At 38.2% G+C, this 144,179-nt stretch overlaps 2 protein-coding genes and 1 non-coding gene across 3 annotated transcripts; all 3 read left to right on the top strand.

Moving 5' to 3' along the window:
* The first annotated feature begins 18,622 nt into the window (after positions 1 to 18,622).
* On the top strand, positions 18,623 to 70,826 carry LOC137924682 (homeobox protein orthopedia-like). Its single transcript, XM_068768102.1, has 8 exons — positions 18,623 to 19,081; positions 27,866 to 27,985; positions 29,966 to 30,077; positions 30,433 to 30,550; positions 67,740 to 67,905; positions 68,190 to 68,336; positions 69,487 to 69,588; positions 70,655 to 70,826. The coding sequence occupies exons 1-8, from the start codon at positions 19,048 to 19,050 to the stop codon at positions 70,786 to 70,788; spliced, it is 933 nt and encodes a 310-aa protein (XP_068624203.1). The 5' UTR covers positions 18,623 to 19,047; the 3' UTR covers positions 70,789 to 70,826.
* Positions 70,827 to 79,159: 8,333 nt separating this feature from the next.
* Positions 79,160 to 79,232, top strand: TRNAR-UCG (transfer RNA arginine (anticodon UCG)). Its single transcript has one exon. It is a non-coding gene; the product is annotated as a tRNA-Arg (tRNA).
* Positions 79,233 to 98,119: 18,887 nt separating this feature from the next.
* LOC137924673 (kynurenine/alpha-aminoadipate aminotransferase, mitochondrial) lies at positions 98,120 to 115,846 on the top strand. Its single transcript, XM_068768094.1, has 7 exons — positions 98,120 to 98,380; positions 109,313 to 109,481; positions 111,158 to 111,341; positions 112,212 to 112,472; positions 112,985 to 113,164; positions 114,922 to 115,119; positions 115,500 to 115,846. Exons 1-7 carry the CDS (start codon positions 98,158 to 98,160, stop codon positions 115,704 to 115,706), a joined length of 1,422 nt encoding a protein of 473 aa, XP_068624195.1. The 5' UTR covers positions 98,120 to 98,157; the 3' UTR covers positions 115,707 to 115,846.
* The last annotated feature ends 28,333 nt before the right edge of the window (positions 115,847 to 144,179 follow it).

Raw genomic sequence — 144,179 nt, forward strand, 5'->3', positions numbered from 1 at the left:
AATTTTCGCAAAAAATTTCTAATTGTCATAACGGATTTTTAAAATTTAAACTATTTTGTAATTCACACCTTCTTTTCGACCCCCACTGCAAGGTATAGGCCTCCGCCGAAGATCGACACGACGACTCTGCGCTGCCCGCATGCCCGCATGCAGCGACTCCCGCGACTTCAACTATGTCATCAGTCTACCTCATGATGGGCCTGCCCACGCCGCGTCTACCAGCTCGTGGTCACCATTCGAGAATCTTTTGGCTCCAACGGTCATCGGGCGCGCGAGCGATTTCCCCGCCTGCTGCTACTTCAGATGAGCAATTCTTGGTTTTGCGTCGGTGATGTTGGTTCTTTTCATCTAGCTAACATTTCCTTGATTTCTATGTTATAATCACGATGTTTTGGTATTTTTAATTGTATTTTAATTGACGTAAACCATTTTTTTATGAAATCACCATATGTATATTTTAAATAACATTTATTTCTTTTTCACAAAATGAATATGAATATTTTATATAATGATACATATAATATTAATGTACACAATAATTATTGTAATTTAACTTATAAAACACTTGACATGAACACACTAAAAAAATATTAATAATAAATAGACACACACAAAAACATTTTTTAATTGTTCCGAACGGAATAGTATCATTATATGTGCATATGTCTCTTATTATTTGTGTATTTAATATCTTTGTTAACTTTATCTATGACATTTTTACGTCAGTTTTTTTTAATAAATTTAAATTGCTATTCCGAGTATTCCACTGCGGGGTTGAATCAGAGAACGAACGAAAGTACCTTTCGCAATCAAACGGAATGGTTGTTGGCAATGGCAGCATTGTACATCGACCTATAATGTGGACAGACGAACCTGCTTAGGTCTTTGGAAGAACCTGTAAATCTTGATGGTCGATCTATAGCTTAAAAGTAATGATCACGACTTTTGATAAAAATATCTTTACACGTCAATAGATTTCAGCAAGAATAAATCCCGGAAGGTAATGATGTCTTCATCCCTTTTTTTTAATAATAGAAAGAGCGAGATCGATCAGGCAGCAGCGCGACATGCGAGTGACGATCCTGACACACGTCGGATTTGATTCGGACAACTGTATAATTTGAAAATTAATATTGAAAGCTCCGAGCGCATACCTGCCAGGGTCCCTGTCCACCCCACTAATATTTACTCGCTTAATAATACGTTAACACGTGTATTTCTTTTAAATTGATAAAGCCAGGCGCGCGGCCGCCACGCGCCGACGCGGGGCACTAATCGCCTAATATCTATTTATTATTGTTGGCCCCTGTTTGCGAGCTCGTTAGCGCAGCGGGACCGGGGCCTGCTGCCTACCCACTTTTGGAAACGCAGCGATGTAGTACGCATCCAGTCGGAGCTAATCTAATTTGCAAGTGCTATTATTTTAGACACAAAAGACAACTTTCTCGAACAGACTGACAAAGTTTGAAGAGAGCACAATTTGAATTTAGAATTCATGTACTGTTTTACAATACACTTCTGTATAATTTCTCGGAATCATATTAGACTAAAATACTGTGATCAAGAAGTAAGATGAAATTGTACTAATATAACAACCTATGTTCAAAAAACAATCCAATATTTAGTTATTGAAAATTATAGATCGTCATTTGGCTCAGCGCAGACCATTTTGAAGGTCGTTTTGTGTCTCATGCGCGTCAAGTCTCGATTGGAAGATGCCATGCTGCATTCATTTATTGTTATAGAAGTTTACGTATCGTGCCTTTAAATTAATTGTTAAATCGTTATATTTTACCAATCCGATAAAAAAAATATTTGTAAAGGTCGGAGCCGCGGTTCCTGTGAGTCCTCGTGGCTTATCACCATCACGTTGACGAGCCGTGTAGCTGCGGGCGGCACTGGACTGTTCATCATCACCACCTCTGGGGGAGGAATACCTTGGAATAGTGATCTATGATGTTACACTACCTGTCCCCGTCTTTGGCAGTGTATAATACTTTGGCTAACATCGTACGTGGTTTGCACCTTATTGCTAAATTTAATTTAAAAAGAGTAATTGTTGAGTTTTTGCCTGCTCTTTTCAGCAGGTCAGCTTTCCGATCCTATGGTAGCGTACTCACTATGGACAAATTAAAAGTGCATGGAAATGTTTTCTAGTGTAAAGATATTTTATGTCATTTTTATTATAGTTTTAAATTTGAATCGTCGCAGCCCATAGGTGTCTACTGCAAGGAATATATCTCCCACAAAGATATTTATGGAGAGACACCGTAATCGCCAAGATTAGCAGGCGAGTTTGCAGTGTGATATTATGGTACGCAGTTATCTGCTGTATATCCTTTGGAAACTTGTTTGTGAGCAGTGGCAATATATAAATAATGCATAAAGTGTTGATTATTCATGATTGTATTCTGGGAATCGAATTCGCGACATTCGATCGCAATTCTCAGTCCTCTGCCACTGCGCTACCACTGTTCCAAATTTAAATAATACATAATAATAATTGTCTCCCTTTTATATGATCGTATTATATATGATGTCCGCTGTTGGATACAGGCCTCTTTCATAGATTTCCAATAATACTGCATCCGGCACCCAGAATAAGATGCAATTAATAGTTTCAAATCAATAATGATAGGTCTAACTAATAGTGCGGTGATGTGGGGAGGTTTTACTATATAACTCGTATATCCTGTAGCTTCCGCATGGATTTCTCGAACATTCGAACGGGTGCCGATATCAAAGGCGATGCAATATTGCTTTCCTCCGCCAGAGCGCGCTGTCGGGCGCTATCACGTCAAAGGCCAATATTACACATTCCCACGAGAACCCGCTGTCCTCCAACATCCACCTTCGCATTCATACGGACCAAGTTATTTCTGCCTCTATTTAACTACACAACACGCTAAATTATACTTTAATTCCATGGAAATAACGACTATTGAAGGCTTTATAACAAGCACGACAATGTTTACGATTGAACAATTACATAAATCCATTAATGTTTGCTGTAATCATGCAAATGTGGCATGTAACGCGCTGACCTAGAGGTCATATTTCAATGAATTCAGCACGGAAGAGAAGTGAACTATAATAACAAAATTGTACCAAAATATAACTTTCATAATTTTAGTAGATGTTCGTTATAATTTCAATCTTATGGTATAGGTGTTAAGGGTTAAACGTTGAGAGCTGTGTGCAGTTGTGGGTTGGCACGGAGGTCAAATAGGATGCTCCCTACGCAATAAACATCAATCAGGGCTCTATTAAATGCACCTTTGCCGTGCGCATGCAGCCCCATGCGGCCCCTCCGTGCATACGCTGTGCGAGCAATAAGGAACTGGTTACATTTTATCATCCTTTATTAGGGTTTTAGTGTTTTAATGGTTTATTCTTCCTTCTGTTCTCAAGATGAATATTGCGAGATATGTTTCGCTTGTGCAGCCGAAAGTTTCCACAAGTTGGATCGACGACGGCTGCGAGAAATCGCTTGATACGCGTAGCACAGGACTGGCCATATAGTGTCGTGTGCGTTATTAGGTCGTCAAAAACACTGAATGCAAGCCGCTTATACCTTTCTTTGGAAATTTATGGCAAAGACCTAAGTCCAGCTGTGGACATTCGGTTGATAATAATAATGATAGTTATGTGCAGGATATGTTTTAATGATCTCGTAATAAGAGCCACTCACGTCTTTATGGACAGGGATTATATCATTCACACATAATATTTTTTTTCAGATTTAGTTTTAATTTCGTATTTCATAATTCATATTTTCTTTCTTTTTCTTCATTCTTCCTTCACTAATTCATTCTTCACCAACCTCCACATACCTTTCGAATGTCGCCTCTTAACCTTCTGCTCGATTCCCGTAATATTACAGATACAGTACAATTTTCTTATTTTGGTTTTCCCTGTTTATCTTTTGTATCGCATTATGATTGTAACTTTTATGATTTTACTCCTGTGAAGATCAAAGAGGAATTCCACACGTTTTCTACTTCATTATCTCACGTATGAATAACAGCTGCACTGACAGTAGTAAATGATTTAGATCAGGTTATTCACTCCAAATTTTCCGTCACATTTGGAATACTGTAAGTTATATTGGCCATTTCATAGTCGATCCAACCATAACTCTTTGTCCAGTGCAATTGGTGTACTTGTAAAGCCCTGGGTTCACGCTCTCGTAGGTATGCTTCGATTTCACTTAAAAAAGGAAATTTTGGAATAAGTTTTTTGAAAATTAAATAGAAAGTGCCGATTACTCTTAAAGTGCAATGTGTCATACGAAATAAAGACAGCCTTGCATAGAGCATAAAGTTGAGAAGTTATTTCGCGATCTGCTTTCGTACCTGATAACTTATTTCTTATTGTAGTGGGTTCATTAAACATTGCAGCGCAGCGAGCTCACCTGCCGGCGGCGCACGCGGGCCGGCGTTGCAGACGCCCTGTCAGGGGTGCCCAAGTAATTAAATTTGACGTTTCATCAACGCATTCATGTATTCTATAGCATTACAGATGGTAACAATATGATATGCGAAGGCAAAAGGGCATAGTCACGTGTGATCGAACCATAAAAGCTGTGATGTAGTTTGTATGTTTTATAGGCTATCAGTATAGTATTGGGAAGAGAGAATGCTTCCCTTCATCAGTTGGTTTACAATTCAGTAGTTTTTAAGAATAGATAAAAGCTGAAATACCGATTACCTTGGTGATAAAAAAAAAATCAAAGTAACTTAATTCAAGTAGGAATTGACACGCAATTTTGTATCGTCATTCATTTTAACATTATGAGTGTTGAGCTAATACTGGCTCAGAATGCTGATCTGCTGAGAACAACCGGTAATAAACTCAACAGGTAGATTCAATTTTCTCATGCTGCAGAAATAATGAGTTACTTAGACGAACCTAACTAATGAACATACCTCAGCGTATTGGCTATTTAAAATGGTAATTGAAAGGCTACGCATACGGAACAGATGTACAGTAAAGCCTTAAGGTTCTGTAGTGGAGATCATGGACTGGCTAATACAGCGCATGACAATTATAACGTGAACCAAGGTCCTGGTAAAAGTCGGTAAATGTTCTATACAGGCCATTTTCAACCAGCGTTATTGGAGGTCTATGAGTGTTGTCTATGCCCAGCATTGGGCATCCTATTGCTGTGATGATATTGATAATGATGATAGCTCTTCCAGTATGTCTGATCATACAGTGTGGGAAAAACAGTTCTATAAGGTACGTAGAAGTACTCACAAGATTGGTTTACAATTAATAATAATTACATCAATTATATAACAAGTAAATACTAAAAGCAAAATTGTTAATTCTAAATTTGAATAGTTTCGCTATAATTTACTACGCGTAATATTTTGATAATAACAAAGGTCGTGGATTCGAATCCGCGACGTTATTAAAATATTAAAAGAAATTTTCTAAAATAAAAGTAGCCCAAGTTACTTCATATTACATCAGTTTACTAAGTTTCGTCAAAGCCATCCGTTCAACAATTTCAGAGATTTTCCAAATGATATATTGGTTACCGTACATATGTAAGTAATGAAAAACAGTTACTTTATTATTACAAACTCCCATTTTATTTATTTGTATTATATTATAGATATTTCAGCCCCAACGACCATCGGTTGCACAAGCGATGTGCCCAGATATGTTGGTCTTGAGAAACAAAGTCTTCTTCTGCAGATCTTGCTTCTGATTCAATCTCGCAGCGGAACGAGCATAACTCTCTCCATTGCTGTCCGAATGATCTCGAAACTTCTTATTATGCCCATCGTAAGCGACCACGTCTCGTAGACGACTTCCTTTTCATGTGGTATTTTAGAGATAATATTGTTAATATCGACGTTCAATCGAGTCAAAATTTCAAAGCGTTTTATTGTGAACTTATCGTAAGATATATTTGTAGGGTATACCTAAGCCCGGCATTAGCACTCAATGAAGGCGAGTAAAGCCGAACGGCGGAGCTAGTGCGACCCGCGCCGCATAGAAACGGCATCATCGGCCGCCCGCATAACTCACGCAGCATTACCGTCTGATTTATGCGGTGGCTTTGCGCTACATAAATGGCGGGAAAAATTTGCGACGCCATGTTTGTTATATTTTTTTTTTCACAGCTGGCAAATTGTCTGAACCGAGGCCTCTGTAGGGGATTACATAAATAAGTTTATAATAATTCTCTCGTTCGTTTATTTTCGAAGGTTATTTTTAGGGGAATCCCTTTTATGGCTCGTTCTGATCCATTTCAGTATCTCTACTATGAACACAGCTCTCTTCATTACTACCTGGGTGACCTTGTCCCTTATGAGTCCCGTCATGAGTGATCAAGTCACGGATCCATATGCCATCACCGGCAACACACAATGCTCGAAGACCTTCATCTTCAGACATCATCCGCGAAAGATCCAAATCCGATCATTGACTGAGTCTGAAATGGCAGTGGGCAAGTAAAATCAGCACGTCTTTGCAATTAAAAAAACGTAAGACAATTAATGCATGTTAATACAACTCGGCTTGTATATTTTAGTTATTTTCATGGCGAAATTTATTTTAAAGAAAAAAAGCTGCACGGGCTATTTGTAACTTAAAAGGTAGAGATTCCATGAGAGATGTTTATAAGAAATCGGCATCCTAGCGGTTGCTTTGGAATACGTTTTTAATAACATATATTTATGCGCATTTATTATAAATCTTGTATGAGAAATTATAATAGACATTTGACAAATACAAGAAATGATAATAACCCCGTAACACCTAAATTTCGATTTCAAAAAGCTAACAATCCTTCATGGGTCTGAGTGTACTCATATATACTTATAAGTTTGTTAGTTTTAAATCTGTCTATTAAAGTATTATATATATATGTAAATAAATCTTATTGATGCAATCAAGTTTTTACTCTATCGAAACTTGTGTAACTTGGTTTGTTGAACTCATTTACACGGTTTATATTATAATGTACACATTAAAAATTATTAAATTTCATTTATAAAGCCACTGTTGAGTTTCTGTCCGGCAGGTTCTCTGGAGATCTGCGTTCCGAGCCGGCGGCAGCTTGCTGCTTATAATGTTAAAATAATCGACGATTTAAAAACGCATGCGCATGCCAACTTGAATAAAGATATCATTAATTTAATTTTGTATTTAATAGCTGTAGTAACTCCAATGTAATGCCAGTAAATTAAAAATTGTCGAAATAAATACACGAACTGACAACAATTTTAGTTCTCATTTAGTACCCTGATGAAGCCAATCACTGGCTACGATGGTCTGGGGTCCGTAAATCTTGGCACGTAATTTTCGTGCGTATAAATCACCGGCGCGGGTCGTTAACGTAACCGGTGGTCTCCAGCGAGATGAGACCACGCGGCTCAGCCAGTTTTCGGTTCAACCGGGGCTCGAATGCACAAAGTAAACAAACGCTTACAAATTCGCGAGTCGGCCGTGCGCTGGCAAACAACAATGTATTGCGTCCCGCGGGAGTTGGTACAACGCTTAGCTCTTACGCCGCGAATAGAGTAGTGATGTTCAACTCTTTGTGACAGGTTATCGATAGAATATTTCAAATGGTTTCTTAATAGTACCGATATAGGGGGTGTAGAAAATTATACAGATGATGTAATTACTATTTTAGTTCGGACAATCTTTTGATCTTCTACTAACAGCATGACAATAATTGAAGAATCCACGAGACAATTCATGTATTGTGCCGTCGGTGGGTTTATATACCAGAAGCATGTTACGTACTTCACCTACATTCAGCATTTCATCATCACAATCATATTTGCCGATAGCTGCTCGCTGGAAGACATAGGCCTCTTCAAAACATCGCTACTATGACCAGTCTTGCGCTACCCGCATCACATCACAGCTTTCAAAGAAAGAAGGTTGCATAATAAATGACTAACTTAAACAAATTTTACAGTAATTTGTAAACGTTGATTGGCTTTATGGGATATTTATTTATATTCCTATTTCTTTTCTTTTTTTTCTCAGCTGATGGAAGCCTACTGCAAGGTATAGACCTCTCCCAAAGAATTCCGCGACGACCAGTCCTGCACTGTCCGCATGCAGCGACTTCCGGTGACTTTAACTATGTCATCAGTCTACCTCATGGTGGGCCTACCCACGCTGCGTCTACCGGCTCGTGGTCACCATTCGAGAACTTATCGGCCGCAACAGCTTTCGTACGCAATTTATCAATAATAATTTAAAAATTATAATCAATTCGTTATCAACGATTTGATATTAAAATGATTATTTTTGTGTAACTGTTTGGGAATTAAACGGAGAAAAGGCAGATGCTATTTACCATTCATAAAAATTTATTAACGCTTGTTGACGCGTCACTGAGGGCCTCACCGGAAATCAGTGTCGTAACATTATACCGAATATAAGCTTTCTCCCATATAGTTCATTGAATTCAATACGAGTGACTCGTAGAGTCTGTAGAAATGGTCCCATCACTAGCTTCAATAAACTCATCGCAACAGATATCGTTCCTCGCCGCTTTTCGCACCAACAGACTTTATTTACTTTAAGCCATCTAGTTCTTGTTGTTGATATATCTGATAATGCATGAGCATCCTGCTCGTACAACAAGTGTAAGTGGCGACCACAAGCAGGTGGACGCGGCATGGATAGGCTCTCCATTAGGTCACTCACTAGCCCAGATTCAGTAATATGGGTCTAAGGTATCCCCTGCCTGTCATAAGAGGCGATTAAAAAGGCATTAGGTTTGTGGATGTTGAGGTTGAGGGTAATGCAAAGTGGACTAGACCACTTCTGCAGTACAGCGAGGATGACGAGAAAGGCGCATCTTCCTCCAGGAATGTGTCTTGTCATAGTACTTAGGGGTTTGCGAGTTCCATAGTTAATTCTTCTGCTCGTGGTCGCCATTCGAGAACTTTTCCACCTCGACGGCCATCAGTTGCACGAGCGATAAACCTCACCCAATGCAAATTCAGACGAGCAGTTCAGTTCAGACGAGCTACGCCGGTGATCGTGGTTGAGGGAAACTCCGAGCATAGCCATCTTTAAGTGACCCCAAGGCCTGCTTATGAGGTCTGTTGTAAGTGATCACGTCAGTGACACCATACGCGTCATTAACTGAAGTAAACGCAAGAGTTGATCTGGACATGGCCATCAGAACTGACAAAGCGGCGGCGCGGGGCAGGGCGCGGGGCAGGGCGCGCCCGAGTTAAAAACCGTGTAAGTTTATTGCAATTGCGTGCTCAGCGCGGGGAGCGATACACTGCCTGGCAGCGAAAAAGTGCCCGCTTAATGTGTTTCATATTTTTACTTTATCACTCGTTCAATCGTTGTTTATCATTAAGAGTTTAAATTAATGTAATAAGTGTATCTTATTTAAATATTTTTCTTTTCGTAGTGCGGCAGGCCTGTTTGGTCTTTTGGAGTTTGTAACCTCTCTAAAGATAATTAAGAATAATTTAAGATAGTTAGATGCTTACGATAGAGTGTTTTTAATGTAAATGGATGAAATGGTACTATACATTTTATATGTGGATCCACGTCAGTCAAGTACGGCGTAGTCACGAGACCGGTAATTTGGCACATCCCACAGAAGCCTATGCTTTACAGTACACGCCTATATTGACATTGCTGCTGCTGAGATAGCTGACGTGAAGTAATTAAAACATGACATGAACAACCGAACTGATCAACAATAATTAAGATAAATAAAATGTCCAACTGTAGGGCAATTAAAATTTGACAAATATTTGAAATCGATCGAAAGAAAAAAAGTTACCTAAATATTGCAATAAAAACATAATCACATAATAAAATACCTGTCAGTGTACGAAACGAAAAAAAACTTTCTTGTAAGTAATCATTGGTAATTATTAATATATTAAATATATAAATAAGACAATCATACAGAAATACAATTTAAATATATTTATGAAGAACAACGGTTAGTTTGGTCCCGTTTCGTTGTCCGCGAGTGTAAGGCCGCGGCGCGAGGGGCTCGTATTAACTTATAATAAACTGCAAGCGGTTTCACGGCTCCGCTGCGTCACGCGCCCGCCCCGCTGTACAAAATACAACTTTACACTTAATTACTAAGGTCGTTTTTTAATTGACGATTTAACATTTTATTAAAAACTTTTGGTAATCGTTTGAATAACGGAATTTGATTTTTATATTAATAACAGTATAGTTTAATTTGGAGGTGATGCGTGTGGTGGTTAAGTCGATTTAGAACAGAGTTAGAGCTACCCCGGGACAGCGGCGGTGTGAATGCGGGTGTGTTTTTTATTAAAACTCATCGCCGCGGCCGGCGTGTTGGTTTATCGGCGCGACTCGTATCAAATCTCCATAACGAACTATAAATCCAATAATAATAATAATTATTAAAAGATATTCGAATCTTTTATTAAAACTCTCTTAGACAAAAAAATTGTGTAGAAAATATTAAAATAAAACACATTACAGTAAAGTGAATTTGTTTGTAAAATGTAAATTCATGATTTATCCTTCCAAATCAATTTCATCACCTTCAAAGTAAGCTGCCTGATTTGGCCACGTGCGACTTCTGGCTATTCTGCAAACTCGAAAGGCTAATGCGAGGCCGTCGTTTTGACACGGTTGATGAGATAAAAACCGAATTGACGAAGGCTTGTTGCAGGTTATGCCGGTTTTGAAGGCTATTCCGGAAAAAACCTGCCTTGTCTGTGTCGAGGACTGGAAAAAGCGTTGGCAAAAGTGAGTTTTATCGCACGAGGATTACTTGAAAGGTGATGAAATTGATTTGGATAAATAAATAAAGAATTTGTATGCTATAAACAAATTCATCTTACTTTTTGATCACAGTTATTTTGGATTAGCGTGTAGATTTAGACGATTAAAGAAAATTAAATAAGTCAATAATCTAAGCACTGACGAAAATATACATAATGATAAGGTTCAAGTAAGATAAAAAAATAAAGATAAGAAAAGAATTTTTTTTATTTCATGTTTTTAAGGCATTGTTTATGCTAAGATATTATTATTATTTCAACCAACGGATGCCCACTACTGGTCCGTAGCCTTGCCCATAGATTTCCAGCAGGACCTATTGGAAGCTGTCTTGTGAAGTCTTTAATCAGGTCATCTGTCCACCAAGGAATATATAGTTATGGATATAGTTTTGTCTTGAACAAAAAAAGTATCGACTTTATGTGATTATTTCATCTCTCAATTTGATTTTACTACACTACTTTTATATTATTTTTCATATTTTATGTTATTAAGTATTTTCACCTACCTGACCAGGCCGACTTTAACATTTATAAAAAATTTTATGTCCTTCCCCAGAACTTTTCACTAAAGTAGAATACTACGTGACTACTTCAGACTGAGTTTCCAAAGGATGAGCAAGATCCTCTGGGTAACGTAATATCACACTGCGATATTTAATGGAATCAGGCGTTACCTCGCGGAAGTCCATCCTAAGTAAGAAAAAGACCACTATTTAGCCACTTCCGCACATGCAGTGGTAGTCGTGTAATAAAGACCGATTAGTGCACTCTGTGTTTGGCACTAATCGGTGTAACATAACTCCTGAAGATGCCTCGTGGAGGGGTGAAACACGTGTTGAGTGATTTGGCGGTGGCGGTTGTGTGATTCGCATTGTTTGCCGCATACGAATTTATCAGCGGGCTGGCGGGCGGTGCATTTCATTGCACGACTACCACTGCATGTGCGGAAGTGGCTGAATATTGGTCCTTTTCTTACACTGCGATCACCAACTCGCTTGTCAAGCGTGGCGATTGTGGTGTCTCCCTTACAGATATCAGGAAGGCTTGTGCCTTGCAGTGGGCGTGTATGGGATTAAATATATGACGTTCTTTTTCTAGAATTCATAGAATTAGTAACGTTTTTATGAGCAACTGTGTACGGTTGAGGTGAGGTCAAAACAAAAGATAGGCTATATTAGTTCATACTAAAATAATTAGGATTGAATGAATGAATTGAACCTCAGGAATGATCTAAACATTGTAATTGGGATTCCAAGATTAATTTATTAAGGAACTAGACTGCGTATTAAGTATACCACAACATCGTCAGCAGCGCATAAATACATCTCCTGTTCCCTGACAGCTCGCTGAGCCGTATTCACGTTCTTTGCGTCCGTCCCGCTCTGCCCCGGTGCGGCCCCGGCGCGGCCCCGCTGCTGCCCCGGTGCGGCCCCGGCGCGTAATTCGCAGTAAGTAACGACGCATTAGCGCTAATCTGAAGGAGCTCCCTTAACTGCGGTAAGTGAAACCGGCTCCGCGTTAACTGACGTTTAATTTAACTGGCTGCACGGATGCTTCCACATCGAATGCCTTAACTGTTTACTGATGAAAGACTTTGGCAACGTGCCTTCAAGATTACACTAATTTGAAATGTCTTCATCACCATATAAACTGTTAGATGTCCACTTCAAAGCTTAGGCCTTCGTCAAAGATCGCCACGATGATCGGCCTTGCGTTGCCTGCATGCGACGAATTCCCAGGACCTTGACTATGTGGTCAGTTCAGCTAGAGGGGGCTACACTCGGAAACCTTTTAGACGTGAGTACACTGAACTTAATAATCCAAAACACCCTTTATATACCAAAGGTAATGCTTTATGTTTTGGGAATACCAAAATTTAAACTAAGGATTAAATTATAATTGTTTTTAAAAATAGTTACCTTAATGCATTATTTGAATCTTTAAAACCATTGTAAGAGTTTGTTAACTTTTTTTGAGATGTTTTTATTGGCGTTTCCGAAGACAGCGATCGCTTCTTCGATGCAGTTTGGTCGGTTAGGTTTAGAAAGACTGTGTTATGTTTTGTATGATGCCTAAACGTTGTTCCGTCGTTCGGAAACTCAAGCGTATGGCTTTCGCTTGGTTATGTGTTGAACGGCAGAGGTCAAAAAATTGATTGATGCCTATTGTAAAAACTGAGCGATTGTTGGCAGTTTCTTTATCAAAATGAAAATATTCTATATTCGAATAAGCTTTTTCCATTTTCGAATCGTCGATCAACATAAAATGTCGGCATTGTTGTTCTTACAGCAAGCTGGAGCCGGCGTAAAACTAGTTGCTCTTTACAAATATAGTTTTATAAAGAGCGCGCGACAATAATTAGCTTCCGAGTGAGCATCAACATTTAATCACACGCATTAACATCAGTATAGTATACTTGGATAGATGAATATACTTTTTTCAATAGTATTGTTTTGATATTAGTTTTAAATCTCTCCAGTGACAGACGTATGTGACACTTTGTGGGTGGTTCTTTGCAGGAATCTATTTTGTATGGCTTGAAGACTGAATGACTCGCTGATTTGTATAGGTGAGTCCATTTCAAGTATTATATGAATGTCCATGACATATTTTATAAAAAAATCGATTGATTTGTTACCGCTCCGGTTTTAAACATTTGTATACTAGGTAGCAGAAGGTTGTTGATAGCGAAGGTGAATATATTGTGGATAAGAAATAAATCTTGTTAAAAATGTAGTCGTGTGAATTTAACTTAAGAAAGCGATATTACTTTCTGGTCCCCCTAGTATATATTCAATAGATAACAGGTGATGTACAGTAATATCTTACTGCACCTCTCTGGGTTAGCTAGAAGGAATTTGTTTATTTACATAAAACTAAAAACATCAATTGCTAGCATTTTTTAATTTATGACTATAATAGCCTGGGACAGATAAACAGATAGTCATAATTATGTATGAGAATAAAATTGACAACCTCCTATAAGTAAGAAATAGGCACTGGAGGCATTTCAAATGATACCAAAACTAAAGAAGTTCACAAAATTTCTAACCCATTTTCTTTCCTTTCTCTGTTATATTTATGTATTTATTATAAGTATATATGCTATGTATACTTATGTATGTATGTTTGTATATGTATGTTTTGCCTATATGTACACGTTAACTACCCATTATTAATTCCTCTACTGTGTCCATATTATGTGTGTCTGTAAGAAATTACCTCGTGTGATAAGATCGTCCATTGTACTTTTGTCTTTACTGTTATGCAAATATGTATATATATTTTAGCTTGTACAATAAAGAATCAATTATCTAACGAAAGCAATAATTTAAGGGAAAAAAATGTACAAAGGCTGCTAAAGAATATGCACATTAGTTGTGTAGATGTGAAGAATGGCATGGACAGGATCCTGTTGGATCGACGGGCGATATTTGGGGGAGGCCTATGCCTTGCAGGGAACATGTGTGATGATGATGATTTGTGGGATATAATCACAGAAGCACACTACTTGTTGTTAATAAAATAAATGAATTATATTTTTTTTTGCATGAACAAAAAAAAGCTATACATTTCCACGAATATATTGCTTCGTAGCCCCAAAAGCCTCTCTAGTTCGCTCACAAAAAACACTAGGACAACTCAAGTACGGTGCTCTTCGCTGTGAGCTGAAGTACGCAGTCGAAATTAAATTCCTCACGGAGGGCGGGCGGGAGGCAGGAGGGCCTCTTAATTGTTGCAGCGGATGTTTTTGTCGTGTTGCCGTGACGAGATTGAATTCCCCGCCGTGCCTTATGTACATGTGCTGTGTGAAGCGGAGCGGGCTCTCACGCTGAAGAGGAGGGTAACGATAAGGCGGGAGCTCTTCCGTGAAGCTGGGCGCGCGTTTCCGAAGGGATGTTACAGTCCCGATGCAATTTGAACAATTTTATAATTTTCCATCTCTACGAAAAGGCTGTATATCTTGCCTCTGAAAATTTATGATTGCTATAACAATTAATTGTACCATGTAATTGCGTGTGTTGTTTTCTAAGTAAATAAATATCTAGTAGGCAGAAGTAAAAAAAAGTGTTGCTGAAATTATATATTATCTTTAACTTGAGATTAATTAAAAAGACCTTTAAAAGTGAATAACGATTAAAGGTCCACTAATTAAAATGCGAATTTGGGGAGGAAGAAAACATGAAATGTTTAATCTAACTGTACATCTGCAAACCTGTCATTTATTATATAGGTTAGAATGTGTTTCAATGTTAAATTTCTTACGCGGCCATCTTATTGACACTTTTGAAATTATTCGGTGAAATGGCTCGGTATGAATGAAGAGAGAGACGAAGGGAGAGGTAAGGGAAGGTATAAGAGGTAAGGATTCAGGAAGAGAGACTTCGAGCTTCGTTACTGTATCAAGTGCTTTCAGCACTCTACCATGTCGAACATACGACAAGTAGTTTTATTATTTAACCATATCATTATGGTCAAAGTGAGTTTGTGGTCATTTCATTATTTACCCAGGCCGATAACAGCTTAGTCGGGACTTACTCCGAGACATTCAGAGCACGGGGAAGAAGCTTGGGCGAGTTGGACTTTTTCACATCGAAAAGGGACGAATCTTAGCGTTTCATAGATTCAAGGTGCGGGTGCCATACATGGTGTTTGTCCACCCCCTTAGCAGGTTTAAGGTAATCCTCCTTGCAATGTATTAGTGTTCACCATAACATACCAGATTCCTCTACCTACCTAAATCTAAATAAGTCCATGTTACTTAAAACGCCTTACATATATATGAGCTTATGATGCTCCTTCATCACCATTTCAGTAGTAGGATTGCTGGGTAAATGCCCACGTCCCACAGTGGGGAACTTGATTGTTAGGGGGCAATTCCAAAGTGGACTCGACACGAGTTTAACCCTTTCGCTACAGTATCAAAATGATGTATGTCACATAGGGGAGCGTAAGAAATTTAGTAAGGCTAAAGTGGGACATGCCGCTAAAAAGGTTGGAAAATCTTTTTTTTTCCGAAAATATTTCTAAGGTCGTTTCTCTACCTTGCAGGTACCTTCCGTCGCTGTTCTTGCCGCTATTCTTAAATGGCATTTGCAGATTCCGCGGCTCTGAGGTGTCAGGGAGCAGAGCAAGCTTGTCGTGAGACCTTTTTTAAAGAGCGAAGGTCAAGGGCTCCCAGAGGTGCCGTGGCTCGGAATGCTACTTGCTACTATTTCACCCGATGAGACGTTTGAACTTGGTTTAATGACTTATTTACGCCGTAGATATTATAATATATACCAAACATTGTAAGGTTTCATATGAAAAGAGCAACTATTCAGTTTCTGTCCGGTTGTTAGCAGATTAGCGGAGCAGTATAATTATTGTATTGTTTCTGAAGATGTTAATGCTGTTAGCCTTAAGGCTTTTACAGCTTCATCGGTGCTGAGTTCACGGAGCGGAAGGGTCCGTGAACTAGATAGCAGAGCAGATATTCTACTGGCTTGAAGGAGCAAAGCGCAGGAGGCGCAAAGTCTAAATCTCCTTTTTAGGTAACAAGGCTTTTGGGCTGTATTTTTCAAACTTTTAATTGCTATGCCCCACCATAGCCTTTCTATAATGCTTGGCCCCCCTATGTAATGTATATTTTTTTAATAAAGCAAAAGAGATTTTGAATTGTTTCCCTCTGGGGCGTGAGTCCCACATCAGGATATACTGTTCTAGGACTCCCGGATACTCGGCACGGATCTCCGCGTATTATGTTCATTATCGGATTGGCCAACGAAGCACAAGTTTAAAGACACCTAGAAATGACGTTCAATACATTAGACGTACTCGTGAATGAGTATTTTGCAAATATTAGAAATTAAGTTTTATTTCATGTTTATTTCTATTGTTTCGTTCCATTGGTATAATTGCACTGCGTGGAATATCCTTTGTTGTGGTCGTTGAAAGAAGATGAACGCAGCATCCGAGCGGTCTTATTGCACACCTATGGGAGAGTTCAGTCAACGTGAAACTATGACTGAAAAAATGACAATGAGACCTAATAAGTCATAACGAAATGTTTTATTATAATTTACTGAACGAAGGTTTTTAATTGTCGTCGTTTCAGCTCATACACACCCACTACAAGGCCTAGGCTTTACTCAAATATATATATGGGGTATATACCACAATCGCCACGCTTGGCAGGCGGGTTGGTGATTGCAGTGTTGTATTATAGTACGCAGAAGACGCTGCTGTCCATCTTTGATAAGCGTTTTTTGTGAAATAAGATAAAGATAAAATAAATTTTCTTGATCTTGGAAACTTTTAATAGAGTTTACATTAATTTGCCAACACAATATTTATTTAGTTTTTATTTATTTTATTTTTGACTCTACTCTGCTTTGCAAGGTGTTATAGTTGTAGAGAAGAAGCAGGAAGCATCTCCACAACAACACATGTTTTAATAAAGTTTCACAATATAGTTTTATACATATACACTTTATCACATGCAGCCTTATTGAAATCAAAATAATCAGGCGACATCACTCTCAAGTATTCTTGTCATTTAAACATTCGTTTATTAAATAATAAGCAGTTTTCTACAATATACCTTTTGAATTTTACAAATAGTAGTTCAATAATGTTATGCGAAATTTCAGTATCAATCCTATGTAACTAATGCACTAAACATGAACTACACAAGATTGTATTCCGGGGATCGAACCCATGACCGACGGTCGCAAGTCCCGGTCCGCTACCACTGGGGCTACCACTGCTCTAGTTTTATAACAGGTAAAACTAATAATTGCGAGCAGTTCAATAGTAACGATTACATCTCGAAGAAATACTCAAAGGCAGTCAATAAATATATAGTGTCCCATAAATATACGTCAATTCATGCGCTGCCACTTATAAATCTATATGAAAAACTTTTATACATAAGGTAACAATTACTACAAAAAAATTACATGCGGTCAGGATAATCGCGGCTTAATTAAATACATTATTAGTAGAATTAATAATGTATTAATTTAAGCCGCTCTCATATAAATTAACTTCATTTTTTTATATATTATTACTAGTCATATATTGTTAGAATAAAAATTATATATATATGTTGCTATTGGTATTGAGAATATTATAATTTTTAGGACTTAAATAAGAACTGCCCCCGCCCTTGTCTGTGCGGCACAGAACTATTTGCGAATAAATTCCAAGTAAATTTAATAAAAGCGAAGAGAAACAAGCAGCCGGCAGCAGGGAGCAGGGAGACGGCCGATTCTTTCCTTATTCAGCAGCGGCCGAAAATTAAACGGCTCTTTACAAGGGATCGCACTCAGCGCGCCGCGGCTCCTCGCTCCTATTTACTTCGCGTATTTGTTCTTTTTTTTAATACAAAGACGCGGAACGCCCTGCGCTACATACAACCATAATAATTCAATATCACGCTCGGCCCTGGAACGCTTCAAGTGAATTCCGCGCGATCCCATTGGTCCGCCGCGAAGCGTTCGATATTCAAAACCGGCGCGAGAGAGACACAGTATCACCGTCCATATAGCAAAACCATCTGTGTTAGAATGAGACAGATATAGTTGTATAAGGCGTTGAATATTGTATGAGCGCAGAGATCGTATCAATAATACGCGAACGAATGAAATAATAGATTATTCGTTTGTTCCCGGCCGCGGTAAACAAAATGTAAACGTCCATTAGCGGCGCCGGTGCCTGGCGAGACGGAGATATGTTTACTGCGTGTGCGGACAGAGGACGGATGCATGCGAGTGAGCTCGGCGGCGGCGGCGTGCGTGCCGCGCCGCGCCGCGCCGCGTGTTTTCGTGCAGTCGCGCGCCGGGCGGTTGCCGCACTAACTGACGCGCCGGGTGAGCCAATCAAACTGCAAATTTATACAAATTGATACTAAACGGGTTATATTAATTTTATAACAAAAATTAAGTGTGTAAATAAGTTTGAACGGAGTCGTAATTAAAACTAATTGGGTGTAATATAGCGTTAATTATTTTATATTAAAGCCGGTTTTCGCACGGATTTTGTCCCTTTTTCAGACGTCAAATTTTTTTTCCCGATCGTGTTCGAAATTTGAAAATTTTCGATTCAGTGTTCAAAATTAAAACAATCAGCGCGTTTCGGAATCGGATTTAATTTGGACTCGGAATCGCTGTGGAGGTGTTTTCTCTCGGCGCGAGGACTTGAAGTGCTGAGTACAAATGAGTCCCGCCGCGGTGCTGATGGAGTTGGCGTTATAGGGGGCGGCCAGGGTTGGCCTTTTGAGGCCATGCTCAACAACCTCACCGCCACTGCCTTAGGAGGTGAGACCTTTTTTTTCAAATTTGAAATTTTTTTGTTCATTTTACGACGGATGAGAGATGTACTCTTGTTGGACCTCAAATTGAATCTACATGTATAGATGAAATGCTTCAGGCCTGAGAAGAACAGGAGAAAGAAATTCAGTGGGACTGTATTTATATATTTATTTTTATTAAATAATGTATATTATATTTAATAAACATTCGATTAATCTGAAGAAAAACACATCATTCTAAATATGCTATCTTAAATATTCTTAGGTTTTTGACTTCTACAATTGTATACTCAATTCTTTAGGACAATATTTTTCAATCTTTTTCGTGCCGTGCCTCACTTTAGCCTTTCCAAAATTCTTACGCCCCCCTATGTAAGAAACATAATTTTTATATGAAAGCGAAAGATTTAAACTTGTATCTAATGGATTCAGGCGTTATTTTGCGGAAGTCCATCCTAAGTAAGAAAAGTGACCAATTTATAACCACTTGCCAGCTGATAATAAATGCGCATTTATCAGCGGGCTGGCAAGCGGTGCACTTTATCGCACGACTACTGCTACATAGCGGAAGTATCTATATACTGGTCCTTTTTTTATTTAAACTTGTGTAGAGTCCACTTTCGAATTGCTCCCCCATCCCTAAACTTTCAAATTGCCCCCCTGTGGGGCGTGGGCCCTACGTTGGGAAACGCTGTTCCATGATGTTGTTAACATTACTTCGTATTTTTTCTTATTCTCTTTTATGCGCTCTACTAAAACTATATACTTGGTGTAAAAAGTGTATTGCTAGCTTTATACGTTGACATCACTTGTCTTTACACTTTTGTCTTTGGGAAAACTGTTTAAAGAAACCAATGTTTTTATTGTGGCTTCATATTATATTTATACTTTGTACGTTAACAATAAATTTAAAAAATAGGGGACGTACACAGTGTTTCGACTGAAAAAAATCTTTCATTCATTTTCAATGGGATCAGATTTTTCAATAAAATTCCGCAAAACATCATTGGACTTCCATTAACAAAATTTAAAACGCATGTTAAAAGTAAATTGACGGGAAAAAATTATTATTTAAATGACAAGAATCCTTGTCAGTGATATCGCATGATTACTTTGATTTCATTAAGGCTGTATCTGATAAAGTGTATATGTAAAAATCTATATTGTGAAACTTTATTAAAATATGTGTTGTTGTGGAGTTTCTTCCTGCTTCTTCGCCACAACTATAACACCTTGCGATGCAGAGTAGAGTCAAGTATAAATAGATTAAAAAAAGTTGATGATCAATAAGAACTCTGTTAAAGAATCCTATGTTGAATAAATGAATTTTATCTTTATTTTTTTTATCACATCTTAACATCTGTATGCTGAATCTAGAAATGGTTAATAGGATTCAACCTGTATAAAGCGCGACAATACTTGTTTCTAAGCGCAACCGTAGCCTCACCAATACCATTACAGTCATGCACAATGCAGTTCCGACAGCCTTAGCTCTCGGGAAGGCTTCGCTACCTCTGTTACTTAAAGCGAAGCTTAAGTTGACTGTCCTCTATGCCCTGCTCGCTGAACCCGTAAACGCCTACAACGCAACAGTGACTTGTGTAAAAATACACATGACACAGTTGTTGGTTGAACGTAACTGTAAAAGGCATCTGTACTGCAAATGATACCTGCATGTTAAAATAATTGACCACAATGCCTGCCATGAGATGATCCACAGTAAAGATCTTTCTAACACTTAGCCACGATTACCGATTTAAATTAATAACATGTATCCACGTGATCCTTTGCGACACACTTGATATAACACCGTTCAACTTACCGGACTTCCTCATGAAATAATCTACTGTACAATATTTTGACGAGCTGACCCGGTTTTGACATTATCCTAAACCTGAAGGCATTTAACGGTCTGTAGCACTTGGGCAAAGACTTCAAGTAAAATATAAAATAATGTGTAGTTTAGTAAGACACACGCATATATATATATATATATATATATTAGAGAAGAAAATAGCAGCAAACTCTTTCCAAACTGTCTGCGCTAATTAAACGCGAAAAAACACATTGCAAGCAAAATACCCAGCGATAGACAGAACTTCCTCACACACGATTGGGCTGTGAAAGAATTATCAAAACAGTGTTGTATTAGAAGTAGAGTGTTCACCAAAATAATATAGGTGATATAGGAGTTGCTGATATCACATTTTATAAAAACCCACCATTCCATCATCATCATTTCAGCAGATGAACATTCAGGGACACAGGCTTTCTCAGAGCTTTCTAATGGAAGTAATTGAAAGCTGTCCAGATCTACGACGGAAATAATTTTCTTGATACAACAAATATTTTTTGAACAATAATGCATCAATAAAAATATGTTTCACAAACTATCCCGCGTTTCATTAGTAGTTTGATTGGAAATAAGTGTAAAAGTTTTAAATGAGTTGAATGTATGGCACATTTAGTGTCAACTGCTGTATGGTACAGCCAACACAAAAATTAATGGTTTCAAAAAAAAATAATGTAAAGATTATGTAGCATGGAAAACGTTTCTAAAATTAATATCGCTACACATTAAAATGATTTATTGTTTAACATCTGTACCAGAAGACTGTGCTACCAGAAATTAAAAGTCAGTTACATTCCGATAGAGAAAAGAATAATGTAACATATTTCAAAGTGATCACTTTATTCAGGATGTGCTGCAACGTCCTCTGTTTACCATAATACCACATCGCAAACGTGGCGATTACGGTATATCCCCTCATAGATATTTTTGAAAGAGGCTTATTCCTTGCTGTGGGCGTCTATGGGCTGAAACGACGACTTCGGTATTATATTTGAATTAAAGTTAAATTTGTCTGATGATCTTTGAAGGTAGTTTTATTTTCAATATTTAATGAAATCAGGCGTTACCTAGCGGAAGTCCATCCTAAGTTAGAAAAGGACCAATATTTAGCCACTTCCGCACATGCAGTGGTAGTCGTGCAACAAAGTGCACCGCTCGCCAGCCCGCTGATAAATGCGTATGCGGCAAACAATGCGAATCACACAACCGCTACCGCCAAATTACTCAACACGTGTTTCACCCCTCCACGGGGCATCTTCAGGAGTTATGTTACACCGATTAGTGCCTCTCTACTCTGTACTCTGTGTTTGGCAGCGGGCTGGCGGGCGGTGCATTTCGTTGCACGACAACCACTGCATGTGCGGAAGTGGCTAAATATTCTTTTTAGTTTTATTTTCGTTATCCCGGACCAATAGACAGTCTCCGGTCGCTACGGCCCGTGGCCCGGGGACTTGATGGCGGCAATTCCGTTTTACGGGACTCGATTTAGTTAAAGTGTGTTTATAGCCGGGGATCCCCTTGCAGACCGCGGGCGGGACGCGTGGAGTGGGGAACCTTATTTTGTTTATCGGAGATTGCTAATAAAATTAACAAACCTCCATACTAATAACAAGCAATTAAAAAAAAACAGATCTAGATACAGTTTTATTAATCGCAATCACAACATGCATATAAAAAGGAATTAAAAAATCAATTTAACAGTAAATCTATTTACATTCTTCTTCTTTTATTTTGCTTTAGGTGATTGTTTGTAGATATAAAGGCTTTAAGGATTTTCGCTAACAAATGAACTAGACGTTAACCCCTTTAAAGCTCTAACACTTACAACCATTCATTTATATGATGCCAAGAATGTCGGAAAAGCCAGCCATATCAATTATATATAAACTACCATCAAATTAAGCACCTATATAATAACAACTTTTTAGCTTAACTTCAACTTAAACTTACGGAACTTAAACGGGTGTCGATCTGTGAAAAGTCTACAACAAACTCAATCGTTGATGGGTTCGTTTTATGAGATCACTTTTACAAGCATCCTGTATACAGTGGTTCCATTAATTTTTTCGCTGTATTATAGCTTTATAATCAAAAGATTCTCAAGTGGCGACCACGAGCCGGTATAGGCGGCGTGGGTAGTTGTCCCACAAATGGGACCAACGATATAGTCGTTCGAAGTTGCGAATTGCGGGCAACATAAGAACGGTTATATGTAGTGTCTGGTAATGGGCGTGTATTGGCAGAAATGGTAGTGACAATGAAATAAATACATTAAAATGGGAGAACGTAATATTGTTACGGACTCTCGGAATTGAAGTCAAACTTAGCTGAGACTACAGGCCGACTCGACACGCCACCGACGCAAACACCCTGTATATCTTCTGTGTGTCTCATTTATATTTAATTGTTCTCCAATAGACAACACATTAAATTGAATGTACAAAAGTAATTATAATAGAAACGATGATAAGAAAATAATTATAGTTAAGATAGACATTATCAAGTAAATTTTACATAAAAAATAATCAAATAAAAGTGCAATTAAAGGCTTAACCATGAAAAAGGTCGAGGCATTATTGGGTAAGATATTACAGTTTAAAAACAGCCTAGACAGTCGGAAAGACTGTGTTTTGTAGTAAGCGTCGAAATTACACCAAATAATTACTCCATCTCTTTCTCCCATTAGACGAGGCGTACGGACTCATGATATTCGCACAAATAATTTCCTTTTACTTGCACTAAATGTTTCGCTAATAGTTGCATCGTGCGAATAGCCAAGGAGTGAAACAACCTGCCGGCGTCATTGTTTCCAGACAATTATAACTTAGGAGTCTTCAACACAAGAGTGTATAGGTATCTTCTAGGCGAGCATGTGCTATCGTAGACCTCATCATCGTCATCGCTTAAGAACAAGCGAGAGAGACTTCAAATACTTATCTAATAAAGAATACAAAAGACAAAGGAGATGTGCTATACGAAAACTTGTCGATTAGAAAGATCTAGAAGTAGATGAGGATCGCAAACGTCGAAAAGCTTCTCAACTTCGTTAAAGAGAAATAGGGGAGCCTAGAAGAATTTGGAGAGGAGACCACGAGAAGACAAGGACGGACGATCTTGTTAGGATCGTGGGAAGAACTGAATGAAGGCCGCTGTCAACCGCTCCTGTTGCAAATATATTGCCGATAACCTACTTAAGGAAGTACATGATATTAATGACAGTAATGCGCACAAATAAATAAAATTTAGTATAGTTTTTATATTGGAAACAACAAGAAAACTACTAAAACAGAAATATAAAGAGGTAAAGAGAACAAATTAGGTAACCAGAGTTTAACTAAAATCTGCGAGCCAAAATGTTTCACCAGAAGGTTGCTGGGTGCGCACCGCGCGAAACTGATCATCAAGGAAATCGTAGGAGGAAGCCCATCGCTTACAGCGGGCATCACCGGCTGATATAATGGTGATGATTTTATTTGAACCTTTTGTGTATATCATGAAAATGTGAAAATTTTATCGAATTGTTATTTATGTGCTATAATTTAAAATGGTGTATGAAAAATAGTAACAGACACATGAAATATAGAAGAAATAAAAATAAACTCGTAACGCCTAAATTTTGACTTCAAAAAAGTTAACAAATGGTTCATGAATCTGAGTGTAAACATATACGAGTGTAATGAAGTTCTATAAGATATATTAGACCTACCATTTGGTTTTGAATCTAAAATTATAAATATATTATAAAATTAATCTTGTTATGGCATTCAAGAGTTTTTAGTTCATTAAAATTTGTGAGTGTATAAATTTCAAAGAGCAACTGTTGAGTTTCTAACCAGCTGTTAGCAGATCAGAGTCGGCGGCGGCTTGCTGCTTATAATGCTAAAATAATCGACGATTCAAAAGCGCGTGTGAATAAGAAATATCTACTTGAAAAAAAAAGGTACAGGTGTAGGTTAGGTACAGTTTCGAAATTAGAGTCTAAATGTTGAACCGTACTTAAAAAAGATACGGAACTGATCTCTAACAATATCCGCTGAAGATTTCTGAGCCATCAAACGCTAACTGCGAGGCTTATCCTCCTCCCAATAGTATATGTAAGTCATGAGATCACGTGTCTGCCGACTCGTGGTCGCCACTCGTGATCCTTCCACCCATATAGCCATCAGTTGGTTCAGCCATGCGCCCCGCCCACTGTACAAATGAAGTAGTAGTAACCGCTAAATGTGATCACCTATCTAAATACAATTGGTCGTACTCTTGAAAACTAAGCAACAGAAGAGCCGCCATAATACTTAATGTCGTTCCAAGTTACGTAACGCTCGCGGTAATGGAAATACGAGAGCCGAACTGCAGTCACGAGGATTGCCCCGGGGCGGCGGGATTTAACTTTTGCAATTTTGTCAAAGGCTCCGCGACCCGCCCCCCTGCCCGCTCCCCACCCCGCGCGGAGACGAAATTGAAAAACATTCGCAATGAAATTCGCGTCGAATCTAATTACGTTTAATTGCTTGCGAAAGGAATATCACTAACGGTTCAACTTTACGAACGTTTTTACTACCGAACCTTCATCTATTTTCTAACTAACAATTCTTTTTGTTTAACCCTAAAAGCATCAATGCCGAAAGTGTGTGACATATTATTTATCATACATACATCGTGGTGATCTAATATCGTGGTGGTCTAATATCAGAAAGGAACTGGAAACCCTTCAACTTGATGCAGAGACAACCCATGATAGAGTGACCAGGCGCAAATTGATAAGGAGACCCGACCCCAAATAAAGGGAAAAGGGAAGGAAGAAGAAGATACATACATCATGAAAATAACTACTTCCTATTATAATACATAAATAGCAATAGAGTTCAGAAGTACATCTATATGTTATTGTTGTGTCCAAAATAGTGTACTATTTAATATCTGTTGTGAAATTGCTGGTATATTTCATTAGGTTTTGTAAGTTAAAATGGAAAGCCTCTTAGCGTTTTAAATATCGTTGAAGATACAGGCAGATCACACTGATCTTGTCTATGGTGTCTGGGCCAGAGACACGCTTGAGATGTGGTGCTGCAGGCGAATGCTACGTGCTTAGAGTAATCGTAGAACCAAAGCATCGATATCAACAGAACTCGTAGTGTCTATTCACCATTCTTCTTTAGGCACAAAACGGATTTTTGTCGTAGAAAATCTTTTACTTCAAAAGATCACGCGTCCTCACGACCATGCTCGCGACCATGTTATGATATGGTAAGAACCATTTAATGCCACAGTACCCGAAGTAGTACACACCGTCAAAGATCAGCAAAGAATATGAAAAATAACGTGCGACAAACCATTAAAAGAGGTCAAGACCTTCAGTACTGAGGGTTACAACGCAAGGAAGAGGAAATAACCGGATGACGTAGTGTTTAAGTAGTTTAAAATGTCTTGACTATCAAGATACCCATGGAACAATTTATAAATTGTCACATATAAACTCATATTTAAGTTTTATTGCAAAGCAGTTATTATACGTCCTTTATTGTAATTTCATGAATAATCGCTCTTGGAAGTCACTGAGGGTTGATTTTTTCAGTGTAGAATGTCGTGGACTTTCACGTAAATAGCTTTAAACTAGTTCAACGTTCTCAGAAGTCTTTGAAAACCTACTGGACTCTGACCATGAGGTGATAATGGAAGCAGTTGCGCGAAGTCACTGCAACCAGGAACGAATTAAACATACATTCAATTCATCACTAATCCGTTGACAGCGGAAGTGTGAACGAAACTGCCAGCGACCAGTTACGTAAGAATCAATACTCTTAGAAACTGATGCAAAGGCAAATGTACAATGTTCACTCGAATTCTGCAACGTAACTAATAAATCTGCACAATCAATTATTCCAATGGTACCACCTTTTTGGACAGTGACAGTTATTTTTTTTTAAATAATTGTATTTAAAAACATAAATCTGCCACCAGACATCTTAAATTACACGTAAACCATTGGTGAAGGCATTTCAAATAAAAGCGCACGTTAGGTGAACAAAAAGCTTGTGTTGTCAGTTTATACTATAAAACTTGAAGTGATCACCTTAATACAACATTGCAATGTCAGACCGCGTGACGCGTTCACACGAGAGAGGCTTTATTGTCGGGCTGGTTGTGACGTCATCGTCATCGCGGTGCCGCGTGACGTCAGCGGGCGCGGTCGCGAACACCGGCACCAGTTGTGGCGCGGACAAAAGCTCTTTGAGTCATTGTACATGACGTCATATGCTAGTTTGTTATAACATGTCCTCGTGTCAGCCGATAGACGCTCACTGTGAAGCACAGCCGTCTTTCATGGGCATCTTTATGACAGTTGTTGCTCCTTCTAGAGATCTTGACTATGTCGACGCCTATACAGCGATCTTTTGCGGAGGCTTACGTCTTGTAGCGGGTGTCTCTCATTTTAATGACGTTGCTAATATATCGCAGTCTTCACCGAATAAAATGACAGACGCCCTTTTCGTTTTTATCGGGTTTTTAAATATTTGCAATCTAAGAGTTCCAAAAACACACTGTCAACTTTTATTTATAATTTGCTCGCTAAAAACGGCGGAGACAGGCAAAGTTATTTTTTTTTTCTCTCTAAATAAACAAGATAAAGTATAAACGAGAACAAAAAGATCATACGATCTAAGTAAAAACTTTGTGCTCTTTTAAAACTTTTCACTAATTTACGTACCCAAAATTTTCGAAATGTAACCAATATAAAGTTTTTCTATCTCTCCTGAAAGTTGCATTTTAGGACTTACCACTTTATTTGTTGGGAGCGACATAAATAAATTTAATTATATACCACGATGCAAATAGGGAATTAGTAAGGAAGCGAGTTAGTAATTTTGAGCGTAGAGAAAGGTATGGGAGTAGCTGGCGTAGAGAGAGAGAGAGGCAGTATTATAGAGGGCCGCTGTGCAGGTCACAAGGAGTGCGCGGAGGACAGCAAGCAGCTGGAGCTGAAGCCGAACGCCGAGCGGTCGCACCATGCGCTGGGCGCGCGCCTGCACCTGGCGCACATTCGCACCGACCACCTGCAAGGTACTGCTGCAATACCTAACTACCTTTACAGTCCAAACAAACACTTCTATCTCTTCCTCTTTTACCATCTCTGCTCATAGGATCAAATTGGGTCGGAAAAGGTTATTCTGCATTTCATGTACAAGTCGCGTGAGGTTGCTAGATGCGGACAGTGCACGATCGGTATTCGTGGTGATCTTTGAGAGTGGCCTTTACCCAGCAGTGGGTATCTATCAGCCTATATGACGATCATATATAAATTATAGTTTTATTTGCATTGGAGATAAAAAAGTGAAGAAATGACCTTGTTAAGGTCGTTGGAAGGAAATTCTAAGCTGTTCTTTTAAAAAAAATTGGGTTCAGCCTTTGTCCACAAAGTTTTTATGGCTAAGAAAGAATTTTTTTTTATTTTTCACGCTCATTAACTCATTCTGTGTTAACATCATAGATTTAACTCGTGAAAATTTCCATTGCATGATTTTTACAATTTTCATTATTTTTTCATTAGCGTTTAGCTACTAAACTGCCTTACAACTGGTTTAAGTTCAAACGTGATCGTATTATTAGTGATGAATGGCTCCCACTGCTTATCACAATGTTCTTCTTACAGATATTTAAATTTATGGTATCGTAAAAACTTTTGGAGTCATTCTCACCTGTCGTGCTATATTCGTACAATAATTTACTAATCAATCTCAGCATTTAAGTTGAGGGATGTCCACCGCTGGGCACAGGTTTCTTCTTTAGAATTCTAATGGACCTGGTAGCGAGCAGCCAGCATCCAGTGCCTTACGACAATTTTAGTCGCCTGACCACTATGTGGACAGACCTCCAACGCTGCGATTGTCGGTCTGTGGTCTCGACTTTAAGGCTTAAGCTATCTGTTTCTCGCCTGTTTCATGGCCCGACCACTACTATATCAACCTGCCAATCAGCTAGGCCAATAACGTAACATGCGCTCGGAAGGACTATCAACGTACTACGTGATCTGGTCTGCCCGCGTGAGGCTTTGACGCTCCGCCTCTGTTTACGTAGTTGACGTGCCAGTGACGTTAATGCAGTGTTTGATGTTTACCTTGTTTTTATTGTTAAGTAAATTATAATTGATACAACTACTGCGGAGTTTAATGAATCAGGCGTGATTTCAATCGATAAATATAAATAGCTTTGTATGCATGTTTTATTGATTTTATATTATCATCCACGTGCCTTAAGTGGTTGGTACCGCATTTTCAGGGTGTAATTTCATAAAATCATTTCAAGTTACGTACCTATAAAATTATAGTTAAAAAAAGCATTTTATTAATAAGCGTCCGCTTAACCGCCCTTTTCGAGTACAATTATATAAAATATGTTCTTAGCTGAACTTTACCTTTGCTAAAATAATTTTTTTGGAAATTTTGTGTTTATTATCTTTGTGGTTCCTGAGATATCATGATGAAAATTAATGTCATAATGGGAAAGTGCATTAATTTTAGAAAATGGCGCCAAATGCCACCGCGGTTTGTTATTTATTGATGTAGATATACAGAGAATTATTTGTCAATAAGCGATGGAGTATATCTGTATATCTATTCACATTATGACATTAATTTTGCGCAACCTGTTACATATGGATCACTATGTTTTGTGACTTAAACGCGCATGTTTTTACATGTAGTTGTATTTTATGACTTCGTGTCCGAAATCACGAGGTCTTCTCTGTTATAGCTAGTATGCAGCCAAGTAAGGCTTTCCTTTGTTAATATATTACATTTGATAATATCTTTTTTTAGACTTATAGGACTTGTTCATCGCTGATAAATAATAACTTTAAAAATTGCTACAATTTGCAATGGCGTGTAATTATAAAGATCCAATGCAATTGTGTTTTTGAACTAGGAGACAGTAACAAGTCAACACTATACCGTTATCATAGGTTACAAATAGAACATATGAGAAATCTTTATAGTTATATTACTGAATTTTCAAATGAGAATACGAAATGTTTCCGTGTGCCAGGCGGGCTCCACCAGCAGCAGCACGGCGGGCACATGGCGACGGTGCCGGTCAGCATGCCCTCCTCCGCCTCCGACAGCGACAAGCCGGCCAAGCAGAAGAGGCACCGCACCAGGTAAACTCATGTCTTATCACTTACCTTATAACACTGATGCGCCAGGGCGACTTGGAGTTAGAGATGCGGAAGAAGGTTGGCAATGGCAGTTGCTGGATCATCTCTGATCAAAGACTCAGACTGCACCCTCTCGCTTGGCCACTCCTGACTGATTTCCGATAGGAAAATTTAGAAGCCCCTATATAGGCAGCCGATACACGTTCACTACAAGGCATGGACCTCCTTCACAGATCGCTACGATGACCGGCATTATGTTGTCCTAGATTATATCGTCGGTTCATCTAGTAAAGACGAAAATGTATTGTTAAAGATTGTTTTGTTAAGCTGTACCACTAATGCAATCTCGTGCCGGTAGGTTCACGCCGGCGCAATTGAACGAGCTGGAGAGGTGCTTCTCCAAGACCCACTACCCCGACATCTTCATGCGGGAGGAAATCGCGATGCGGATCGGCCTCACCGAGAGCCGCGTGCAGGTAAGCTAGCCTTTCTGTTTTTCACTTAATCTGTCGGAACGCTGTTCACCGATAGATGGCGTTAGAAGTAGATTACCTCGCGCCACCGTTTAACGCCCGAGCCGAGGCTCCTCTATGAGCTTTCCAGCTTGGCTACCTCAAAAAAGGTTTTAAGCTAGGAATCTGCAAATACTAATTGGACAGCAGGTAAGTGTACGATCCAAAAAACTAAACGTGTCGGCGGGAGGTATATTAACCACTAAGAATGAATGTTGACGTGATATAATCATGTTAATTTTAACTGTCACTAAAGTTAAGCGCACAACAATGGTATGGAGAAATTTGATTTTTAAACCTGTTGAACTTTAAAAAAATATAAGTTTATACTTTATATTGGTATTCCGCAACAATTTTTGATCCTGAAAAGTAATAATATCAGACGCCAAATGATCTATTTACACGTATACTTTTTTAATATAACATTATGTCATATACTACATTAACTGTACAGGATGATTGAATATAAGCGTAAAAGATTTCAAAAAGTATAGCTCGTTTGCTATCAATTGATATGGTATACGCTGTACAAAAGTCAGTGGTCTCATAAATAATAAGTAACGTTGTTTTGTGATTAGATAATTAAACATCTCGTATCTCAGTTCTAACCGTGTCCATGAGAGATGCAAAGCACTAAACATTAGTACCGTAGATATTGAAATAAACCGAAAGGTTTCGTATGGGTCAGTGTTTCAAGTCGATCAGGAACAGTGTGTTCATGGGCAGCCGTGTGCCCGCTACAGCCGTCGGTGTTTATCGAAAAATAAAAGTAAATAAAAAATAAAACGCGCCCAGCAGGTTGCGCGCTTCGCACGTCGCGTACAAAAGTTGCACCAGCTCGTCACATTTCACGAGGCCTTCTACCTGCAGCAACCTTCGGCGCGACAGCCTTCGCCTTGCTTTGTGTGCGACGCGCGAATGCAGGCTCCGACGACTCAATTATTTTTCGTTATTTTGTCGAAATCGAAAAATATTCTATGACGTTGACGAAATTTATTTTTTAATCATATTTCCTAACAATGTCTTCATTTACATAGATATTATGTTATACTTTCGTATAATATATCTAGAGGAAATTTGGTTATAGATGCTAAATACTTTAAAGGGCTAAATATAAAGCTCAATTTCAGCAAAAGCTTCTCTTTTTACACCAATCTTCTATCACTCTATGTACAGTGATCACCCTCAAGCTCTATCGTAATGAGATACGCTAATAACTTCTAGCAGTACAAAATCTGCAGGGAAAGAGAGCTAATAATCTGAATTTTGACAACGCATATTCTTACTATATTATCTTTACGGTATTTATTATTTTTGAAACCACTGATTTTCCGATCGGGTGTACCGTACATTAATTTAAAGGAAATGAAATGTATATTTAAACCTTTTTTGCACCTAAAACTAACCAACCTTTTCAAGAAATAAATATAATAAATATACACGTATAATATATTATGTAAAAATATATGACTGGGTAAAAAATACAGAGATGCATGGAAAACACTCGAGGAGGCCTACATCCAAACAGAGGTCTAAAACAAAGAAAAAGGAATAACTAAATACAACAAGTATTATTAAGGAAGCTGAAACATTATTATTGTTACTGTAAATGGCCGGGGATATTCATTTAATACACATATTTCAGAAATAAAACGTTGCATACAAAATTGCGGTACGGATGGAAAGTAAATAAATGTGTAGTAGCGGTGTTTACCTAATTTATTTATTTATACACATACACCATCGACAGACAGAGCTGGCCAGTTAAAAAACAATATTAAAAAAAAAAATAAAAATTCAAATATAGAATTATTTACTAAACTTTTCACTTTTCATTTAGTCTTTTATTTTGACATTTTGGCGACAATTTATATTCTATGGGGGAATATACCCTAATCGCCACTCTTGGAATGTGACTTGGAGATCGCAGTGTGGTGTAATGGCGTGCAAAGGACACTGCTGTCCGTCTTTTGGAACTTGTTTGTGAGTTGTGACAATCCTATATAAATAATGAACACAGTGTGTATTGTAAGATTATATCTCGGGAATTGAATCCGCGACCTATGTTTGCAAATCTCATTCCTTACCTCTGGGCTGGCACTATCAGTTATCGAGTTTTACAACTGCGAATTTAGTCAGATTTAAAATCAAAATTGACTTCGGTTAGCTTTTGCTGATTAAGTTAAATCTCGTGCTACTATTTACAACTGGTTTAACGTGTTCAATTGTCGCGAGCGGCGTGTGCAAACGTGATAAGCAGGCCCTTCTTCTCACAGTGGGTTTATATATATAACATGTTAGATTGTCAGAGGGACTGTTTTGAAAAAAAAAAATACATTAATTAATGGTTATGCATGCATGCTATAAAATATATTTTATATTGCGTATATAAGCCCATTCGCCTAATTTACTGTATTTAGCTCTTTTTACGTTAACAGGCGAAAAACAATTGTGTCCTTTCGATAATATAACACTCCTATTATTTTCAATTCCACGTATTTTAACTTGAATCATTCCCGCTCCGTATTGCTAGCAAGTACGGCCACAATACTTATATGTGATATCATTTTTGGCATTTGAATTGAAATAATTTTGTGAATAATAAAAGATGAACGTATAAATAACATTGAGAAATAAAAAAGATGAGAAAATAAATAGTCCCTTTGTACCTAAGACGGGAAGTACGAGAGAAATCCAAAACGTGGGCAATAAAAAGTGGTGGCCTCTTTCGGCTGATATTGGCGAATGGTAAACTAAGAAATAACATTGGATTGTAGATATGCTTTTATATTAAAACATAATACGAGATACAACTCGACTTGTTACGTCACGGTAAACATTTTAAATACAAAGATTTAATAGTTAATTACTAAATACAGGTTAATTGGTTATATTAACTGCTCGATAGATCCTGATAATTGTGAGCGGTCACACCGCGCCCGGTGCGCGACATGTGTACACCATTAGCACCTGCCGCCGGCGCGCTCCCGAATTACCCGATCACTTAGTTTCGACTTGAACTGTACTTTACATTGGACATTAGTTTTAATTTGTGTCGCGAGCCGATCAATATTTGTGCGTCGTTAGCGCGGGGACACACGGCCGCGGCGGACCGACAGCTTGCCATCGAACAAACACCCAACACATCATCTTTGAGATACTCGTTTTAGTCATAACAAATTTATATATATGAAAATACAAGTTGATTTGACATTCATGTAAAGGCTGAAAAGGTGTATATATAGCTACTTTGTCAGCAAATAGTTTAAATGATATATATTTCCGATCACCTTGTATGTGATCACGTCACGTATGAAATGTTTTTTTTTCATTGACTTATTTGTCCTACTAGAATGCGATACGCCAATAAGTTATGTAAGTACAGAGTCTACAAATATAGATTATAATTCATTTTTATATGTAATTAAATAATATTAATTCTTAAGAATGATTTTTGAATAGGGTGTATCACTCATTACTTGATAGAAAACTATACACTTGATAAGTACATTCGTCGTTTTCTCGGTTGATATGGACGTCGTTAGCCCGGAGGCTTTTACAGCTTCATTGGAACTGAGTTCACGGAGCGGAAGGTTTCGTGAACTTAAACACGTTCATTGCTTTAAAACTTTTACACGTACAACCAATCTCTCCGTATAATTGACACACTTGGCTAGTTACTTTTTTAACTATATAAAAATCGGTGTATCTTTCTGTTTCGAATTGTACAAGTCCCGTAATACTACGACGAGTTATAAACTATATTTTTTTTCCTTCCACCCCTATTTTGTTGGGAACAGGGTTTTTTATTTCTTAACAATGTTTTCAGATTATTTTCTTTTTATTTTCAACCTCGTATTCCACAGTTCACAATATCTTTTTTTTCTTCCTTCTATCATTCCATAATTCCATCTTCCTTTCCCAATCATTCCATTCCTTACATCCATCCTCAAACTCTTCAGTTGTATTTTCTGTTGCAGTATCACAGCTTTATTTAGTTTATTTGTTTTTCTCATGTACATCAATTTTACATTTTTTATTTTAATTTCAATAAATCTATCTTAATAAGATTAAACATATAATAAGACTTACAATATTTTATGTTTAACTATGTTTTATTCCTATTAATTACATATTGTGCAACTTTTCTGAAGAATTTGAGGACGGACTCTCTTGCATCCTTTTCCATTATAATGGAGGAGATATAAAATATATTTAGATTAAATAGTAATATTCAAAGTCACATTTTTATGACTCCAAAGTCTAGAACAAAACAATGATTTTTATTATTTTTAAATATGTCAAACGTATGATAGTAAACATTATTACACGTGAATTAGATGATTAGTACGAATCATCTTTATTATAGAAAATGCTCATGATAATTAAACAAACTGAATGAAATAAAAAAGCAAAGGTTGATCACTAGCTCGCGTAATCTCGAATGTTCGTCAAAGGTATAGTCCGTGTGTCACGAAAATTTGTGTTGTTTCGTTAAGATTCCTATTGCCTTTACTGATTTGAATCTATTAAACATACTCTATGGCGCTATCAGGCATTGTGACCAACAAAATCAAAATATTCTTTATTCGAAAAAATGTCGACATTGTTGTCTCTCGTAGCTTCCTACCGCCGGCTCGGAAGGTAGCTCTGCTGCGAGCTGGCCAGTTCAACAGTTGCTCTTTACAAATATAGTTTCATAAAGAGTGAGCGACAATAATTAGCTTCCCGTGTGAGCACCAACAACATTCAATTCCACGCATTAACATCAGTATAATATTCTTGGATACAATAACATTGGTTTTTCAATAGTACATTTTTAATATTGGTTTTAAATCTCAGTGGCAGATCTTAAATAGGTTGTGGAATTTGTTTGTACATACGTATATATAGCATATTTCATTTCCTTGTACACCATGTCTATCATTGTTTTTTTAATTAAGAATGTCTTTGCGGAGAAACAGAGCATTCTTATACATCGGTAATAAGGGTTGTAGAGAAATGTATATAATTATTACATTTTTATTTTACTTTTATATGTAAACTTTTGTGTACTTTATGTTGTATTCTCTGTTGATGGCCTTATTGCTTTTTTCTTAAACTGACGTTTAAAATTTAATTGTTTAAAAATTTTCTGATCGTTATTTTAGCTATATGTAACCAATTACAACCTAGTTTTTTTTTTTTAAAAAATTTATATTTTATATAGTGCTTATTGGTACACTTTTTGATGCCTTCCAGTACCTTCCATTTTTCAGAAAATAATAGGAAAGTCGTCATCAAGATATGGCGTAATACAGGGATTGATTTTAATAAATACAGGATGATTGTTTATAGAGCTTTAATAGGGTGGATATATTGTTCATTTGCTTTCAATTGAATCAAAGGTTTCTGTTATAATATGTAACACAATGAAAGTATAATAAGAGAATGTATTTTTAAAATTCACATTACTACACAATAATTATATTTAACTATCCGCCCATGCAGACGGCGAACTGCCAGAAGTGATTGGCCTGTCGACTTCTAATGGAAGAAATAAATAAACTTTATATATTTCAGAGTGATCACTCATATACAGGTGACTGAATAAGGTGTAAAAGCTTTAAATCTTTGCTGAGAATTTTTTCGTACATCATGACTTTATTTATTGTTACTAAAAATGTTGATTTTTTATAAGGTGTTCCATATATTAACTGACAGAATATGAGCTATACATTCACCCATTTAAAGCCTTTACACTTATAACTAATCACCCTGTATATACCGGTAAATGACATAAGTATTAAATAGCAAAACAACTTTCATTTCAAAAGTCACAGGTGTCGTCCTTTTCAACAACTTTAAAAATATGTCAATATCCCTTACTAATTAGTGCGTGTAACTGAACACGTATTGTCTCTTTTAGTTTAAATAAAACAAGAAAGAGACAGAGAATTCATCACTAATTATTTCAAATGTTCGAATATCTGTGTAAACTTTGTGCGCAGTGCGACCCTTGACTAACTATTTTGAGTTATATATATATCTTAGAGAAGGAAAACATGCAAATTTGTTTGTAAAAACATAAATCATTTTAATTTTAATATCCTGATTTAATGTTTCCATTATTCTCATTTCAATTGTAGGAAGTAGCAGGTCTACGTCTGGAAATAGGCTTTTCCCGAAGATTTCAATTAAGACTGATTGGAAGCGGCCAGCATACAGCCTCTTCCGATGACATTCACAAGGTCATCTGTCGAACCTTTGAGTTAATATTTTGCGTTAAGCTGAAAGCTTCGATACAACTAAATAACGTTGCACTGTCTCTGGAGGTACTTCATGCAGTCACTCTTTGGAGTGACCATCTAACAGACCTGAGTGTTTTGTGACCTCCTACAATGTAATGAGTAAAATATCGGCCCAAGTAGAGTTCTCTGCGGAAGCCTTTAGACTCATTATTGAAAAGATGTTTCGTCGTAGCACCCTAAGTATTTACTTCAAAGTGAACGAAGTTATAAATGCCAACAAGTAAACAGTACTTGGAGTGGAGACCAGGGACCATCGTCCACGCGGTGGACAACTTTGTTGATGGCGTTGGAAGACACTGAATGAAGGTCGCTCGTAACTAATCCTGTTCGGAATCAAAGGGGCAGTCTATGTCCAGTGGTGGACTAAGTCTGAAATGACGATGATGATAATCAAAATGTATTTCACTTTGTATGAACTTAAGTGATACGTATAAAATTATTACAAACAGTTTTCAAAGAAGGTTTATTTACACGCTTTTGAGTTGCATTAGTTAGCATGTGTAAAGGTTGTTTCGTACATTTTCATTGACGACGATCCACTTTATAAAGTTATGCTTGTTTGTACCGGACACGGCAATAACGGCTCCACACGTTGCCCAGCGCTGGCATCGAGTGTAACAACTACGTGCACTCGCTCTCACTCTCTATGACTCATCCGGGAGTACTTGCGAGATTGGATGCTGGGTCGATATTTTCTCACCGGTCTTTTCTCAGTGACATATGCAACCAAAAGATATTTAACAGGCAGCTTGCTTTTACTTAAGAGCCCGATTCCGTATTAAATTATATTAAAATAATTTTATTTTAGTATTTAGTACTGGCGACTACAAGTGATTATATTTGTAGTTTCTGTCATCCATATTTAAAAAAAAAATAACAACTATAAATTTTTGAAAACGTTAATGCTTTTTTTCTCGTAATTTAAAAATCTTATTGCTATAAATTATCAAATAATTGAATACATTCAATTTCATTTTAATACTATATTTGTCGTAAATTAACTTCTCGATATGCGGTTATATAAATTGTAATATTTGTCAATAACAACCTATGGGCAAATGTTATTTGACGTTGAATTCACCGTAATGGATTATTTTAAATAAGGTTATAGTAACATGAACCCAACAGGTTTTATTGTAAATCTATTGGTGAGGTCTATTAAATCGAAGGCTAGGCTAGGCTTGTAGCAAGCCTCTATGGGCTCGAAATAAAAAGAAGAATTTAAATAAATTTATTGTTGAATCTCTCTAATAAACAAAGGCTAGAAGGTTGAGTATTGTATCAATATATACACATATATATAACATATAATGTATAATTTACTTGCTCTTCACACGTCTTTTTGATTGTTATTTCAGCCCATAGATATCAAATATACAGCATAAGCCTTATTCAAAGATCGCAGCGACGCCCGGTCTTGGTCACCCGTGTTGTTTGTAATATTTCAGACATTTTACAGATATTTTATTTGGAAAACAAATCTTTGTGTTGGAAAAAAAAACTGGGCGTCTCGATGTGTATCCGAAGGCGCGGAACCCAGGACGGCGAGCGCGCACGGTGTACAAACAGAGCTAACCTTGCGCCTCGACTTTTTAAAAAGTAGCCTCACAAAAAAACTACGCGCACAATAAATAAATACGAGCGGCGGCGGAAGAATCTCGCAGTGTGGCGCGAAGTGCTCGCCCGGCGGCACGCACACGCGCGCATGCGCTGCGTCTGCGCGTGCGCATGCGCATGTGTGCATGTGTGCATGTGCGCGCCGCTCTCAGCTCCCGGTCTTGGCTGTATGGAGTGCATTTCAATGAACAAAGCGTTATCGCTTCATTATCACACGCCCACCACTTCGCTCCAATGCGTCTCCATCAAATGCCTACCTTTACCAGCGAACTGTCAACCGCGTGACATTAGATTCTTCATGTGATTATCCATTTTCAAAATAATGTCAATAAAATCCTAATTTAATTTAACGAAACTATCAGAATGTGATCAGTCTTTTTTAGACTTATTGTCTAGTCTTTCATGATATGAAAGAAGTTAAATATAGAAATTTAACATTACCTTGCCATTAGGATCAGTTTAAAGATCTTTGATCGTTCGTACAACCGATGGCAGTTGAGGCCGAAAGAGTGGTGGATACGAGCCGGTGGACGCGGCGTGGGCAGGCCGCCCACTACGTGGACCGACGACATGGTTAAGGTGACGGGAAGTCTTTGAATGCGGGCGGCTAAAGAGCGGTTATCTTTGCAATTCTGGTGAAGACCTATGCCTTCCAGCGGGCGTCCATCGGCTGAAATGAAGAAGAAGGGGAGTAATAATATGAAGTATAGTGAAAGTACATGTCATTAATACAATTTAAAATATTTATTAGTTTCCCTATGATAACTTATTTCAATCTGAACCAGGACAGATAACGCTCTCACAGCAAATGTCATGGCGCAAATACAGGATTAAATTAAATTTCGCGGCCTTTTGCAAATGGAATTGCCATAGAAGCAAAATAAAACTGCGTAGAGTATAGCAAACACCTCTAAATATTATGGTACTGAAAGGTATCGTCTTGTGTTGGCGCAGCGGTGTAGAACTGTGACTTGCAATCGAAGGTCGCGGCTTCGATTTCCGATATACAGTCTTATGTGATTCATACTTTGTTAATTGTATAGGGGGGGGGGGGGACCGCGTCGTCTGCGTACTATGATACCGTGATTTATCTTCATCGTTACAAATACTACTGTTGTTCTGCCGATGAAATTTGTAACTGTTTTTGTTTAGATGTTGGAAACTGCATTAAAATCATGTTTTGAAATTTTCGTTTATATATTTCTTTATTTTCACTGTCGTATCAGTCCATCAACACCCACTGAAAGGCTTAGGCATCCTCCAAATATATATCTGAGGAGACATACCATAATAGCCACGCTTGGCAAAGTTAAGCATATTTCATTAATGCACAAAGTGTTAATTATATAAGATTGTACACAGAATTTTAAACTGCGATTTACGATCAAGAGTCTAACTCCTCTGTTGTACCACTGCTCACTGCTTACTTGTGTTTTATAAAATAAATATATACACAGCACCTTAAGAACAACTCTAAGCTCTTATAAACGACTGTTCGTCGCGTTGTATGACAATAAATAGACAGGAGTACTGGCAATGAATCACCCGGGCTGCGCATGCGCCGCTGCCGCACGCAGGTTATATTGCGCTCCATAAATCTGCTCACAGAAATTATATTTGTCCGCATCTTAACACACATCAATTGTGCAGGACAAAGAGATAATACCCGATGATCCCTCAACGGCTGTGTGTTGCTTGTGTCAATAAAAAAACGAAACAAATATATCTTGCGTCAATTCTACTTCCTCGACTTTATTTCATTTATATATAATAAAGTTACACATTAGACGTGACTTAAAATTAAAAGAATATTATTAAGTGAATATTATTGTAGCATTTAAGAGTTTTTAGTTGATCAAAATGTGAGGAATTTGGTCTGTAGACTCATTTACATGATTTCATTTAACCCTTAATAACCTAGGGTTTCAATTTTGATACCAATCTTTTAAACCGAATGCTCACATTACTATTAGTTTTTCTTATAGGTCGGCTGTACGTATTTTACTGTTGTATAATATTCTTTCCAACGAAAATAAAAAAAAATCTTTTTTTCCTTTATCTATACTCTCAAGCAAACACAGTAATATTAAAAAAAATCTCTTTTGTAAATCAGGCTACTAAGGGTTAAACAGAGCAACTGTTGAATTTCTGACTGGCTCTTCTTGGCGTGTCAGTGTACCGAGCTGGTGATAGTTTACTGCTTGTTATATTAAAATAAGTTGAGGATAATTTAAATTTTGATTTATTACAATAACACCGTGCGGGAAATCATTAATTTTCAATCCCATCGATGGGAACCCGTTCACTGTTCTGCCAAGAGTGTATGAATAAGTCAGCGCAACAAATCACTCGTTCAGTTTAAATGGAGCCAAATTAAAGTCAATATTTAACGGACCCATGCGAACTGACGTCTGACCGGAAAGAGAGCTGCGTGGGCGCAACTATGCAAGCTGACAGAGATGTGATTATAACTTAAAAGGTAGAAATTACCTGAGAGGTGTTTTTAAAGATATGATACTCCTATGGTTACTTTGCAAGAAATATTCATTAAATGTTATTTATGCGCCATAGGTAAAAATCTTATATAAAAAATACTGACAGACACTTGATAAATACAAAAAAAGTCAAAATAAACTCGTAACGCATACATTTCGTCTTCACATAGTTAACAAATTCTTCATCAGTCTGGGTGTACGCTTGTATAATAAAGTTCCACAAGATATCTTAGACCTTACGTTTCTAAATTTTAAATCTAAAATTAAAAATATATTATTATATTAATCCTGTTGTAGTATTTAAGAGTTTTTAACTGATCGCATTATTTTAGTGGGTGGTAGATATTTTTTTTATATTTTATTTAAAAAAAGCAATTGTTCATTTTTTGACCGGCTCTCCTTAGCAGATTGACGTTTCGAACCTTTGGTAGCTTACAATTAAAAATGTTTAAAATAATAGAATATTCAAAAGCACATGTAAATGACTACTTAAAGAAACATATTTTGAATTTGCATTGAAATTACTCTACTATTTTATTTAAAAAATTGTAAGAAACTACAAAAAGTGTTTGCTGTAGCTAAAATCTGCGTTAACCTTCCAACTGCTCTGCGGTAGTCCAATCAAATCCAAAGTACTTGTGCCTGTGCAACAGTAAAAAAGTGCAAATCAAGCGATCAAAGGAACCTTTCAGTCGCTGCGGCTGGTTTTAGCGCAGCAATAAACACCGCGAGCCGTCTAATCGGACCTGATTTTTATTGCCCGCGTACCGCTGCACCTGCGCGCACTGCCCATTGCAAGATGTTTACACTTTTAATAACCAGATCTAGACTAGTGCGCCACATATCTATATGTCTTTTACTATGGAATGATATTTGATATGGAAGACTGTATGTGCGCATTTTCTTTCTTTCTCATGTTTATTTATGATCGATTCAATTAATACACCTAAATCGATTTTTATTAATCGAATTTTGGACCGGGTGTACCATACATTAATTGATAGCAAATGAGCTGTACATCATTAAGCCTTTTGCACATTTAACGCATATGTAGAGATACTTTGCTAGTGTTTACGAGTATAGAGTAACTTTATATGACATTCATGTAAAACAGTATTCAGTAAACCATCTTCATCTGGAATGTCACAGGTTATTTCGCTCCTATTTTTACAAACATATCTATATCGCTTAGTATGCGGAACTCACTTTTAAAACAATTTGATATTTTAAAGGTTTTACACTTATAACATCATCCTGTACTTAATCATACTAGATAGAAGTGTCGCTGGAGTTTCTTTCATCACTTCTTCTGCTAGCGTTGACGTGTTCCAAAGTGCTAATAGTGGTATTAGTCAGGCAATAGCAACCGACCAAGTTATGTCGAGATCCCTTCATGTAACGTGTATTGAAGTGATCTATGAGCTCGGCGGCCTCCGGTAAAATAGTGGTATGGAGTGCCGAGGCTCTCCTGGGAGTCCTCGCGCTTCATTATTTTAATAAAGCTCTTAGGATAGATGCCTTTTGAGCCATGCCATCTTAAATTTTCATTTGGGCAGCAATGACACTGTGGTATTAATAAATTAAAAAAAAATTATGCACTAAATTTTAAAACTGTTGAGGTTTTTTTTATCTTTGACCAGAAACCAATGCTTTCGGTGTAAATTTGTATCTTTTACAGCTTTATAGTGTATATCGACTGTATACCGTCATAGTATATTCTTCACTAAGCTTTTCTCTAAATGAATTTAACGGACTGTAGCCTTTTACAGAAAGAATTGTTTGTGCAAGCTACTATATACACAGTACTCGGCCTCCTCCGGCGCGGTGTACTTTTATAAAATAAAACATTAACAGCGTGAAAGCAAATATTTATCGCGACAGGAGGCAGGACATCGCATTAGGAATTCACGACACCGATACAGGCTCGCTCGAATAAGAATAAATAAAAAATGTCGCCCGCCCGCCCGCGCCCCGCCGTGCGCCGCCGCCCGCCCCTCCCGCGACCGTGTCATTCGCACTTTGTTTACCAAATCCTTTCATTATTAAAAAGATGCATCGGCGTAGTGATGTCGCGCGACGTCGATGGAAATAAACGCGGACGCGCGTACAAGCGAAACGCTTTTCCGTACATCAATTATTCCGCGCCTATAAATTTCTTTTCGCGCGTTAAATGTTCAACGCCATCTCTCGGACTACTTCTGTATTAATTGTTTATTAATACTACCCGACTGACTGAATTGTTAAACGTTTCATTGGCTCGCAGCTTGATTTAAAAAGAAATAAAACGTTCTTCGTAGTTATCGCCTTAATTGTTGATTTAACGTCTCGTCGATTAAGTTTAAGTTTTTTTTATTACGTACACCTTGGCTGCCCTCTCCTCCATGTCTCTCGTCTCCAGGTTGTCTGGTAGATATCTGTGTGTCTGAGAGAGAGAGATGGTTTGTTTTTAGTTATTATCTATGTTACGTTTCCTTTTTGATTTTTTATAAAGAGGTTTTTTTTTACTAAGGTATCAATTGCATATACTGTACGATTGTAATAATCTGATATAGTTTATACAACAAGATGTCCTTATTGTAATCATCATAAAGTGATGGATACAGGGCGCTACCAACCGGTCTTATTTAATATATTGCAGGCTTTTGTTCAACAGTGGACCTCCTGTGGTTAAAATAATGATGAAGTCCCCAGGATCCCTTGGAAGCCTTAACTCAGTCATGTTATTTAGCTACTTTGATTAACAAGCCCCAAAAATGCTGATCAGGCTGGCAAATCATAAAGAGTTTCCAGAAATAAACGCTTTGGCCATTATTCATTATTATTCCTACACTACCTTCTTCACGTTTTATCGTATAGTGTCTTTCGATTAGCTGAAGGTTTAAGAATCCGTGAACAGTGTGTGTTAATGATGATGATACTGAACTACCTGTCATGAAGCTTAGGAACGGACATATCAATGGATAGGAGCTATAATGGCTTTTTACATGGTCTGTCTGTTTGGTATACATGGTAAAGGTGTTAGTTCACAGGCGTATGCGCAGAATGACCGAACGATATCATTAAACGTTTTGTAGTGTTGCACCCAAATTTATCGATCATTTATTTGGTAAACTGTTTGCTCAGATTTCGGACCGTTCACTGTCGATATTTATTATACTACATCTCTTAAAGTTGCAAAAGATATTTAAGATCTACGCTACTTAGTTTTATATTTGAACTTCAAGGTATATTATGAAAATCTATTATTGTAGTAAATAGAGTTTTTCGTTGATCGACCTGTATGTAACTTTATTGACATATTTACAAAGAAAATTTATTAATTATTTAATTTAAAAATAGTGAATGTTTAGTTTCCGACTGACACTTTTTGACAGATAAGCATTGCAAGTCGATGGTAGCTTGTTGCTATTTTTGTAAAAATAATCAATGACTCAAAAGCGCATGTAAATGCCTAGTTGAATTAATTTACATGAATTTAAATTCCGGAGCGGGGAGTGTCCGTCCGGACGCGACACATTTGTCCGGAGCGGTCGATAAGATCGATACCCCGCGCGGACATCACTAGCGCATTAGGGAGCATTAGCGCCGCGTCGAGGTGTATTAAGATTTATTAACCCAATAAGTTACGTGGCCACCCCCTCCACCCCCTCCACCCCTCCACCCCCCGCGCACCCGCGCTCACCCGCCACCGAACCTTGTTTGTCTCTTGCGATACAATACATAAGGCCATTATCACGACCGGTATGTAGTTTTCAAAGAAAAAAATAATAATTCAAGCAAGAATCGTGCACGACCATTATGAATTGTAACACTTGTTTTGTTTTCTACTCTAGGCTATGTGGAATTACAGTACATTCCCATGTAATGTCTAAATTACAATACATTCAAATTAAACATAAACTTGTTAAAAAATGTCGATATAGTGTGGAACTCGGGGAACGATTGTTTTAAATACTGTATTAACGATATTTTGCAAGTGACTACAAAAGAAACACAGCTGAGTTTATTGTGGGCTTTTAAATCAGGGCGTTTGGACTCCTTGAAGTTTATTTTGATATTTTCTCTTCTCGCTGCTATGCGGTGTTAACTTTAAATTATGTAAATAATAATATAAATAAATGAAAATAAATAAAATCGAAGCGCAATAGGACTTTGTTTTACGCAACTGATTTGTATACGAAGTTATAATGTTGCGCATAAATTTTAATTAAAGCTTATGAATTATTTATAGGGATGCGAAGGAAACAATTGAGAATATGAATTTTTATTGTAATACGCAAAGTATTAAATTTTTTGTTTTATCGTAAAATCGTCTTCCAACTTCAAATTTCGGACATTCGTTATTCAATATACGATGGATTACATGTCTTGTCGACTTCGAGTCTACCGCCCGAGAAGACGAAAGGAACCCAGCGCGACTCTGTATTTTTCTTCTTCTTTCTTTTTAAAACGTCTGGTCATGCGCTGGTTGCAATTGTTTCAGTGTTCTTCTAATCTTGTTTAAAAATAGTATAATTGTAATTCAAACAAGTCATCTTAAGAAAGTGAATTTAAGTGTGCCTTATGCCATCTATTTAGAGAATACGTGGAGTGAAAATAAATTTGGGAGTAAAATAAGATTGACAAAAAATTAGTTTTTTACTGTATAGGTTTCCATTAAGATATAAAGTGGTTAAAGTACTGTAAGTATTCAAGCAATGGAAATCAAGGACACAGTAATTCCTTACAATTTATTCTACTTCAGAACGCCCCCCTCCCTCGATATCAGGATGATCAGGTAACGTTGCGCATTCAAAGCGCAGGTTCGAAAGCTGCTGCTTAAGTAGCTGATGGAATCTTCAAGAAAATTGAATGTTATCATTTATAAGATGTATATGAATAGTATATGAAGATAATTAAGTCATAATATATATATATATATATATATATATATATATATATATATGTAGTAAATTATATATAATTATAATTATTATAAGCCAATAGTACACATTTAGATTCTTAGTCTCTTTCTCTTTTATGATATATACTTGTATCAGCTACATTCATTAATTTATGTCTGCATCGTCCAAAATGGGTAACAGATAGAAACTGCCTTCGGTATGAGAAGTGTTTAATAAATAAAGGAATAAATTAAATAAATATATTAGAAAATAGACGAGACAAAAAACAAGGATAAATAATAAGATCAAGAAAAAAGAGAAATAAGACAATATAAAAATAATGCTGAATAATCGAACTTAAAAGTCACTGGGAAAAAGCTCTCGGACCTGTGGATTTTCAAAACTCTACACTTAAAACTCTACATTAAAGGTACTTAGTATCAGTGAGGGTGTGGCGGATTTATTCCTATTTTCAATGACTTTCATACATGTAATACTAATAAAACTTACTGTTATCTGGGAGACTAATGTACTGAAAGAAATCTTTGGGTTAGGCTGCTTACAAACTCTCCTATTGCAAATCTATGGTGGAAGCCCATGTCCAGCAGAGGACGTCCTGCAGCGGAAATGACGATGATGATGATGATGAAGTACTGTGGGAAAGACCTTTTCAAGGTACGCGAGTGTATGTGTGTGGTGAACACAAAAATATGTTTTAAGGATTTTATATTTCATTTTGTGTAGCAAATAGACACACTACGTTTCATCACTTTAACGCTATACGAACAATGATAAATTAAAAATGATTAATCAAAATTCAAATCAAAAATCAAAACACGCTGCCCTCGCATTATCCTTGCGGGCGATGAAGGATCGATAACGAAACATATTAAACTCGCTCGACACCTGGCCGTGACCGGCAGCTGCCCGATAACTCCATACGTGACTCTACCCAGCACGCTGTGGTTTATTCGCGTCAAGAGATAATGACTCACAGTAGCCACGCAGCTTAACCACGCCCATTGACCAATTAGATCATAGTCAAAAGAAAGCAGTGTTCACATTGAACTAGTAAAAGAAAGCCCTTCGAAAACATGTCTTTCAAAGCAATGAAATCTAGTCAGATCATAGTAAATTAGAAAGTAATATATAACTTTCAATTGATCAGTGTGAACACGGCTTTAGGATGTCACCATTTTCTTAATGGCTATTAACTATAGCTAAATGCAGTTTTTGGCAAAATTTATTCTTTATTATTCTATTGTCCCATCTCACATTCCTCTGCTCTTCTTCCATCCACTTTTCAGTGGCCATCTCTGCCATTTTTTAGTGGTAGTCTCTACGCCTCTTTATCTATTAGAAGGGTGGAATAGCGATCCCTATTATCTGGACTCTACCAAGATCACACCATTAAGAAGAAGTAGACGAAAACGATCACATGACCGAGAAGGTCGTGGAAATCATTGACCAAAGTAGATCTAGGGTGCTCGACGATGACCTGACTTGAATGTGGTGAAATAAAATATTAGGCTACTACTTTTAACTTGTGTAAGCACAGAAAAGAACAGAAACTGGTAACTAGAGAATCGAAACTGTGGGATCCTCCCTAGGGCCAGTAGGTCTTGAGGTAGTAACAGCACGAAGTCCGAACTAGAAGTTTATGTATTCATTTGAGCTACGCCCGTATTTACACCGATATAAATGAACAATTTTATTTCTGTAGATTTCCCATTTTCGATGCATCGCTGTCGATGACGTATTGTTGCGTCTACAAAACTATTCGTCTCAGCTGTAAAACTAAGAGAATAAAAGAATTTACTTAAAAAATAAAAGAGTATATTTGAAAATAAGACTTCCATAAGGCGAAGGCATCTCAAAAAGACGATCGTATAGGTAATGTTTCATAGTGCGACTTTTGTGTTACCGCCGCGCAACCAAAAACAAATAAACGATAAATAAAAATTCCACAAAAAGCCCATCGCAATACAAACAGCTCATGAACACTTTTCTCAATAAAAGATAATGTTGCGCGCAGAAGGATATAGTCCGGAACCGCGCGCCGCCATTGCGGGGGATTTGGCCGTGATTTAGCATTACTCGCGCTCGTTTGCAATAAAAACGTATTGAGGATCAACGGAGAGTTAATTTGGTTGGAGGTAGGGGAGCTCCCGGGGGGACTTCCCCGCCGGCGCGCTGACCGCCGCCCGCTCCTTGCACTGTCCCGGTACACGTGAACTTAATGAACCTAACGACGTGTTACAAATCATGTATTTTTAAAAACTTACGCTAAATCTTGGTTCATTTACAATCAAACACTCCTGATTTTCCTCAAAGCCTTGCAAACTTTCGTTGCTCCATCTCCTCCATCCAAAAAGACTACAAGACCGTAGAAGACTGTACTTAAACATTGTATTATTAAACAGCTGTATATTAAACAGCGTATTCGGTTCCAATAATCGATCGATGTTTGTTATGATAAGTATAACATTCAAACGTTTTGTTCCATTCCTGTTTTTAAATTTGTCCATTTGCTTGTCAGCTGTATTATATTTATGATTGTAAAAATGTAAAAATGTCTAGATTTCTTTAAATATCATTGTCGTTATTCAAAACAGGAAAGTGATGGGGTCATTGGTATAGTTCGATATTCACTGTAAATAAAAATAATAACTTTTAGAGTTCAATTGCCTATTATTTTATTTTATTTATATTGTAATCATAAATTTACAGTATACTTCTTGTGTTATTAGATACCTTCAGACGTATTAATTTTCTAAGGAAAGATATATTGAAAAGCGCATCGATACTCTACATATGAGTTGATGTTTGGTTTTTGTTCGAGATCTTTCCCCTCACGCTCTTCTGTTTTGATGTTGCAACTCCGAGTTAGCGACATACGGACACAATTATAAAAGAGATAACATTAAATGACAAAATGAACAGATAGAAATACTTTTAACTTTACACGTTTATTTTTGTGATTGGAACGTAAGTTTAAAAAAGAAATTTGTTATTGATGTTATTAAAATAATAATTACACTTAGAGTAAATATCGCACCGTACCAATTGCACCCATGTTACCCTTTTTTAACTAGGTGCAATGATGTTCATATTAACTGTAGTTACCTCCTCGTTTCCAATGTAATAACATTACTAAAGTAAATTAGCTGTGCGGTACATTACATTACATAAGAGAGTTGAGTAATTTGATTTAATAAATAGGAAATTAAGGAAGAATAGAAACTGAAAATGAGGTAGAATAGGTATTTATCAGATAGATTTACGATAGAAGTGTATGATGTCTATAAAAAATAGATAAATAAAGATTAAATAATAATTTATTTAACGTTGAAACTTTTAACAGTACTTATATTGATCGTCAGCTTATTATTTTATATTTGACTCTACTCTCTTTGGCAAAGTGTTATAGTTGTGGCAAATAAGCAGGAAGGAACTCCACAACTACACATCCTTTAGTAAAGTCTCACAGTATAGATGTATACATATTCACTTTATCAGATGCAGCCTAAATGAAATCAAAATAATCAGGCGACGTCACTCCCAAGGATTCTTGTCATTTAAATATTTGTTTATCGAGTAATAAGCGTTTTCTTTAAATTTGAAAAAATCTCATTGAGTTTATTACAAATGAATTAGACTTTTTGCATTCAGTATTTCACGGTGCCTTGTAAGTATAGTAACAACTGTTTGTGTATTGCTTGATGCTGGATAAATTTTAAAATAGATAAATACATAGATAAATACTGCGATTGCTATACATAAAACATTGCACTATTTAAAACTTTATATATTACTGTCATTTTGTTTCAAATTTATTTCTTCTTATATAGAATCTAAAAAATAATGTCTATGTTATAGAAAAAAAAGTCTCGTAATGCAGGCACCTATATTAAAACCTTGTTCTATCGACTAATTAATCGAGAAAAAACATCATCATTGTTATTTTAACTAAACGACGTCCAATGCTCGCCATGGGCCTCGCAACTCGATTTATAAAAACAACAACGACTTTAATAAGAAGAATCTTATAAAATGATAAATATTTTTACATCACTTTTGTTTCTATAAACAATTAGTCATGGTAAGGATTTTATTAGCGCTAATACAATGCGTATATCTCTATAGAATTGTACTTTTGCCGACTTATATAAATGACGAAGAACGGTTTTTGGAACATCTAAGACCTATTGTAATGTCCCGGGTTCGAACCCGCGAATTTGCGAATCTCTTGGATAATTAAATCCGTCGCCGGGACAGCCGACACGTAATTGAGCGCAGTAATCCAGCTCGCGCGCCGCCCGGCTGCAGGGGCAGCAGCGGCGGCAGCGGCGGCAGCGGCGGCAGGGCAACGATTTAAAAGTCAATATAGCAACACCGAGGGTGTGCCGTAATTAGGGAAGCGCTGCGGTATTGGGGTTCTGCTCCCGGTGCGTTTACAAATCCTTTTAATATTAATGTTAATCCCTGATATGATTTAACTTTTTTAAACGGATCGCACGATCGAATGAATTTAGTTCGTATCGTAATAACTTTATATATATTTATAAGGTTATGCGTATCACAAACATAATTTTATATTCAAATTGCACGGAACAGTACTATGGAATTTTTGTAATCTATTATTTGGTGGAGCGAGGATATAACGATATAATCAAGGTGACGAGAAGTGGCTGGATATGGCTAGTATAATAATGGTGATGGGTATTTTAAAAAATAAATGAAAATTAAATTTGGTTACCATGACTGTAGCGGTGAAGAAATGACAAAAGGCAGCGATCTGGGTTGTGATTCAATGGTTTGACCTTTGGTAAGGTAGACTTGATTTGGCCTTATGTACTCTGCACTGCGGCCTTATACAGCCTTGATGTGGCTTTGACGATACAGTTTCATGAGCACAGAAGATTCTTTATTTAAACTTCTTTTATTTGCCTAAATATAATTAATGCCTTTTGTTATCAACAACCGATGGCCGATGGGACTGGAGGGTTCTCGAGTTGACCACGAGATGGCAGCGGCGTCGTTCAACCCCCCACAGGGTTGACCGACGACATAGGACGCTGAATGCGAGCAGCGCACGACCGGTCGTCGTTGCGATCTTAGGGGAAGGTCTATGCATAGCAGCGTCCATCTGCTGAAAAGAATATCAACGAAGATGATTTCTTTTTCTCATAACAGTTGATTTTTATGAAAACTTGAGTGTATATTGAGGTGTAAAAGGTGCGGAGTAGTTTTTATCTGATGTCACCTTTCTAAAGTTCCACTAAAGTTTCACTAAAGTTTACTAGAGGGTAAAGTTACATATATATACAATTACATAGAGATCAATAATGATATATATATAAAAATATTAACATTTATTTGCTGTCGACTTGATTTAAGATGTAAATTATTTAGCACCGTATTTACAATTTTAACCTGAAACTATATCTTATGTAATGTTTTAAAAAGAGCTTAAAATTGATAATAAAATAGTCCTGGCTGTAAGCTTGAAATTCAATCTATAGGGATAGCTTTCAATAAGCTCTATTTACCAGCAGACTTTCTAAGGTTAAATAGGTGAATAGCACCGCGATCCTAATTCATACGAAAGCAAACGTCACTGGATTTCAAGGGTGTCTTAACGATGTATACACGGGAAAGCGAACAGGAGAATATAAATAGATACGAATAAACACGATCACAAAATGAACAGCGGAGGGTAGGACAGCGCGGGCAGGACGGGACTTCCCCGGGGACGTTTAATTCATTTCGCGTGTACCTGCAGCTCGGCGGCGGTAATGTGCTCTAGTGCGTTTCCTTGTCGCTCGGGGCTGATGAGAGGGGCTTTTTGAATATATTTCTTTCCTAGAACTGTACTATCAAGCCTCTGTCTTGTAATTCATCAAGGATCCACCAGGAGTCTCAGATATTGTCACCAGCAATAGTCTTTGTCCTTGACAGTTGTATCTGATACTCCATTACCGTATATTCTTTTCTTTTATAATGGCGTAATAAATGCCGCCTCAAAAGTGACACTCGATTTTGATTCCAAATATCATAAAAACTAACTCCTGACTTTGAAAAAGTATACGGGACTTGTTTTTATATAAAATACTTCATTGATAAATCGACAGTTAAGTTACTTTGTATTATTGAAGTCGATTAATTGTTTTTTTTTTTGAAAATGTAAAAAACGTATGTTTAAAATTCGAATTACACGGAGGCGGGGAAGTATAGTTGCGCAAGGTGGGCAGACCTTGTCAGAATGGTCGGAAAACGCTGAATTCAGGCCTTGTCCAATCATTCCTAAAGGAAAACTATGAGAGAGGCCCATATCCAGCTGTGGACATCCTATTTCATCAATCCCGTTGGTTTGTTTTTATCGATTCGATTTTTAAGGAAATTTTATACTTTGTCTTAAATATAATTACGTAGCACTATAAATGTCACAGTACTAATATTCCACAGGAGCAAAAGGAGAATCTTTACACTGTATGTATGCACCCACTGTGTACTCATCTATGGATCCCATACAAGGGCAACTTGTCAACGGAATAGGAGCGCGCTTAGATACTCAAAATTGGACAAGAAAATAACAGATGACTTGAGTAGAAAACTGAAATGGGAATGGGCCGGTCACATATAAAGAGATATAAGTGATAAGTAAATACAGTCCGCCACTGTATGGAGGCCTATAGGCAATACAATACGGAAAAGAGACAAACCCTATAGGTGGTTTCTTGACCTTAAGAATTGCAGGGCCATTGTGGACACGCTTGGCATGACCTAGAGGCAGATAAAGGTAATTGGAGGAAGCCTACGCGACTGCCAGTTGCGTCATATAATATAAAATGAATATTTCTGCGAATGTAAAATTAATACATAGCTATGAAGGCTAAATAAGAAGTATTATGCAATAAATACATAGTTAGGGAGATAAAAAATTAAATACGACGTAGTAAAAACGAAACTTTTCTTTTTCCATACAAACCACAGACTAAAATAAAATACATGTGAATAGCTGTTAAATATGTAAAGTCAATCACTCTATTGTTTGATACAAAAAACTATGCTGTTATTTATAAGTTTATTTTGGTTGTGTTAGAGACTATCCTTTACATTTCGTTTTAAAAAAATACTGTTTTATATGTGTAAGTTACCGACTATTTATCCAAGATTGTACCAATTTAATTATATGTGTTTAATCCGTTTACTGTATGGTGTGTCATAAAAAAATTAAAAACGAAATAAGGCGTATTCGATGTAAAAAGGCCAATAACGTCGTGCATTACACAGCATTACAATAAATTAATATACACCTATCCCCCGATTTACACGGTAGATACGTTACTGAGAGAAACGTGTAAATCGAAAGTAAAAAAATTTCAAGTCAAAACCGTGTAAATCGAAAAACTCGCAGAAAATGCACGATTTTGCTATTTAACAGTTGTCATTTTTTTTTCAATAATTTTAGGTGTACACGGAAATAAAAATAAAAAGCATTGACAAATTAATATATTACGAAAAAACAGTTTTTTTTTTAATTTAATTACAATACATTAAACAGAAGAACAAAAAAGAAATTACTCTCATTCTTTTTTTCGGAATCGAAGGTTCGAATTCATATTCATCACTCGAAGTTATTTGTGCCGATTCGATATTTGTAGCAGAAATATTTACATTATGAGAGATGGTAATAAAATCGGTTATTAATACAAAAAAAAACTTATTTGGAAAACCGTGTAAAAGCGAAAACGTGTAAAACGAGTACCGTGTAAATCGGGGGATAGGTCTATTTACCTTTAGTAACTAAAGTTTTACAGCTGATATAAAGTTGATGATAAAGACAAAATCAATAAATAAAGTGATCACTTCGAAATACAGTTCATTTACTTTTTTTCTATAAACAGCGTTAATAGCTTTTGACTGCACGAAGTCTGTCGAAAGAAATTTAAGTTTGCTAGAACTTGGCTCTGTTGCAATTGTACTGAAGCTGGATAACCGAGGCTGTCGGTGCAGTCGCAGCGAGGAGAATGCTCTTGAACAAACAGTACGATGTACAAGCGCCTCCCTCGTTCCCCTGCCACCCCCCCCCCCCGACCTGTCCCCGGGGCTCGCTAATGAAATGCCAGCTACTGCGCCCGCCCGGCTGCACACTGAATTGCCTGTGGAACGCGCCCGTCACCCCCCCTGTATCTCCCCTCCTCTCTCCGCGAGCGCTACGGCGGATGCACGTAGACCACAGCTACGGGCGGGCCGCAAATATACGCCACCGCTACATAGTGCTACGAGGTCACCTTTGATGCGCAGCAAATATTAAATTCAATATCCGCGGTGTTTTCCATAAATGTAATTCAAGAAGTAGTGTTTTTTTTCTGAATTGAGCTCAAAACGAGGAAGGATCTCTCAATGCCATTTTCTCTGTCTATCGCTTCACAAAGGCACTACGAACAGATTCAGCAGCTATTGGGTGCTTTCACTTACTTTGTCTATCACATAGCATTTACTCTACCCCGGAAAAGAAGTAATTTTATACTCTCGTCTTTCTTTCGCACAGCATAAGCAAAAACTCCTCGGTTGTCCTGTTTACATTGAGCTAAGGTTGAAATCGCCAAAAAAAAAAAACTTTAAAATGTCTTATTTTCATTACTAACAGCAAAAATTGTAAAATTGTTAATACTGTAACAATCTAGTTTCTTAGCAGCTTCTGCTCGATAGAATCAACATTCCGGACTTGTCATGTATAATAATGTAACTTTTCGTAAGTGCTTAGCGAAGTGTTTTTAAAACATAAATATTTTTTTTCATTGTGTCTAAAATATGTATTGAATATTACTAAAATTATAGTTCTTTTAGCACATAGACACCCACTGCAAGGCCTAGGGCCTATTCCAAAGATATTTATGGTTGGATATATCACAATCACGCTTGGCAGGTGGATCGGCGATCGCATTGTAGTATTAAAGCAGGCATAGGGCAGCCTCTGAAAACTTGCTTGTGAGCAGTGAGAATCCTATATAATTATTGCACAAGGTGTAATAATATAAGATTGTATTCCGAGAATTAATCTTGCGACCTTCGATTGCAAGTGTTAGTTCTTTACCGGTGGAATACCATTGCTCTTTTGGTGAGATTAATATGTAAGTGAATACCCACGTAATGAAGCCGCTGTAGAAAACGTAAGGCGTCGCTGTGTAAAAAATTATTAATGAATTGTCCCGTGCCTCGAAGTCTAGTTACTGTAAAGAGGTCTAACCTAATCGCATTTGACGCTCTGTCACATTAATTCCGGTGATGCTGTAAATATTAAAAATATTATTTAAAGTTTCACGAATTCATATTAATACACTTGTGTAAAGTGTGTATGCAATATGAAAAATAAATCAGAGTGTATCCGGATAGATATTGCGTAGTGGGTAGGTACGGGCGGGGACCGGCGGAACAAAGGCTGTATATAGCCGCCCAGCGAACCGGAAGTCGAGCGGCGGGCGGGTGGCGTGCGGCAGCAGCGCAGTAGGCATGCTACTCGCGCCGCTATCGATATCGATAATATTAATTTTCTCCGCAAAACTTCATAGTGATATATAATATGATAGATAATTTACTTGATTATATAACATAGTTACAAATTTCATATATGCCGCTGTAACATATTGCATCAACCTTGATATAATAAGAAAATGATGGTGGTTTTAATAGTTTTTCGTCGACATAGTTAAGGATCTTAATGATAACTTCTTATCCTGGCTATAGTTTTTTAAGGCTCCCGTTTTCGGGGACCTCGCGTTCACCTATCATTTCTTTGTACGGAACAACGACTTCACTAAGTTATTCAGTAAAGTTTTTTAAATTTTTTTTCTTCTGTCCGTTATAATATCAAGCATTCTATTTTTTTCCTTCCTTCGCCTTATCTTTCTTTCTTAACGCTTTTATTAACATATTTTATATGCATCGCTTTCCATCATTTCAGATTTTTTATAATATTACATTTTCTTTTACAATTTTCATTTTATTTTTCTTCTGAAGCATTTATGTACATTTTTCAATACAATTATAATTTTTGAATATGTATTCTTTCTATACTACAAATATTTTTAAACATCTGTTTGTATTTTTGCCCCACCCAAATTTTCTATTTATTTTTAGTAGTAAGTATGGTGGTTTCCCACGTCCCTCATTTGGTGGCGATGTTGCTTCTGGTAATTTTGACACCTAATTCTATTCACAGATTTGTTCCGATTCCGCCAAATACAAGACCCTGAGCGCGGTCATGTAGCAGATGGCATTGATATTTATTTTATTAGAGACCTAATATTTTGCAGAAACTTCGCATGTAAATAATGCAACCTAGTACTTGCTTATATTTGCAATATCGATATACCACGGTAGTTGACTGTTTATAACATCAATGTTCAAAATTCATATTTTTCATAATTAATGAGTATTTTTTGGCTATTCATAGCTAAGTAAAGAAAACATATATCGTATATATAAATCGCGGACAGATCTATTCATGCGCCGTTTTGTAATCGGATTTCTTATAGTCGTAAAATATTCAAATGATTGAATGTATAGATCATGCGAGTAAAAAGCTTCATCGCTTTTACATCTGTTTCTTAACATCCTGGATAAGGTGATAATTATGAAATTCTATTGGAATGTGACAGGCCAATACCTCTAGCAGTATAAAGTCTACAACACAAAATTTTCTTCGTAAAATTCTAAAGAAGTTCTTATTTGAATGTTTCGTTACGCGACACTTGATATAATGTATAATTACTTAAATTTCGACATTTCCCGGCCCGTGTAAGTAATAAATATTTTATAGCGTGCGATATCGATAAGTGTGGTTACATCACTGTGCGGCGGCGGGGCGTGTACGCTTGCGCGTGTGTGTATCGAGCGATTCCGTCGCCGATAAATATGTACGCGGCATGTACTGCACCCGCCGCTGCCGCGCTACGGCTTCCAACGCAACAATTCACTTTAATATCGACAATTTAACTCTCATTTAAATAACCTATTGTAATGTTTCAGTCGTGCCCCAGATTGTTTTTCATAGACTACTTTCAAAATTTCACAGGTTCCAGTGGATCCCTTCCGCTGGAATATCCAAGTTTTCACAAGTAACAGTAGTTAGGTTTCTAAAATATTGTTTGTCTACGTTGATAAAGTCATGCCAATATTTTAATGCTTTACTATCTATCGAAAGCAGATACATCTTCGAGGAGCTATGCTTACGAATTGTAAACTTGTTCAGTTTTTCGTCACGCCAACGTAGATTCCCGTCTACCCTGCAGCGCACCTTTAAGGGTCCACCTGGGCCACTTTGAGATCTAATTTTATATCTGAAACGAAATTATGTTAATCATTTGCTACAAATTAATATAAATTTAAGTGAACATATGATCTTGTTCAGGTCCATGAAAGACGCTAAAGGCAAGCAGCTTCTAATCTGTCTTATTAAAAAATCTATAGAGAAATGCTATGCCCAACAGTGGTCCTCTCATGCTATATATTTTAAAATGCTAATTCCTTTTATTTATTTATTTATCTCGTAAATAAATAGAACGTCGATCTTTTTTATGCGAATGCATAACTGTAAATAATTTTACTATATTTAGTATCTTAATAGATAATCTATAAGAAGGAGAGGCCTATAGAGGATGCCTATGTGCAGCAGTGAACGTCTTGCGGCTGAATGATGATATTGACATAATGTAAAGATAAAAAGATTTGTGACAGTTTTAATTCACGCTATTATTGCGGAAATAAAACTTATTTATGTCTAGCGGCATTAAATTTGGTGCAATTCACACAGCGGTCAGAGAGAACTGTAAAGTTTAACACCAGTTCTAGAGGATATACATAGCTTTAAAAATAAATATTTGTTGTTGTTGCTCAACACGCGCATGCATAAAATATAAACGATTTTGCTAAGACGTATGACATAAGTAAGTATCATAAACATAAACCAAATATATCTATGAGCAATGTATACTCTTTGACAATCGGATCGTGGATAATGCACAGAGAACTCCTTTTGCTAAAAAATGTCAAAGAATATTTGTACGCTTAGAATTCATAGAGGATGGCACATCTTGGAAATGAAGTGTTTGCCTCCAGGCTAATTCAATGTTTTCGTAAGGAGATGAGTCCTGGACGCAGAGGATTATGGAACGTTGGAAAATTTACACTCTGCAGATGTGGTGCTGGAAGCGGATGCTCAAAATCCGGTGGATGGCGCACTGGACCAACGATTCCATTCCAAAGAACTCAAACATGAAAGAGAGGTCAATTGTGCAAATACGAATCCTTAAGTTCTTTGAACACGTCACTCGTAATGAGGACTTAATGGAACTCATGGCGGTGCAAGGCAGAGAGGAAGGCAGTCGCTCTCGTGGGCGCTCCCCGATGAGATGGATAGACATTATCAAAGCCATAAGTAACAGGTCGCTCATGGCGTCGCTAAGAGAGGGCATGAGCGACCATGTCATGACATGTGAGAATTTTAGTGTTTATTAAATATGTTAATTGACATGGTTTTAAAAAAAAAACATATATTCAGTGTAAAGCTTTTAAGGTGGGAGCCTATTTCCTACCACCTTGATCACTCTGAAAAATGTTACTTGAATTTTGGTAGTACTAAGTCTGCAGAGACAGATAGTAAACAAAAATGTATTTTAATTATTTTTGGTCAAGGTGTACAATATATTTGCAATTGACAGAAATGAGCTATGTATTTTTCTGTAAAGTTTTTACAACTAAAACCTTACATCCTATATAGTTCTTCTGAGTATTTTTCATCTGTTTACAGCTCTGAGGCAAGTGAACTTGACGTTAAGAAGAATAAAGATTTTTTTTTATAGTGATCATGAATAATTCTTCCCTGAATTCAGGATAACTTTTGAATACACAATGTATTGCAAGGTTAATGAGATATAAATTATCGAGGGTGTAGTGATATGTCTGAATCAGATGCTGATCATCTTTGTCTGGTTGTATTGTCTGCACACAAGTATAACGCGGTCATTGAAAGTTGTAATCTTGTGTTTTGATAATAAATAAATAAACGGAATAAAATTTTGTTGTACTAAAGTGTAAAGGAGCAGTGAAAGAGTGAGAGTTAAGTCAATTTTATCGTCGATTCTCAACTAAACCGATATAAAATAAAGCGGTAATGTTTTTACGCGGCCGGAGGCTCGTAAAGTTGGCTGGGCGGGCGAGGCGGCTAGGGCGGGCGGCGCAAAGTGAAATTTAGTGCGCGGACGTGTCGGCTGCGAGCGCGGCTTTGGGCTCCGAGCGGGATCGGCCGCTCTAAACGGATTTCCTTTCTAAAAAATCGCAGCGTGAATTCAAACGATCGTATTAAAGGCAAACAGTTTACGTTGTCTCGCTGTTTAGTACAGGCAACACTGCCTGCTTTTTGTAATATACTATGACGTGGCAAAAGTCTTTTTGCGAACGGTATGTTTATACTTAGTAGCGTTTAAATAGGAACGCCTCATATTGGTTACTACGGCCACAATACTATTTTAGGTCTGCCTCAAAGATTACCACGACGTCCCGTCCTGCGCTGCCCGCACCTGACGACTTCCCGTCGGTCCATCTAGTAGTGGGGTGTAGTGGCGCCGCGTCTACTGGCTCGTGGTCACCACTCGAGAGCCTTTCGGCCGCAACGGTTGACGGTTCCACGAACGACGTGTCTGCCCACTGCCATTTCAGACAAGGAATTTTTCATAAAATCTCTTTGGCTGTACTATTTATATACGACTAGAATGATGAATATAGAGATAAATTAAAAAAAAATTAGACAGAATAAAATGAAACATATATACTATAGTTAAAAATAAGTAAACTTTAAAAACAATATATGAAAACAGTCTTGAATTTTTAAATAAAAGGCGAAGGAATTTATCCCTGAACTATTTGTTGCAAAACGCGTGCTGTGACTGCAAATACAATACCGACGAACTACATGTGCAAATTCAGCTCACAGAACAAAGTCTAAGATGCCGGCAATGCTCCAGATATTCTTTAAGAAAACATCTTGTATGTAAAACAAGAATTATGTTTTACTGAACTATGAAAAAACGCGTAGTTGAGTAAAGCTGTTAAAAATTCCATTGATATTGGAAAACAAAGTTCTTTCTTTAAAACTCTTTATTTATTTTATTTACAAAGAATTGTTAATAAAATCAACAATGTTACATACATATAAAAAGCTATTTCAAAAGAACACAGGCCAAGTGCAATGTTTTAGTCTTCGTGGTGTTGAACCTTATCGGCCCGTATGAGTTTAATGGGAAAAATAATAACGAACGTACTTCAGAGCACTCGCTTTATTAATTGACGGTAATGTAGAATGCACACAGAGAAACAAAAATCTTATTCGTTCCTCATTCACTACAAGAATTTAATAACAATATGATTACATTTGTATAGTAATGTTTTGTTTACATTCATCACGCCATTTTCTGGTAGCAACGCTGACGTCAACTTCTATATATCAAATGTTTGAACATTTATTACTAGAGGCACGTGTTACAATTTACTCCATAGTTTGTATGAGATGTGTTGTTTTGATTATTGCACTCCTAAGTTCTTTTTCCTCGGACATTAACAAAATAAATTAAATCGAAAAAAAAAACATTTCGTTATTTTTATTATTTAATTATTAATTAATATATTACATTTTAATTAGAGCAGTGGCAGCCTAGTAGCCTGAGATTTGCGATCTTAGATTGAGAGATCAAGTCTCGGAATACAATTTTATATAATTCACATTATGTGCGTTAATTATATAGGATTGCCGCTGCTCACTAACAAGTTTCCAGAGGATGGGCAGCAGCGACTAACTAACTCTGCGTACAATATTATCACACTGCGATCGCCAATCCTGTCGCCTGCCAAGCATGGCGATTATTGTATATCCCCCATAGATATCTTTGGGGGAGGAGAATGCCTCTCTATGGGCCTCTATGGGCTGAAACAATGTACTATTTCATTAGTACAATGTCCTACTAAACTACTTGCGCGGTTTGGATTCAGGAATTTAATGATCCTCTAACTTAGAATAACATTGACATGCTTTAGAAAAAATATAAAGGGTGTTTAGTTATAAGTGTAAAATCTTAAAATCTGTCAATGTAAAGAATTTTTTGCTGTAAATTAATGTACCGTGCACTCCGTCCAAAATCTATGACGAAGACACTTTTACTGTCCAAAGTTATTCGGCTTTGCATTGTAATAGAATATATATGTAAAAATATGTTAATGGAACATACTTCAAAATGATCAATTTATATAGGGTTTATTATAAATAGATATAAAAACTCTGTGAAAAAAATTTGTTTGCTGACGAATGTGCTGCAGACTGATTTAAGGCTTTTACAGCTATAACCATTCACTCTGTGTATGTATATATATTCGTTATAAAAATTATTAAAGTAATATGTAATAACATGACTTTAAGTTAAACTCGTACTGGGCATATCGAAAAGGCCATACATTTGGAGATACATTTATATGTGCGTTGCGTACAAAATGCCGGCAGATGATTATTATCAGCCGGAGGCTCTGTGTGCCTGGCGCCTGGTAGCGCCTGGTAGCGAGCCAGTTTCGGCGAGAGTCGGCGCGCTGTGTACTCAGCGGCTGCGTGACTGCGTTGTTTGCTGCGCCAGTTGGCAGGCAGAGCGTCGGCCGCGGTCGTGTGGCCCAAGTGTAAGCGGCAGCTGGCGCGCTAGCGGGCAAACGCTTGACCTTATTTACTTATGCAAATATCTATGCTAATAGCGATACATAATACAACTAAACTTAAAATAGTTGTAGTTTTCTTTCGGGCATCGTTAGATGCGCTGGGATGTCTGTGGTCTATCCAACGACCATAGCTACTTAGTATATGCAATTAAAAATCCGCCAATCGACAAATCTAGCCACGACTAAATTAATAGATTTAGTTATTTTTACAATATTGCCTTATTGAATATTGTTATTAAGGAACTTTGCCGATAACAAACACACCGTGAAGAAAAAAATATGTAAATATACAGTCAAAATACATGATAATGTTATGTTTGTATAACAATATTAATGATAATAAAAAAAACTAATAAATGCGATTTACAAAAAGTTTTTATAAGAAATAAAGACACGCGTTTTTTAACTTTTTTTAAGTTCGGTTAATATGTATATATAAAGTACAGAGCCCGATTTTTATAGAAATTAGAATAAATTAAGATCCTCTATGACATCATTCAACTTAAAATAAAGATTTAATTGTTCCAAAATTCTTCGAAGTTCATCACAAACATAGTCATAATGTCTTAGTGATCACTTTCACAAATGTCCTTAATGTAGTAGTTAAAACAATTCACTTTTACTTATATTATCACTTTAAATTTTTTTACGCATTAATAAGATATCTAACTGTAGCATTACTCTATTTTCTAAAATTGATATTGACGACCACAAACTAAAGATTATTTAAAAAAAAATACTAAACCCGAATTGAAATGATCTTTCCTTTTCTGATAAGATCTTACAATAAAGTCGATATTTATTGTTCATGTTGTTTAAGTGTGTGCTTGCTCGCTTCCGCCTATGAGTTAAGGCACGCGCGAGCGTCGGATCCGCCCGCCGGCGTGCACGACCGGCAAACAGCGCGCGCTAACGTTTCGCTCACGCGCCCTGACGAAAGCGGCGCGGCCACCGAATAACAGGCGCGAGTTTGGAGGTTACCGCTCTCCTTGCCGACACATTTTGCGCGTCTTGAGTTTCGTAACCACTAACAGATCCACATCGGCAATCGCTACACGCGGCGTGGCTACGTCTGCCGCGAGATGGGCCGATGACGTAGGAGTGAGAAGTAGCTTTTCGTTGCGGGAGGCTTATGCCTTACTACTAAAACAATTACAACTATGAATATTTGTATCAAATAAGCATTATAGATTTAAAGCATATCAATGCGTTAATAATAATTGAAATGTTTATAAAGTTTTCTATGTATAGAAGGCAAACATATCCCGGATTGGTATTATGCTGATTTTCACGTGACAATCTGAAGATTTATAACATGAAAAAATTGTAAAGTTAAAGCTGTTACTATACAGTTTCTTTCCTGATTCTTCTTTATAAAATAAACCTTCCCAAGCCCGGAAGTAGCGTAGCGTAGCTGAAAATTTGGTCATATAACACTTTGCATAAATATTAATTTAAATGTACATTATATCAACATATAGACTGTTTGAAAGTGCTTATCGAAACCTATTCGAAAGAACAAACTTTGAAACTTTGAAATTTGTTTCTATCGTTTCACTGTCTCATGTTGGTGTATATTAATACAATGAAACGCTATCAGAAATAGCAATAAGCGAGACGTGTTTGAACCAGGATGTTAGACATAAACAGGGTTTCCCATAAATCAACGTCAAAGAGAAATCTGTAGATAGCTAACGTTAGAAATTTAATTAAAAATTATTCGGTGTGTTATTTTAATGCAGTCGCTAAAGTACATTAACGAACAAGTACAAGCTCCCAGAGGATGCGTGGCAGCCTCCTCTGCGTACCGCAACACCGCGCTGCGATCGACAACCGGCCTGCTTAGATTATATTAGATATCCATCTAAGGCTTTAATGGAAATACACAGGGTGACACATTAATGTGCAATATAGATTATTCTAATTATTTTCTTATGTTAGCCACTACTTCCTTTACTACTCGATTTCAGTTTGACGTTGGTTTATGGGATACACTGTATTCGTATTAATGGTGTATAGATATTAATGTGTCGAAGAGATCGGTCCGGTCGGAGGTGCTGTCCTCGCGGCCCTCCCGCGTGACTGACGGGCCGAGGGACGAGCGTGCACGTCCGCCGCGCCGCCTGACTAATGTTCCCAGATTAGGCGCAAATCGGCTGCCCGGGCAAGAGTTATTGATTCCCGGGCGGGACCCGTCCCCCGGGAGCCGGCGGCGGGCTTACGCCGGAGCTTTCGGTCGAGCTGATCTTTCGACAGTTCAATTTATAAATGAAGAGATTTGTTTGATTTTTATAAATTGTCCGAGTGTTTGTGCGGGTCGAAGCAAATGTACTGCAAAGAACATAAAACAGTAATTTATTTTAATTTCAGTTTAAAACTATTGATATTTATTTAAAATTATGGTATCAACGGCTCGGAACGTTAAACTGCTGAGAAGAGCCCGTCAGAAATATAGCAATGGCTTTTTTTTTTTTTAAATTAACAACTTTTGATATACACATTGTAATATTAACCATGTAAATGAGTCAACAAAACAAGTTCAACGCATTTTGATTAACTAAAAACTTTTCAATGCTACGATGAGATTTATTAAAATTTTTGATTTAATACTAAAAAAAAGAAGAGATCAAATATTTCTTGTGTAACTGTATACTATGTGCTTTTAATTTAACCCATAAATGTTTTAAACAAGAGAGTATAATGAACTCACAACCTTTCAGTATATCGAGAAGGTTTGAGTTTTCTAGTTATATAATTTAAAATGGTGGAATGCTTTGAATGCTTAGTAAGTGAGATATATAAAAGAAAATGTGGACAGATAAACTTAAATATAGCTTCGTTAAAACCAAAGAAAAGAATTCGGGCATCGCCGGCCCGCCGCCCGCCCGCCCATAAATAATAGAGCCTGCCGCTGACAGTTGCCAAATGAGTAGCGCCCTCTCCGTCCCGCGGCGGCTGTCTCCCTCCCACGCACGTTTCAAATAAGACATTGGTTCATTTTAAAAACTTTTCTTATTGGGTTTTTAGCGATTCAAATTTATCTCACTTTTTTATGAAAAAAAAAACGGTTGCCTTAACCTGTGAAAAGAGATATTATATATTTATTTAGAACTAATTTATTAATTAAACTATCTACCCTGACAGGCGTACTGCCAAAACTTATTGACCTGAACTTCATAAAAAATGACTGTATTTCAGACTGGTACACTTTTTTTATAGATTTAACGTTTTATTAGTAAACGACTATTTAATATGTGTTATATTTCGTACACTTTATGACTTTAGTAATTGTCGTTTCAGTACAAACACGTGCACTGGAAGGCATAGGCCTCCCCCAAAGATATCTATGGGTCGCCATCCTTGATGGTTGATAGCATATATATTAAGGCTATTGAAATCGCAAGTTTTCTATAATTTCTCCCTTTAGTCAAGTAGTCGAATTGCTTAACCGCTTTTTGCGTACATCAATATATTCATGTTTAAATAGATTAAACAAATTATTTAGTAACAACAAACTTAAATTAAAAACATTACCTTTCTACCGGGACAAGACATTTGACACATGGTATTTCTAGTAAATTTTTTTCACAATGAAGTTTTGTTAAACTCTTGAAAAAACTAGCACTAAAGCATTTTTTATATAGCTCGTAAATCGTGCGATATCAATTTCTAGATCTCTCTAATTTACAAAAGTCAAATTTACAAAAATACAGGTAGTATTTCAGTTTGGCGGCCGTCTTTCATGTTTTACATGTCTTGATACTTTTAACCTTGAATGTCTTGAAATTGTAAAACGTGTCACAAATTTGAAGAAGTTTTGTAAGACTTGACATGATATGAAAGGAAAATAAACTTGTCAAATAGGAATACAATCATTTGGCTGAATTAAGTTTTAAGTTCTAGAACTTAAAACTTAATTCAGTCAAATGATTCATCATACATCCAGATCTATGATGGTTAAATCATAGAGTACATGGTGTGGCGTGCCTTATTAAAAATTAAACTTCCTAACGGTTTGATTTTATTAAGGTCTAAACGCAGAGGACGCGTAGCCTCAGACCTCTTTTAAGGAACTCGAGAGCTTCCGGGAGAGCCTCAGTTGGGGCCTTAATATTTTACCTGAATAGGGGGCCGTCGCGATCTTTCGTTACTACGTTGGATGCTCCATGGAGTTTCTTTCGCCTGTTCTTCTCAATTCTCTGGTGTTTCATTCGACAGGTCATAGACTCAACTTGAAGCCAAGAAGAGATCTATTGTATGTTGAATAAATAATTTTTGAAATTTGAATTTGAATTTAGAAATTGAAGGACTTTTGCATAATATTTACGAAAGATGGCGTTAAAAGTTTGCAGAATACTAAAATAAACAAAGGCCAACTTATGAATGAATTTTTGTTTTTACAAAAGAGTAACATGGGTAATCTATGCATTGTTGCATCCTGTAAAACCATTGTGAGAAGTCGTGGTGCCACTCCTCTTTGCAGTGCTTCTTCAGCACATCCCAACTGTACGCAACGAAGTTTTTCTTTTATTTTTGGGAAGAAATAATCACATGGTGCTAGCTCAGAATTGTACGAAGCCAACAATTTCACATCTTTTACAATCAAATACTAGGCTATTCACTTAAAATTATGCAGTGTTAAATCTAATATATATACGACAATTTGTACAGTATTTTTCAACGTATGTGTACAACGTATGTGGTTTACCTAAATAAATAAATAATATGTAATCATTCTACTAAATACGTTTTAAGTTGCCGCCATCTTGTGGCAACAAATAAATGAATGGCGTAATGTACCTCAAAAGATTTGAGAAGAGTTGTATTTTGGAATTTTAAACAATTTTTGAACTGATAAGATGTAAAAACGTTAAATGTCACCAATGTACATACAACACGCTCGCTATTTACTGATATTTTAGACACGGTTCTGTCCAGCGATCCGTCATGATAGAAATGCTCTGTGTTTTCTCGAGTCGTCCTCATCGATATGGAGAACAAGAGAATATCCAGGAGACCCTCGATCTGGAAAGCGTTTATCGGAATCACTTTTACCGGCGTGTTATCTTCTACTAGGTACTTTGTATTTGTCGGATGTACACTAAGTCCATTCCAACCATACACACTCACTGAACATCAGAAGATTATTTACGATATTATAAAATTCATCTACGTTGAAACTCTAAACAGAATATATATTGATCATAAACTTTTTAGTTCATAATTTATTTTTTACTCTACTTTCCTTCACAAGTGAATATCGCACTGTACCAATTGCACCCATGTTACTCTTTTTTAACCAGGTGCAATGATATTTATATTAACTGTAGTTACCTCCTTGTTTCCATCGTAATAACACAACTAAAGTAAAGCAGCTGTGCGGTACATTTCCATGAATGTCATGTATTTATTTAAATATATAGCGTATCGTGTTATATGCAATCTGTTAGACTAACAGATGACACACACGCACAATGATATTAAAATTGACATTAAAATAAAACAATGATAAGAGCTAGAGTTAAGTAATTTGGTTAAATAATAGGAAATTAATGAAGAAAAGAAACTGTATATGAGGTAGAATAGATATTTATTACATTAAGTAATAATTTATTTAACATTGAAACTTTTAACAGAACTCTTATTGATCGTCAGCTTATTATTTAATATTTGACTCTACTCTGTTTGGCAAGGTGTTATATTTGTAACGAAGAAGCTGAAAGAAACTCCAAAGCAACACATCTTTCAATAATAATACATAAATTAAATGAAATGAAAACAGTCAAGTGACATCATTGTAAAGGATTCTTGTCATTTAAATATTCGCTAATTGAATAATAAGTTTTTTTCGTTTAAATTTACTTTTAACATACGTTTTAAATTTTATAAATGGTAGTTGAATAATATTTTGCGGAATTTTAATAAAAAAAATCTGGTTCTGTCTATTACAAATGAGATTGTTTGTTGTAGGCAACCTCGGCGTGGGCTATCACTAGTATCGCGTTCAGAATTCCTATTCGAAGTCGAATATCTCTTAAGAAAGACCCAGTTGAACCAAGCAGATGCCGGATAGTCGAAGAAATAGAGTAATATTTGTTCGCGTTTCCAGGTGTGGTTCCAAAACCGACGCGCGAAGTGGAAGAAACGGAAGAAGAGCACGAACGTGTTCCGGTCGCCGGGCGCGCTGCTGCCCTCGCACGGGCTGCCGCCCTTCGGCACCGGCGACGTCTGCGGCTCGGGCGTGTTCGCCGACCGGCCCTGGTCCATGCCCTCTGGTTAGTTTCACTTGCAACCTCAGGAGACAATGATTACTGGCGCAGTATCCCAGTGTACTAATTCTTAAATATCCACTGTCTGCGTTTAATGTTGTTGCTCATTACACTGCGTATACAGGGCGTTCTATCGTTATTCCACTGTGTGGGTGGACGTCTTACACTGGTTGTGTAGCCAGTTGCCGGTCCGTTACAATCCACAACTATTACTATTTGTTATTTGAGACCTGCGCCGTGGTCGAACATTGCAAGTTAGTGATAGTGATATATCACAGCTCATTTTGCAGGGCTGGGGCAGCTGTCGCAGTCGGGCGTGTCGATGGGCGTGGGCGTGGGCGTGTCGGGGTTCGGGTCGGGGAACCTGCCGCAGCTGGCCGCCGACCTGGCGCCCACCGCCGCGCAGCAGTACCAGCACTACCCGCTCAACTCCATAGGTCAGCCACCTATCACCTACTACGTAGTTAAGCACATGCACAGGCTCAGACATTCTTTATATTTATTTGGGTCATAAAGTATACACCAATCTTACTAAGAGACAAAGTTACATCAGAAAAAAACTTATGCAATTCCTAAAATGCAGTGCAAACACGCAATGTGCAATATTAAAATCGAGTGAATTTCAAATATGTAGGTTAATGACAACAAAGGCTGCATGACACACAGTCGGCACGTTTCAGATTGTTTTTTTCAAAAAACAATTAAAATGTTTCGATAAACACGATTGATTCCAGTTCAGTTAATCACATTTCTCGTCACATCCTGTTCGTATAGACTCTATGCGCTACCAGTTTGTGTCAAAGTAACCTCTCTACTTTATTTCATTTTCTCGCGCCTGTTCTATGTGCATAGGAATATTAATTAATGTTAGTAAAATATTGGTGTACAATTTATTATCATAAATAAGGGTAAGCTTGTTATATCTTTCTCTGAGCTTCATAAAAATAGCTAAATCTTTCGTTGGCAACTGTGTATGGTATTAAAATTCACTCCAGTGTAATGTTTCTGAATTACATTGTATTGAATTTGAGCAATTTCTTTAAATAACAGTTTGTAAAAAATAATACGAGTATTACAGTGTGAAAGATTTTTAAGATGATAATAGAGCTTAATATTGTAAGTGACCATGAAAATCGGTACAGAAAAGAGGAGACCCGCTTGGGTATCCTTTTTTTGGGCTCTTGATCTTTATCAAGAGCCCAAAAATCGCAGAAACCGAGGTCACTGAATTGCATGTCTGAAGTGGGATTCGAAAGGTGCATGTCGCTTGTGCAACCGATGGCTGTTGGAGCCGAATGGTTGTCGAGTGGCGACCACCAGCCGACCGATGTGATCAACAACATAGTCGTTGAATGCGGGCAGCGCCGGTCGTCGTGTCGATCTTTGAAGGAGGCCTATGCATGCCAGAGGGCGTATTTCGGTTTGAAGTTTGTAAATGCGCCCTGACCTAAAAATATTCCACTAAAAACTGAGACCTATTTTTTTATTTTGGTCACTATTACAATATCCGGCAGAGCACTATACAGTGGTAGAGCAGTTCCTATAAAAGTGATCATTTATTTAATGTGTTTGTCGGTGTGTTTGCAGGCGATTCCATGATGTCGTACTGCGGTCCGGGCAACGGGAACTCCGCTGCGCTGGACGGCTCGCCCGCGTCGCCGCACGCGCACTGCAACACCGCCTCGCCCGGTCAGTGCACGCACACGCACGCACACACACACGTTACTGCACACACTTGTACTCCTTCTTGATCATATTACACTTCAAAGATCTCACCAGAAGTGCCACAACACTACCAGTGTTAACTCGCTTCTATCTTTCCTGGTAATCGCTCTACCAACATTTCTTGACTGTAAATATGACTCTAGTCAAGTCATTTGGTATAACAAACGTGGAAAATACCGAACTCAAAGACCGCTTGACGTCTACAAAAACATCAAAAGAATCCAGAAAGCAATTTTTGGAGTTCCGGTATCGGTAGATTCCGATATTTATTTTTATAATTAGGATGCTCCACAGACATTGTTTTACATTTTCCTTTAATATCGCCAAATTTATTTTAACAACGCGTTAACAATGTCCAGTTTTTAAGATTACATTTCGTGTGACTACTTTTCAAACCATGGAGTTTTATGAAAATTAGGTGACATTATTATATTATTCTTATTTATTAAACATTTTGTTTTTGTATGTTATGTACACTCTGTTACAATTACTAACACATAGCTATCACAAGGAGTGGTAGCCGAGCGGTAGTGGATTGACATCTGCGATCGTAGGTTGCGGGTTCAATTCTCGAAATACAATCTTATATAATTCAAACTCTGGGCGTTGATTATATAGGATTACCACTGCTCACAAACAAGTTTCCAGAAGATGAGCAGCAGCGCCTTCTGGGTATCGCATTCCCTCCTGCTAAGCGTGGATTATGAGAAATCTCCCGTAGATATTGCTGAACAAGTCCTCTGCCTTACAGTGGGTGTGTATGAGCTGAAACGACGAAATATTACGGTTTGATGATCTTACTACTTAACTTTATACAGGGTGAGCCAGAAAGGGGTGCGATTCAACAATAGCATTGTTCGTAAAATGCACGAGCAGGGCGCGGGAAGTGGGGATATATAACTTAGTTTTTGCAAAAATTGTTGCAATAGGTTTTGGCGTTGAAGACCGTGCTTTCTATGATTTATTTAAATCTACTCAACTTAATGGCCCAACCTATAATTAATGTCTGTTTAATGACGGGCGTGTTCAGGAGGTGCAGAGTGCGAGGAGCAGTCGTGGCGTGGGCACAGCATCGCAGCGCTGCGCCGGCGCGCCTCCGAGCTATCAGCTGCCATCCCGCCCTACCTGCAGCTCAACTACGACGCGCACAGCCCCGTCTACTGACCGCCCGCCCACGCGCACACGGCATGCTGAACCCCTCGGCCCACTGGACACTTCTCCACTAGTACACCCGTCGCTATCCACGAAGACACGGCCAATTACTTCGATTTTCCCAACCCTACTCGTAATCTTCGCTTTCTTTATGACGCTTCTTGAATGAGATAGGTTATTACCTAAACAAAAGTTCGTCCGCGTTAAGAATGCAATAGATCGTTATTATTCGTCAGTCTAGCCGTTAATCAAAATGTTCCTAATTAGGAAGTCAAGTTCACAGTGACCATTTTAGGACGTACTTACAAACGCAACAACTAATGAACTATGGCGTTTTTCTTTAATCCGGTTATTTCCCTCAGAGCAGTGGCAGCTCAGCGGTAGCAGACTAAGACTTGCAAATGTATCTCGCGGGTTCGATTCCTGGGATATAATTTTACATGATTCAAACATTACGCATATTATACGGGACTGCCACTGCTTACAAACAAGTTTCCAGAGGATGACCAGCAGCGACCTCTGCGGACCATAATATCACACAGCAATCGCCAACCCGCCTGCTAAGCGTGGTGATTATGGTATATACCCCAATCAATATCTTTTGGGGGAGGACCGAAATGAAGATTTTTCACTTTAGATCGTTTATAATTTTCTTGTTGTTTATAATTTAATTCTATTGTTTGCGAAGAGTCTGGCATTAAATATAGAAGTTCAAATCCAAAAAAAATTAAATAAAGTTAGCTCCTATATAAAGGCTTGTTTAGACTGTAAATTAACATGCGAAGCTTCTTAACGCATCTAAATCTGAGACGATATTAAAGGCGTGTCTTCGTGGATGGGATTTTAAAAATATTCATGAGACTTCCTTACCTGGGTTTCAATTGAACTGAAATAATTTATCGTATGAGGTTTACATTAAATTTCTTGAATTAAATAAAACCGTAGACGAGGGTCGTAAACCAGGGGTGTCAAACTCAAAACCTTGCCGCAAAAGAAGAATGTTGATAGAACAAATATTTTTTGTTTTGACTAGTAACTATTATTTACACCCTAATTTTTGAGAGCTCATCCCTGTTAATAGTTTTACTTTTCCAGGAGAAGTTTTATTTACAAAGGTTGCTTAAATACATATTTAATAACATATAATTTATGCGCCAAGACTTAAAACTTTGTATGAAAAATAGTGACAGACACATGAAAAGTAAAGGAAATAAAAATAAACCCGTAACGCCTTTCGTCCCTAAAAAGTTAAAAATCTTTCATGGATCTGAATGTACGCATAAAGTTCCACGAGAAATCATACACCTTCCATTTATTTATTTGGTTTTAAATCTGAAATTAAAATATAATACAATTCAGAAGTTTGTAGTTGATCGAAAAATTACTTGATTTGTTCACACATCAAACATTGCTAACTTTAAAAGCAGTTTAAAAGTACTTGTTGAATTTCGGCTCTTCTTAAAATGTCAGCTTCTTTTTCATTTCGAGCCGGTGGCAACTTACTCCTTATAATATTAAAATAATCGACGATTCAAAAGATGTCGTCTTGAATGAGGATATTTTGAATTTGCCGAGATTACTTTTAAAATTGACACAACACAGTTTTTATTGTCCGCAAAAACTTTGAAGTCGGGCCGCGAGTTTAACACCCCTGCAGTATACAGTCAACACGACTGCGGCAAATTATGTCAACGACTGTGTAAAGATTGAGTATTGTACCTTGTATATTAATGAACAGAGGCAACATTAAAAATTATATCTTTGTCCTTTGATATGAATCCGAGTGTAGAGGGGATATTGTTTGATGAAGAGAGAGCTGAAGAAATGATGCGAGCCACGGGTATATGCGTGGAACAAGGATGAAATGCATCCAAAAACTTTAATATAAATGAAATACATGTATACGCGTTCGTACAATAATAATTATAATTGTAGGTAGTAATCGTAATATATTTATTTGTAAGCGAGCGCCGGAGGGCGTGCGGGGGGAGCACCTCCGGATAGGTTCTGTTTCACGTAACGTTCTTTTGTTATTTAATTTGTTATTCCGTACCGTTGTAAAGGTTGTCTTCACAGCATTGTGTTCGTTCATTACGGCGGTGGTGTATATATCAAAAGCGACGCTTCGAACTTCCGCAAACACAAAATTAAAAATATATATTTTTTAAAATTTCATTAAAAGACCTTGTGTAGATCGTGAACGAGATGTTCACAAAGTTATTAAAACATGTGTGTGTGAGAATGTAGATAGAGATAAAGGATGTGTGTACTGTTCAATTCTGTTCTGGAAAGCGACCACTGTTTCACAGTAATATTAGTTCGAAGTGGTTGATAGTTCCTATTTGTTTCAGAGGTCTTTCGGACCTCAGCGCATGGTCGAATTGACATTGAATTTGCAATGCGTTACACAATAACCAAAGTCACGTGTCGTGTTACGTAGCTTTATGAGGAATTTACGTTTTTTATCAACTAATCATTTCAACTGGTTGACGTATTTTAAAATAGCACTGAAATTTCAAACGAAAAAAAATTGCTATCGTGAGTGTCGATCTTAAAATAAGAAAAAACTGGCCATCAGTGTCACGCGTCAAAAATTTAAAAACAGAATATCATCGATATATTTTTTAAATTTAACTTGTTCACGTTCGATGTAGTTGTCAGTGTCTTTATTATTTAAATTGTTTTTATTCTTCTTTTGTAATCCGGTCATATGTAAATGGTTTTATTGGTGTTCCGACGTTGCAGTGAGTAGGTGCGTGGGCAGGGCGTGGGTCAAGGGTCACGGGACGCGGGTCACGGGACGCGGGTCACGGGACGCGGGTCACGGGACGCGGGTCACGGGACGCGGGTCTCGTGCTGAGACGTCGCCCCTGCCCGCGCCTCCCTAGTGTCTACATTACTTTAGAGTCATAAGTATTAATATATACATACATACAATAAAATAGACAATGTTCTCCTTGTGTTTCATTTCATAACTCTCCATTTGCAGGGATGATGAAGAAGAATCTTTCCAGAAAATGTGTGCGTGTAATTGGTTCTTTATAGGTGAAGTCTATTTTTTTTGCGTTTGCACGGGGTAACTTGAATGATTTAACTTATTTTAATGAACTATAATAATAATAATATACGTAATTGAATGGTGTGAAAAGCTAAGAATGAATGTACTAAAGCTCATTCGTAGGACAAATTTTAACACGTATTTCCGATCATCCTGAACAAAGCGATTAGTCTGAAATATGTTACATTATTTTAGTTTTTCTATTGAAATGCTACGAACGAATAACTTGCAGCAATAGGAAGTCAGTGATGTATATTATATATACACAAAGACTGTAACGTTGCAAGTTAACGTCCCATAAATCTTAGTTAAAATTTTAACCAAAAAAATATAATCACGAGAAACGTCTCATAAATCGCAATACAGCAAAAAATTGTTCAACCCTTAGCGGGTAACGGTTCGTCTCAAGTGGCGTGGGGTCGTGGGAGCATGCTATTGGTTTAACGGATCTTTGTTTTTATAACAAAAATTCCAATGCGCCCGCGCCCCAGCACACAGAGTTTACACCAGTGCTCGGGAGAAGGACCCAGGCCTCGGTCGCGTTCACTAGCTAGGTGTCGTCTCACGCACCGACGCACACTCTTTGTGTCGGTTGCGTTCACCAGCTATGTGTCTTCATACGCGCCGGGGCCAATTAGAATTTACGTTATAAATTCACGCCTTGGTCCTATTCATTCTCCGGGCATCATTTAGTTCACGCCACAACCTTTACATCGTCTCGCACCCCAAGGGGTAAGTGTTGAACAAATATTATAAAGACATCATTATTAAGTAGCATTTATCTATAAGTTAGAGCTCAACATTTTGTCTGTGTCCATAGTTCCATCATTATGTATTCATTATTACTTTTCAATTTGTTTATTTGTTTATCTCTCCTATTATTGTTTTACATGCTTTACATTTTGTAACTCCGTTCTGACAGTAAACAATCACATCAACTGCTTTCGGTTTCTGCCCTTACTTCATCGCAAGCCATCTCCGGGTTTACTGTCAGCGGAGCAAATTGTACATATACTTATATATGTATATCATAACTGTGACATTTATTCACAGGTGCAAAGTTTATACTGCGAGTTTTAGACTGCGAGTCTTATACTGCAAGTTTTATGCTGCAAGTTTTACACTGCAAGTTTTACGCTTCGAGTTTTACATTGCAAGTTTTAGACTGCAAGTTTTAGACTGCAAGTTTTACACTGCAAGTTTTACACTGCAAGTTTTACACTGTTGAAATTATATCACCGTGCACCGGAACCGACACATACTGCAACCTACCGGCGCTTCCTGCTCTCGACTTGCTGCCGCCTGACCAGTCCTGGGAGATCGTGCGGCTGACCACCTCCACCATCAGGAGCCGAGCTGCGGTGCAAAATTAGACCAGGCCTTTTGTTTTTTGTTGCCAACTACTATTACCCATTTTTATTAAATATATATATATTCTTCTTAAAACGGCACAAGACTCCTTACAATCGTATACATACATTACAGTCTCTTTATTCGTAGCCTAATGTCCCATAAATATGCCGCGAATACAGAAACTGTGAATACGGAATACTCGTTTGTATGATATTATAGAGGTTACGTTCCTAGGTGGCAAAATAAAAAACAGACATTTAAAAGAAACAATTCAATTGAAGTTTTGGAACATTTTCATTAATTATCTTAAGGCTTGTACAGTGGTTTGAAGAGATTTGTAATTTTTTCTCGCTTGGCTGTTTTTAAAGGTTCCTTCAATTCAGACTGTCAAGTAGCAGTCGCATTAGCGATTTGCGTCTTAGCAATAAGGCTTCGTTCCATTGACGGAGCAATGTTCATAAAGAAATCGCAAAGCTCATTCACTATTTTTAAACCTTCACTAAAATTTTTCAAATTAAATGCCGCGTTACCAGAGCGTTTAAAAAGCCTCTTCTTCAATAGGCTGTGAGTTTTGACATTTTAACATAACTTTTTTATCAGTCTATTTGCGGGCATTTACAAAGGATATTGGGCTGGGTAACTATTGGAATCTTTTAATTACTATGTATGTACTTATTGGATCTGCGAGTACAGGAATTGAGTCGTATTTTTTTTAATCCGCGAAAAGTGAATATGAGAATGAAGGTAGCGCAAACAAGGAGCTTTAACTGTATTTACATTTTTTTACTAGCAGCGACTATCTCACGAATGAGGTCCAAATTAAAATTACCGTTAAATTTAAATTCGAATCGCTGGGATAATTTAAGCATAAAAAATATTGTGGTCGAAATAGCTAGTTACACGGAACCTAAAGAGAACAGTACATCATCTCCTTTCGGAGTGATGAAACCCAACCACGAAATAACAAAGAACTTCTTGCTTTGGGACATTAGAAAAAGAAAAGTTATTAAACACAAGCTAATACAAACAAAAAAAGAAAAGTTCAGCTTGTAATTTGTATACATAGCTTAGTTGTAAGTAAATTATTATTGTAAGGAGGTAAACACTAGCGTTTCTAACTATACAAAGATAACACAATGTTACAAAAATAAAAGTGTTAAAAACTGACGGTTGTCTATGTTATTTATTGTCAGTAAATCATGTACGCCACAAGATGGCGCTACACAAGTACAATGTTGTGACATATGTAAGTATGACGTCACTAATATGATAACTTTCATATAATTTATGTTATTTACACTCTTAAGCTATTGTTATTTAATGAAAGTAGAGACAACAAAGGCTAGGATATCAAACGAATCCATCCAATGTATCTACGGTAAATGGTAGTGATGGTGGCGCCATCTATCGCTTATCTATAAGAATAGTACACATCATTTATAACAATGAAACATTAATTTTAACAATTTCAATAGCGTATTAAAACTATGAATAAATATTAATTAAAGTTAATCAAAATGTCGAATATTTCCAGCAAACGAAACATTACAGGCATTGGTCATTTATCACATGAGATTTCCGGCGGTACCTTATCCTTGTAATTAATGTTTTATACTGATTAGAAAATACGGATATACAAACTCATAAATAAATCAGTTTAAAAAAATCCACTTCATAGATTGTAAAATGCTATGAGCGCCATCTATAAAAATGTATATTTTTAATTGCAAGTAAACTTACTAGACGTTCTGCTCATTTGATAGTGTTTATTATTGATGGAGTAGGTTGATAGATGGCGCTGAAACTTAACAAAGCTCTGCTATTATTGACTAAACAAAACGCTAATAACTTTAAGCTTGCTGTGTTAAAGAGAACCATGTCCATAAAATCTCAAAAATCATTAAACGAGGAATGCTCCGAGATCTTCGAAAGGAGTTACTCGGTCAGGAGTCCGTCAGAAGATAGTTTTACTACGTAAGTATACCGTCATGTTTTGTAGCTGTTACAATAGACCAGACCTCTGTCAATTTGCATCACTACGCCACTTTGTTGTTGGCTAACACGTAGTGGATAGGATACCGCTAAAGAACGAATGATATCCTGACCTTTTACATCCGACTACAGTTTTGTGTCTGTTTTCTTTAATAGAGTTAATGTCAGTTCAGAAGCCAGAGCTCCACAAATTTTTGTGTCGATGTTTTTTATAAACACAAAAAAAGATTATTTATTCGGACACATTAAGCAGAAAAAGAAGGCTTACGGCAAAGTTTCTGTAGTATATAGTTGTCTTTATCGCACTGTTCACCGACGGCTTGGTGAAGAAGATAATTCTGATATGCGTGTTTCCGACTATCCAAATCGTGTGGGCACTGTGCAAGCTGATGAACCAGGAGATCTTATATCGCCTTGTTCACATCTTTTCTCTATTCAGGAAAGAAAAAAATATTTAATACCTCAGCAAGTTTAATACAAAATATTGAGGTTAATCCGTCAGCCGTTTTCATTCTTGGTCCCGGTAACAAATTTGTGTTTGATGAGGTTTGGAAGTAGAAGCCATTGTTCACCTGACACTTAACAATATTGTACGCTTTTTTTTAAATTTGTTCTTCTCAACCCTATTTAGTTCCTAAAATCACTATGAAACTGTGTATAAAAAAAAGTGTGTATACTTTCTCATAAGGCCCGTTATTTTGTGTAACAATTCCTAGGTCTAAAAAAAGTTACCATTACATTTTAATAGTATGTTAAAACAACATCATTGTTATTATAATTTTATTATCATCTATTATTTGATCTGTCTTGTTGATTAGAAGAATACAGAAACACTCTTCTTACTCCTTTAGATGGGTAGGTCTAATTATATCCCTCGTACACACGCACACCCATACACGATATGTATAAATCATCATCTTCACGTCAATCTATAGACTCCCACTGCAAGGCATTGGCCTCCCCATAAATCACCACGTGACGGTGCCGCGCTGCTGCATCCAGAAACTTCCCGCGACTTTAACTAAGAAGGAGGTACATAATGATTATTTTTTGAATATACATGTTTAAATTGTGGACTTGTAAGTAAATGAACATGCTACGGTACGCAGGGAAGACGAAGAGAGCCTGTCGCGCGAGTTGCTACGCAAGCTGTCGCCGGCGGCTCTCAGTCGGCTGCGGCGACGCTTCCGCCGGGCTGCTGTCCCGCAAAGGTTTCGTTTGTTCTTCTTCGTTAGGGACATTGTTTTCATCATTATTTACGACGCATTACTATTACACCCAACACTTTCTTTGTGAAATGACGCTTTTCAGTTATAACAATAAACACGAAATTTTATTCGAATTTATTGTTGCAGCCAGAAATTAAAAATGTTTTATATTAAGTATAATTTTTACAGTGCTTTTAGAAATTTATCTACACAGCACAAAATACAATTTCATGCCATAATGAGTGTAATATGGATTTCATTTCGGACGGTTTCATGGGAAAATACTCAATTTTTACAACTTAACTATTTTTAAAGTTGTCGAACATGTTTCCAAATTTACCATAATTAACACTTATTTGTACACGACTCTTTTTCAACGATATTTTAAGAGATCTGTCTATAGTGTTGGGTGTAATACATTACAATTGAAACGCGAGGGTTTTAAAACAGTAAATTCAATATCAATTATTTCAGAAATAGTAAATAATGTAATAATAATAGAGTTTTCATAATTCGAGTTACTACGTATTAACTATTGTTTAATATTTGTCGCCGCGGACCTTATACTGCTCGAACTAATTGATCTGTCGTGCTCTAATAGGAAAAAATAAATTAATTTAATATATTCCAAAGTGATCACTTTTGACAAATAAGCTATACATGTTCTTTAAAGCTTTTAACATCTTAACAATAAAAAAATCTACGTACTTTGTCTTTTCAATTGTAAAGGCAATTATTGAATTCGATTGCAAGCTGTGACTAAGTCCCACGTGACCGTGTGGCCTAATGGATAAGGCGTCGGACTTCGGATCCGAAGATTGCAGGTTCGAGTCCTGTCACGGTCGACTTATTGGAAACTTTTTCGATTAAATGCGAAATTAATAAGAGAATTAAAAAAAACATACAATTTTTAATCTGTTCATGTAAATTAACGCATTGTTATGTGGTGTGATTAAGAATGAGGAATTATTGTATGTATGATTATTTAAATATCAATATTGATATACTATATACAGTAAATGTAATATATTTTTATTTTGCATTTACCATTCTGACACCTTAAACCAGGTGACTAACAGCAGTATTTATAAACAATAAGGACAATGTAACTATGCAATGTATGATTTCGCAACCGCTTGTGCAGTTTAGAACGTTGAATACTATCTTTAGTAGATGTATATGATGGACTGAGGGTACGCGCGTAGTGTGTAAAATATTTCTAACATTCTTAGAATTTATTTAAAATTGTAGTTATTAAACTACTGTCCAGTTGCAGATCAGCTTTCCGAGCCGGAAGTATCTTACTAAATGTTAAAATAATCGACGATACAAGGGATCGTAAACGGTCACTCGAATAAAGATATTTTGACTTGGCAGTCGCAGGCTGGAGGAGGTGATGAGAGCGGCGGCGCTGCAGGAAGGCGTGCAGTTCGCGCCGCGCCCCGCGCACCCCTCCGACGGCCTGTTCCTGGACGAGGACGGCTTCGTCAGCGCCATCGACGATATCTTCGGTCAGACAATAAATTAAGTGTTTCATTCAGTCGTTAAAGTCAACAGATAGACGCCTTCTGCGAGGTATCGGCCCCGATCAGATATAAGTAAGAAAAGGACTAATATATAGCTACTTCTGCTATGTAGCAGTAGACGTGCAATTAATCAGATATCGCCACGATGCCCGGCCTGGAGCTGCCCTTATCCAGCGACATACCGCGACCACTGTTTCACAGCAATACATTGAATATACTCTATTGTAAGCACTTATCTAACCTAAATCGTCTCTAATTTGGTTTTACAGACCTCAAAAAGCCAAAAAGACCCGCCGCACTACAAAAGGAAAATTAAATAAATGAAATACACTTCATTTACTGTTTTATGCTCTTAATAATAAATAACTATTTACGCAAAATCAAGATACGAACAAAATGAGTTTCACAAATGTTTTTACCATTTAGTTAATATATTTTCATTGCAATGATTTATAGTACGCGCCTGTTTTTCGTTTTGACTGACGACAAATGTAATATATAGTTGGAGATCTGTCTGTGTTGTTTTAATTAGCTCTCAGGTTTGCATGTGTGTTATTGAACGTTTAATATCCAATAATAATAAAAAACTCCTTATTTTATTTTCAAGTATCTTTTTTTTCTCAATAAGAATCTTCGACATGCATTAACGAATTGTAAAAGATTTATTTTTTACAAATCGCTTAAACTGTTCATGTGTTGCATATTTAGTAAGACATCAGTTTTTCATTCCACTTTATGACAAATATTATATAAATGTTTAATAGTCAAACTATTTTATCTATTTTCTATTAAACTTGTTTTAGTGTGGTAAGGTTTTTTTCTGAAAACGCTGGCTTACAGCCATCTGGAATTTTCTTCGATTTATTTTCCCGTGCTCCTCTGCAGTGTGTTATTATAGTCCATGTACCATCTGTTAGCCTAGAACTATATTCCGCCTATCGTCGAGCCTGTTTTTAAGGCTTTAGACCATCACAATTTTTGCTTTCAACACGGTCCTATTTTGTAAATTTTTGACGTTTTCCTCCATAGACATCTAAACCATATACTAAGAAACTTATAATACTTTCATTTATCTGTAGTTTTTTTTTTAAATGAAACAGCTTTTAGGATTTGGTAATTAAAGTCTAGAAAAATATGCAGCCGTTGACATTTTATAAAGGCGTATAACGCTTCCAAACAACTGTTGTCATCTAGTCATCATCTTTATGGATAAAAAATTTATGACATTAATACTTTATAGCGCAGCGTTACTGTAACTTTTCAAATGCGCTTTACTTTAAACCGCGCTGATTCACAGTTGATATCCTTATGTACTGTGTGAAGCTGTCATAGCTGTATATTGCATTGTGCGCAGGGCCGCGACGATACACGGCACACGCGCGCCATCTGTGCGCCGCACTGGACCCGCTACGCAGCGGGCGCGTGCTGTGGGCTGCGCTGCTGGAGAAGCTGCTGCCAGCTGCCCGCCCGCCACGCGCCCGTGCGGTCCTTCACCGCTGCCAGAAACTGCCACATTGCCAGGTTTTTTTGTGACCAGACTTTCACTATTGACGGTGTTCATAGGCTTGGGATTGTAACGTTGCAAGTTAACGTCCCATAAATCTTAGTTAAAATTTTAACCAAAAAATATAATCACGAGAAACGTCTCATAAATCGCAATACAGCAAAAAATTGTTCAACCCTTAGCGGGTAACGGTATATCTCAAGTGGCGTTGGGTCGTGGGAGCGTGCTATTGGTTTAACGGATCTTTGTATTTATAACAAAAATTCCAATGCGCCCGCGCACCAGACACAGAGCTTACACCAGTGCTCGGGAGAAGGATCCAGGCCTCGGTCGCGTTCACTAGCTAGGTGTCGTCTCACGCACCGACGCACACTCTTTGTGTCGGTTGCGTTCACCAGCTATGTGTCTTCATACGCGCCGGGGCCAATTAGAATTTACGTTATAAATTCACGCCTTGGTCCTATTCATTCTCCGGGCATCATTTAGTTCACGCCACAACCTTTACATCGTCTCGCACCCCAAGGGGTGCGAGTTTTAGATTGCAAAGTTTACATTGCAAGTTTTATGCTGCAAGTTTTAGACTGCAAGTTTTAGACTGCAAGTTTTACACTGTTGAAATTATATCACCGTGCACCGGAACCGACACATACTGCAACCTACCGGCGCTCCCTGCTCTCGACTTGCAGCCGCCTGACCAGTCCTGGGAGATCGTGCGGCTGACCACCACCACCATCAGGGGAGTACCGAGCTACGGTGTAAAATTAGACCAGGCCTTCTGCCCACTACCCTTAGTTAAATAATTAAACACATATATATTTTTCTTTGTGTGCTTTTTTGTCGCCATCTACTACTACCCTTTTATTAAATAAATATATTTTTTTCAATTTTTTAGAACGGCACAGGATATCAATAGATTCAAAGGTATTTGAGATAGCTAGACCTTTAATTTTGCTTTGTCGTAACTTTCTTTAATTGCATGATTCTGTTGCCAGAGGGAATGCATCGTGAAGCTGGTGAGCATAGAGCGAGAGGGTACATTCTGCTATGCAGCAGTAACGCGCGGCGGTCGCGTGGGTGTCTATAGCGGGAACCTTGAACTGCTGCACTCCTATGAGGTGAGCAGCAGAAAATAGTCGTGAGGCATTGCTGAGTTGACTAAGATATAATCAGGGAACACGGGGAAGTGGCAGAAAGTCCCGCGTAAAACAGCGAGGATACGGAGGTGATATAGCTTTCGTTTGGAATATGCCTTGGTATAATACCGAGTTGCATTGACTCGTCCTGAATGAGATCCTAAAGCCCCTTCACAGCACTGACGACGACAAATGAATCTTAAGTAAAGCTGACACATTAGAACTTGCTCAGGACAAAAAAAGTGCGCACAATTGACTGTTTGTACGTACAAGTTTTAAGCACTACGAAATATTCTACTTCTACATTAAATTTGATTTTGGAAAAGGGCAGCGGGGATTTTTAAAATAACAGAATTATTTGCAGATCTTCTTTTTTCTAAAGATGATGTTTTGGGTTTGTCGAAAGCATAGGTACCGTTTAAAGAGAAAACAGATCATTGCTGTGACATTATGTGTTTTCATCAAGTCTTTAGTTAGTGTCTTTAACCTAAACCTAAAGTCTGAAGTCTGAGTATCAGTGTCAGTACGATGCTGCTTCGCAGGTGTTCCGGCACCGGGCGACTTCACGACGTCGCATCACCAACTGCTGGGTGACTGACGCCGTCTACATGAGTGTGAGACATTATTAATTTTCCATCACCTCTTATTACTACATCTTCATCATCATTATGTTACCTGGTCACTGCAAAGCACGACTTCTGGAAACTTCCCGCGACCTTAATTATGTCTTTGGTCCACCTAGTGTAGAATCTACTTATTATATTATATATATTGGTTCATAAAGATAGATAATCAGCAGTGTTGCAAATTTGTGTGTGTGCGCAGGACGCGGCGTGCGTGGCGTACGCGACGTCGGAGCGCTGCGTGCGCGTTTTCACGGCACATGCGCCGGCGCACGCGCCGCTGCACTGCTTGAGCGGATTGCCTGACGTGCCCACGGTATACACTCGTTAACCCCAGCTCTTAACATCGTAGATAAATTGAAAAAGACGAAATTGAAATTAAGGTTGTAACAACAACAATTTGTTAAAATTGTCTAAAATGGTTGGAATGAAAGCGCTTTCTACCTGTATTATTGGAAATTCATCAACTAATAATTTCTCCCTTAGTTAAGCTTTATCAAGTAGTAGCCTCCCCTTTCTCTTTATACATGAAATAACGGCAAAAGCCTCGTGACAACATTTAAATTGTTTATCACGTATATTATTTTTGTTTGCTACAAGTATACTTTGGGAAATCTCTGTTATATCTGCTCTCTCTCAGAATTCTTACAAGAGGGATTTAAAACGAAAAAAAGTTTTAATGTTAAGACTTCGTTATATAAATTTCTGCGCGGAGGAGAATCATTGAAAATAAATGTCTCGTTTCTCCGATGTTACGTTTTACCGTTTCATCGGTAAGTTCAAAAGAGTCATTACGGCAGTGCCTGGCGTACCGGGCGATGACGGATGTGCCGGCGGCAGATGGAGCTGGTTCTGTACTGTTGGTGGGTACAGCTCGGGGCGCGCTCTGCTCGCTGCGGTTCCTGCAGCCGCGAGCTGCCCTGCTGCCGCACTCGCCTGACGCACCGGAAGCAGTTTCCTATCACAGCTGGACGGTGAGCAATCTTTACCATTATTTCTTAGTCATTATGCCCCTTAGCTAAGCAGGTCTTCATCATCTCCCATCTCTGGGCACTATACACGCACAGATTCAAATACAATTCGACGAAGGTCTTTACTTGATCCGTCTACCGTGAAGCCACTCTTGCGCATCTTGTGCCATACACTGGACAACAAATCTCCCCGAAGTTTTGTCTCGATTCTCTGAACAATACAGACTTTAATGCTACGTTGTGTTCATAATATCCGGAGTATTCTTTTCCAGAACTACATTTCCAGGTTCTACTTGAAAAGGTAATCGCAAGTTTGTCATTGCGTATGGGTTGCTACGAGTCTTGATTCGCAGTCAAAATCAATAGGCAATACGATAACTGCGTGTATCGTTTTGGTTTTACTTACTTTTTAGTTCACCTGTAGTTATATAGTGGCCGTAGTGTTTTATTATTTTGTATAGCTATTGCTTTTAAATAATGCGAACATAAACAAATAATACGTGGCTTGAAGAATAGCTGTCGCTGACGGCCGTTGGGACGATAGGTTCTTGTGTGGTAGCCATTAGCCGGTAGACGCGGCGCCTACCACCACTAGCTGGACCAATGACATAATCAAGGTCGCAAGAAGTCGCTGGTGGTGGTGGGGGGGGGGCAGCGCAAGATCGGTCATTGTGGCGATTTCTAGGGGAGGCTTATGCCTTACAGTGGACGTCTAACAGGTGTTATGCAATAAGCCTGCGTTGTTCCAGGAGGTGTGCGCGAGCGGTGTGAGGTCGCACTGCATGGCGCGGTCGCTGGCGGTGCACGCGCGCGGCGTGCGGCGGGTGGCGTGCTCGGCGGGCGCGAGCCGGCTGCTGTCGTGCTCGCACGACGCAACCAGCAGCCTCCGAGTCACACACGCCTCGCCGCACCTCCGAGACTACGTGTTCAAAGTGCAGCGGGTGATTCTATACTCATGTACCTAATTATGATATGTACTTAGATTTCAAAAAGAAACTGGAGAAAAATGATTTTCGTAATTTTCTGAACGCATTAGGATCCCCATTAGATGAACCGACAGCATAGTTAAAGTCGTGAAAAGGCGCTGAATGCGGGTAGCACAAGACAGGTCATAGTTGTGATCTTTGGGGAAACGTATGCGAAAGACTTTTGGCTGAAAATGGAAGAAGAAGAGGGCGGTGTGAGGAATCTGTATTGCCCCTCGACCGCCGAGTAGTATTTTAACATTTCTTTCTTTACACGTCCGTCTCACTCAACACTCGCACTGATTGTACAATTTATTAGAAATTAATATGGAAGAAAGATGAGAATGCAAGTAATAGAATTCTGTGAAGAAATTATTATTGTTATAATATCCCTGTGTAAGACAGGAGAAGCACGAGAAGCTACCAAAACGAAGGCCTTTTGAAAAAATTGCATTTGATGCTCGCCAGTCCGCCGTGTGCGATTCGCGTATAATAAAATTAAAAAACAATGTTGATATCTTTAGTGTTTCTTTTACGAAGTTAAAAAAAAATGTTTGTTGCTATACATTCAATGTAATTGCATTGTTCTTCTCCGACCGTTCTCATTGTTAAATTTAACTTAACATTAGCGCAAGTTGTGTTCACGTCTAATGAGTTGGTCGCGTTGTTTTTACATACATACGTCATACTCATTATTTTTTTAAATTTAAGTGACGCAAATAGTTTGTGAAACTTAACAAAAAGAGTTTTTAATTAGTTTTTATGTAGTATACGATGGCTGTTTAGTAACTGCTTCTTTATTTATTTTTTAACATAAACTCCTTTTGTATTTAGTACAACGCTTAACCAATTTTTTTTTTTTTTTAATAATAAGTCGTCGCAATGCCCTCAAAATAGATCTTTGAAAAAATGATCTCTTCTGATAAGAAAAAGAAAATAGAAACAAAATGGCTAAATTTAGAGAATATGGTGAATTAACGAAATGAATCGATAGATGAGAAAAAAGAATAGATATATTTAGTGAAAAGAGGAAAGACTAGAAGAGTAAATAAATAGATGACAAATAAATGAGATGAGATAACAGTTCGTAGCACAGTACACATATGTGCCAGGCGGGCCTCGGTCTATACTCATGTCTGATGAACCTGTCAATGCTCCTGGGCTGACAGAATTAACATCAAGAGATATAATACATAACAGCCGGCAGTAATGATGTCATCGTTTATCATCGCAGGGTATCAGCTGCTTTGCCGCGGCGTGGTCGCTGGGCGTGGTGGCGACGGGCAGTCGCGACGGTGCCGTGCGCCTGTGGGAGGTCACCCAGTCTTCCCCATACGCCACATTGACTTCTCCTGGAGCGGCGCCCGTACTTGACGTGGCTGTGGTAGCTCGTCTTGAGCTTCTCGTCGCTTTCCACAGCAACTGCGTAAGTTCTCTGAACCGTAAACCAAATGTTATCATCTCCAATGCTTTGTATTATGTTTAAGGAGAGTAGAAATATATAAAAAACATGATGTCGACTCTATAGTTTTCTATGTGCTTAAATTTGGTGGAATTAAAGCTGATAACTGTGTCGTGCATATCGCGCTCCACTCAAACACGCGTTGCTTAGCAACGAGCTCTTACCCACGTGACCGTCGATCGCATCGTGGCGGCGGCGGCAATGAAACGGATAAATGACAGATGGCCACAGTAGACGCAACCGCGCTTATTATAAGTGCTAGCGGAGGTGCGGTCAATATTAACATGAAGCTACCGTAGAACAAAAAGCTACCGAAGGACAAGAGGCTACCGAAGACCAAGAAGCTAAAGAAGAACAAGAAGCTACAGTACTACGTCGTGTACGGGTCGCTGGAGATATGGATGCCCATGTCTTGCAGTGTGCATTTATCAGCTGATGTGAATGAATAAAAGCTGAAATTACTAAAATTTTTTTACTATGCTATGAACGTCAAATGTGCTATCCACTTTTACTCCATTCTACTATATGGATATGCTAATTTTTTTTTACTCAAACATTCTTTTTAGAAGTCCTTTGTTGGACATGGGCTTACCCTACAGATATCTAATAGAACTGGTTTGAAGCTAACATTTTAACAATAGTTTGTCCACCTTATTAGTCGATGTCTTACAAGGTTACTGTGTTAGTAAGTGTAAAATAAGATAAGATAAACATATATTCACACCACTATGACGAATACAAAACAATAACAATTTTATTTTTTACTGGAAACAAAAATACATTATGGCGATATTCGATTGTTGCTAGGCGCTGTTAGCTTTCCTAGCTTTCATAGTTTCTTCGGATTATTTTTCTTTAAATCTACGTTAGATGGGACGCATGAGGTGTTGTATAGACTAATTGATATTGACTAGATTTTTGGAGAAAGGTGTGAACCTTTTCTACGAAGACTTTTTAGCTGAATCGATATCAGAGGTAAGAAAGGATGGTTTTCAGCACACGTCACACACGGACACAAGGGAAAACATATTTGGTTGTTATTCGCGCGCCGAGAGACTTGAGCAGACGAGATGAGCTTATAACGTGCAATTTGCAATTAATTAAAATATATCAACAGGAATTATTAACGAGTGTCGCGGTAGACTCTATTATCTTATAATTCTCAACGCTCTCTACTGTTTCATTTAGACCCTGAACGTTTGGGACCTACATGAAGAGTGCATGCTGCAATCCATCAAGATCAAGTTCCCGTTCTTCGGAGTGCTGGGGAAGAAAGTGGAATTTGGAACATACTGCATACACCCCGGTGAGCTGAAACATCAATTTGTCAGCATAAGCAATTTATAATATACACAGGGTGTTAGGAAATATATGTGAAATCATTATAGGGGTAAATGTGTAGCTCATTTGCTGTCAATTATTTTATGGTACATCACATCGAAAAATCCATGGCTTCAGAAATATTAAACAAAGTCATGATGTAAGAAAAAGCGTTTCCAAATTCGAATAAAATTTTGTTTACTGGTTTTGTATTGTCAGAAATTATTAATCTGTATTATTACTTTAAAAAATTAATGCAACAAATTTCAAAGCGCTCATTTTAAAAGGATGATAGTATATTAGTGAAGCTTTAAAGCTCTTTATTCATAATTAAGCCATACGTTCATCCCTCCATAGTTTTTATACCAACCACCCTGTATATGTGGAATTTCTCAAGGCATGATTTTTAATTGTTAATTAACTTAAAACTTATTGTTTCTCCTAGGTCCGGCTCGGAGAAAAGCAATCCTAGAGGACACACCTCAAGGGAGTTCCGCACGAAGGTCTAAAAATGGTGCCAGTGCTGGCGAGAACGGTGAAGATGGAATGCCCGGTGATCTTGAATCAGACGCGTCAGTTTCTGCTTGTTGTTATAAATCTAATGTGTCCTTTAACAGGAAAAGGATTCTTTCTTTTTCTGACAATTTACCGCCGTGTACTTAAATTTGCAGTCCTTGCACCTTGATCTGCGCGATAACATTTTGCCAGGAGTATGCGAAGGTCAAATAAACCTTTTTCGGTTTTTAGCTACAACAATTATTGCACTGTTTAACCTAAACACTATTACAATCGTACGTCAAAATTTGTTTTTTTTTTTAAATCTTGTTTGTTACTTTGGTAACGACATTTTAATTTTATTATTTATATTATCAATTACATGTAATTTAACTTAAGCGTAGTTTATTAAAGCGCCACCTATGGAGTATGTCCAAAACTACATCGAACATTGAATCGCTGTTTCAAAGTTTGGGTGAATTTTAATAAAACGTATAATTTTAGAATCATGGTTACTTCACATGTAGTGTGATAAACATACTGAAAGCAATTGAAAGCAGTATTAAACGAATAAATCATTATAATATATAAGGAAACAAAAAGATAGTCAATCCATAAAATATGAAAATCGATATCAATTAAAAAAGAATTACATATTTTTGTTAATAAATTTTTATTCCCCGGTAGATATTCAGTGACTTTCCAAGACCAAAATTTTGGAAAGAAAATATCACAACGGTACACAATCTATGAACATAATAATGATATTAATAATTTAAGAAAAATAGATATGTATGAAGAAAACCTCGTTACAACTTTCTAAGGGCTCCATAACTCGTAACTTTTTTATGGGCAAATGTGTTTGGTTTTGCAAAACATTCACATGACATGTCTATAAATAATCGTGTTATAAATTTAAGAATTTCATTACATAAAAACATGAAAAAAGATCCAATTACAATGTAAACCATTTTGCAAATGCAGATAAAACTTGGGTGAAATCGACCACAAAAAAATCCCGTCCCAGTTTGTTGTGGACTCTTCTCAAATCAGGGCGAGTTCAATCCGATTCTAGTTTCTATGAAATTGAGATGTTCCTACATTATTTATAAGGATAATAATATGAATAAATGAAATACTTTATCCAACAGAGAGTATGACAAGTATGAACATCTGGAGCTGCTAGTGACATGCTGCGAGTACGTGTGCCGGGTGACGCTGGGCGGGACAGGCGATACGGGCGACGCTGTTGCCGCCGTGCTTCCTCCGCCCAGCGGCACCATGCGCGCCCGCCGCCCACACCACTGGGACTTGCCTGACGATTGGGACTCTGACCATGGTCAGTGACGCCATATGGTCTACCTGATCACATGGAATATTTTATTAATTATGCCAAGCGCAGCGTGAAACGGAAGTATATTTTGAAGTCAATAGGAGATGTAATACTTACTATTTTGATTCATGAAGTCATACACCTGAATTTAAATACGTGAGATTGTTCAGAATAAATGACATAGGCCATTAGAGTTTTGGAGATCACGGGTCGGCAGTCGAGGCGTTAGACGTCAACCCAAAAGGTGGACCTTATTAAAGCCGTCGAAAATCACTGCACGCAGGCCGCTTCCAACTGGTCTTGGACGAGGACCATGTCCTTCAGCTAATGTCTTACGGCTGGAATGATGATGACGTACATGCGATCACAAGGTGAGCAGTGATATATTTACATTTTAAGTTATTTTACATTTATAACTAATCACGTGTACACAGATGCTCCCGTGACGACAGCGGCAGTTCGTGTAAAGCCTCCTTCGCCCCTCTTACCGCACCCCGCCCGCCTTCCTATTGTAACTGACGACGCGCAGCTTAAAGGTTAGTTATTTTAGCAGAAAGAAAATATTAATTGATTGATTTATACGCTATAATATAAACTTACTGCCTACAATAAATACAGTATAAAACGCACAAAACCTAGACTAAGTTAACTACTAATTTCATTTATTAGCATCTCAATTTTTTTAAACCTACTGTTGAGCTTCTTTGGTAAATATACAGTGTAAAGGACTTTTAGGTGATAATAGAGCTTGAAAATCAATTGTTATACTATTGTATTGTGGATAATGCAGAACTAACCAAAAAAAGACCCCTCTAAGTTTGTTGTCAGCTTGATCGGGGTGCATTGAAAACCCTTGTAGCTTTAAGTAGATGGAAGCCTTAAAGTGGAGTTTAATCTGATACTATTTTATGTCTGTCATATTTGCCGTTTCAGGCATTGTTCTCATGCCGTATATAAATGATACACCTGCATTTTATACTATTGACACGTATTAAATAATAGGACAAATGAAACTGCTTCAGAGGGACTTCACGCTAATGCTTGGACTCAAGAGTGACCTGAATAGAAAACTGAATCAATTGAAGACAACCTCGGAACCGGTGAGTGATTTTACTATTCACTATGACCGTAATAACTTTTAGAGTTAAATTATTCTTAACTGTTCGCATCCGTACATTAATTTGAATTCGGACCCCATCAGTAAGATAGTCGCTGCCATTGATTGAATCAAAGTTGTTAATGGTACACGATTATAAATTGTATATATATCATATAGCAAAACTATTGCACCTGGCTTTCACTTTCCTCACCAGCGAATACGAAACAAATACGTGCACATGTGGTTCACATTCTTCCTTAAATAATAACATAAGAATTGTCTATAGGTTTGTTGTATCAATTTTTGCTCTTGTAACACTTTCTCTTTTATAACAGCAGTCAAAGATGGCATTCCTGTTGCTGCCCTATTCAGACATGTGGTAGACTCTTCAGTATCTAGTTCAAATGGACTTCTGTTGCAGCGGCGTTGGGCGGTACGAAGCGGGGCGCCGCACCTGGCTCTGGCTGCGGTCTCACCGCCGCCTGTACTGCCCCCACCAGCTGCTCCCGCTCTCTGCCGGTCACGCCTTACCCTGTACATATCGTCTCCTTCTTCTTCTTATTCATTTATTCATATTCTTATTCACATAGGAACATTATAGTGACCACCACACAATGGTCACTATAATGGGAAGAATGCCAAAAGAGCCAAATTGATGGAAACTAGAATCAGATTGTACTCCCCTGAGGCATTGTTCAACTTAAAGCTACTAGGATACCAAACGCGCCCTGATCTGAGAATGGCACAATCAAGCTTAGACGTTTTGCTAGCGATCACTTTTATGACATCATAATACAGTATTTAGTACATTTAATTCCCAAGCTCTATTGTCACAATATCTCACACTATTGTTGGATTTTTACAAGGTTTTGTTTAATAAATTTACTTAACTAAATAAGAGAATTTAGAGACATTACATGCGAGTGTGTTGTAATACCGAACACGATTGCCCTACTAGTTACTAATTTTATTAAAGCCATAGCATCATACGCGTGATCTTAGTGGAATACTCGTTGCTGTTCTTCATACAGGCTCCACCCAACTCTTTCTTCGACCTCGGGTAAGATCGCTAGTAAAAAAATCTGAAATCTGTGGTCGATAAGTTCATACAGACTTCTTAGTCATATGCTCTTACCAGAGCAGTCGTAATCATAAGTAAAAAATCAACACCTCTCAGAGATATATTTTTAAGGCTCCGTTTCTGGGTTCTCTTATTCAACCCCTATCGTGGGTGAACAGTCTTTATTATAACATTGTTTGTATTTCCGTAATCACCTTTCATTTCAAAATCTATCATTCCTTTCCATTTTTTCCTTCCATACGTCGCCTCACTTCCTTTGCCTTTGATCCAGTTATAATTTTATATCAATTGTTTTTATCTTATGTTACAGCTTATTTTATTCTTAATTCTTACTTATTTCCTTACTACGAGTATCTATGTCACAATTAATTTACACACCTATTATCATTTATCTAATCTTTTTGTGTAACCTCCCAGGAATCGTTGACGCTCCAAATTAAATACACTTTGTTAACATTATGCAAAAGCTAGACAATTTCATGGAGAGACTTGTTGTCTATGGCTTAAAATGTAGAGGATGACCAGCTTTGCGGGTGACAGATTCGGTGAAAGTCTACATCTTTTCTGAGCCTTCTGAATACCCGCGGAAAGGGAAGGATGTCAGGGGATTCTAAGAAGGTCCGGCCCTCATAATCATGATGGCTAGTAAGAGAATATGATTAACAGGTCTGTATGAACACATACCGAGACCTCGGACTCTGGTGTTCGAGTATACCGATGTCCGTGCTAGGCGTCGTACGTGCATACAGATGATAAAAGTGCGAGGATTCTATCAAAAGGGATTTTGCCGTGAAGACGGTCGAGCGCAATTTTTCTTAATTCCAAAGTTATTCGAAGATGCTCCTTCCTAACGGTAACCACGGGTTTAGTGTGAACTTGTTTATACGCCGGTACCATCATGGCAAGCACGCAACGATTTGTCATCACTGCAAGGCATAGGCCTCCCTCAAAGTTCACCACAATCACCAGTTCTGCGCTGCCCGTATTTAGTCAATTCCCGTGACCTTGACTATATCGTCGGCTCACCTATTGGCCTACTCACGCTGCTTTTATGAACTCATGGTCGCCAATAGTCGTCTGTTGAAAGTGCGATGTGGCGCGACCACTGCCACTCGACAAAACTTCGAACTTTGTCCATGACCTTGGTTCTCTTACAAATCTCCTCATTTCTCTCACATTCATCTGTATATATGGAGTGCGCTTTAGTCCATGAGCTTGAAGGCGTCTTCCAGTGCACCGATGTACAGTTTCTAAGAGATAACGTCTCTATTTCTAACACCAGTCTGCAACTGCATTGGTTTCGAGCTCTGGTCCCATAGTTGGACTGATATAGTAGAGTATTCATATAAGAATAAACTAATTTGTTTTTCGCAAATTATCATAACAAAAAATGTAGTATATTGTGAAAAACAATCGTGAGAAAATTAGAACAATACTTAGTAAACGTAGCTAAGGCTTCCTGTTACGTGGCATTTCAAAATTTATGTTCCGAAACATTGCGCAATTGTGTTTTTAATTACTTATTAACGTTTTTAAGTGCTAATGATATTTATTAAGACTAGGAAAAAAAACGTTTAGCACGTCCTGTCTTGTATATATTATTCTTTCCATATTCCAGGTCAAATCTAGTAATTTGGAAAGCCATGAATAACCCCCTTACGAATAAAGGTGTAGAAATGTTTCACTACAAACAGCAAGGAGCTATTCGCACGTTTGATAGAAAGAATCGCGTAATTTTAATATAAAGCATCGGGTCTTTCGTGTGTAATTTTCAAATATAAAATCTAGTGCACATTTTAGATACAAAATCGGATATAATTTTGTAAAATTTCTCTGCAACATAATCTTTATGAGCTTACTGATTAAAAACAGAGTCATGTACGTTTTAAATATTCGAAATCAAGTGAAGATCAAACAATTGTGTCATCGCTCCTTAGCGTTAAGAATGCAGTGAACCTGTGTTTCCTGGCCTAGCCGAGATTAACAAACAGAAAATAGCGTACAAAGTTGATCGTAATGAAAAAGTAATTACCAGTTGAAAGCATATTTCACTTAATTATTAACGCGGAAGATCTACATAGTAATTATAATATTATGTTAAAATATATATAAACCAACGTAATTGTAACCACCCTGATCTCTGCGACACTGGCCTGAGAGCTCGGTGCAAAGGTCGACGGTAATCATACATTTTTATCAATATAATTCTTTAGACGACTGAATTATGATAATGTACATAGATTTATAATATTCTGATATAGCTGATGATATAACATCGCTCGTGCGACTGATGGCCGTCGGTGCCGGAAGGTTCGAGCCGATAGACGTAGCCCTCCGCAATGTGTGTGACTGACATAGCTGTGGACGGTGCGGGAAGTCGCTAAATGCGTTGCCCACGCAGGACCAGTGATCGTGACGTTCTTTGCGGGAGGCCTATGCCCAGCAGTGGGCTAAAAAGAAGAAGAATGTTACTAAATGAAGAAACTAATTTATTATTGAGTGTACAAGATGTATTGAGGTAATTACTAATCCCGGAAAGTTTAATCTAACCGCTGTTTAAGACTACCGCTTCTCAGTATTTGAATAACACGTGACAGTTATTTTCAAGTATGCTCTTTCGATGGTTTGATATATGTATTAATTTATACCTTTGTCCCCAACTTGCAGGCAGTTCCCCCCGCCTAGCGTGGGCCCCACCCCCACGCCCACGGACAGTGGCGGCTCGACGCCCCTATTCCCACGAGCAGAGTTATGAGCAAGTAAGTATAACTTTAAGGAAGGCTATATTCAACAGTGGACGTCCTGCAGCTGAAATGAATGTGATTTATTTATTTAAGTACCCAAGCAGTATACATAAAAAGAGTACGTTAGAACATTAAAAGTTACCGATTAAGTAATGGTTCTGTTATGTTTTCCTTTATAGGCAGCACAGCACTAAAATTTACTTTATAAAACATTGTAGAAAGATCTGACCGCATCAAATAAATAAAAAAAAATTGAGAAAAAGAGAAAAGTAATCGCACGTGAGGATACATCTGCCTTACAACTTTGGACACGAAACAGCTCTTTATTTGAAAATGTTTCTTCCTATAGTTGTGAAGTATTATTTCAAAGCGAATCTCCACATATCAGAAAGAAGTACATTAAATACACTAAGCATTAATCATTTTTCTTGGAGAAATACACGATACAGCAAGCAAAAAAGAAAATTCAAAGCCTTCTCAGGTATTAACGTCTTATATTGACTTGGACTCCATACGTGTGACAAGAAACAGCTTTTATTAAAAAGCTTGATTAAATGAGGAGAATTTATCAATAAGATAAGATAACATAAAATTCATTTGTTTAACATTGAAACTTTTAACGGAACTCTTATTGATTGTCAACTTATTTTTTTATCTATTTTATTTTTGACTCTACTCTGCTTCGCAAAGTGTTATAGATGTGGAGTAGAAGAAGGAAGGAATCCACTTGATGATAAGTCCACGTGTTTTGATGTTTAATCGTGAACTATGATCTTGTTAGCGAGGCGATGTGAAATGCCGATATGTTGACTTTATGTACATGTACAAATACTTCTTTGATTTCCTCGAACTATTACCAGATTTTATGCGATCGTTTTGATCAATATACATCGTCCGACAAACACCTCGTATCCCTATAAGTAAATAACGTTACTAATCTATACAGGTAATGTATATCGATTTCGCAAAACACACGCTCTGTTTTCGTGGCGACGCGGGAGGAGCTAGTTTTATGTGCAGGATATATAAACTTTTTGCATGGCTCACCGTCATTTGCTCTCCACGATTTACGTTTTTTTTTGTCGTAGAAACTAATTAAATTACGTAAATTAGTTTTTTTTTCTCTAAATAAACAAAGTAAAAGGTCGAAAAGGTTGAATATAATATAGCTTATCAAAAAAATTAGACCACGTTTCGGCTCGTCGAGATATCATTGAATAAAGCCTACGCCTTGCAGGGAGCGCGGGGGGATGAAACGACCGCAGGTTGCCACGACCTGTAGGTGTCGCCTGTGTGTTTTTTATTAGAATCTATCTTCCACAGACACCAGCATCAGTGCCTTTGTACATTTAGTTTTAATATTTACGATTCAGGCGTCTTTGCATGTTACAGTAGTTACTAGGTTTTTTAATCTTTTTTAACGACGCCTTAATAATGTCTTTTAGGATTACGTTTCGTACCCGCACTTCCTCATCCCTACACCATATTGCATCCTCAGGTTATGCGCCAGTGTCTGCGCGGCGGTTGCCGTATTGGCCACATCGATGAACCTCGCGATCGCGTCTTGCATCTCGTCCGTGCAATACACGCGCTAGTTCGTGTGACGTGATAATGCAGCCGCCGCACGGACACTGTCATGTAGCCCAAGGGTGTCTATTGTTCGACGGATAACGATAACCGCCTCGCTCTTTAGCCCCTGAGCCTCGTGGATGGTGGGCGTCCTTTCACGCCTATGTCTAGTAATGAAAGTAATTACCTCAGACTAGCCTTCCTGAACATCCATTCTTTATATAAAACACTATCGATACAAAATATTCACAAATATAAAACTATTGTTAAGTGAATATGACCCAATAATTTTATCAAAATAAACAGGTTTAGAATTTAGTATGTATCACGTGTAATTATTGTCACGAATTACGCTCTTGTAGCAACATTATTATAACAAGTTTGTTAAAAAAAGAAACTTATGCAAAACAAACACGATAGCTAATCACATCAACATGACAAGCACTGAGGAATGAAGATAGAAATGCAACGGATCCTACAGTATACACATACTGTAAGTTTTCCAAACTTCTAGTTTAGGTACACACCTGGACTAGAAGTCTGGAAAAAGAGTGGGCAGCAATGTAAAAACTCGACTCAGTCATTAAAAGGTATCTGACAACCCAACTGGCCACTTAAGCAGTGATAGCCCAGCGGTAAGGACTGAGATTCGCGGGTTCAATTCCCGAGATACAATCTTATTCACACTTTGTGCATTAATGGTAGGATATAGATATAGGATGGTTAGCAGCGTCCTCTAAGTACCATAATACAACACTACGATCACCAACCCGCCTGCCAAGCGTGACTATTATGGTAAATCCCTCCGTAGATATCTTTGCTGGTCTATAACCCTGCAGTGGGCTGAACAGAAAGACTACCCACAGGAATGTTCAAATATTTGAACAAGTCGTTCCTTCAGTCTTTTCATATAGAGCAGAAATTTAGTCTAATAATAAAGAACAGAGGCACAACAGTGATGGAGAAGAAGCTGGTAGTTATCACTTAAAGAGACGGAAAGACAAACAAACGGCTCACCAATTAAAGATACTACAAGCGTCTTTAACCTTACTTTAACTGACAATGAAAATGGGATAGAAAACAGGATTCTTGGTGCAAGTAGTTGTTAGAATGGAGAATAAGATCGGAGAATTTCATGAAGAAGGAAATAAATGTGGTGGAGAGAGGACATCATTAAAGAAGCAAGCGGTAACTGGACTTACACGCCTGAGGGGAAAAGTGAAAAGAGTTGAAGGAGGTCTGTACTAAATTGAAAGTCCATGAAGAATAAAAGAAGAAAATATAATAAACAGCTACGTGTAATAAAACTTAAACAGTATCTTTTGTTTCTTAATTCAAAAAAGTATATCAAAGGCATATACATTAAAACGGTACAATAAAGTTTTACAACAATTAAACATTTTGCTGCCTGAATTAAGATCAAATGACTATAGAAATTTATTGATATATACATATAATTTACGAAAAATTATAAAACAAAATGAAAATAAATCAATTATTAAACTTAATAATCTTTTTGTAATTTGCATACGGATCTGTTAAAAATGTTGAAATCATTCATAATATTAAAATAATTAATTTTGTAAATTTAGTAAATTTTAAGCCCCGTTGGCTTTCAAAATTAGCTTTTGTCTATGTTGACTCCTGGAAAAACGATCAGGATATCAACCTAGTGAAGCGGCACCGAGGCGCGCAATTAAAATCTGCTGTCGCGACCAAATTATTTTTACGTGCAAAGAGACGGGGGAACCACACCCGCAGTGCAAACAAGCACCGCGCCTCCTCGGCGTGAGAGAAGTGTTTTGGCGCGAGCGAAAAGTTAATAAAGCCGGCGCCGATTCGCGACCGGCAGAACTGGACCGCGCGCCCGCCAGCGCCGCCGCGCCGCGTTCCACCACATCATTAAATTCGCGGGCGCCGCGCGAACGTGTCCGGACAGTCAGCAATGTTCTCGCCTTCGACGCTGCGCGCAGGCGCGGCCCCGCTGGCGCGTCTGTTGGCGCCCCTGGCGCGCGCAAGCTCCACGCAGGAAGCCTTCGACCCCTTGAAGTTCTACAGCGAACAACCCTGGAGGCCGCGGGAGTACGCACCCCTTGCCGAGGATGACTACACCCGGTTCATCAGCAAGAAGGCCCTGAAGAGGGAGCCGGCGCTGACGAGGCAACTCAGTGAGTTTTTCATATCAAAATTATCCACCGCCACGCACCTGTCGGTATTCGCATCTTGTTCAATTAATTTATTTCTTTTAATTTTATCATTTATTATGTTATACTATTTCAATATTATGCATTAGGTCGCTAAACGCGGCAGCATCGTTGCGATTACTAAGGCACACCAATAACGTAAACACAATATACAGATTTTTTTTTAGCAAATATTAAAACTAGTGAATATGCTAATGACAGATGTACAAATATCTACACTTAAATTTGGTACAGCAAAATTATTATTCTGATTATAACCAACAATGTAAGCACGACAAATAAAAAAAATGTAACGTAAAGATAATTTTTGCAACAAGAGAAACTACATAGCTGTTTCAGGACGCGTTCTTTACATTTAGCGCACGTATAAATGTTAACAGACAAACCGGAATATTGAAGATATAATTTTCTTATATTCTCTTTTATTTTGCATTTTTATTCTACAACTATATTACGCTTACTCGAGCGACCTGTGTGTCCTGTGAGTATATTTATTATTTATCTTATATAATAGAGAAATATAGATGCTATGGTGTTCACAAGAAGAGAGTTTTATTATCTGCCGCTTTGTTGGCTTACGTAGTAATTAGAGTGCCATTGTCTCCGCAATGAGCCGGGGCGATTCAAAATCCCAGGTAATACTCAATTAACAAGTTATTACTCAATTAAAAATTTTAAAAGCCTTATTCGTTTAATTCACGAGTTTTTACAAGTTTATTTATTTGCATATCGTTGAAATGTTAAAAAGACAAACTTGTTTTGCGAGGCAAAGTCGCTGTTTGTGAATTTAGCGGGCGTTGAAGTCGCGTAGCATAAATCTCGTTTTAGTATTTGGAAGGCTGTCTTGGGGGCCCGACTAGCGGCTTTACATTGATTTTAAGGTTCGTGAGGTTCTTTAACTTTATCACTTCATGGAGTTACAGCTCGATGCTTGTTGGGAGGAGAAGTCGATATTAGAATTCCAATTCAAGGAAGGCTCAAGAGAACCATCTTCAGCAATGCACCTTATAGGACTAAAAAGATGATGTGGACAAGGTAGCTCGAAAAATAACATTCGGTGCTACAGCAGTTTACTGTTTAAGTAAATACTTAGTATTTCAGGCAAATGCCTGAAATACTTTCAAAACAACATAGATTACTACCGACTAGTACAGCTGCCGATGACTCGACGACGTATCAGAATTACATATCGTGTTATAAAATAAACAAAATATAATAAATAGAGAACGATTGCTCTTTAACGTTGTTTGCTTGCAATGCATTATCATTTTTTAGGACCCTGTCTCTCGCACCTCACAAAGTGTCACTTAATTATATTAAAATTTAATTCATATTAATTTACACACATATTTACATATATATATATATATATATAAATTGCCTTGTATGATATAACCGCCTATTGTTATATTTTTTTATTGTTATTTTTTTCTATCATGTCAAATAAAGAGTAATAAATTATGTAAAACCCTTTGCAGTTAAACTGTTAGATAAAGATAACAAATAGATAAAGAAAATTTTTTTTCATATTGTTTTAATTGAAAGTGGTCACTGATAACCTCATAGAACTGATAGCATATCGTACAAGCGTTACGTATTCATCATAAAAAAGATCATCGAGGGGAAACAGTTGTTGACCCGGTGTGCGTCGCGCCTTACACGGGTATCTGGTAGAATTGTACAAGAGCTACAAACTGCTAGAGAAAAGTTTTGTATAAAAACTTATATACATAATAATAAAAAATATTTATAACGAAAAACCGCAATGTATGAAAACTAAAGCCTTCGACCAACGAGTGTTGCCGGGATGACATACGGATCACGGAACTCATAAGAAATCTAAACGTTACTCAGAGAGCAATAGCGAGGGCTACTCTCGGAGTTTCGCCGCGAGATCGAATCTGAAATGTGATCTGCAGAAGAATCGAGATCACAATTTAGTGGGCAAATATGTCCGGTTTGCACCGCACAATATTTTCTATGGCTCTGCTCTTTGGGGACATTTCTTTCACCCTTCTCCTTTTCACCTTCTATTCTTCTAATTTCTTCTTCTGTTCCTTGTGTTTCTTGCTTCACAAATTCCAACATTATTTACAAATCTTTCAGACATGTCCATTCATTTCTCACGACCATTCCTAAGGTATCACAGCTTTTAATTTTTTGAAATCATAATACATTAAATCACAGCTTTAGTTATTTTCATTAGTTATCCTTCCTTTACTTATTATTTGTAAACACCTGATATATTTATTTATTTCAACTTATATTACTGTGATAGATAATATTATATAAAATATAATATTATCTATCACAGTAAGTTTTTTTCCGTGGTTGTGTGGTGTTACAGGACCCTGCTTATGTAACTAGTTGTTATTTCTATGTATTGCACTCTGAATGATCGCCTTGCAAAACCTTAGGCGCACAAGGCTATTATCTTCGTCGCCCAATAGGGACGCGATGTTCCCAACCTCTATACTGTTATCTTATTCTTCCGAACTGAAAACTAAATTTAAGTAAAAACTCTTAAACAAGTGCATAATATATTATTTGTAATAACCTAACATAAATGCGGGAATAAATTACTCTAAGTAATGCATCTAAATTCCGCCCGCTGACGGCTCTTCTAAGACTAGAACACTAGGAACCTTTTTTGCTTTAAGATAAAGGTTGTTATTATAGGAGTGATGTATTTGATTCTAGGTTCAATCAAATTGAACTCTTCTGACGTATTGAATTTATTATTATTAATGATTTTAAATAGATAATAAATTAAAAAGTTAATACCAGAAAATGTAAAACTTATTTTATTGGTCATAATAAGTAGTTAAGAATGCGTTTACATACATCTGTTGCATTATCTTGGTTGCAACTATGCTTCTTTCAACTTGGTGTGTTTTGGAAAAAAAAATAATTTACCTTCTCCTTCACTGACTTATGCTTCTACTATCATCTTCATCATTTTATCCGTAAGACGCCCGCTGCCAGACATCGTCCACTTTCAGAGACTTGGAGCGTCCGGCGTCTTTCAATGACCTTGACCAGTATATAGACGATGACAGAAAAAAAAATTAAAAATGTAAAGGAGAAATACCTAAGTTTGTACTAACAATTTTTTTTAAATTGTAATTACGTGTAAAACACTTTTAAATTTATTTTGTCAACTGTTAGGACTCGCTTCAATCTAATTCTGTCACTTATTAACATAAGAGAGCTTTAAATAACTCGATTATAATAATAGTATTTAGGAGATTAATTTTTAAGAAAAGTCGTTTGCCAGGAGGCCATAAACAAAACCGTCGGCACGGTCTAGCGATTTGTTGAATATTTAGTTTGTTACCTGTTTCGTTTTCGAATTATAAATCCTGCTCAACCGGCTATCCTACGCCAGATGTTTATACTTTGTAATGTTTTTAAGTCACGATCGTTCATAAAATCGAGAACACAGATTCGGTGCCATTAATGGAAAGAATTAGAAATATAATAAATTAAAAATATATAATATATTATTTTAATTAGGATTGAATTTTTTTGGATTTTGAGTAAAAAATTGAGGAACGGAACAGCTCTATGCCTGAAATTTATATGATGATATTTTTAATTTTATTCTTCATAAAAAGTTTTATTTTATTTTATGAGTAACGCGTAAGAATTTGCGTAAATATAATCAATCACGTTCAAATGCGATTTTATTACAGTTTTCCTAAGTTGTAGAAAAAAAATTCAAACCTGAATCACCGCATAGACCATAAGGCCACTACGCCACGAGGAACCTATCGGACGCGGATGTGCGCGCCCAAATGCCACCGGCGGTCAACAATATAACCTGTTTCTACTGGTGATTGGCACGTCAACGTACTGCTTGGCTCATTAATATTATATTTGAAGATAACAGAACGTTTAATTCACCTGTGTCTGCTTATGTAAAAGCTGAAGATTTAATTCATTATCTTTTATTTGTTAAGGATTGGTTATAAAATTTACAATCCATTGCTATATTCGTGTCAGACGATAGAGACCTCCTGCAAGGTGTAGACCTCCACCAAAGATGCCCGCACGCAGCGACTGCCCGCGATATTGGTTATGTCAACAGTCTACCTTGTAAGGTATCCACGCCGCATCAACCAGCTCAAGAACATTTTGGACCCAACAGCCGAGTGATTTGCCCCGCCCCTACCACTTCAGAAAAGCAATTCTTCAAACTACGTCACTGCCTTTGGTTCATTTGCTAGCTAATAGTATAATGTAACATGCAACATGTAGGCAAATAGATTCACAACACAATCGAACAGCTCGTTATTTCCAATGCGTGTAGGACGTCCACAAGAAGTGCGTGAAGGAGTGACGTCAGAAGCGTTTAGTTTCGCGCTTAGGAACGTTGAATGTTAAATGAGTACCCACTGATATTTATAGGAAGGAACTAACATAATCGCCACGCTCGGCAGGCATGTTGGTGATTGCAGTGCGGTATTATAGTACGCAGGGGACGCTCCTGCGCGCTTTGCGCTGTGCGCAGTGGCGATCTTATGAAATTATTGCACAAAGTGTTACATTACATTTAAGGTTGTATGTCAGGAATCGATGTCGCAACTTACTATTGCAAGTGTCTGGCTATCGCTGCTGTATTTCCGGTCTCTGTGTATAAAGCAATCGTTAAGATATATAATAAACAATTATTATGTTTAATACTTCGTAATCACAAATTCGTCAGCCAGTGACCCGTTGACAAGTGACATGCACTCGTTTAAAGCTTTTACTCACCGCGACCTGAACAATGTCCAAAATAAATTAAATTCTAATTATTACATTAAAAATGTTTAACGTTTTCTTTATATTCTTGTAGACTCTGTACTGCCAGAAGTTACAGGCTAAACGCATTCCTTTTGGAAAAAAAAATGTGAATTATTTTATACTTGTCACATTTTACGTAAGTGATTGGAAATCGGAATAATAATTTTAATAATTTTTTGCTATTAAATGAGCTGTACTTTTACCCCTTTAAAGCTTTTATACCTAAAAGCAACCATCCTGTAGCTGTTGGTCAGTCGACAGCCTGAGCTTTTTTGTGCCGTATGCTTGCGCAAGCTCCGGCGCTCCGGCGCGAGCGCAGACAGGTGTCGCTCGAGTTTGGCGCAGTGCTGCAGTGCAATGACCTCTCACGCGGCCGACACAGGCGTCGTGTTCGTAACAGCTTGCGATCTACTTTCTAAACCTCGTCTGTAGCTCTACTGTTAGTTCCCTAACACTCAACGGGGATATCTTGGGAATGCAGTAGAGGGGTTTAAGAGGAAGTCTGAACGAAATGCAAGAAGTGTAAAGGGTGACGGATACGGTGAAGAACGAAAGAAAGTATGAAGCAGGAAAGAATATAATAAAATAAAAATTATTTATTCTTGTGATCAAAGTGCCCTATCCCACGTGTATGGTCCCAAAAACGGGAACCAGAAAAAAACAACAGAGGTGGAGAATCTCTTGTCTTGCTACCGTCCCTGGTGTTTATTAGGTTAGTGCTTTGGAGGGTCCTGGATTATGAAACGCAGCCTATTCCCAATAACTCTAGATTAAGTCGTTGTGTTACACCCAGACATTAGAGCTGACCATGCGAAAACAGTCGCTGCAGGAACGTTGGAGGGGTGCAATGAGAGGGGAGCAATGACAAAATTCGTTAGCAAAGTACAGAAGCGGCAGTAGAAAGGTAGCATAGGGCGAACAGATAGCCGCTAGAGCCTTGAGGCTCGAGGTCGTTGGAAGACACTGTGGGCAGGCCGTTTTGAATCACTCTTTTAGGAAATTTATGGCAACATGTGTCTTGCAATGAACTTTCTGTGGCTGAAATGATGATGATGATACAGAAAACTGGTGCACAACGCAAAGTGCTCAGCAATCGTTTTCGAATAGCCGGTTGTTTCAATTGTGACCATTTAAAACTATGTATTACGAATCCGACAGTAGAGCTGCGTTATCAAACAGGATTTAGTTGTTAAAAGTGTTAAAGCTTTAAATGGTAAAAAGTTGTTTTTATCGAAGCTTCCGCATTTGGACAAAGTAACTTTGTTACGAAATAATCAAAGGACTGGTTTCGCTAAAGTTGTAACGAGCCCAAGGGAAGGTCGAAGGGCCGGCGCCGGTTCCGCGTGCTGACGTCCATTTTGTTATCAACTGGTTGTCCTGACCGACTTTGCATACCTGTAAAATCAAATGAGTAACACTTTTCATCACTTCAGTTGGCAGGCGGTCATTGCAAGCCAAAGATACTTCCCCAAAGATCGCAACGACGACCTTGAATTTGTTGACCGTTCCCCGAGTGGTAAGTGTATCCGCGCCGCGTCTACTTGTTTGTGGTCGTCACTCCAGAACCCAACAATCGTTAGCTGCACAAGCGATGTGTCCACTGCAACTTTTCGTGTAATATCTATAAATCATCTCGTAATAAATTTAGGGCCCTTAAACAAAAACATTTTAATTTCATTCCCGTCATGATGTGATACAGATCTTGACAATAAATTGCTCTATTACTGAAATAAATAAAGTAGTGTCCGAGTGTATCGTTGGTTTTGTTCAGATCACAGCGGTCTCGAAGCCCTCGTAGCTTTAAATTAGGGATGCTAAAAGGAAGCGCAATCTGATCCTAGTTTCTGTAAATTTATTGCTCACTGTAAAACGTCATAATTGGGTAATAATATAAATAAATGAATAAATAACTTCGTAATGTCAAAGCTATTGGCCACTATCATTATACTATTTGATGATTCATTTGTATTAACGCAATAATAATAATCATCATTATCATTTCAGGCGCAGGATGGCCACTTATGGGCTTGTGCCATAAATTTCTATAACCTCTCCCCTGGGACCCTAGATTTTTTGCCCAAATGACAGAGTGCGCCTAGCCTTAGACTTAAAGTAGCGCAGGTCGAAAGCTACCGGAAAGCCTACGTACTACTATGTTAGCGAATTTGGAAGCCGTCGAGCTCTTAGATCGCTTCGATGAAAGCTTCATGAAGTGATTATACTCTAGGATCCCAAACAAGAGCCTGAGAGTGGCGACCTCGCCTCGCTGCCTTCTTGCACCCGCGGGATCTACCACTGCCACTTGGGCAGCAGCATTATTAAAATATAACAAATAAAACAATCGACATTTGTTTCTTTAAAATAAATTCCCAAAAAATAAAAATATAAAATTAATTATTTGACGATAACGAACTACTCAATTATTTTCGTAAAATGATGGGCGTGGAAGCAAAATAATTAGTTCTTTTTTATATTTTTTGTGCGTACGCTTGTTAATGATAACACTTAGCAATTAGGAGTTTTAGTGTGAAAATATTAAAGAAACAAAGCAAACTTTTTGCTCCGCTGGCTCCGTACAATTGAGTGTTTATATGTTTATGTAATCATCTTATACGCGAAAGCAACCAAAAAGTTCACGACAAAAACAGTTGAGAATTACATATTATTATAACACAACAATAAGGTTTTTTTACTTTTTAATTAAGCCGTAGATTGCGTATCTCCTAAAGAACGAAGGTCAGATTTTATTTAACTTTTTTTTGCTTGTGATATGAAACTCGAAAATTCTCATTGATTTTTAAAACAACTTTCGAAAACTAGTCGAAGGATGTCTTTAATTCTAGTTTCTATCAAGGTGGATTCTTCTGGAATATTTCTAATAATGTACACGAATATTCTAGAGAAGGAAATACATCGATTTGTTGAACCGCGTCTCTGTCGGCAGTAAAAATATCAGCGTTACATTGAAGCGATTAGCATTAACATTCAGAGCAGCGTTGTCAAATAATAAATAAATTGTTCTTTATTTATATAACTACGCATTTTGTATATCTATTTGGTTAAGGAGGGAGTATATTGAACTCAAATATATTTAAGACTTAAAAGGTCATTTCAAATACGGTATCATTACATGTAATTATTGGCGAAATGAACATTTTATATTTCTATTTCATTTTAATAAACGAACGTATAGGAACAAATTTGAAATTTTAATTACAGGGCGATTGTTTATATAGGCGTAAAAGTTTTTAACCTATTTCTAATCAACGTGCATAAGTGATCACATTGAAATTCTATTGGAATACAATAATAAATTTCTGACAGTATAAAGTCTACGTGGACGTGAGTAAAAAATAATTAATTTTTTACACCAATTTTTGAAACAATTTTTCTGACTATATTAATTCACAGCAAATGCGATATAGATTTATCCCCTTAAAGTTTATAACTAATCACTCCGTACAAAGGCCTTTAAAGATTAGATTCGATGCGCGCGACTCTCCCGCGCCCTCCGACGTCCTCCCCAACCCTCCCGTCCTCCCGCGCGCTGAACCAATGAACAGCGCCTCCCGATTACATAACAAAATGGATTATCCATCATTTGACCGCAGCGCAAGAAGAGCGTCCGAATAATATTTATAATGTTATCGCGTCGCGGTGGGCGGGCACGGTTATCTCTGACTTTTTTCGACAGAATTGCGTAATGTTGTTTGAGCGTTAAGATGTTTATAATAAATTAACGCGCGTCATCGTGAGGCGAGCGACGTCGCGTCACACGAGGTAAACAATAGAGTTATGACCGTCTCAGATTGTAACAGTTGACAAAAAGCGGCGAAGGAGATAGATGGAAGAGGACCGAAGAATAATCCAAGAAACAAAGAGTTGTAGAGTCTCAGAGTTGAATAAGACTGTACACCGTAATAGAAATATCTGTCCTTATGGCATCCAAGAAGAAATTACTGCCAATTAATACTACACTCTGTACTCAAAAGTTAATAACTTAAGGTTGAGATTTCAAGTAAATAGTCTAAAGCCTTTTCATGAACCTGGATCTCCTCACAGATCAAATTATTGAGGGTGCAGCTTGATAATCTGCTACAGTTAGGGAAATTTAACCAACGCAATGTTTGCCGAGACGCGTCCTTGACCTTCCTGACGATGCGACTACTGCAGCTTAGATTAAAACTCTGCTATTAGATATTCTTAAACTTAAAGCTGCAAGGGAACTGAGAAGGGCCCACAACTAAATCGGACGGTTTTTGTGTGTGATACCGTGTGCACTAAAAACATTGCTACACATTAACTAGAAAAGCTTTGTTGGAGTCGGACCAGGCCGGGCGTCTATCGACTGACCTGATGCTAATGATGACGACTTATCTGCAATCTCAACGTCAAAAAACATAAAAGTCTATGGTTTCACAAATAATAAATAAGATAATGAAAATATAGTAAAAAAGCGTTTACGTTTTAAAACTCTGATTACTAATATGAAAATCAATTATTTTTTACTATCTCTCTACGGACTTTAAACTGACAGAAGTTTTTGGCCTATCGTATTATGTAACAGATTTCAGAATGATAAAACATATTGCGGGTAGCACAAGACGGGCCATTGTGAGGATCTATGTGGGAGTCCTTGCAGTGGGCATCCATCGGCTGAACGGAAGAAGAACCGGTCAAGCTTCGGCTATCACACAGTTTAAACTGAAGTCACGTATGCGGAACCATTGGGCCTGATCATTTCACGGAGCACCTGGCTAAGTGACTTTGTCAAGCTGTGAATGTCAGAAGGCAAAAAGGATTACTATATGACAAAGCTATGAAACGTAGCTTCGACTAGACGAGAATATTGCTATTCTAATAAACAACACATTCTCCGCTAGTTAGTTTGGAGGCTGTTTAGTTCGACGCTAAATATTTAACTATTTTTAACTCGTTATTTGTGTGGTCGCGGACCCGGTTTCGTCTCACAAGTCGTTTTTTTTGTCAGCGCAAACATATATGAATAACATTACGTAGGTGCCATTAAACTAATAAAGCATCATCGCCGGCAAGTAGAAGGTTCCAGAAGTGCGCGGTTTTTGACAAGTCGACGCTCGCCCAAAGACCAGTTTCGGATTATTATTAACTGAACCGGCAAGGTCGGGGCCGCGCGCGTGACGTCGCGGCGGCTGCATTGTGAATTCGGACACGAAAACATTCGTAACGAGCCAACGCCCACCGCGCGTTATATAACTACATACACAACAGAAATATCTAAACTATGCTGCTGATACAGAGATATGGTAACATAACGAAAGCAGAGAGCAGTGGCGACGGCTGTGCGCGAAGTGTCGCCGCGGGGTCCAATAAGAAAGGAGAAGTTCCGCAGAAGATACAAGATCACCGACGTTGCTCGAACGCTGTACTGTCCATAGTCCATGCTACAGGAAAATATTGAAAAGTATAGACAAAGAATTGTACAAGCAGTTGCGGAGTTCTTTACTCTGAGCAAAATCATATCACAGGAGCTAAATAAGTAATCATATTAATAATACTAGAAATAAGTTAAATACTGATTCTACTGACAACATTTGACATTTTAAAAAATAGATGAAATAAAGAGAGTTTATTATTATTATGGAAAAGAGTCCAAGTTGAGTGAATGTGCGTCTTGATACATTCATTCAACTTGGACTCACAGAGTGGATCACAGTGGATTCACAGAGGTAGTCCAGCAAAACGGGTCACGTGGCGTTCACGGTAATTTAACTTGTATATGCGAACTGTAACATCTACTTCATCACGACTGTGCTGCCAAGTCCATTCATTGTTTAGAAGATATCACTGTTTGTGATAACAACCCAGCTTACCTATATCATACGATTTCTTTTTCGTGTCTACGTACAGGAAGTTACAGGAGAAAAAAGATTTTGAATACAAATATAGATTAAATAAATAGGATTGAGAAGTAGAAAGACCACCAGCAACTGGATGTTAAAGACCCGGTGTCACACATCCATGTCTTGCTTCGTAGTCTTTATATTGGACTCGTTATATAAACGTGCATCAATGTATGGTATACATTTGAAGTTTTCATATGTAAATGTATGTATTTTTTGTCCACAGCGAGCCTTGCCTACAAAGTGGGCAAGCAGGTGATCTCGCTGGCCGAGGGCATGCCCAACGAGGACATGTTCCCGTTCAGCAGACTGCACCTGCAGCTGAAGGCCGGCGGTGAGCTGGTGCTGGAAGGCAAAGAGCTGGCCACTGCACTGCAGTACATGCCTTCGCAGGGGTAAGTAATCTTCAGCCTGGACTCATGAGCGCCAAACCCGTGCTTATCGGCTTCAATATTTCCATGTCTAATACAGGATGAATGGTTATAGATGTAAAAACATTATGTTGGTGAATGAGATGCTCATTCATCAAAAATTATAATATATCAAGAAAAGCACTTTTCAAAATTCGTTTTAAAAATTTACAATCTGTGCTGTAAACTTTGCACTAATAGATGTTATTAGTCTGTTGCACTCAAATGGAAAAAATCAAATTATTATAAAGTCATCATATTATTTTACATTTGAATTATTTAATCCCTTGTACGCCAAGAGAAACATTTCAAAAGAGACACTTTTTGACAAAAACCAGAATCAAATTAATCTGCCGTATAATGACATTATTCAATTTTAGATAAAGCGAGGATGCATCCAAACGGGTCTTGATTTGACAAGAGGTCGTAACAAATAGTTTTTTTTTGTGACCACTTCTTAATAAATGTTCCTAATGCACTTCACTTATAATTTTCCTTTTATTTGTCTGGTACATCTTTGTTTGATGTTATTTTTTTTAATTTTCTGTGTAATATGCAATTCTTGTAATTAAATTCTCTAAATATGTCTTCTAACATACTGTGAGCAAAAACAAACAATCACGCTTGCTATAAATTTTCTAATAAATGAGACTTTTTAGTTTTGCCAAAATAAATTTACAAAATCTTTAAAATCATAGAAAATGTGCGAAATTATGCCTAGTACGAGACCATTGAATCATAAAAACACCAATGAGTTAAAAAATGACATACTCTTTCAAAAGTGCAGATAATATATTTATCTTTATTTTATGCCTTGCAAGGCATAGACTCCCCCAAATATATATATCTAAGCGGGATATGCTGTCACCAGCCTGGGCCGGCTAGTTGACGGTCGCATTACCGCACGTATATCGTACGCAGAAGACGACGCTGTCCATCCTCTAGAAACTTGTTCACCAGCAGCGGCAATCATATGTATTTAATGCACAGTTTGAATTATATAAAATTGTATCCCGGGATTTGAACCCGCTACCTACGAACACAAGTCTCAGTCCTCAACCGCTGGTCTACCAATGTTTGTATTTTAAATATTTACATTTTATTTTCTTTAATTAAATAAATTAAGCTATGACATGACACAATTAGCTATACTGTTTGTCAAATGACATTTCCTTGGAAATAAAGAATTAAATAAATTTCAAACAGTTCCCGGAGACTCCTTGAGTAAGTTATGTAAAATGTTGGGTTGAGCGCCAGTGAGACAATAAGGCATTAGTCTTGATCAAGATGTAAAAAGAACTATTAAAACGCTGCAGCCAGCGCCATCTGTTGATTTGTTCCTTACTTACTAACAGTCGGAGTCTCGTAATAAGATATTCTATTTGGGTCAAAGTTTTTAAATTGTGTTAAATAAATATCCATAGCAACTAGCTTATTAACTTTATCACCAAAACACTAACTGTAACAGTTGGTACTGTAAAAGAATTGCAATATTTCAAGATGGCCGCTTCCAACAGGTCTTATTGAAGATTTATGGGGGAGGCCTATGTCCAACAGTGGACGGCCTGTAGCTGAAATAATGATGAAGAATGATTAAGTTAACATTTACCCGAATTAGACATTCTTAGATGAAAAAATAATAAACTCCTGTATTTGCATAGTTACCCGGCGCTGGTGGAGGAGCTTCGTACCTTCCAGCGTGACCTGCACCGTCCGCCGCTGCCGTACGACGTGCTGGTCACCAACGGTGCGCAGCACGGCATCTATCAGTGTGTCGACATGCTGGTAGACCCCGGCGACCCTGTCATACTCAGCGAGTTCTCCTACACTGGTGCCATCAGCGTGGTGAGTCCGATGTTTTTATTAAATCATTGGTGTCTTATCTACCTTCTCAGAGATTGTACAAGGTTGCATGGGATGGCTACTCATTTGAAGGTTTTAGTTCGAGGAGGTCCTTAGTGGCAGCATGGTCAGATTTTGAGAAGGGCAACTGCCTCTAAATTGTAAATCTAGGTAAGACGTCGAGCTGTGGACGTCTTACGGTTGAAATAATGAGGAATTTCGATCACCTGAGGAACGCGTCAGTGCCTTTCGTACTGGTCCACTGTCCGGGAGAACCTAGACCTATTCAGCACCCTCGCTGTGCCTCAAACGAGTCTAACTCGAGTTGCACATCTTTTAAACTCCGCCATATCTTAGCGATACCTAAGCTTTATATTCAATTCAAAAGACCCGATCTTGTCAACTACTTTTTCGAGCAAAATTGGCCATCATCCGATCCCGATTCGTTTATTTCGGCGCTGTGACACTATTTACGTTTATACCTTTACTTTACACTATATATAATATATGATAGAACTTGATTTTAGTCCCACTCGTGTGTAAAAAATTTCGGTACCAGCACAGCGGTGGTAGTTAGGCTACTTCTATTATACAGAAAATGGTACCAAAAACTCAGCACTTCTCTGGTAGTTGCTGATGCAACCAGTGCAATAGTAAAAGTGAAAAAAGTGTTACAAAAGTTGTAACACTTTCTTCATGGCGTGGATTTTTCCTTGCCACAAATCTTTAAAGAAGTAACACAGTAATCTGAAGAGATTAAGTATGAAGATACAGAAGATCTCTACCTAGAATAATCCACTGGTTCTTTCCCAGTGTTTTAAAGAACCTGGAAGCGAGGTCATTATTAGACAGGACTATTTATCGCTTTTATAGTTGAGGCCGTACAGTCCGGAATTAATCTGCATACCAGAAGACGACTTTGGGATCGTGCCGGAAACACTTGAAGCGGAGCTGGACAACCGACTGGCGCGGGGTCTCAAGATGCCCAAGATAATGTACGTGGTGCCCACTGGCAGCAATCCCACTGGCACCGTTATACCAGAAAAGAGGAAGAAGCAACTGTACGAGCTGGCGTGTCGGTACGACTTCCTGATCATTGAAGACGATCCGTACATGTTCCTCAATTATTGCGAGGTACGTACACTTTACTCTTTTCTTCTCCGATATCGTATGGTCTTGCAAAGCGTGTAGGATTATAACCACAGTCGTACTCCATGTTTCTCTCTGGAACTTTGCACAGATATATTCTTGGTGATTCCGTGAGAGCAGTCACAGCTCCGACCATCGTAAAACTGGGCGATCTCTATAGCTTAAGCCTGCTCCCCCTAACCTAGGCAATGACGCTTTCCATATCGTTGTCTTACTTTATAAGATAGCGTGGCCAAAGTATTTAAAACTTGAGAGTGTTTGCGGTGAGGCATTGCTTGATTTTGAGTTTTTGTAGAACAGAACATTGGCGTGACGTTCAGTTTATGATATTAGCAGCATTCTTTTCTAGTAATATTTTTTTACCGTCCATTTTTAGGCATCGCAAAGTAATACTGGACTCACTGTTGCTTTTGTAACAGTATAATCTTTCTATATCTTACAAATCCAATGCTGTATGTGTTGAATAAAGAATGTAAGAGTGAGATGTATGCCCGCAGGAGGTGACTCCGTCGTTCCTGTCGCTGGACGCGTGCGGGCGCGTGCTGCGACTGGACTCGGCGTCGAAGGCGCTGAGCGCGGGGCTGCGGCTGGGCTGGATGACGGCGCCGGCCCCGCTGGCGGCGCGCGCCGAGCTGCACGCGCAGGCCGAGCTGCTGCACCCCTCCACGCTGTCGCAGGTACACAAGCGACCTGACAATAGAACGAGCCTTAAGATTTTAGGTTGGAGATCCCATGACGGTAATAGCCCGTAGAGACCGTATAAAGTTTGTCAGAAGACGTTTAATTCAGGTCGATTCTAACTGGACCTGTTGGATTTCTATGAGGGAGGATTATGTCCAATAGTGAACGTCCTGTAGCTGAAGTTATGTGAAAGAAAAGATTAATTTTTTCTTTATCTAAATACGTTTAGAATGCTTTTAGAAAAACTTCTGATTTTACTAAATTCTATATTCTTGGAGGATTATTGGCTAAAAACATACCTAACTTTTTACTTTATCTTTTTTAAATATTAAGACACAATAAAAAGATGGGTGAGGACTAATAGTAAATGAATCGTATTACCACTGACCACCAGATAAACTTCTTTCATATATCTCTGATATCTCTAAACTTGAATCACTGTTTATCTTATCACTCGGTGGTAACGTTGTTGTATAATTTCACCGAAAAACCGCAATCTGAGGCCGACGTCCTGACCTCTGGCCTGATGATTACATCGCGGCGGGTTATCTGGTAAGGTTGGTCGCACACTACACTGCTTAGCGCACTGTTCGGGTCCAAACATTTGCAGCTCGTCAGACAGTGTGTACCGTATTTGCAATTGTGCGCATACACGTAAACAAAAATAAAGCGTTGTGCTCGGAACTCGATACAGACTTTATTCATTTATGTCTTTGTGCATAATAATTGTCATAGATAAGAAAAATAGCGATACGTACAAGGTTAGCGCAAGATATATAACTTGTCATGTAGACCTATATCAAGGCTCGCCAAAATTATTAACTTTTGTAGACTACAGTGAAAAAAAAATTAGTGCGGTTGTAGTGGCACTGGGCAGGCATAGGGCCTGCACGCAAGACAGATGACTGTTGGGGCGGGAAGGTTTTGGAATCGTAACGCTTGGTACAGCCCGCTTTCTACCGATCCTTATGGAAGTTTAGAGGCACGTCTATGTCCAGCAGTGAGTTCTACGGCTAAAATAATGATAACTAAAGAAACGATATTGCAATTTTTATATACTGCCGCCAGTGTGTACGCACCTTTATAATTAGCTTAGATAAGCAGCGCTTGACCGCTGCGCGCTGCTGCTCGATAAGATTTTGCTTACACGAATTTTTTACTTTTTATGCGTCCATGGGTTGCCTCCTCCAACTTGGTGCTGTGAAAAGTTACTGGCCTGTCGCAGTCCGATAGAAAAATGTAATAGAAACGTATTACAAAATGATTAAATTATTTATTGCACATAATGTCCTAAACAACGATTTGTACAATCTGAATATTCGCGCTCAGCGAATGGTGGTGAGCTACCACCGGGCCACGTGACTACGAGGACAATGAGAGTTAGTGCAGGTTTTGTTTATTTTGGATCGCCAACTAACAACATACGTATTGCAACTTCAGTGACACGCCACCACAGCCTGACAAATACAAAATAACAAAAAAATAGAAAACAAAAAATGCACCAACGTTAAATTTATCTCCTTGTTTCTGGTCCGCACAGCCCTCCCCAGGGTCAGAGTGAACAGGAACCTGCTGAGTTTGTGCAAGTTGGTAGTCAAACGCAGACAGGCAACCGCAAAAAATTCTTTTGTATTCTCTAATATGTATATCTGTAATTCGAATTCGAGAGCGCACAAATGATTTGACATAAAAGTATTGTGGCCGCTGTGGCCATGTATATATGTTTATATTTAATTGTACAATATGCGTGCAGGCGATACTGCTGCGAGTGCTTTCGTCCCGCGAGGAGCTGGCGGCGCACGTGCTGCGCGTGCGCTCGTTCTACGAGGCCCGGCGCGACGCCCTGGGCGAGGCGCTGCAGGCGGTGCGCGGCCTGGCGGAGTGGTCGGCCCCGCGCGCCGGCATGTTCTACTGGCTGCGCGTCCACGGCGTCCACGACGTCTACAACATGGTCAGCGCTCACACCAGAACACACAACTTACTTCATCCGCTTTTTTGGCTCTTTTACACACCCTTCATACCGCGATGAACAACATTTTTCCCTAGCATTATTATCAGTAAATCAGTAGTACATTTTGTATAAATGTTTAAAATTTATTGCACGGAACATACAATACATTTGCACAAACGAATTAAAAAACAATCATCAATAATTTATTTTCTTTAAAAAAGATGTAACAAGTTTGTTTTGAAACATAACAAGGAACTAGTACTTGTTGACGACAGAAGGATGAGTTGCAAATTGTACCAATCAAGGAACTATGGCGTCCAGAAGATAAATTACAAAATATTAATTAAAACTTTAGTTTTGTCACCTGATTGCGGTCGCAGGTGTTGGAGCGCGCGTTCGAGCGAGGGCTCATGCTGGTGCCGGGACAGGCGTTCCAGTTGGACGCGCGGCTGCCGAGCCAGCACCTGCGGCTCACGTTCAGCAAGGTGCCGCGCGAGCACATGGCCGACGCTGCCAGCCTCCTGCGTGACGTCATCCGCCTGGAACAGCGCGCGCAAGCTCCACGACGCCGCGCTACCGAGCGGTAGTTGCCGCAAGCACACACTCAAACATACAATCGCATACCGCACGAACGCACACACGACTTATAAATCTGTTGATCCTTAATGTGCTTTTTGCTGCATCAGTGCTGGTTTACAGTTTTGAGTGCCCCGGGCAGAATAAATTAGTCGCCCTTTCAAACAAATATATAAAAATTAACCGAAAAGTATAAAAAGCAAAAAATGTCACTTAACCAAAAACATGTTTTTTGAAACAAAATATAACAGTTATTTACTTAAAGATGATGCAAAATATTGAACAGCATATCAAACTCATTTCGAGTTCAAGCGATATGAAGCGATAACTTTGAAAATAAATTATGCTGTTCCTCGTGCATGCGTGTGACATACTTTTTTGTAATGCGGTTAATCGAAAATGAATATGTATATATATTATTACTATTACAGCTCCCCTTTACGCTGCTTAACGTTCTCACTAAAATCGCTATTTTATTTAAGGCAACTATTATTAAATCGCTGTTCCGTGCGTGTGAAGCCTCTTTTTAAGTTGTTTCGACAGTAAAAGTCAAGAGGCATTGGAAACAGAAGCGTTCCAGAGATGTCTTTATTCTTAACTGCATAAACTGGTCCGCAACATAAATGCTTAACAGAAATGTGTAATGATATTCAATAACTCTGTGGATGACGATTTTTAATGAGCCAAAAAAGCGCCAACGACTCATATTTACACAAAAGTATAACTTTGTATTTTATTTAGTGTATGTTAAGTGTAATCAACGAGTATGTAGGTTGACAGCTTACGTATATCGTTACTTTAGGTTTATTGTGCTTAGGTTACAGTTTGAGTTTGTATTACGCAAGCAGCAAACTTGCTCGCTTACATTATTGTAAAAATACATTGAGTAATTTCTACACTGCTTATTATAAATGTAAACAGCGCCATCTTTTGCCGAAAAAGCGTAATAGAGAACTTTATGCACATAGATGTGCCATCTTTTTTAATTAATGAAAACAAGATGTTAATAAGTAATACTTTTTATTACATAGATTTAGTTTATATTCAAATGATTATAATAGTAAGTCGTAATTTCCTTATTTATGATATTTTTCTGATAGATTCCTTAATTTTTATTTACAAAAGTTTTCTACTCAACACAAGATGTCGCTAGTATACTATAAAAAGTTTTGTGATATTTTATTATAAATGCATTGTATAATATGTATGTATTTAAAGAACAGTTATAGTTACTGCAAACTTACTTATAAGATATACGGTTTTATATTTTTTATATTATAAGTATATTTAAGGACTTATTGTCTATTTTAATAAATTAATTATTACGTACTTACAAGCTAACGAGTTTTATAATTAAAAGTATTGTAAATAGTTTCTTTCTTTTTTTAAATATTGTGTTGCCCATTTAATGTCCCTTACCAGTGTAATTAAGTACTTTCACAAGTCGGTGTTTGTGAAATGCAGCCAATTCTTGTGTCATTTGTTTTTTTAGTTAGTACTACTGTCTCATATTACTTCAACTAGTAAGATATAGCCCTCGTGACAAAAACTGTGCCGCGTAGGTACAGTGCTATACATCGTTCACGTTAATTAGCTGTTCCGTTTTAACGTATGCCTTCAACAAATCACCATAGATTTCTCTTTTTTATTATGAACTTTTTCAGCTACGAATCGTAGCGGGGCCGGCAAACAATGACGATGAAAGTTTAATGTGCCATAAATTAAACTAAGTGTGAACATAATAAAAACTTTGCAGAAAGCACTTGGCTCACTCCTTATTTACCACTAATAAGATAAGTACAACAACGTTTGAACTCAAACCAACTCTAAACAGCACGCGATGTAGCTTCAAGACCAGAAGTGAACCGAAATCTGTCTTGAGTTTGTTGCTGATTGACAATGAAAATTTTCTCTTTCATTCATTATGGTACTGAAAAATAATATTTAACTTGCCGCCATTTTGTAAACCAAATGACAAAATGATACAATATACGACAAAAAAAATTAAGAGTTTTATTTAAGAATTTAAAGATATTATTCTTATTCCAGTCAGTTTTAATAACTATCGGTATACATAATTCTTTATGTGTAATGTAAAAGTTATTATCTAAGATGCTTGGAAAGAAGTTAGGCGATCCCTGATAACATGTTGATGTTTCAACCATTAACCGCAATATGAGAGTTAGTTGAAACGGTTGCTAATAAACTGACTGTATTGAAATAAAGACAAATTAAATAAAAGCACGTCGCGCTGTGGACCTGTGCGGCTCATTAAATCATTTCTACTGATTAGTCGTTATTCGATGTCAATGTTCGACTGACCCGGAGTTGACTAAACTTCTCGGACCTCCCAGCGCTACAAACTTTTACATACGTTCTGCCAAAAAGGAAACAGTGTTTTTTACACTTTTTATTTGTTTTAAAATTTACATAGGCTCCCTGCAAGGTATAGGCCTACCTCAAAGGTATATATGGGGGCATATATCATAATCACTATGCTTGGCAGGCGGGTTGGCGACCGAAGTGTGGTATTAAATGTTATCAATAAAACATTTATTAACGTTATTTATTAACATTAAAACATAATTATAAAAGTGATTTAACCGTGCTCAGTTGTAGATAGGCTTTCAAATACAGTATTTAATTATGGGCGTCTGTATACTGACACATAATGATAATTCACTGTATTCTTAACCGGACTGTAGGGCGGGTGCGGGCTGGTGGGCAGTAGGTTTGCTTGAGCCCAGCGGTTCTCTAGAAGCCTTCACTCTGGAGCTATGGAGTCACAAGAGAAAAGAGTGTCAGCAAAGGCTATATGGAGCTGCAGCAATGCGCGGTGCGTTTCCCGGGCAAACAATCCGCCGACAGGCATCCGGCACATCCTCAATATCTGCTTAGTTAGCGCGCCGCCGCCGCCGCAGAGCACTCGCGGACAGACACGACGCGCGCGTTTTATGTACAAATTATTTTATTGTTTCCTTAACACAAAGTGAATCCACGTCAGATTACAAAACTTGTTTATGTTTTAATCTCTCTCTATCTATGTATATATTCGTAATTATGTTTGTCTATAGTGTATTTACAAGGCACAGAGACAAAATGGGTGCCCATAGGTTTCGACTGCAAAAAGTCTCTAATTCCTTTTGTCATAAACGTACTCAGATTTTTTTAAAAATTCCGCTAAGCATTGTTGGACCATTTACAGAATTAAAAACGCATATTAAAATTAATTGACTATAATGGTTTATTATGTAATAAACGAAAATTTAGACTAGAATCTTTGTCAGTGACGTCGCCTGATTATTTTGATTTCATTTAGGCTATGCCTGATACAGTGTACATGTATAAATTTGTGTTAAACTTTAGTAAAAAAAGTGTTGTTGTGGAGTTTCTTCCTGTTTCTTCTCTACAACCTTGAGAAGCATAGTGAACAAAAATAAAACAGGCCAAAAAATAAATAAATCATAAGTTGACGATCCATAAGAGTTCTGTTAAAAGTTCCAATGTTGTTACTTACGCGCCATCTTTTCCTTTAAAAAAAAACATGGTTACGTTTGATTTCTGTCCATTAAAATCCCTTGGCGGAGGTTATTTATATTTTGGAGGGGCACCTGGACCTCCTATGGAATGCAGCAATGCATCTTAATACTGTACCAAGGCACACGCCAGGGGTAAGTTGATAAAACACGAGGTCACTTCGCGTTGCTGTCCTCTCGGGCACGCTTCGTGAACGATCGCCGCAGGCATCCACAATGCGTGAAGCCGTCGCCTCCTTTAATCACCTTTTACGACAGATTGAAAGGTGGTCTTCCAACAAAACTTTGAAGAATTGAACCACCTGTATGTTTCAGTAAACAGACGGACTCCTACTCCTACTCTTAGGTAGGTCAGACCTACACGTTGACCTAAGTTTGCTACTCATGACGAAACAATGAGAGAATTTACGCATTAGTGACATATTCAGTAATTAATGCATCATTAGGTAACGGACAGCTTAAGTCTAATTAAAGTAAAATAAGTTAAATTATATGAGTCAAGGCTTTACCAAAAGCATTATTTGAATCAAAGGACTGCGATGTGATAGTGGGACGTCAGTAGCGGTGTGATGGATTTTCAAGTGATACGAAAGCTTGAACATAAATTGAGCGAACTGCGTGTGAGTTTGTAGTGCACTATTTTCAGATTAGGTCGACTTTGAAACCCTTGCGGCTTAAAGTTAAAAAAAGTCATTACACGTGATTTCAGTCTGATTTAAGTTTTTTTTATAAATTGTGCTCTTCTTGCATTCTTCTCCTGGAAAACATGGATACATTGGTCACTGTAAATGACCCCAAGTGGATTGTCATATGAATGAAAGTATAAATATTTCAAAGCGCAATTAAAATTTTTAGTACTACAATGAGTACATACAATATGTTTAACGTTTTATAAGCTTCTGCGTATAAGTTTCAATTCGCGTACTGCACTGTGCTGTCTGCAGCTAATCTCTAATAATAGCTCTCCCAACTTACTGCTGGTGTTGGTGTATATGCTTGTCATTATTTGGGAGCGTAAGTAACTGTTAGAGTCCGTGTGTACCTGAGTGCACGCGTACTCAGTATGTCCTAGCCCTAGTGCGCGTGCACTCGGTGGCGCGGGCTCTGCAGTTTGCGCTGCTCTGTGCACGTTTTCTCATTATTAACGCAAAGAGTTGTTTTATTCCGACGTCGGTGAGTTAGCTCACAATTTCCCATTTACCTCTTCTGCTCCGCGCCCCGCACTTCATTTTTAATCGTAACTCATTACTGCAAGAACCAGTTTTCCTCGGCAGAATAAACTTACAAAATCAAACGGCGTACTTTAAGCGCTGCTAGTCCAAGTTGAGCCTTAGAACCTACGATATAGGGTTGACTGTTGCGCGATGGCGTGCTGTGCAATGAAAGCTGTTTAAGCGGGCGATTGCTCAGAATTAAGGAAATAAGCTGTTTCAGTTGGCGCGCGATTATTCGAGAGCGACCGGACGCGGCCCGCGACTGCTCCCGCTAGCGGTGATGACACGACTCGTGTCTATGTATGTTTTTCCTCTTTATGCTAATTTAAACAATTATGTTTAATGAAAAAAATTAATATGAAATATAAAGCAAGCCGTGCACAATATATAATTAGAATACTCAAAAAGAGAAAAATGTAACACAATATTGATTTTAAACATTATTTTTCCATATTCGAGAGACGGAAAAAGATGTGAAATAAATGTACATATTAAAGTGGAATAATAGTACTAAATAAAAAAAAATATCGCTAGTTCTGAAACATCGTCTCGTCCAAAATATTGCAAAACTTGAAGACGAATATGATGACCTAATCAGATGACCTTTGGATCTGAGACGTGGTTTCTTATCATCGGCCTTAATAAGAAGACTCAAGATCACCAAGAGAGCAAGTAACAGAGAGAGCTATACTCGGAGGTTTCCTGAGAAATCGAATAAGAAATGAGAAGATCCATAGAAGAACCAAGACAAACGTGGCTTGAAGAAGTGATCACCTGAAGGGCACATCGCTTATACCACCGATGGCGGCTTGGATCAAAAGGTTCTCGAGTGGCGACCACGATCTGGTAGATGCAACGTGGGCAGGCCCCTCACTGGGCGGATCGAAGACCTAGTTAAAGTTGCGAGCAGTCGCTGGGTGCGGCAGCGCAAGGCAGGTCATCTTGGCAATCTGCGGGGAGACCTCTGCCTTGCAGTGGGCGTCAGAAAAAACGATATGCAAGTATCGATTAAGAAGCATTCACACTTGCTGGATAAGATTGAATAATAATTTAATTTTTATTTAATTTATTTTTGTTTTAATTATTTCATCTTTACCTTTGACTTTTACTCATTTGTAGTTGTACATCACATGTATCTTATATGTTGTAGGCACCCTAATTATTTAAGGTGTAATTAAAAATTGTACCATTTTAATTGATCTGCTTCTGGTGTGGTTTTCTTAGTAAAGTGATTAGGAATCACTTATATTTAAGTTTTTATGACCTCCGACAATTGTTTCTATACAAATGGTGGAGTACCTTTTATGTTGCATTTACCTTTTCAAATAGTCTATATTAATTATTTAATTATAGATAAAAATAATAATTCTGTTTAGCGTCATGAGAAAACAACTAATAGAAGAAATTTCGCATAATATTACCGGACCGCCCAAATTATCCTTCTCGCAGTACGTGGTGGTAAAGTGCTTTCCTGAGTGTATAAATAGGTATATTGAGAAACATGTTTTGAAATCCTCATGGGATGCGCCCAAAACCTGCCCTGCCTTTCAGTTACGAGCCAAACTTATGTTGGATTCTTAACAATTGAAACTTCCTCGGTTAATCAGAAAACTCCCGAATTCTGCTTATGGACGTGCCAGTAAACTGTACAACAAAATAACGATTAATAGTACTCTATACCATTGCAACGCATTTTCATTATTCATCATTGAAAGGCATTGAGCGCTTGTTAGTCGCCTCTCTCAACAAGCAGGAGATAGCTTACACATATATTGGATGTCCAGAACACATGTGCAAGAAATGTTGACTAGTTAGTTCTAGCCAAACGCGACTACGGAGAGATTACAGCCTTCGTGGTGAGCATACGTCACAATCTGTACTTAATCATATGCTCTTATTAGATCAATCGTAATTATGAGGACTTTATACACCCTTTCCAACAGTCCTCGATACTTATTCCTGTCAAGGGCAAAAAGAACGTAAAGATTCCGTGACTGCTTTTACTTGATCTGAACTCCGGATTATATGTTGAACTGTTCATTCTACTCTGGGCAAGTAGTTTGATCCTTGCGTATTTTTTCTTTCCAAGATGGCCAAAGTAGTATATATATAGAATATTAAAAAATGTCCGGGGGATGGCTCCTGGAGAATGGAGTCAGTACGATGCTGACTCCATCCTATTTGCCAATTGTTCACGAGCCGCATGGCAACATTGAAAACACTTTATGTTACAAAGCGAGCCTTTGTTTCTTATGTGATGCTACGATCTCTTTCATTTCATTTCATGATAGATCTAGTCGTGGTCGCATGGTTTCGTCCTACGAGCTACGTCGTTTGAGTTGTCTGTTGTGGTTTACCTATATATTATATATATATTACCTTTTAGTTCACAGTTAAAGATCAGTCCACACAAAGAGCTTTAATCAGCTCGGTATATCTATTTTCCACTCAGCCGTGCTGTTCTGTCCGAGCCTACCCTATCTCTCTTTCATCATTTTCATTTCTTTGCTGCCCTGTCCACAGGTGCTCCGTATTAGGTGTGAAAGCTTAACCAAAGTTTAATCATTGGTTAACGAGGTGCTCACTAATATGTTTTAGCTGTTTCCCGCTGCGACACAAAGCTGGCGAGCGGAGACAAAGCGCATTGTGACGGAGAGCCGGCGGGTGGGATTACAGCGGATAGCGGCGGCTCTTTGTACCCGGCGTGGTCCGTGCCATCTCGGATTTGTGCCAAATGCGACCTTGGTCGGTCACGTTAGAGGCGTATGCAAAAACCATCTCCGTAATAGCATTAACTATGTTGTGCAAAACCGCCTAAATCTCACAAATATCAAAGTACGCTTGCACAAGCTATAGAAGGTATTATTTCTTCGGCAGAAGGAACAAATTCGAGTATAGTGTGCGGCCTTGTGCAAGTTGCGCCTGCGCTTATCGCGGGCATTGTGCGGAGGCGTTAGTTTTGACACAAAGCGTTTTTTGAGGCGCGATAAGCAGTCGGAGACGCTCCAGGAGGCGGCATAAGACGACTTGAAGATTTAAAAAAAAATTCGTAGAACATGTACCCTTGAGCATTCCTCGTGCGACAGCGACGCTTGCAAACCGGCGCGACTCGAATTATAGGAAGCGAAATGAAATCTCGGGAATGAAAGGAGGAGGGAAATGGAAAACTTAATGCAATTAACGGCATTCGTTGTTCGCGCGGCGCCTTCACACTAACCGGGAATATAATGCACTCGGCGACCGATAGATCCGGGCAATAAGTATATCAACGCGTACGTCTTGACTGGGATGAGACTTTAGTGTCAAGGCTAGTGCCGTTGTCACGCCGGGGCCGTTGTCGAAATTTCGTGATTTGACTGAAATACTGTCGATACGAATATCGGCGAGCGCTGCGTATCAAGGCGCAGCAAGAGCGGAGCACGTGCAGCTTTCGGTAGCAGTCCTGGATCCCCCTCCTCTCTCCTCCCCCGCTGCCCGCGTCGCCGCACAAAGGAAGCGCGCTGCGTTTCCCCGCGATTTCCCGGCGTTGCATTAGCCGTCTGATTGACCATTTCCATCGCTTTCCCTGCAGGTAACAATTTCCTCGTTTCATCAGTACTTCGCTACGATATGATAATTATATTAAGAACAAACTTGTAGCCGGTCTACTTGACGGAAATGTTCTAATCTTTTTCATATAAACGTTATTATTGTTACAAAGTGCTTTTCAATCTGGAATTACGTTTGCTGTGAAAGACATTTATACATTAATTCTTAACTTATATGTTGTTTTGGCACTTTTGAAAAAGTCGTTTTTTATTGTTTTATATTATATGAATTGGTTATAGCAGCTAAGGGATTAAAAGGATGAATGTTTAACTCGTTTGCTGTCAATGACTGTATGGTGCATCCTGTGCAAAAAGCAATAATTTCAGGAATAATAAATAACGTAATGCTTGAATAATGTTTTTTAAATTCGCATCACTACATATTTAAGGTAATGATTATTCACAATCTGCTCCTGTAGACTTTATATTGCCTGAAGCTATTGGTAGATAACAACAAAAATAAATGTCTTTGACCGCTGGACAGCTCATCGAAGTTTCCAGAGGACTGACGGTTGTACGGTAATGTGTTGAAATCTTCGTCACACGTAATTTTTAACAACAACAAATAAGCAATTGTAAAAGTTCAGAATTCAAAATATCTTTATTCGAGTAGTCATTTACAAGCGCTTTTGAATCGACGATTATTTTAACATAAGCAATAAACTATAACAGGCTCGGAATGCTTATATAGTAAGAGCCGACCAGAAACTCAGCAGTTGCTCTTTAAAAACGAAATTTAACAATTTTTTATGTGCACATTATGATATCAACCATGTAAATGAATTTGTTGTGTGTATAAAAATATAATTAAAAAAAACATTTCTCTCCAACACTATGAAAGTAAAGTAAATAGTAAAAGGGAATAGGGAAAATAAAGGGAAAAACGACCAGGCGCATAAAGTATCTAAAAAAAAACAACAAAAAATTTGTGTTATACACTCAACCCATGCTTTATATTTTACATTTAGTTTTACATATAATCAATTGGAACAGGTAATAAAAGTAAATATATATTATCTATAATATACAAATATCTAACGCGAACGGTGTCCCATATATGCTAAAATATATATAGAGCGAACAGGAAATAAAATTGTAAACAATCCAAACATTACCATATCAACAAATATAAAAAATTTGCATTGTAAATTGTTCTAAGACATCAAGTGCGAACTTTATTATATATACTCACATTTATGGAGGATTTCTTAATTTTAATCCTTATTTGGTGTTTATTGCGAGCAATAAGTAGCCGGTAGTCGCAGAGCGGGTCGCCACTCACTACGGTGTAAAGACGACGTCGTTAAGGCCACAGGAAGTATCTGGAAACGAGCAGCGCAGCGCCGCTCGTCGCGGCGATTTTTGAGGAGTTTCAGCTTGCAGTGATGATGTGATTATGATAAAAAAACTTCATGGGAATAGCCTTCATTAGATGTGTGTTTTACATCGATGTTTATTCGACAACACGTGTGCTTAGATTTTTTATTTATATAATAAGTAGTATTCAATACGGCTTCCGCCGTTTATAAAACAGTGAAGCCATTCATTTTGTGCCGGATTTGTCGTCAAAGGTCCATTAATGCTGTAATTTGACCTTGTAAAACCGCAGCGGGACGTCGCGCTGATCGCGTCCGTGAGCGCCCATTCGCACCGGGATTACAATCGCCCGCGATCATGTGATTAACACCTATTGCTACATTACGCTACCCCGATACATTAAAACACTAAACCATCACGACAACAGCCATATATTTAAAATACATTGCTGAGTTGTTACTGATAAAAACATAATCCAAATACAACTCCGGTAGTAAGCCAGTAATGTAAAATGTACAGACTTAAATTTACTCCCCTGTGTATTACAATTGTTACGGTATAATGACAAATTTCACGGTATAATAATAAGTGATAAAAACATCTTGAAGTTGATACAGGATGTTTTTTGGCGCATAATTTTTTTGTTTATTTTCTAACCTATACATGAATAATAAAACGCGTTAAAGTAACTGTTTATTTTATTTAAGTACATATAAACACATAAACATTTCTTTTATTATATTGTTTTGCAGGCCATTTTCTTTTCAACATAAGAACCTGTAAATTGTCTAAACCAAAAAGAATACAGAGTTGTACAAGAGGTTATCTTATATCCACTGCTGGACATAGTTGTCCCGCGTAGATTTTCACCGACCGATGTGAAACAGCTGGCATTCGACTGAATAGTAGATTACGGTTTTATGGGAAATCATTCTGATTCACTACAGCGACTAAGAAATTTAAACAATTAGTAATAATGGCACTCATAACAAAAATATTTACAAAAAATAAATGATACAGAAAAATATATGTTCTTACGTCAACAACTGAGATGTATTCTAGGAGGCCTGTCTGTGTACATTGTCGTTTGTCGTCGGTGAAGCCGGAGCGGTTGAGTTTCGGCTCTCCCTGTAGGCGCGGCGGCGTGCGAAAGTCCCGCGTGTGGATTATAGCATCAGCTATTAGCGTTTTTACATTCGCGCGGCCCGACGCGTCGCCCCCTGGCAAACGCATCGCTCCGTGAAATGCACCGTGAAAAAGGCCGGAGACTAGAGATCAGAGACCCGGAATTCGTAATGGAATTTTCTGGAATATGAGCGTTTATTTGTTATCACGTGTTTATTTTACTTTCCACTTAACTGAACTGAATATAGACTATATTTTTATTATGAAGGTTTCTTATGGAAGTAAAATGTACTAATATTAAAGGAAAATAATTCAAACAATTAATTTAAGTCCAAAGCTGTCGAATATTTAACATCAAATGAAACCTGAAAGTGTGTTAGGATGTATTAAAAATATATTGTACAATAAAGCATTACATTGAATATATAATGACACTATCAGTAGTCTTACAAGTAGCGAAATATAGTTATTTTTGTTAGTAAGTGTAATGTCACTTTGAAATATGTATAGCTTTATCTATGTTAATTTTTTTAACCTAGGTAAAATGAAACCTACCAAAACATATTATAATATATAACTATTTAAAGATATAAGAACACGTATTTAGTTTATTACAAAACTATTATCAATGTCATATTGCATTTTAAATACAACAGTATAACAAAAATAAGACATATAACACATTAGTTGAAGCTTTACAAAAATATACTTTATTTCTTTCAATAAAATTTGACACAGGAAAACCATGATCACCGAGGTAACTCAAAGAATTGCCCTTCCGAAGTAGCAGTAGGGGGAACATTGGTCGTGTGACTGATGACCGCTGGGAACGGAAAGTTCTCGAGCGGCGTCCGTGAGACGGCAGACGCCCCCCACTGGGTGGCACCGATGACAAAGTTAAGGTCGGGGGAAGTCCCTGGCAGCGTTTATCGATCTTTAGGAGGGGCTTGTGCTTATTAGTGGTCGTTTATCGGCAGGTAAGGTGACGATGATAAGGAAACTGACGTATCAACCAATACAGGCTGCATCAGTTTGTCATTGCTATTCAACGTCCCTGACGACATGACTCTGCCAGCAAGATGTCTCTCGTCACACTGCACATCACCAAGCGCTGGTATCATAAGCTTACAGCTCGATATGAACGTGACCTGCAGTCGCTTGTCTTGGATCCGGTATTAACGAAATAATCCACGGTAGCCTGCTGTTACAATTATGAGTCCAGAAGTAGTTGCCGGCTCGCGGCTAAAAATTTACAGCTTGTATCATAATATAAAGAGCTAGGAACTAACTACTGTCCGTTGGCGTTAATAATGTATTAAATCATTATTGTAAACCGGCCAAGTCGCGGACAATTAAAAAGTAAAATCAACAGTGACCAGTTGAAAACCAAACGCTGTTGGTAATTAAGAACGATTTAATTGGTAAAAGCCGTGGCTAGGTCGACGAACAATGATAGCCTGAACTGCATTCAATGTGCAGTCCATTATGTATATACAAGTTCCAAGTCGAGCGGATGCAGACGATGGTCAAGCAGAGCTGTAAGCTTGTAGCACCAACGCTTGGTGACAAGTTTACTGATTCAAGTCATATTAATCAGTTTAGAGGTCGCGGGAGATAAATTTAATTCAAAAGTTACCTCTTAATAAAGTAAACTTAATACTGTAACAAGTATTCATGAATGAATATAAAAAAATTGAGAATTCTTATAATTTTCTAAAGATTATCGAAATCGCGGTAACCAGCGCAGAGGCGGGCGCGGAAGCGGTGGAGTAAGCGGAGGCGATCGCGGGCGCGGGAGCGACGTCGGAGGAAAACTTTCGTAAGGGGAAATGAAATGGGATTGATAAAAATTGGAAGCAAGCCGCCCGCACAGGGCCGCATCCCGGGAAATCTGAAAATAATTATCAGTTTATAGTGCTGTTTTAAAACGATGTTTTAAATAAATTATGTGTAATTTATAATAAAAAGTGACACCAAATTACGTTTTTACATTATTTCTATACGATATATTGCATTGCACAGTAAGTGTAGAATATGGTCCGATTTTTCATACGGATAAAACGTAATGTGCATACAACCTGTATTCAAGCAATAAATAATTTTTGATAGTATTACATATATGTGCCGTTAAGTGTATATTCCTTATGCTAAATACTTTAAAAAAGTTAATTTATTAAGAGTAAATAGAAGCGGAGTCTTTTAAACGACCAAAGAAACTTGTATACAGTTACAGTGTGTGTAGTATATATTATTAACATAATGTACAATTGATAATAGTGAGTCTTATGAGTTACATACATAAATCATAATATGTGTATTTTTACTGTACTTTTTCCGATCCTTATACAGAATGATTGGTTGTTGGTGTAATGTGATTGTTTGTAGTTTTAAAAGGGTGAATGTGTAGCTACTAATTTAAAGATTTATTCTCCTATTTTAGACCAATCTGTATAAAGTTATAACTTTGAAATATGTTTTCTATTGGAATGCGTCAAGATAAAGATTTTTGCAATACAGTCTTCAGAGACAGCTAGAAACGATGATTAATTTTTAAATGTAGTAAAGCTTATTTTTAAAATGATTTTACTTTTTTTACTATCATTACGTCCTTTATTTGGATGGGGGAATATTAATTGGCATCAAATTAGCGATACTGACACTTTCGCTTCTTTAAAGCTTTTACACCTATTACACATCACTTCATTACATATGTAGTTGATAACAAAAATTGGTGCTAATCGAAAATGTAACACTTGATCGGTGTTGTCAGCTGAAAGACAAAATCACAGCTTAGCCAAGACAATAGGCGTCGCGTCGAGTGCGGCCCTGCTCCCCGAGGGCTCGAAATTCACTTAGCTTCGTTTGTCGAAGCTTTTCGCCTCTTGAAACTTTTCAATAGCCCGAAATCGAATTCAGGCACCTCTCGCGCCCCCTCACCACCCTCCACCACACCTGCCGCTTGCATGTAACGTGTGTACCGAGAATGTTTAAAACATTGTTCCTCTGTGGGGAGCACGGAGGAGGGACCAGCCGCCGCGCCCTCTGCGGCCACCTGATAACTTCTCTGCGAGCAAAGCGCCAAGTCGCCCGACGACACTTTGTAGTGGGAATCAAACCGCTCACGAATGTCCCTCGTCGTCATGTCCGGATCAATTGCCCGGATCTTATTTTCAAATCATATTCATTTACAGATAACATTCATTCTTCTTTAGAGTCGTAAGAACAACCTTGTAGGTCCTGGTTCTTTAGCGGCTAGAAATAGGTGTAAAGACTTTAAAGGGGTAGTAGTATACAGGGGTAGGTTCTCCACAAAAAATTCAAATAGACAATACATAGCTAAAACTAGCCAAATTTCATCTTCGGGATGTACGTATACATAATAAAGTTCCACGAAATATCTTTGACCTTCCGTTTCTTAGTTTTAAATCTTATTATATTCAAGAGTTTTTATTGAACGATGTTTTTTGAAGGAAACTTTCTATATGTTTTTTTGGCGTTGCAGAGATATCTTGAGCCTCGTTTTTGCTAACGACGATCGAGGGCTTTGGTATCTTAGAAGAATGACCCTAAGTCGCTTGGGCGGAGCACCTGGTGACCCTATAGCGTTCCACTAGCTTGGTGATCCCTGGAACCTGATCGTAGACTGTCACTCCAGCTACGCTTATTATTGCGAGTCCTGGGCAGGGCCAATAAGAGCGGTTGCTTTCGTTAGTTTGGTACGTTGTACTGACTTAATGCAAACAAACTGTAGTTGGTGAGGTAGTTTCTTGCAATGATAGCGAAAGCTTTCGATTGATAGATATTCTTCTTTTGTTAACGTATTCCGTTCAGAGTTTTTCTTGTACTACTAACATTGTTAATCTTAAAGTGTATCCTTGATCTCCTCACTATAGTCCTTTGTGACGAGCCTTAAGCAAACATTTCTGAACAAAATAATTAGGCCGGCGTCGAGTGCGTATCACAAATGCAAATGTTTTTATCCTCTCAGCGACACAATAGCGTTACGTGAATACGTGCCGGGCCCGCGCACTGGTCACTTCGGTAGCGGTGATGATGATTTACGCTCGTGGTGACCATGATCTAACACTTTTTTTCTGGACAAAAGAATCTTGCTAGTGTTTTCGAAAAATCCTAACAGAGCCTGCAATTTATGTGAAACATTACCAAGTTACGTACATTACGTAATGAAAAGGGCGATTTATTTGCTGATCAAGTAACAATAAAGTGGCAACTATTACGTGAGAATTAAATATAAATTTAGTTTGCAGCTCATTGAAAAGAACATCGTGTTTTGTCTAGAGCGTTCCTAATTTTCCCCAACCCTTTATAAATCAAGCTTAAAATATCGAGCTTTTCGCTCGTTGCCAATATTTTTACTTTAATCACAAACATGTATAAAAATTATCTTAAAAGTAGTGATCACGTTTATAAAAGACGTACACAATATTTTTGTTTAAATTAGAAACAGTGAAAACAATTTTTCTGTTAAAAATCCTTTATCACATCGTCACCCTGCTCTTTCACGTGTAACACACTGTCCGCTCTTGAAGTGTCCGCGCAGGCTCGCATTCAGATGTTCTCAGAAGCGAGCGGAGCGGGTCCGTGCAAGCGGATTAGCCCGGACATTGTCCAGGCGCGTTACTGCGCGCTGCGCCCGACGCGCCTCGCACTTTACTCGGATAATCATAAACAAACACAAAAAAACATTCAATAGGATTCACTGCACAATAGACCAAGGGAATCTCTATGCCCATTGAGGAATCATTCTCCTGAACAATCACAGCTCTGGACCATAGATGCTCTACCGGCCCTCGACGACCGATCCTCTCGTACAGAGGCAAAATAATCAAGGACTTACTCATAGCAGACTGCAATAAATGTGAGGCCTGTGAAGCTAATAATAATTAATAAATCATTCGTCAACGTGGAAAGGCACTCTCCACCCCTCGTTTATCAGTTCTTTATAACCAATTGTCTGTAACAATAAATGGTGTACGTATTTACCACAGTACAACATACCGATGATAAATAATTAACTTGTAATAATGGAATATCATTCACTAAACGTTTAAATTTTTAATCTCATTTGTTTCCCAAAAATGTACACCTATCCCCCGATTTACACAATACTTGTTTTACACGTCTTCGCTTTTACACGGTTTTCCAAATAGGTTTTTTTGTTTCTATCGAACTATACTAAATGCTACTGTGATTAAACACGTGTGCTGTGTACATATTTCACGGGGAATCCTGAGCTTATGCTTTCTTCGCATAAAATTAAAGTTTTATCTACGGAAAATTGTATTTGAGTGAAAGTTTCGCAGTTTCAGAAAGATTTAATTTTCCGTATTCGTAAATTACAAGTGAGTGCATAATTTAGATTATAAAACTGACAAATCTGATGAAGAGGAATTAGTACCAGTGACATTCACTGCTAAAGTCATCCGCGGAGGACTCGCATTGGGAACAAAGCTGGCTAATCATTTTACACAAAATGACACAAACTTTGAAAGGGCTTTACGATTCCAGCCTGACATAAATCGCTGTTTGGCTCAATATGAAGAAATTTACAAAGATTTTACAAAAATGTCGAAGCAATTGTTAATAACCGATTTTATCACCATCTCTCATAATGTAAATATTTCGTCTTCAAACATCGAATCGAAACTTCGATTCCGAAAAAAGATTGGGAGCAATTTCAGACAGTGATTAAGGATAATAAAACACTTTTGGTTTTATTTTTTGTTCTTCTGTTTAATGTATTGTAATTAAATTAAAAAATAAAACAGTGTTTCCATAATAAATTAAATATTTTAACTTGTCAATGCCGTTTATTTTTATTTCTGTGTACATCTAAAAATATTGATAAAAATCACAACTATTAAATAGCAAAATTATGCATTTTCTGCAAGCTTTTCGATTGACACGGTTTAGACTTGAAAATTTTTAATTTTCAATTTACACGTTTCTCACAGGAACGTATCTACCGTGTAAATCGGGGTATAGGTGTATTTATGTTTTCATTAACGTAGCATGGTGTATGTATAGTGTTGCAGAAATTGCGATTTGTCCTGTTTTCTTTTTAATTAATTTGTATTGGCATGTAACATTGAAAATTTTGTTAGCCAACCGTACTAAGTACATAATCCATCCAAACAAGATTAAAATAAAAAAATAAAACGATTTTTTTAAAAAAAGTCTCAAATAATAAATCATATCGCGTTATGTGTTACCATTAGATTTTACAAAAAAAAAATATTTTATTTATTGCTTTTGTAAATACGATATTTATTTATAAACCAAAATGTGAATCAAGTCAGTTCTCTTATCGCCCCTAGACCTCCTGGCTACCTACAACGAATCTAGTCTACAGAAGGCTCCCTGAAGTTAGGTACTGTTAAGAAGTCGGCCCTCTGCAACTCAAATCATATAAAGTTTTGAAGAATTTACCTCCCACGTGCACAAATAGACCTCGATGATAATAAAACACAAAGTCCTCGATCTTAAATTTCTTTAGCAAGTTTGTTTGAATTGAGAGAAAGAGTGCAAGCGACACGTCGACTGGTGTGCATCGATTGCCATTAATTTGCTGTTCGTCGTTCAGTATTGTCTTAGCAGAGCAGTCGCACGGCGGCAGCGCTAATTCAGGGACGATTCCCTGACCTTCAGATCGCAGTGCCTGGTACCTATGGATCCAGTTGGCACTAGACTTTGCCCTGGACAAAAAGTTATTTCAAGACGCCGTCATTCTTTCACTTTAATATGGACAAAGTATTTTATAATTTGTGGAGTGGAATTTTTCGGACATTCTCTGCTAAGTAGCATTTGCAGTTTCAAATCATCGGCTCTATTTCTCTACTGTATTCTTTATATTCTACCTAATAAGAAAGCCGCCGAGCTCTTAGATGGCTCCGGCGGACGCTGTATGAAGTGACTAGATTCAAGAGATCCCACGAGCAGACGTCGGATTGGGCTGTCACTTGGGTCACTTGCTGGTTCAGTTCAGCATTCCGAAACAAGGACACCCGAGAGGACCTATCTCGATTTGGTCGATTGCTATTTCCTGGCTAACTTAACTGCCGCTACGGAAAGCATTAGCGCTGAGAATAACTGTCGGAAGTAACTCCGGTATCGTTTCTAACTCGTGTGATAAGGGGTTTCGACCCCTGTGACGAGCTGACGCTGGTTTTGACGAGGCCGGTTGGTATTCGAACGGCTGTGAAATGTTTTGAATGATGTCTGTTTTAAGGTCGTCACGTCGTCCGGAGACTCAAGCATGTCTCAGTCTCTGATTGTTTTGAAGTTGTCGGCACCTACAGTCAACGAGTTTGTATGTTGAGCGGCAGATTCAAAGTAATCGATCGAATTTAAGGATCGATGCATGTTTTAATAACTGGTCGATTGTTGGCCGTTCTGAATCATGAGGTAGAGCAGAACAGAGACATTAGTGCGGTGAGTTTGCTGTGTAATTACCGTCGTATCTGTGGCCAGATCTGCGTTGTATTGTGCGCGGACGCAGGGCGGGGGCGGGGCCGCGCGGGGTGCGCGCGGGGGGGGGGGCTCTCATTGTCCGCGCCGCGACAACTTGATACGTCACTTTGTATGTTTGTATCACATGTTTAATTTTTTTTTCGGTTTCTCAACAGTTTCCTTCGATTGTGCGGCGAGAGTTTCAAAGGAATCGGATTATGTTATAGCTGCGCACAACAATATCGAGTGGCCACTTATAAACATGTTATTGTATTCGATCTGTTTATTGCGAGGGAACCTTGAAAACGGGACAAATAAACGTATCGAGAGGCAAAAACGTTTAATGACACGTCCCGTTTGACGAGATTTAGAAATAAAAAAAATTTATTACTGGTGTGTTTGTGATTTCGTTGATCTCTGTGAATACGAAAATGAGTTCCCATACAGTGTACGCAGCGCACGTCCTCCCCCGCGCGCTGCCCGCGCCGCACTGCCACAATGTATCGCTGCGTCTTTAATGAGTGAACATTTCGCATAAACATTCAATTAGTCGCCAACTCGTCGCCCCCACCCCCGCGCTTACGTCGCCCCGCGCCTCACCCCCGCCGCCGACCCGCTCCAATTAAAAATAGAAAAATTCAATTTCGTTCAACGGAACATATTGGGTGAACGCCTCACACAAATGCTGCTTTTTTGCGTTTTTTGCCAACTTGCGATTTACACCCGTGTTGAGCTAAATTGAACCTTATCGCAGGGTAGTAGTGCTACAAACGGCGCGCCGAGGCCGGTGCACACGTTTTGTATTATTTTGCTTTTCATTGTATTACATCGTTTATCCGGCGCTAACGAGCGCGGCGTGCGAGCGAGAGGCGAGCGTGTTTTGTTGCGATGCGGTTTTTCGATCACTGCTCCTCAAACCGTTCTGTTTCTTTTTCGGACATGGCGCCCGTACGGCTGCGGTGCAACCGCCACGCATGTCGGCTTTCAACCGCATTTTGGGGATAATTAAAAAGTACTACAACCTTCTTCGAAACAATAAAAACTGTTAATTTAAACGATCAAAACGAGATTATTTTTTAAATTTACAGTAATTGTTTAATGTGGCAATTTATAACCAAATTAAGTCAATCATTGTGACATTTGCTTAATAACAACATAAGTATAGATAGTATAATACTTAAAATTTAATTAGATGACATTACACGCTGCTAATGGAAGGCAGAATTCTCATATATTTCATTCTCAGATAATTTTAAATCAATTTACAATAAATTAAACTTGATCATTCGATTAGGAAAGTCCTTCCTTGAACGTCCTTCATTGACGCTTTTTATTTTAAAATTTTTTTTCTTAAATTTTTTTTTAACTTTACTTTTTTATAACGGTTAACTGAATAAATAATAATGTCCCATGGAAAAGATGTGTTAGTAAGTAATCAAAAATTATCGTATAACGAAAAATATTTCTATCAAAATGTAAACACATCATAATTGAAATCTTGCGAAATGAAATAGAAAACTAATTGTTGTAAGTAATAACTGTTTAATTAAACGAATAAAGAAAATAATCAGTCTACCATTTAATTAAATATTCTGTTTCATTGCGATAGGCCAATTACTTCTAGAAGCACGAAACCTGTCGGGGCATGATCATCTTTATCATTGTTATATCAGCCGACGGGCGAGAGCCTATTATCACACGCCGCGTCCACCGGCTCGTGGTCGACTCTTAAGAACCTTTCGTCCCTGGCGGGGATCGGTTGGATACTAAATAATTTTGCTGAAATAACGTTTACAGTAATTAGTTAATACTGATTGGGTGGCTATAAAACACTCTTAAAAGTGGACTTAGAGTAGGACTGTAAAAGTCGAAGCGAGTCAGTGGGTTCCGTAGCGTTTGACAAGCGCTGGTCGCTCACAATTGCCCGGGAACTGTGTCACGAGGGGCGCGCTATTGTGCTCGTCCTAATGACATGTATATTGAAAGTTTGCAGATTACGCATTGTGCGTACCCCGCGAGCCCCGCGCACCGCGCCCCGCGACCCGTGACCCGCGCCCCGCGACCCGCGCCCCGCCACAGCTGCAGCGGCGGCCCGCTGCCATTGGCCGCGGTGAAGGTGTCTAAACCACAAACTGTCGTAGCCTGATAACAAATGAGCAAGTTCGGGTCCGGCCCCCGCGGGTGCGCACGCGTCTGGACGTTAGATACATCTTGCCGCACGGAGGATCAAGCGATCTTAGAGGTGGCTTCTCAATTCATCGATCCTGGCTCGACGCACGTGACTCGAGAAAAAGGTCGGACGGAGCACAGACACTCGCAACGGTTTACCAGTAGCATACAAAATTAGGGAGAATCCCGGTAGTAATAATTTAACTGAACTTACTGAATTTAAATTTCCCGTGTAACTGTATAAAATCGCACAGGGCGCAAATCCTGTGAGATGATATTCAATAAAGTAAATAAATTCAGTTCAAAACTATTGCAACGATCTAAGCCCGGGCTTTGAATACCCCGGGATTGAATACCATCAGTGTTTAGTCTTACATATTGTTAGACCGTAGTGCTAAGAGATGCATATACCAACGATAATGATGCTGTGACTGCCTTCTGCAAGTGATACAGCAATTTATAAATAGTTTATAGATTAATACGAATAATAGAATTGTTCGTAGCTTTATTACAAGTTATTGGAAGTTATCGGAGGAACTGTATATGTTTCTAGTTGCCTTCAAATTGGTATCTTGTGGGAGTTTTGGGTCGAACAGTGATAGTAATAATGATTCGAAGTGAAAATAGATAAATTAATAAATTAATTATAAGAAAACTGTGTATTTGATCCGCGCGGTTTTTGTTAATTTTAGCACTGGTCACACAGGAACCAAGGCCCCACAAAGAACCGCATATCACTGCAAACTGGGCGACACGAACAAACGCACCCTTCCAGTGCTAATCGGTTATATGAGATTACAATCTGCCCGCCGCGCTTACTATGTTATTAAATGAAACTCTTGTTGAAATAAACAGGGCAAGCTGCATAATGCATTTTTAAATCTATCAATTGTTGATCGATGAAACTAGATAACAAATATATATTGGCGAAGTAAATTGAATGCTTTTTTGTGTATAAGCTTTAAAGTGGCGAATGTCTAGCTCATTTGCTGTCAACTAATGTTTGGTACACCTTATCTAAAAAGCAATAGTCTTAAAAATAATAAAAACTAATATAATAAATAATAGATAATAATTTTCCAAATTCTGATTGCAATAAATAAAAAATAATTATTGTTTACTATATCTCTCTGCAGACTGCAGAAAGTAAATAACTACTACAGTTCTTCCGGAAGTTATTGGCCTATCACATTCCAACAGTTTCACATTGAACCCTATAGTGAAATGTGTGAGTGACAAATTAGTTATACATTCACACCTTTCGAGGTTTTATAGCTCAAATCGATCGCTATATATAATAAGCATATCACAGATGTTTTGAGGTGTATCTATATGCGTTCAGCGCGATGGGAGTAGCGAAACACCTTTGTATTTATTTCTTTCTCATTAGCTTGGAAAATAAAAGCCAATCGTGTTACAGGAACTATTTATAATGATAATTTACTCAACGAAAATGGCGTCCGAATTGAAATCGAAATTCGAATTTGTATTCGGACGCGCAATAACGAACGCTTAAAACTATCCATAACTGTTGCGGCCAGTATAGCTATGATATGTTGTGTTCGATTAATAACTTTATACACTTCAAGAAAGTATTTGTTGTGCAATAATTTACGTGAAAATCTAAGAGAGAGGGTCATCGCAAACATTTCGTGGCGCGTCCATCGCTGGATATACGTCTCCCTGGTATATTTTCAATATCATTAATTGCAGTACATATGGGTAAAAACCTGTGCAATTCAGTTACAGAAGCCGGAGCTGCACAAGGAATTCATCAGCTCGTAGCTCTAGACGATGTATTTTATTCTGCAGAGCGCGGCTGACGCCGCCGACCGACACGTGTACCGATGTCAAGGAAAATCGTTACGGATAAAAGATTGCTCCCCGGAAAAGCAACGATGTCAAGAATTTCCGAGTGCACGCGATACGTGTGAAGCTGTGAACGTACATACACGGACAAAATACACATTGTTAGAGCGTAGTGAAACACAAACAAGACACCAATGATGGTAAAACAGTTTATGATTTAAATTAGGAAACAGTTTAAAAGACACCAATGATAGTAAAACAGTTTATGATTTAAATTAGGAAACAGTTTAAAAGACACCAATGATAGTAAAACAGTTTATGATTTAAATTAGGAAACAGTTTAAAAGACACCAATGATAGTAAAACAGTTTATGATTTAAATTAAGAAATAGTTTAAAAGACACCAATGATAGTAAAACAGTTTATGATTTAAATTAGGAAACAGTTTAAAAGACACCAATGATAGTAAAACAGTTTATGATTTAAATTAAGAAATAGTTTAAAAGACACCAATGATGGTAAAACAGTTTATGATTTAAATTAGGAAACAGTTTAAAAGACACCAATGATAGTAAAACAGTTTATGATTTAAATTAGGAAACAGTTTAAAAGACACCAATGATAGTAAAACAGTTTATGATTTAAATTAGGAAACAGTTTAAAAGACACCAATGATAGTAAAACAGTTTATGATTTAAATTAGGAAACAGTTTAAAAGACACCAATGATAGTAAAACAGTTTATGATTTAAATTAAGAAATAGTTTAAAAGACACCAATGATGGTAAAACAGTTTATGATTTAAATTAGGAAACAGTTTAAAAGACACCAATGATAGTAAAACAGTTTATGATTTAAATTAGGAAACAGTTTAAAAGACACCAATGATAGTAAAACAGTTTATGATTTAAATTAGGAAATAGTTTAAAAGACACCAATGATAGTAAAACAGTTTATGATTTAAATTAGGAAATAGTTTAAAAGACACCAATGATAGTAAAACAGTTTATGATTTAAATTAGGAAACAGTTTAAAAGACACCAATGATAGTAAAACAGTTTATGATTTAAATTAGGAAATAGTTTAAAAGACACCAATGATAGTAAAACAGTTTATGATTGAAATTAGGAAATAGTTTATAAGATTACAGTAACTTAGCTTAGTAAGCTGTGACTTGCAGGAACGTGAGCGAAGAAATGTCAATGTTACACACAAATTCAATGATTGTAGGTGCCGACACCGGGTGCATTCAAACGCCGCACCGTCCTGAGACAGACACGTACTCCGGGTCTTCGGACGACGCGACGACTATAAGACCAGCCAGGTGCAACGCACCGCACAGCCAACGTCGCGATTCGATAACCAGCCGGTCTAATAACGAAGTTGGATCGCCAAGGACAGAGGAAGCCAAGCCCCACTCATACTAGATGGAATCGTTGCTGAAGTTATTCCGTCGATTCTTCACCGAGCGCTAACGCTTTCCAAACTGGCAAAATCGAATGCTAGGCGGGTATTATTGTCGAGTGACGGCCCGAGCCGCGGCCCTTGAGGCCCTTTCGCTACTTTGGAAGAGGTCTGCCGCCTGAAACCCGGAATCTGTAAATACCATTCGGCCAGCAGTAACAGTCTGGTCAATAAAAAAAAAGTAAATAATAAGTTTTAACCACAAAAAGCAGTAGAAAATTTCTGTGGAATATAGATACAAGAAATTAAAAATGTACATGCATATGTGTAAAAACCTCTTATTCCGAATCGAAGGACAGTTGGATTGCAGAATAATTACATGTAAACCCTGAATATATTTACACCTTAATGTTGCTCCGCCAATAATGCTGTTATTTATGCTTTACTAAAAATCTAGTTACAGTTGTTTAGATAATTTAAGTAGATGTTTTGTCTGGGAAGACCGACGACATAGTTAAGATATAGTGCGAGAAGTCGCTGGAGGCAGACGGCGCGAGGCCGATCATTCTGGCGATCTTTGCGGAAGCCTATTCCTTGCAGCGGGCGTTCATCGACTGAAAATAATAAGAAAAAGAAAACATATTTCAATGTTATTTGCATTGAAGTTTAAGGTTTTACTTTTTAACTTGGTTTAGCGTTTCATTAATTGCGGACGCCGATTTTTATTAAGCGCTCTTGGCGCACTTTTTACTTCAATGTTGACACAAGTTTTCGGAACTCCGTTTTGAAATATCTAAATCTCATAATCTCTTCTGTAATACGTAGCTATATTTGTGGAATGTAAGTCGCATATTTATAGTACAGAAGCTTACGTTCAACTAAATTCGGTAAAGTTGCTAGATGGTTCTATCGTTTGTACTAGGTTTCTATATTCTAAAATAGGTCCATTAAAAATATTGTGCGTTTACAAATTAGAGAAACATGTCGGTATCTCGAAAGATCTGGCCTCAAGCGGGTTGCGTTTTAAGTTGTTCTTCTGAGACGTTTAAAACGTACTCAACACTACAAACGTAACTAACTGGGTTATACTGACAGACTGTTTAAGATGGTATCAACGTAACACCTTTTTGTAGCCCGTCAGTTTTGCCGGAGTGTTACAGTGTTCCCATTTTAAGCCGCTGAGAAACCACAGGCTTGACGGGAGGGTAGAGGAGTCGCCAGAAACAGCATCTACAGTTTTAAATAATGCGCTTGCATTATTTACTCTTAATAACGTTAATTTTGCCAACTGTATCAATCGACGGAACCCCAAAGCGGACGCCAACAAAAGATGTAGCGGTGCCGGGGCACCCCGCGGCGACCCGCGGCGACCCGCGGCGACCCGCGGCGCAAACCATACCTTACACATGTCTAATGACATGTTCGCAGGCGACGCGTTGCGAGCGAGCCGCGCTGCGAGCCGCGCTGCAGCAGCGATTGTGTCGTCGCCGCGAGTCTAATTACAGTGTAGCTTGCAGCGCCGGAGCGCTTGCACTGCGGAGCCGGAGCGAGGGCGGGCGCACACAACGATTTGCGTTTTATGAAAACATTATCGAGCAGGGATCGCACCAAATCGACTCGTGCGATACTCTCTGAAGATAACTTATTTCGTTTCAACTGAGTCATCTCTGTAGCTCTTTTCAAGCGTGGAGCCATCGTATTCACCTGAGTAGTGACATTCAACAATATTACTTCAACTCTTCACTGTGAATTTAATTTTAATGTACTTTTTTGGTTTTTAAATTGGGTTCTAACTCATTTGTTACAGAGGGTGGCTAGTTCGAAAAACCATAATAATATAGCGATTGCAAAGGGTATATTAAGAAATCGAATGAAAAGGCGACAAAACGAGAGAGAGCGACGGCTCCAACCAAGCTCGCACAGCTCAGGGACTGATGTGCTTGTCGCGTGGAGCGTCTGTTTAAATGACTTGAGAGGTTGATCTTTTCAAAGTTAAGGAATTATAAGAAGGCAATAAAGAGTGCGGTGCGATATGACCAGGCGATGAGGTTGTCTATGTTGGTGATCCCTGGACCCTGTGCTATTTATTTTATATTGGAAAATAAGTCATCCCAAAGTGTCTTCTTTTAGTATAATGCATCCAAAATCTGAGTGTAAAGCGTAGCTTGAATTTGAACCTCTAAAAAATGGAAATTTTTAGTGCGACTCTTAATTCATGATATCTGCAACATTATTATCTAGTTTCACATTTCCAAGGTTTCGAAGAACATCATTGGACAAACCAAAATAGATATAGATAAAGTTGTGAAAGCCTTCGTAATGTTAAGAATTCTTTGTATCTGGAATAGTTATAATCTATACCTAGTTAAGCGTTACTTGAAATCAAAGCGTTTCGCATTCGCAGATTTAGATATTTAAGAAGTTAGATATAGGTTGTTTTTAATCGGTCGAATTAGAAACATATGAGGCAGCTCTATATGATGACGATGGTTATGATGAGATTTAGAGACTCACACGGTGTTGGCAAGGCTGTCTACCAGCGAGGAGTACCAGAGAGACTTACCAGCTGGTGACCTGCGCTACGGTTGTCCAGTAATTAGTGAGCGTCGGCGGGTCGCGTGTGACAAATCGGAAGCTAATGACCTGCGAGTGAAATATGTTGGGAATTAGTCTTCTATGTAAATGTACGCGGCGCCCGCCCCGCGACGCATTACCTGCTGCCCATGAATATTTATACTCACCTAAGCTAATGCCTTGTTAGCGGCCGTGCATACGAAACTACATCACAACTACTGATGACCAATTTTTCCAAACAGCCAAACATTGTATCTGTAATTAGCGACCAGAGCGGAGAGTATCTTTGATATCAAAATTCCAGAAAATACCAAAAGCAACTTTGTGCTACATTTGCTAACACTGCATTAGTTCTGTAAACGTCAGAAATATTTTCGCGGCTGGCGTTATATTATATTCTTTTGAACTTAAATATAAAGTATATCGAATTCCTCCATTTGATTTTTTTTAATAGAAATAAAACAAATATAAATATGTCGAAACAAGATTTTATTAACATGTTTTTTTTTTGCAAAATGTAATCTATTTAAAATTATTAAAGCTAGCGTGTTAAATAAAAATAGTGTGCTAATGTTCAATTAAAGAGATTTTCTGGCAAGATATACACACTTTTTGGGATAACACATAAAGTTCAGGCGGATTAATAGGGTAAATGCTAGTTTGGTCAGTAAATATATAGTACACCCTATCTATGATTTCAGAGATATTAGAAGAAATTTTAATATAGCAAGAGAAAGCGTTTATGAAATTAATATTACTACATAATGAAATAAATTATTGTTTACAAACTGTTGCCGCTGAGTTTGTACTGTCCGTTACGGGCCCGTCGCGTCCAAATAGAAAAAATAATAATTAATCTAACATATTTCTATGTCAATACATGCGGAGTGCTTGCAAGTAGATTCACCCCTTGAAAGCTTTTACTACTGTTTCCAATTATTCTGTTTGTACACAAAACACAAAAAGAAATTTCTAACACTATCACTAAGTTTTGCAGTAAACGAAATAGAAACTTTTTCGTAAGTAATCGTTGTTTTTTACCATGAAATTAAAGCAATGAATAGTCACCCTGAGTTACGTTTTACTTGTTTATTTCTTCTGTGGGGTCAGCGGCAGGTTATTTTGACAGTAGCAATAAGAAGATTTATTATTATTGTTATTATTGTAAGTAATTTAATCAGAAAACGGGCAGTGGTCGCGCAGCGGGAGCGCTGTGAGACTTACGTTTGTAAGTCGCAGGTTTGATTCCCGAATAGGATCCCCACTATCCGGACACTAGTTTCCAGAGGCAGCGGCGTCCTCTGCGAATTGTGATACCAAATTGCAACCGCCAACCCGCCCGTGGCCAGCGTGGCGAGCGTGGCGAGCGTGGCGAGCGTGGCGAGCGTGGCGAGCGTGGCGAGCGTGGCGAGCGTGGCGAGCGTGGCGAGCGTGGCGAGCGTGGCGAGCGTGGCGAGCGTGGCGAGCGTGGCGAGCGTGGCGAGCGTGGCGAGCGTGGCGAGCGTGGCGAGCGTGGCGAGCGTGGCGAGCGTGGCGAGCGTGGCGAGCGTGGCGAGCGTGGCGAGCGTGGCGAGCGTGGCGAGCGTGGCGAGCGTGGCGAGCGTGGCGAGCGTGGCGAGCGTGGCGAGCGTGGCGAGCGTGGCGAGCGTGGCGAGCGTGGCGAGCGTGGCGAGCGTGGCGAGCGTGGCGAGCGTGGCGAGCGTGGCGAGCGTGGCGAGCGTGGCGAGCGTGGCGAGCGTGGCGAGCGTGGCGAGCGTGGCGAGCGTGGCGAGCGTGGCGAGCGTGGCGAGCGTGGCGAGCGTGGCGAGCGTGGCGAGCGTGGCGAGCGTGGCGAGCGTGGCGAGCGTGGCGAGCGTGGCGAGCGTGGCGAGCGTGGCGAGCGTGGCGAGCGTGGCGAGCGTGGCGAGCGTGGCGAGCGTGGCGAGCGTGGCGAGCGTGGCGAGCGTGGCGAGCGTGGCGAGCGTGGCGAGCGTGGCGAGCGTGGCGAGCGTGGCGAGCGTGGCGAGCGTGGCGAGCGTGGCGAGCGTGGCGAGCGTGGCGAGCGTGGCGAGCGTGGCGAGCGTGGCGAGCGTGGCGAGCGTGGCGAGCGTGGCGAGCGTGGCGAGCGTGGCGAGCGTGGCGAGCGTGGCGAGCGTGGCGAGCGTGGCGAGCGTGGCGAGCGTGGCGAGCGTGGCGAGCGTGGCGAGCGTGCGGTGTTCTATATACTCCCGTTGGTATCTTTGAGAGAGGTTTTAATCTTGCAATAGGGTCTATGGACTAAAACGACGAACCAGAAAACTG

This window comes from Battus philenor, unplaced genomic scaffold (genome assembly GCF_028537555.1).
Source record: "Battus philenor isolate CCGP_79_NKW_IND1 unplaced genomic scaffold, ilBatPhil1.0.hap1 SCAF_24, whole genome shotgun sequence".
In the NCBI taxonomy this organism is placed as follows: Eukaryota; Metazoa; Arthropoda; class Insecta; order Lepidoptera; family Papilionidae; genus Battus; species Battus philenor.

What these genes read in the sequence shown, in the direction of transcription:
- LOC137924673 (XM_068768094.1), top strand. Translation starts at nt 98,158, where the DNA reads ATGTTCTCGCCTTCGACGCTGCGCGCAGGCGCGGCCCCGCTGGCGCGT. An exon ending in GGCGCTGACGAGGCAACTCA is followed by an intron (nt 98,381 to 109,312) that starts GTGAGTTTTTCA and finishes TTTTGTCCACAG; the next exon opens with CGAGCCTTGCCTACAAAGTG. An exon ending in CAGTACATGCCTTCGCAGGG is followed by an intron (nt 109,482 to 111,157) that starts GTAAGTAATCTT and finishes GTATTTGCATAG; the next exon opens with TTACCCGGCGCTGGTGGAGG.
- LOC137924682 (XM_068768102.1), top strand. Translation starts at nt 19,048, where the DNA reads ATGCTCAACAACCTCACCGCCACTGCCTTAGGAG. An exon ending in TCACCGAGAGCCGCGTGCAG is followed by an intron (nt 30,551 to 67,739) that starts GTAAGCTAGCCT and finishes TCGCGTTTCCAG; the next exon opens with GTGTGGTTCCAAAACCGACG. An exon ending in CTACCCGCTCAACTCCATAG is followed by an intron (nt 68,337 to 69,486) that starts GTCAGCCACCTA and finishes GTGTGTTTGCAG; the next exon opens with GCGATTCCATGATGTCGTAC.